The 144,179-nt window shown below is 38.4% G+C and overlaps 3 protein-coding genes across 5 annotated transcripts; 2 read left to right on the top strand and 1 right to left on the bottom strand.

The window, feature by feature from the left end:
* Positions 1-31,203: 31,203 nt before the first annotated feature.
* Positions 31,204-40,403, top strand: prep (prolyl endopeptidase). Of its 2 annotated transcripts, none has more exons than XM_069158104.1 (14): positions 31,204-31,363; positions 31,690-31,764; positions 33,901-34,034; positions 34,135-34,265; positions 34,639-34,848; positions 35,201-35,322; positions 35,434-35,530; positions 35,858-36,049; positions 36,171-36,368; positions 36,731-36,834; positions 37,531-37,762; positions 38,253-38,384; positions 38,502-38,658; positions 39,380-40,403. In XM_069158104.1, exons 1-14 carry the CDS (start codon positions 31,226-31,228, stop codon positions 39,672-39,674), a joined length of 2,217 nt encoding a protein of 738 aa, XP_069014205.1. In that variant the 5' UTR covers positions 31,204-31,225; the 3' UTR covers positions 39,675-40,403. The 2 variants fall into 2 exon arrangements, with proteins under 2 accessions (XP_069014205.1, XP_069014204.1); XM_069158103.1 differs by having other exon boundaries at positions 35,434-35,539.
* A 10,014-nt stretch (positions 40,404-50,417) lies between these two features.
* Positions 50,418-66,566, top strand: lin28b (lin-28 homolog B (C. elegans)). Its single transcript, XM_069158111.1, has 4 exons — positions 50,418-50,624; positions 51,295-51,485; positions 62,048-62,235; positions 65,218-66,566. Exons 1-4 carry the CDS (start codon positions 50,615-50,617, stop codon positions 65,528-65,530), a joined length of 702 nt encoding a protein of 233 aa, XP_069014212.1. The 5' UTR covers positions 50,418-50,614; the 3' UTR covers positions 65,531-66,566.
* Positions 66,567-77,499: 10,933 nt separating this feature from the next.
* Positions 77,500-137,985, bottom strand: LOC138203343 (glutamate receptor ionotropic, kainate 2-like). 2 transcript variants are annotated; one of them, XM_069158108.1, is made up of 16 exons: positions 137,450-137,985; positions 118,943-119,110; positions 117,660-117,917; positions 114,978-115,159; positions 113,444-113,497; positions 111,794-111,967; positions 96,459-96,602; positions 95,515-95,622; positions 95,257-95,370; positions 94,938-95,144; positions 93,619-93,842; positions 90,067-90,185; positions 88,913-89,130; positions 87,759-87,984; positions 83,266-83,516; positions 77,500-80,574 (listed from the first exon to the last, which is right to left on the bottom strand). In XM_069158108.1, exons 1-16 carry the CDS (start codon positions 137,571-137,573, stop codon positions 80,410-80,412), a joined length of 2,736 nt encoding a protein of 911 aa, XP_069014209.1. In that variant the 5' UTR covers positions 137,574-137,985; the 3' UTR covers positions 77,500-80,409. The 2 variants fall into 2 exon arrangements, with proteins under 2 accessions (XP_069014209.1, XP_069014210.1); XM_069158109.1 differs by having other exon boundaries at positions 117,654-117,917; positions 137,450-137,757.
* Positions 137,986-144,179: the final 6,194 nt, after the last annotated feature.

The following is a 144,179-nucleotide window of genomic DNA, read 5'->3' as shown; positions in this document are numbered from 1 at the left end:
ATGAAATTTATTTCATCCAAAAAATCACCAAAAAGTCATACTATAGTATGACATTTTTTTCGGGACAAAAAATTTTAAAATGCTTAAGACTACAATATGTCGTCTAAAATACGAAGAGAAAGTCTTACCATAGTATATCATTCAAAACGTCATGCTTTTGTATGACCTTTTTTTTAGGCAAAAAATCACCAAAAAGTCATAATATAGTATGACTTTTTTTTTTGGGCCAAAAATTTTTAAAATGCTTAAGACTACAATATGTCGTCTAAAATACGAAGAGAAAGTCATACCATAGTATATCATTCAAAACGTCATGCTTTTGTATTAAATTTTTTTTAGGCAAATAATCACCAAAAAGTCATACTATAGTATGAAATTTTTTTGGGGCCAAAAATTTTTTAAATGCTTAAGACTACAATATGTCGTCTAAAATATGAAGAGAAAGTCATACCGTAGTATATTGTTTAAAACGTCATGCTATAGTGTGAAATTTATTTCATCCAAAAAATCACCAAAAAGTCATACTATAGTATGACATTTTTTTTGGGACAAAAAACTTTTTTAAATGCTGAAGACTACAATATGTCGTCTAAAATATGAAGAGAAAGTCATACCGTAGTATATTGTTTAAAACGTCATGCTATAGTATGAAATTTTTTTCATCCAAAAAATCACACTATACTATAGTATGCCTTTTTTTTGGGGCCAAAATTTTTTCAAATGCTTAAGACTACAGTATGTCATCTAAAATATGAAGAGAAAGTCATACCAATAGGATATCGTTCAAAACGTAATGCCATTTTTTTCGTCCAAAAAAATCACAAAAAAGTCATACATGCATGTCGTCAAATAAAACTGAAAAAAAAAACCTCTTGTATAGTGGCACAGGTACAGTGGTACAGTGGTTAATGATACAGCCTCCTATTGAGAAGGTCACGGGTTCAATTCTAGCTCAAGACATTTAGGTATTCGTCCAAAAATTACATAAGGGGATAATATGTCATCTAAAAGATGAAGAAAATGTCATACTTTAGCATGACTAATTGCTCAACCAAAATTTTTAAAAAACAGTTTTATGTTGTCAAATAAAACAATAAAAAATAACTCAATTTTTAACTCAGGAACAGTGGTACAGTGGTTAGTACTGCTGCCTTCCAGTCAGAAGGTCATGGTTTCAACTCCAACAGGAAGCAGTGTATCTATTCCTCAAGAAATATGATGTTTTTTTTCGGCCAAAATTTTATAAAATGCTAAAATATGAAGAGAAAGTCATACCATAGTATATCGTTTAAAACGTCATGCTATAGTATGACATTTATTTCATCCAAAAAATCACCAAAAAGTCATACTATAGTATGACTTTTTTTTGGGGCCAAAATTTTTAAAATGCTTAAGACTACAGTATGTCGTCTAAAATACAAAGAGAAAGTCATACCATAGTATATCATTCAAAACATCATGCTTTTGTATGACCTTTTTTTTCAGGCAAAAAATCACCAAAAAGTCATACTATAGCATGACCTTTTTTTTGGGCCAAAAAATTTTCAAATGCTTAAGACTACAATATGTCGTCTAAAATACAAAGAGAAAGTCATACCATAGTATATCGTTTAAAACGTTATGCTATAGTATGAAATTTATTTCATCCAAAAAATCACCAAAAAGTCATACTATAGTATGACATTTTTTTCGGGCCAAAAAATTTTAAAATGCTTAAGACTACAATATGTCGTCTAAAATACGAAGAGAAAGTCTTACCATAGTATATCATTCAAAACGTCATGCTTTTGTATGACCTTTTTTTTAGGCAAAAAATCACCAAAAAGTCATACTATAGCATGACCTTTTTTTTGGGCCAAAAAATTTTCAAATGCTTAAGACTACAATATGTCGTCTAAAATACAAAGAGAAAGTCATACCATAGTATATCGTTTAAAACGTTATGCTATAGTATGAAATTTATTTCATCCAAAAAATCACCAAAAAGTCATACTATAGTATGACATTTTTTTCGGGACAAAAAATTTTAAAATGCTTAAGACTACAATATGTCGTCTAAAATACGAAGAGAAAGTCTTACCATAGTATATCATTCAAAACGTCATGCTTTTGTATGACCTTTTTTTTAGGCAAAAAATCACCAAAAAGTCATAATATAGTATGACTTTTTTTTTTGGGCCAAAAATTTTTAAAATGCTTAAGACTACAATATGTCGTCTAAAATACGAAGGGAAAGTCATACCATAGTATATCATTCAAAACGTCATGCTTTTGTATGACCTTTTTTTTAGGCAAATAATCACCAAAAAGTCATACTATAGTATGAAATTTTTTTGGGGCCAAAAATTTTTTAAATGCTTAAGACTACAATATGTCGTCTAAAATATGAAGAGAAAGTCATACCGTAGTATATTGTTTAAAACGTCATGCTATAGTGTGAAATTTATTTCATCCAAAAAATCACCAAAAAGTCATACTATAGTATGACATTTTTTTTGGGACAAAAAACTTTTTTAAATGCTGAAGACTACAATATGTCGTCTAAAATATGAAGAGAAAGTCATACCGTAGTATATTGTTTAAAACGTCATGCTATAGTATGAAATTTTTTTCATCCAAAAAATCACACTATACTATAGTATGCCTTTTTTTTGGGGCCAAAATTTTTTCAAATGCTTAAGACTACAGTATGTCATCTAAAATATGAAGAGAAAGTCATACCAATAGGATATCGTTCAAAACGTAATGCCATTTTTTTCGTCCAAAAAAATCACAAAAAAGTCATACATGCATGTCGTCAAATAAAACTGAAAAAAAAAACCTTTTGTATAGTGGCACAGGTACAGTGGTACAGTGGTTAATGATACAGCCTCCTATTGAGAAGGTCACGGGTTCAATTCTAGCTCAAGACATTTAGGTATTCGTCCAAAAATTACATAAGGGGATAATATGTCATCTAAAAAATGAAGAAAATGTCATACTTTAGCATGACTAATTGCTCAACCAAAATTTTTAAAAAACAGTTTTATGTTGTCAAATAAAACAATAAAAAATAACTCAATTTTTAACTCAGGAACAGTGGTACAGTGGTTAGTACTGCTGCCTTCCAGTCAGAAGGTCATGGTTTCAACTCCAACAGGAAGCAGTGTATCTATTCCTCAAGAAATATGATGTTTTTTTTCGGCCAAAATTTTATAAAATGCTAAAATATGAAGAGAAAGTCATACCATAGTATATCGTTTAAAACGTCATGCTATAGTATGACATTTATTTCATCCAAAAAATCACCAAAAAGTCATACTATAGTATGACTTTTTTTTGGGGCCAAAATTTTTAAAATGCTTAAGACTACAGTATGTCGTCTAAAATACAAAGAGAAAGTCATACCATAGTATATCATTCAAAACATCATGCTTTTGTATGACCTTTTTTTTCAGGCAAAAAATCACCAAAAAGTCATACTATAGCATGACCTTTTTTTTGGGCCAAAAAATTTTCAAATGCTTAAGACTACAATATGTCGTCTAAAATACAAAGAGAAAGTCATACCATAGTATATCGTTTAAAACGTTATGCTATAGTATGAAATTTATTTCATCCAAAAAATCACCAAAAAGTCATACTATAGTATGACATTTTTTTCGGGCCAAAAAATTTTAAAATGCTTAAGACTACAATATGTCGTCTAAAATACGAAGAGAAAGTCTTACCATAGTATATCATTCAAAACGTCATGCTTTTGTATGACCTTTTTTTTAGGCAAAAAATCACCAAAAAGTCATACTATAGCATGACCTTTTTTTTGGGCCAAAAAATTTTCAAATGCTTAAGACTACAATATGTCGTCTAAAATACAAAGAGAAAGTCATACCATAGTATATCGTTTAAAACGTTATGCTATAGTATGAAATTTATTTCATCCAAAAAATCACCAAAAAGTCATACTATAGTATGACATTTTTTTCGGGACAAAAAATTTTAAAATGCTTAAGACTACAATATGTCGTCTAAAATACGAAGAGAAAGTCTTACCATAGTATATCATTCAAAACGTCATGCTTTTGTATGACCTTTTTTTTAGGCAAAAAATCACCAAAAAGTCATAATATAGTATGACTTTTTTTTTTGGGCCAAAAATTTTTAAAATGCTTAAGACTACAATATGTCGTCTAAAATACGAAGAGAAAGTCATACCATAGTATATCATTCAAAACGTCATGCTTTTGTATGACCTTTTTTTTAGGCAAATAATCACCAAAAAGTCATACTATAGTATGAAATTTTTTTGGGGCCAAAAATTTTTTAAATGCTTAAGACTACAATATGTCGTCTAAAATATGAAGAGAAAGTCATACCGTAGTATATTGTTTAAAACGTCATGCTATAGTGTGAAATTTATTTCATCCAAAAAATCACCAAAAAGTCATACTATAGTATGACATTTTTTTTGGGACAAAAAACTTTTTTAAATGCTGAAGACTACAATATGTCGTCTAAAATATGAAGAGAAAGTCATACCGTAGTATATTGTTTAAAACGTCATGCTATAGTATGAAATTTTTTTCATCCAAAAAATCACACTATACTATAGTATGCCTTTTTTTTGGGGCCAAAATTTTTTCAAATGCTTAAGACTACAGTATGTCATCTAAAATATGAAGAGAAAGTCATACCAATAGGATATCGTTCAAAACGTAATGCCATTTTTTTCGTCCAAAAAAATCACAAAAAAGTCATACATGCATGTCGTCAAATAAAACTGAAAAAAAAAACCTCTTGTATAGTGGCACAGGTACAGTGGTACAGTGGTTAATGATACAGCCTCCTATTGAGAAGGTCACGGGTTCAATTCTAGCTCAAGACATTTAGGTATTCGTCCAAAAATTACATAAGGGGATAATATGTCATCTAAAAGATGAAGAAAATGTCATACTTTAGCATGACTAATTGCTCAACCAAAATTTTTAAAAAACAGTTTTATGTTGTCAAATAAAACAATAAAAAATAACTCAATTTTTAACTCAGGAACAGTGGTACAGTGGTTAGTACTGCTGCCTTCCAGTCAGAAGGTCATGGTTTCAACTCCAACAGGAAGCAGTGTATCTATTCCTCAAGAAATATGATGTTTTTTTTCGGCCAAAATTTTATAAAATGCTAAAATATGAAGAGAAAGTCATACCATAGTATATCGTTTAAAACGTCATGCTATAGTATGACATTTATTTCATCCAAAAAAATCACCAAAAAGTCATACTATAGTATGACTTTTTTTTGGGGCCAAAATTTTTAAAATGCTTAAGACTACAGTATGTCGTCTAAAATACAAAGAGAAAGTCATACCATAGTATATCATTCAAAACATCATGCTTTTGTATGACCTTTTTTTTCAGGCAAAAAATCACCAAAAAGTCATACTATAGCATGACCTTTTTTTTGGGCCAAAAAATTTTCAAATGCTTAAGACTACAATATGTCGTCTAAAATACAAAGAGAAAGTCATACCATAGTATATCGTTTAAAACGTTATGCTATAGTATGAAATTTATTTCATCCAAAAAATCACCAAAAAGTCATACTATAGTATGACATTTTTTTCGGGCCAAAAAATTTTAAAATGCTTAAGACTACAATATGTCGTCTAAAATACGAAGAGAAAGTCTTACCATAGTATATCATTCAAAACGTCATGCTTTTGTATGACCTTTTTTTTAGGCAAAAAATCACCAAAAAGTCATACTATAGTATGACTTTTTTTTTTTGGGCCAAAAATTTTTAAAATGCTTAAGACTACAGTATGTCGTCTAAAATACGAAGAGAAAGTCATACCATAGTATATCATTCAAAACGTCATGCTTTTGTATGACCTTTTTTTTCGGCAAATAATCACCAAAAAGTCATACTATAGTATGACATTTTTTTGGGGCCAAAATTTTTTTAAATGCTTAAGACTACAATATGTCGTCTAAAATATGAAGAGAAAGTCATACCATAGTATATTGTTTAAAACGTCATGCTATAGTATGAAATTTATTTCATCCAAAAAATCACCAAAAAGTCATACTATAGTATGACTTTTTTTTTTGGGCCAAAATTTTTCAAATGCTTAAGACTACAATATGTCGTCTAAAATATGAAGAGAAAGTCATACCGTAGTATATTGTTTAAAACGTCATGCTATAGTATGAAATTTATTTCATCCAAAAAATCACCAAAAAGTCATACTATAGTATGACATTTTTTTGGGGCCAAAAAATTTTAAAATGCTTAAGACTACAATATGTCGTCTAAAATACGAAGAGAAAGTCATACCATAGTATATCATTCAAAACGTCATGCTTTTGTATGACCTTTTTTTTAGGCAAATAATCACCAAAAAGTCATACTATAGTATGACATTTTTTTGGGGCCAAAAATTTTTTAAATGCTTAAGACTACAATATGTCGTCTAAAATATGAAGAGAAAGTCATACCGTAGTATATTGTTTAAAGCGTCATGCTATAGTATGAAATTTATTTCATCCAAAAAATCACCAAAAAGTCATACTATAGTATGACATTTTTTTTGGGCCAAAAAACTTTTTTAAATGCTTAAGACTACAATATGTCGTCTAAAATATGAAGAGAAAGTCATACCGTAGTATATTGTTTAAAACGTCATGCTATAGTATGAAATTTATTTCATCCAAAAAATCACACTATACTACAGTATGCCTTTTTTTTGGGGCCAAAATTTTTAAAATGCTTAAGACTACAGTATGTCGTCTAAAATACAAAGAGAAAGTCATACCATAGTATATCATTCAAAACATCATGCTTTTGTATGACCTTTTTTTTCAGGCAAAAAATCACCAAAAAGTCATACTATAGCATGACCTTTTTTTTGGGCCAAAAAATTTTCAAATGCTTAAGACTACAATATGTCGTCTAAAATACAAAGAGAAAGTCATACCATAGTATATCGTTTAAAACGTTATGCTATAGTATGAAATTTATTTCATCCAAAAAATCACCAAAAAGTCATACTATAGTATGACATTTTTTTCGGGCCAAAAAATTTTAAAATGCTTAAGACTACAATATGTCGTCTAAAATACGAAGAGAAAGTCTTACCATAGTATATCATTCAAAACGTCATGCTTTTGTATGACCTTTTTTTTAGGCAAAAAATCACCAAAAAGTCATACTATAGTATGACTTTTTTTTTTGGGCCAAAAATTTTTAAAATGCTTAAGACTACAGTATGTCGTCTAAAATACGAAGAGAAAGTCATACCGTAGTATATTGTTTAAAGCGTCATGCTATAGTATGAAATTTATTTCATCCAAAAAATCACACTATACTACAGTATACTTTTTTTTGGGGCCAAAATTTTTAAAATGCTTAAGACTACAGTATGTCGTCTAAAATACAAAGAGAAAGTCATACCATAGTATATCATTCAAAACATCATGCTTTTGTATGACCTTTTTTTTCAGGCAAAAAATCACCAAAAAGTCATACTATAGCATGACCTTTTTTTTGGGCCAAAAAATTTTCAAATGCTTAAGACTACAATATGTCGTCTAAAATACAAAGAGAAAGTCATACCATAGTATATCGTTTAAAACGTTATGCTATAGTATGAAATTTATTTCATCCAAAAAATCACCAAAAAGTCATACTATAGTATGACATTTTTTTCGGGCCAAAAAATTTTAAAATGCTTAAGACTACAATATGTCGTCTAAAATACGAAGAGAAAGTCTTACCATAGTATATCATTCAAAACGTCATGCTTTTGTATGACCTTTTTTTTAGGCAAAAAATCACCAAAAAGTCATACTATAGTATGACTTTTTTTTTTGGGCCAAAAATTTTTAAAATGCTTAAGACTACAGTATGTCGTCTAAAATACGAAGAGAAAGTCATACCATAGTATATCATTCAAAACGTCATGCTTTTGTATGACCTTTTTTTTCGGCAAATAATCACCAAAAAGTCATACTATAGTATGACATTTTTTTGGGGCCAAAAATTTTTTAAATGCTAAAGACTACAATATGTCGTCTAAAATATGAAGAGAAAGTCATACCGTAGTATATTGTTTAAAACGTCATGCTATAGTATGAAATTTATTTCATCCAAAAAATCACCAAAAAGTCATACTATAGTATGACTTTTTTTTTTGGGCCAAAATTTTTCAAATGCTTAAGACTACAATATGTCGTCTAAAATATGAAGAGAAAGTCATACCGTAGTATATTGTTTAAAACGTCATGCTATAGTATGAAATTTATTTCATCCAAAAAAACACCAAAAAGTCATACTATAGTATGACATTTTTTTTGGGCCAAAAAATTTTAAAATGCTTAAGACTACAATATGTCGTCTAAAATACGAAGAGAAAGTCATACCATAGTATATCATTCAAAACGTCATGCTTTTGTATGACCTTTTTTTTAGGCAAATAATCACCAAAAAGTCATACTATAGTATGACATTTTTTTGGGGCCAAAAATTTTTTAAATGCTTAAGACTACAATATGTCGTCTAAAATATGAAGAGAAAGTCATACCGTAGTATATTGTTTAAAGCGTCATGCTATAGTATGAAATTTATTTCATCCAAAAAATCACCAAAAAGTCATACTATAGTATGACATTTTTTTTGGGCCAAAAAACTTTTTTAAATGCTTAAGACTACAATATGTCGTCTAAAATATGAAGAGAAAGTCATACCGTAGTATATTGTTTAAAACGTCATGCTATAGTATGAAATTTATTTCATCCAAAAAAATCACCAAAAAGTCATACTATAGTATGACTTTTTTTTTTGGGCCAAAATTTTTCAAATGCTTAAGACTACAATATGTCGTCTAAAATATGAAGAGAAAGTCATACCGTAGTATATTGTTTAAAACGTCATGCTATAGTATGAAATTTATTTCATCCAAAAAATCACCAAAAAGTCATACTATAGTATGACATTTTTTTTGGGCCAAAAAATTTTAAAATGCTTAAGACTACAATATGTCGTCTAAAATACGAAGAGAAAGTCATACCATAGTATATCATTCAAAACGTCATGCTTTTGTATGACCTTTTTTTTAGGCAAATAATCACCAAAAAGTCATACTATAGTATGACATTTTTTTGGGGCCAAAAATTTTTTAAATGCTTAAGACTACAATATGTCGTCTAAAATATGAAGAGAAAGTCATACCGTAGTATATTGTTTAAAGCGTCATGCTATAGTATGAAATTTATTTCATCCAAAAAATCACCAAAAAGTCATACTATAGTATGACATTTTTTTTGGGCCAAAAAACTTTTTTAAATGCTTAAGACTACAATATGTCGTCTAAAATATGAAGAGAAAGTCATACCGTAGTATATTGTTTAAAACGTCATGCTATAGTATGAAATTTTTTTCATCCAAAAAATCACACTATACTATAGTATGCCTTTTTTTTGGGGCCAAAATTTTTTCAAATGCTTAAGACTACAGTATGTCATCTAAAATATGAAGAGAAAGTCATACCAATAGGATATCGTTCAAAACGTAATGCCATTTTTTTCGTCCAAAAAAATTACAAAAAAGTCATACATGCATGTCGTCAAATAAAACTGAAAAAAAAACCCTCTTGTATAGTGGCACAGGTACAGTGGTACAGTGGTTAATGATACAGCCTCCTATTGAGAAGGTCACGGGTTCAATTCTAGCTCAAGACATTTAGGTATTCGTCCAAAAATTACATAAGGGGATAATATGTCATCTAAAAGATGAAGAAAATGTCATACTTTAGCATGACTAATTGCTCAACCAAAATTTTTAAAAAACAGTTTTATGTTGACAAATAAAACAATAAAAAATAACTCAATTTTTAACTCAGGAACAGTGGTACAGTGGTTAGTACTGCTGCCTTCCAGTCAGAAGGTCATGGTTTCAACTCCAACAGGAAGCAGTGTATCTATTCCTCAAGAAATATGATGTTTTTTTTCGGCCAAAATTTTATAAAATGCTAAAATATGAAGAGAAAGTCATACCATAGTATATCGTTTAAAACGTCATGCTATAGTATGACATTTATTTCATCCAAAAAATCACCAAAAAGTCATACTATAGTATGACTTTTTTTTGGGGCCAAAATTTTTAAAATGCTTCAGACTACAGTATGTCGTCTAAAATACAAAGAGAAAGTCATACCATAGTATATCATTCAAAACATCATGCTTTTGTATGACCTTTTTTTTCAGGCAAAAAAATCACCAAAAAGTCATACTATAGCATGACCTTTTTTTTGGGCCAAAAAATTTTCAAATGCTTAAGACTACAATATGTCGTCTAAAATACAAAGAGAAAGTCATACCATAGTATATCGTTTAAAACGTTATGCTATAGTATGAAATTTATTTCATCCAAAAAATCACCAAAAAGTAATACTATAGTATGACTTTTTTTTGGGCCAAAAAATTTTAAAATGCTTAAGACTACAATATGTCGTCTAAAATATGAAGAGAAAGTCATACCATAGTATATCGTTTAAAACGTCATGCTATAGTATGAAATTTATTTCATCCAAAAAATCACCAAAAAGTCATACTATAGTATGACTTTTTTTTTGGGACAAAAAACTTTTTTAAATGCTTAAGACTACAATATGTCGTCTAAAATATGAAGAGAAAGTCATACCGTAGTATATTGTTTAAAACGTCATGCTATAGTATGAAATTTATTTCATCCAAAAAAACACCAAAAAGTCATACTATAGTATGACATTTTTTTTGGGCCAAAAAATTTTAAAATGCTTAAGACTACAATATGTCGTCTAAAATACGAAGAGAAAGTCATACCATAGTATATCATTCAAAACGTCATGCTTTTGTATGACCTTTTTTTTAGGCAAATAATCACCAAAAAGTCATACTATAGTATGACATTTTTTTGGGGCCAAAAATTTTTTAAATGCTTAAGACTACAATATGTCGTCTAAAATATGAAGAGAAAGTCATACCGTAGTATATTGTTTAAAGCGTCATGCTATAGTATGAAATTTATTTCATCCAAAAAATCACCAAAAAGTCATACTATAGTATGACATTTTTTTTGGGCCAAAAAACTTTTTTAAATGCTTAAGACTACAATATGTCGTCTAAAATATGAAGAGAAAGTCATACCGTAGTATATTGTTTAAAACGTCATGCTATAGTATGAAATTTTTTTCATCCAAAAAATCACACTATACTATAGTATGCCTTTTTTTTGGGGCCAAAATTTTTTCAAATGCTTAAGACTACAGTATGTCATCTAAAATATGAAGAGAAAGTCATACCAATAGGATATCGTTCAAAACGTAATGCCATTTTTTTCGTCCAAAAAAATTACAAAAAAGTCATACATGCATGTCGTCAAATAAAACTGAAAAAAAAACCCTCTTGTATAGTGGCACAGGTACAGTGGTACAGTGGTTAATGATACAGCCTCCTATTGAGAAGGTCACGGGTTCAATTCTAGCTCAAGACATTTAGGTATTCGTCCAAAAATTACATAAGGGGATAATATGTCATCTAAAAGATGAAGAAAATGTCATACTTTAGCATGACTAATTGCTCAACCAAAATTTTTAAAAAACAGTTTTATGTTGACAAATAAAACAATAAAAAATAACTCAATTTTTAACTCAGGAACAGTGGTACAGTGGTTAGTACTGCTGCCTTCCAGTCAGAAGGTCATGGTTTCAACTCCAACAGGAAGCAGTGTATCTATTCCTCAAGAAATATGATGTTTTTTTTCGGCCAAAATTTTATAAAATGCTAAAATATGAAGAGAAAGTCATACCATAGTATATCGTTTAAAACGTCATGCTATAGTATGACATTTATTTCATCCAAAAAATCACCAAAAAGTCATACTATAGTATGACTTTTTTTTGGGGCCAAAATTTTTAAAATGCTTCAGACTACAGTATGTCGTCTAAAATACAAAGAGAAAGTCATACCATAGTATATCATTCAAAACATCATGCTTTTGTATGACCTTTTTTTTCAGGCAAAAAAATCACCAAAAAGTCATACTATAGCATGACCTTTTTTTTGGGCCAAAAAATTTTCAAATGCTTAAGACTACAATATGTCGTCTAAAATACAAAGAGAAAGTCATACCATAGTATATCGTTTAAAACGTTATGCTATAGTATGAAATTTATTTCATCCAAAAAATCACCAAAAAGTAATACTATAGTATGACTTTTTTTTTGGGACAAAAAACTTTTTTAAATGCTTAAGACTACAATATGTCGTCTAAAATATGAAGAGAAAGTCATACCGTAGTATATTGTTTAAAACGTCATGCTATAGTATGAAATTTATTTCATCCAAAAAATCACCAAAAAATCATACTATAGTATGACTTTTTTTTTTGGGCCAAAATTTTTCAAATGCTTAAGACTACAGTATGTCGTCTAAAATACAAAGAGAAAGTCATACCATAGTATATCCTTTAAAACGTCATGCTATAGTATGAAATTTATTTCATCCAAAAAATCACCAAAAAGTCATAGTATAGTATGACATTTTTTTGGGGCCAAAAATTTTTCAAATGCTGAAGACTACAGTATGTCGTCTAAAATACAAAGAGAAAGTCATACCATAGTATATTGTTTAAAACGTCATGCTATAGTATGACATTTATTTCATCCAAAAAATCACCAAAAAGTCATACTATAGTATGCCTTTTTTTTAGGCCAAAATTTTTAAAATGCTTAAGACTACAGTATGTCGTCTAAAATACGAAGAGAAAGTCATACCATAGTATATCGTATAAAACGTTATGCTATAGTATGAAATTTATTTCATCCAAAAAATCACCAAAAAGTCATACTATAGTATGACATTTTTTTCGGGCCAAAAAATTTTAAAATGCTTAAGACTACAATATGTCGTCTAAAATACGAAGAGAAAGTCTTACCATAGTATATCATTCAAAACGTCATGCTTTTGTATGACCTTTTTTTTAGGCAAAAAATCACCAAAAAGTCATACTATAGCATGACCTTTTTTTTGGGCCAAAAAATTTTCAAATGCTTAAGACTACAATATGTCGTCTAAAATACAAAGAGAAAGTCACACCATAGTATATCGTTTAAAACGTTATGCTATAGTATGAAATTTATTTCATCCAAAAAATCACCAAAAAGTCATACTATAGTATGACATTTTTTTCGGGACAAAAAATTTTAAAATGCTTAAGACTACAATATGTCGTCTAAAATACGAAGAGAAAGTCTTACCATAGTATATCATTCAAAACGTCATGCTTTTGTATGACCTTTTTTTTAGGCAAAAAATCACCAAAAAGTCATAATATAGTATGACTTTTTTTTTTGGGCCAAAAATTTTTTAAATGCTTAAGACTACAATATGTCGTCTAAAATACGAAGAGAAAGTCATACCATAGTATATCATTCAAAACGTCATGCTTTTGTATGACCTTTTTTTTAGGCAAATAATCACCAAAAAGTCATACTATGGTATGAAATTTTTTTGGGGCCAAAAATTTTTTAAATGCTTAAGACTACAATATGTCGTCTAAAATATGAAGAGAAAGTCATACCGTAGTATATTGTTTAAAACGTCATGCTATAGTGTGAAATTTATTTCATCCAAAAAATCACCAAAAAGTCATACTATAGTATGACATTTTTTTTGGGACAAAAAACTTTTTTAAATGCTGAAGACTACAATATGTCGTCTAAAATATGAAGAGAAAGTCATACCGTAGTATATTGTTTAAAACGTCATGCTATAGTATGAAATTTTTTTCATCCAAAAAATCACACTATACTATAGTATGCCTTTTTTTTGGGGCCAAAATTTTTTCAAATGCTTAAGACTACAGTATGTCATCTAAAATATGAAGAGAAAGTCATACCAATAGGATATCGTTCAAAACGTAATGCCATTTTTTTCGTCCAAAAAAATCACAAAAAAGTCATACATGCATGTCGTCAAATAAAACTGAAAAAAAAAACCTCTTGTATAGTGGCACAGGTACAGTGGTACAGTGGTTCATGATACAGCCTCCTATTGAGAAGGTCACGGGTTCAATTCTAGCTCAAGACATTTAGGTATTCGTCCAAAAATTACATAAGGGGATAATATGTCATCTAAAAGATGAAGAAAATGTCATACTTTAGCATGACTAATTGCTCAACCAAAATTTTTAAAAAACAGTTTTATGTTGTCAAATAAAACAATAAAAAATAACTCAATTTTTAACTCAGGAACAGTGGTACAGTGGTTAGTACTGCTGCCTTCCAGTCAGAAGGTCATGGTTTCAACTCCAACAGGAAGCAGTGTATCTATTCCTCAAGAAATATGATGTTTTTTTTCGGCCAAAATTTTATAAAATGCTAAAATATGAAGAGAAAGTCATACCATAGTATATCGTTTAAAACGTCATGCTATAGTATGACATTTATTTCATCCAAAAAATCACCAAAAAGTCATACTATAGTATGACTTTTTTTTTGGGCCAAAATTTTTAAAATGCTTAAGACTACAGTATGTCGTCTAAAATACAAAGAGAAAGTCATACCATAGTATATCATTCAAAACATCATGCTTTTGTATGACCTTTTTTTTCAGGCAAAAAATCACCAAAAAGTCATACTATAGCATGACCTTTTTTTTGGGCCAAAAAATTTTCAAATGCTTAAGACTACAATATGTCGTCTAAAATACAAAGAGAAAGTCATACCATAGTATATCGTTTAAAACGTTATGCTATAGTATGAAATTTATTTCATCCAAAAAATCACCAAAAAGTCATACTATAGTATGACATTTTTTTCGGGCCAAAAAATTTTAAAATGCTTAAGACTACAGTATGTCGTCTAAAATACGAAGAGAAAGTCATACCATAGTATATCATTCAAAACGTCATGCTTTTGTATGACCTTTTTTTTCGGCAAATAATCACCAAAAAGTCATACTATAGTATGACATTTTTTTTGGGCCAAAAAACTTTTTTAAATGCTTAAGACTACAATATGTCGTCTAAAATATGAAGAGAAAGTCATACCGTAGTATATTGTTTAAAACGTCATGCTATAGTATGAAATTTATTTCATCCAAAAAAATCACCAAAAAGTCATACTATAGTATGACTTTTTTTTTTGGGCCAAAATTTTTCAAATGCTTAAGACTACAATATGTCGTCTAAAATATGAAGAGAAAGTCATACCGTAGTATATTGTTTAAAACGTCATGCTATAGTTTGAAATTTATTTCATCCAAAAAATCACCAAAAAGTCATACTATAGTATGACATTTTTTTTGGGCCAAAAAACTTTTTTAAATGCTTAAGACTACAATATGTCGTCTAAAATATGAAGAGAAAGTCATACCGTAGTATATTGTTTAAAACGTCATGCTATAGTATGAAATTTTTTTCATCCAAAAAATCACACTATACTACAGTATGCCTTTTTTTTGGGGCCAAAATTTTTAAAATGCTTAAGACTACAGTATGTCGTCTAAAATACAAAGAGAAAGTCATACCATAGTATATCATTCAAAACATCATGCTTTTGTATGACCTTTTTTTTCAGGCAAAAAATCACCAAAAAGTCATACTATAGCATGACCTTTTTTTTGGGCCAAAAAATTTTCAAATGCTTAAGACTACAATATGTCGTCTAAAATACAAAGAGAAAGTCATACCATAGTATATCGTTTAAAACGTTATGCTATAGTATGAAATTTATTTCATCCAAAAAATCACCAAAAAGTCATACTATAGTATGACATTTTTTTCGGGCCAAAAAATTTTAAAATGCTTAAGACTACAATATGTCGTCTAAAATACGAAGAGAAAGTCTTACCATAGTATATCATTCAAAACGTCATGCTTTTGTATGACCTTTTTTTTAGGCAAAAAATCACCAAAAAGTCATACTATAGTATGACTTTTTTTTTTGGGCCAAAAATTTTTAAAATGCTTAAGACTACAGTATGTCGTCTAAAATACGAAGAGAAAGTCATACCATAGTATATCATTCAAAACGTCATGCTTTTGTATGACCTTTTTTTTCGGCAAATAATCACCAAAAAGTCATACTATAGTATGACTTTTTTTTTTGGGCCAAAATTTTTCAAATGCTTAAGACTACAATATGTCGTCTAAAATATGAAGAGAAAGTCATACCGTAGTATATTGTTTAAAACGTCATGCTATAGTTTGAAATTTATTTCATCCAAAAAATCACCAAAAAGTCATACTATAGTATGACATTTTTTTTGGGCCAAAAAACTTTTTTAAATGCTTAAGACTACAATATGTCGTCTAAAATATGAAGAGAAAGTCATACCGTAGTATATTGTTTAAAACGTCATGCTATAGTATGAAATTTTTTTCATCCAAAAAATCACACTATACTACAGTATGCCTTTTTTTTGGGGCCAAAATTTTTAAAATGCTTAAGACTACAGTATGTCGTCTAAAATACAAAGAGAAAGTCATACCATAGTATATCATTCAAAACATCATGCTTTTGTATGACCTTTTTTTTCAGGCAAAAAATCACCAAAAAGTCATACTATAGCATGACCTTTTTTTTGGGCCAAAAAATTTTCAAATGCTTAAGACTACAATATGTCGTCTAAAATACAAAGAGAAAGTCATACCATAGTATATCGTTTAAAACGTTATGCTATAGTATGAAATTTATTTCATACAAAAAATCACCAAAAAGTCATACTATAGTATGACATTTTTTTCGGGCCAAAAAATTTTAAAATGCTTAAGACTACAATATGTCGTCTAAAATACGAAGAGAAAGTCTTACCATAGTATATCATTCAAAACGTCATGCTTTTGTATGACCTTTTTTTTAGGCAAAAAATCACCAAAAAGTCATACTATAGTATGACTTTTTTTTTTGGGCCAAAAATTTTTAAAATGCTTAAGACTACAGTATGTCGTCTAAAATACGAAGAGAAAGTCATACCATAGTATATCATTCAAAACGTCATGCTTTTGTATGACCTTTTTTTTCGGCAAATAATCACCAAAAAGTCATACTATAGTATGACATTTTTTTGGGGCCAAAAATTTTTTAAATGCTAAAGACTACAATATGTCGTCTAAAATATGAAGAGAAAGTCATACCGTAGTATATTGTTTAAAACGTCATGCTATAGTATGAAATTTTTTTCATCCAAAAAATCACACTATACTACAGTATGCCTTTTTTTTGGGGCCAAAATTTTTAAAATGCTTAAGACTACAGTATGTCGTCTAAAATACAAAGAGAAAGTCATACCATAGTATATCATTCAAAACATCATGCTTTTGTATGACCTTTTTTTTCAGGCAAAAAATCACCAAAAAGTCATACTATAGCATGACCTTTTTTTTGGGCCAAAAAATTTTCAAATGCTTAAGACTACAATATGTCGTCTAAAATACAAAGAGAAAGTCATACCATAGTATATCGTTTAAAACGTTATGCTATAGTATGAAATTTATTTCATCCAAAAAATCACCAAAAAGTCAAACTATAGTATGACATTTTTTTCGGGCCAAAAAATTTTAAAATGCTTAAGACTACAATATGTCGTCTAAAATACGAAGAGAAAGTCTTACCATAGTATATCATTCAAAACGTCATGCTTTTGTATGACCTTTTTTTTCGGCAAATAATCACCAAAAAGTCATACTATAGTATGACATTTTTTTGGGGCCAAAAAGTTTTTTAAATGCTAAAGACTACAATATGTCGTCTAAAATATGAAGAGAAAGTCATACCGTAGTATATTGTTTAAAACGTCATGCTATAGTATGAAATTTATTTCATCCAAAAAATCACTAAAAAGTCATACTATAGTATGACTTTTTTTTTTGGGCCAAAATTTTTCAAATGCTTAAGACTACAGTATGTCGTCTAAAATACAAAGAGAAAGTCATACCATAGTATATCCTTTAAAACGTCATGCTATAGTATGAAATTTATTTCATCCAAAAAATCACCAAAAAGTCATAGTATAGTATGACATTTTTTTGGGGCCAAAAATTTTTCAAATGCTGAAGACTACAGTATGTCGTCTAAAATACAAAGAGAAAGTCATACCATAGTATATTGTTTAAAACGTCATGCTATAGTATGACATTTATTTCATCCAAAAAATCACCAAAAAGTCATACTATAGTATGCCTTTTTTTTAGGCCAAAATTTTTAAAATGCTTAAGACTACAGTATGTCGTCTAAAATACGAAGAGAAAGTCATACCATAGTATATCGTATAAAACGTTATGCTATAGTATGAAATTTATTTCATCCAAAAAATCACCAAAAAGTCATACTATAGTATGACATTTTTTTCGGGCCAAAAAATTTTAAAATGCTTAAGACTACAATATGTCGTCTAAAATACGAAGAGAAAGTCTTACCATAGTATATCATTCAAAACGTCATGCTTTTGTATGACCTTTTTTTTAGGCAAAAAATCACCAAAAAGTCATACTATAGCATGACCTTTTTTTTGGGCCAAAAAATTTTCAAATGCTTAAGACTACAATATGTCGTCTAAAATACAAAGAGAAAGTCACACCATAGTATATCGTTTAAAACGTTATGCTATAGTATGAAATTTATTTCATCCAAAAAATCACCAAAAAGTCATACTATAGTATGACATTTTTTTCGGGACAAAAAATTTTAAAATGCTTAAGACTACAATATGTCGTCTAAAATACGAAGAGAAAGTCTTACCATAGTATATCATTCAAAACGTCATGCTTTTGTATGACCTTTTTTTTAGGCAAAAAATCACCAAAAAGTCATAATATAGTATGACTTTTTTTTTTGGGCCAAAAATTTTTTAAATGCTTAAGACTACAATATGTCGTCTAAAATACGAAGAGAAAGTCATACCATAGTATATCATTCAAAACGTCATGCTTTTGTATGACCTTTTTTTTAGGCAAATAATCACCAAAAAGTCATACTATGGTATGAAATTTTTTTGGGGCCAAAAATTTTTTAAATGCTTAAGACTACAATATGTCGTCTAAAATATGAAGAGAAAGTCATACCGTAGTATATTGTTTAAAACGTCATGCTATAGTGTGAAATTTATTTCATCCAAAAAATCACCAAAAAGTCATACTATAGTATGACATTTTTTTTGGGACAAAAAACTTTTTTAAATGCTGAAGACTACAATATGTCGTCTAAAATATGAAGAGAAAGTCATACCGTAGTATATTGTTTAAAACGTCATGCTATAGTATGAAATTTTTTTCATCCAAAAAATCACACTATACTATAGTATGCCTTTTTTTTGGGGCCAAAATTTTTTCAAATGCTTAAGACTACAGTATGTCATCTAAAATATGAAGAGAAAGTCATACCAATAGGATATCGTTCAAAACGTAATGCCATTTTTTTCGTCCAAAAAAATCACAAAAAAGTCATACATGCATGTCGTCAAATAAAACTGAAAAAAAAAACCTCTTGTATAGTGGCACAGGTACAGTGGTACAGTGGTTCATGATACAGCCTCCTATTGAGAAGGTCACGGGTTCAATTCTAGCTCAAGACATTTAGGTATTCGTCCAAAAATTACATAAGGGGATAATATGTCATCTAAAAGATGAAGAAAATGTCATACTTTAGCATGACTAATTGCTCAACCAAAATTTTTAAAAAACAGTTTTATGTTGTCAAATAAAACAATAAAAAATAACTCAATTTTTAACTCAGGAACAGTGGTACAGTGGTTAGTACTGCTGCCTTCCAGTCAGAAGGTCATGGTTTCAACTCCAACAGGAAGCAGTGTATCTATTCCTCAAGAAATATGATGTTTTTTTTCGGCCAAAATTTTATAAAATGCTAAAATATGAAGAGAAAGTCATACCATAGTATATCGTTTAAAACGTCATGCTATAGTATGACATTTATTTCATCCAAAAAATCACCAAAAAGTCATACTATAGTATGACTTTTTTTTTGGGCCAAAATTTTTAAAATGCTTAAGACTACAGTATGTCGTCTAAAATACAAAGAGAAAGTCATACCATAGTATATCATTCAAAACATCATGCTTTTGTATGACCTTTTTTTTCAGGCAAAAAATCACCAAAAAGTCATACTATAGCATGACCTTTTTTTTGGGCCAAAAAATTTTCAAATGCTTAAGACTACAATATGTCGTCTAAAATACAAAGAGAAAGTCATACCATAGTATATCGTTTAAAACGTTATGCTATAGTATGAAATTTATTTCATCCAAAAAATCACCAAAAAGTCATACTATAGTATGACATTTTTTTCGGGCCAAAAAATTTTAAAATGCTTAAGACTACAGTATGTCGTCTAAAATACGAAGAGAAAGTCATACCATAGTATATCATTCAAAACGTCATGCTTTTGTATGACCTTTTTTTTCGGCAAATAATCACCAAAAAGTCATACTATAGTATGACATTTTTTTTGGGCCAAAAAACTTTTTTAAATGCTTAAGACTACAATATGTCGTCTAAAATATGAAGAGAAAGTCATACCGTAGTATATTGTTTAAAACGTCATGCTATAGTATGAAATTTATTTCATCCAAAAAAATCACCAAAAAGTCATACTATAGTATGACTTTTTTTTTTGGGCCAAAATTTTTCAAATGCTTAAGACTACAATATGTCGTCTAAAATATGAAGAGAAAGTCATACCGTAGTATATTGTTTAAAACGTCATGCTATAGTTTGAAATTTATTTCATCCAAAAAATCACCAAAAAGTCATACTATAGTATGACATTTTTTTTGGGCCAAAAAACTTTTTTAAATGCTTAAGACTACAATATGTCGTCTAAAATATGAAGAGAAAGTCATACCGTAGTATATTGTTTAAAACGTCATGCTATAGTATGAAATTTTTTTCATCCAAAAAATCACACTATACTACAGTATGCCTTTTTTTTGGGGCCAAAATTTTTAAAATGCTTAAGACTACAGTATGTCGTCTAAAATACAAAGAGAAAGTCATACCATAGTATATCATTCAAAACATCATGCTTTTGTATGACCTTTTTTTTCAGGCAAAAAATCACCAAAAAGTCATACTATAGCATGACCTTTTTTTTGGGCCAAAAAATTTTCAAATGCTTAAGACTACAATATGTCGTCTAAAATACAAAGAGAAAGTCATACCATAGTATATCGTTTAAAACGTTATGCTATAGTATGAAATTTATTTCATCCAAAAAATCACCAAAAAGTCATACTATAGTATGACATTTTTTTCGGGCCAAAAAATTTTAAAATGCTTAAGACTACAATATGTCGTCTAAAATACGAAGAGAAAGTCTTACCATAGTATATCATTCAAAACGTCATGCTTTTGTATGACCTTTTTTTTAGGCAAAAAATCACCAAAAAGTCATACTATAGTATGACTTTTTTTTTTGGGCCAAAAATTTTTAAAATGCTTAAGACTACAGTATGTCGTCTAAAATACGAAGAGAAAGTCATACCATAGTATATCATTCAAAACGTCATGCTTTTGTATGACCTTTTTTTTCGGCAAATAATCACCAAAAAGTCATACTATAGTATGACATTTTTTTGGGGCCAAAAATTTTTTAAATGCTAAAGACTACAATATGTCGTCTAAAATATGAAGAGAAAGTCATACCGTAGTATATTGTTTAAAACGTCATGCTATAGTATGAAATTTTTTTCATCCAAAAAATCACACTATACTACAGTATGCCTTTTTTTTGGGGCCAAAATTTTTAAAATGCTTAAGACTACAGTATGTCGTCTAAAATACAAAGAGAAAGTCATACCATAGTATATCATTCAAAACATCATGCTTTTGTATGACCTTTTTTTTCAGGCAAAAAATCACCAAAAAGTCATACTATAGCATGACCTTTTTTTTGGGCCAAAAAATTTTCAAATGCTTAAGACTACAATATGTCGTCTAAAATACAAAGAGAAAGTCATACCATAGTATATCGTTTAAAACGTTATGCTATAGTATGAAATTTATTTCATCCAAAAAATCACCAAAAAGTCAAACTATAGTATGACATTTTTTTCGGGCCAAAAAATTTTAAAATGCTTAAGACTACAATATGTCGTCTAAAATACGAAGAGAAAGTCTTACCATAGTATATCATTCAAAACGTCATGCTTTTGTATGACCTTTTTTTTCGGCAAATAATCACCAAAAAGTCATACTATAGTATGACATTTTTTTGGGGCCAAAAAGTTTTTTAAATGCTAAAGACTACAATATGTCGTCTAAAATATGAAGAGAAAGTCATACCGTAGTATATTGTTTAAAACGTCATGCTATAGTATGAAATTTATTTCATCCAAAAAATCACCAAAAAGTCATACTATAGTATGACTTTTTTTTTTGGGCCAAAATTTTTCAAATGCTTAAGACTACAATATGTCGTCTAAAATATGAAGAGAAAGTCATACCGTAGTATATTGTTTAAAACGTCATGCTATAGTATGAAATTTATTTCATCCAAAAAATCACCAAAAAGTCATACTATAGTATGACTTTTTTTTTGGGACAAAAAACTTTTTTAAATGCTTAAGACTACAATATGTCGTCTAAAATATGAAGAGAAAGTCATACCGTAGTATATTGTTTAAAACGTCATGCTATAGTATGAAATTTATTTCATCCAAAAAATCACCAAAAAATCATACTATAGTATGACTTTTTTTTTTGGGCCAAAATTTTTCAAATGCTTAAGACTACAGTATGTCGTCTAAAATACAAAGAGAAAGTCATACCATAGTATATCCTTTAAAACGTCATGCTATAGTATGAAATTTATTTCATCCAAAAAATCACCAAAAAGTCATAGTATAGTATGACATTTTTTTGGGGCCAAAAATTTTTCAAATGCTGAAGACTACAGTATGTCGTCTAAAATACAAAGAGAAAGTCATACCATAGTATATTGTTTAAAACGTCATGCTATAGTATGAAATTTATTTCATCCAAAAAATCACCAAAAAGTCATACTATAGTATGCCTTTTTTTTAGGCCAAAATTTTTAAAATGCTTAAGACTACAGTATGTCGTCTAAAATACAAAGAGAAAGTCATACCATAGTATATCATTCAAAACATCATGCTTTTGTATGACCTTTTTTTTCAGGCAAAAAATCACCAAAAACTCATACTATAGCATGACCTTTTTTTTGGGCCAAAAAATTTTCAAATGCTTAAGACTACAATATGTCGTCTAAAATACAAAGAGAAAGTCATACCATAGTATATCGTTTAAAACGTTATGCTATAGTATGAAATTTATTTCATCCAAAAAATCACCAAAAAGTCATACTATAGTATGACATTTTTTTTGGGCCAAAAAATTTTAAAATGCTTAAGACTACAATATGTCGTCTAAAATATGAAGAGAAAGTCATACCATAGTATATCATTCAAAACGTCATGCTTTTGTATGACCTTTTTTTTAGGCAAATAATCACCAAAAAGTCATACTATAGTATGACATTTTTTTGGGGCCAAAAATTTTTCAAATGCTGAAGACTACAGTATGTCGTCTAAAATACAAAGAGAAAGTCATACCATAGTATATCGTTTAAAACGTTATGCTATAGTATGAAATTTATTTCATCCAAAAAATCACCAAAAAGTCATACTATAGTATGACATTTTTTTCGGGCCAAAAATTTTTTAAATGCTTAAGACTACAGTATGTCGTCTAAAATACGAAGAGAAAGTCATACCATAGTATATCATTCAAAACGTCATGCTTTTGTATGACCTTTTTTTTCGGCAAATAATCACCAAAAAGTCATACTATAGTATGACATTTTTTTGGGGCCAAAAATTTTTTAAATGCTTAAGACTACAATATGTCGTCTAAAATATGAAGAGAAAGTCATACCGTAGTATATTGTTTAAAACGTCATGCTATAGTGTGAAATTTATTTCATCCAAAAAATCACCAAAAAGTCATACTATAGTATGACTTTTTTTTTTGGGCCAAAATTTTTCAAATGCTTAAGACTACAATATGTCGTCTAAAATATGAAGAGAAAGTCATACCGTAGTATATTGTTTAAAACGTCATGCTATAGTATGAAATTTATTTCATCCAAAAAATCACCAAAAAGTCATACTATAGTATGACATTTTTTTTGGGCCAAAAAATTTTAAAATGCTTAAGACTACAATATGTCGTCTAAAATACGAAGAGAAAGTCATACCATAGTATATCATTCAAAACGTCATGCTTTTGTATGACCTTTTTTTTCGGCAAATAATCACCAAAAAGTCATACTATAGTATGACATTTTTTTGGGGCCAAAATTTTTTTAAATGCTTAAGACTACAATATGTCGTCTAAAATATGAAGAGAAAGTCATACCGTAGTATATTGTTTAAAACGTCATGCTATAGTATGAAATTTTTTTCATCCAAAAAATCACACTATACTATAGTATGCCTTTTTTTTGGGGCCAAAATTTTTTCAAATGCTTAAGACTACAGTATGTCATCTAAAATATGAAGAGAAAGTCATACCAATAGGATATCGTTCAAAACGTAATGCCATTTTTTTCGTCCAAAAAAATCACAAAAAAGTCATACATGCATGTCGTCAAATAAAACTGAAAAAAAAAAACCTCTTGTATAGTGGCACAGGTACAGTGGTACAGTGGTTAATGATACAGCCTCCTATTGAGAAGGTCACGGGTTCAATTCTAGCTCAAGACATTTAGGTATTCGTCCAAAAATTACATAAGGGGATAATATGTCATCTAAAAGATGAAGAAAATGTCATACTTTAGCATGACTAATTGCTCAACCAAAATTTTTAAAAAACAGTTTTATGTTGTCAAATAAAACATTAAAAAAAAATGTAATTTTTAACTCAGGAACAGTGGTACAGTGGTTAGTACTGCTGCCTTCCAGTCAGAAGGTCATGGTTTCAACTCCAACAGGAAGCAGTGTATCTATTCCTCAAGAAATATGATGTTTTTTTTCAGCCAAAATTTTATAAAATGCTAAAATATGAAGAGAAAGTCATACCGTAGTATATCGTTTAAAACGTCATGCTATAGTATGAAATTTATTTCATCCAAAAAATCACCAAAAAGTCATACTATAGTATGACTTTTTTTTGGGGCCAAAATTTTTAAAATGCTTAAGACTACAGTATGTCGTCTAAAATACAAAAAGAAAGTCATACCATAGTATATCATTCAAAACATCATGCTTTTGTATGACCTTTTTTTTCAGGCAAAAAATCACCAAAAAGTCATACTATAGCATGACCTTTTTTTTGGGCCAAAAATTTTTAAATTGCTTTAGACTACAGTATGTCGTCTAAAATATGAAGAGAAAGTCATACCATAGTATATCATTCAAAACGTCATGCTTTTGTATGACCTTCTTTTTTCAGCCAAAAAATCACCAAAAAGTCATACTATAGTATGACTTTTTTTTTGGGCAAAATTTTTAAAATGCTTAAGACTACAGTATGTCGTCTAAAATATGAAGAGAAAGTCACACCATAGTATATCGTTTAAAACGTCATGCTATAGTATGAAATTTATTTCATCCAAAAAATCACCAAAAAGTCATACTATAGTATGACTTTTTTTTTGGGACAAAAAACTTTTTAAATGCTTAAGACTACAATATGTCGTCTAAAATACGAAGAGAAAGTCATACCATAGTATATCATTCAAAACGTCATGCTTTTGTATGACCTTTTTTTTGGGGCCAAATTTTTTTTAAATGCTTAAGACTACAGTATGTCGTGTAAAATATGAAGAGAAAGTCATACCATAGTATATAATTAAAAACGTCATGCTATAGTATGAAATTTATTTCGTCCAAAAAAATCACCAAAAAGTCATACGTTGACGTTTTTTTCGGCCAAAAAATTTTAAAATGCTTGAGACTACAGTATGTCGTTATGCTGTAGTATGCCATATTAAATGCCAGATTAAGAATGCCATATTATGTACTCGCGCACGTCATTCTTAATCTGATGTTCATAATCTCACATGCATAAACTGGCATTCTTAATCTCATGTACATAAACTGGCATTGTTAATCTGATTTACATAATCTCACATGCATAATCTGGCATTCTTAATCTCTCATTCTTAATCTCATGTACATAATCTGTCGTACATAATCTGTCATTCTTAATCTCATGTGCATTATGTGTCATTCTTAATCTGATGTTCATAATCTCACATGAATAATCTGGCATTCTTCATCTCGTGCATAATCACTCATTCTTAATCTCACGAGCATAATCTGTCAATCTTAATCTGATGTTCATAATCTCATGCGTAATCTTGCCTTCTTAATCTCGTGCATAACCTGGCATTGTTAATCTCGTGCATAATCTGGCGTTATTGATCTCGCGCATGTAATCTGTCATTCTTAATCTGATGTTCATTATCTCATGTATAATCCCACGTTCTTAATCGGGCATTCTTAATCTCATGTACATAAACTGGCATTCTTCATCTCATGTGCATAATCTCTCATTCTTAATCTCACGCGCATAATCTGTCAGTCTTAATCTGATGTTCATAATCTCATGCATAATCTGGCATTCTTAATCTCGTTCATAACCTGGCATTGTTACTCTCATGTGCATAATCTGGCGTTATTAATCTCGCGCACATAATCTGTCATTCTTAATCTGATGTTCATTATCTCATGCATAATCCAACATTCTTAATCGGGCATTCTTAATCTCATGTACATAAACTGGCATTGTTAATCTCATGTCCATAATCTGTCATTCTTAATCTCGCGCGCATAGTGTGTCATTCTTAATCTGATGTTCATAATCTCACATGCATAATCTGGCATTCTTCATCTCATGTGCATAATCTCTCATTCTTAATCTCACGCGCATAATCTGTCAGTCTTAATCTGATGTTCATAATCTCACGCATAATCTGGCATTCTTAATCTCGTGCATAACCTGGCATTGTTAATCTCATGCATAATCTGGCGTTATTAATCTCGCGCACATAATCTGTCATTCTTAATCTGATGTTCATTATCTCATGCATAATCCCACGTTCTTAATCGGGCATTCTTAATCTCATGTACATAAACCGGCATTGTTAATCTCATGTCCATAATCTGTCATTCTTAATCTCGCGCGCATAGTGTGTCATTCTTAATCTGATGTTCATAATCTCACATGCATAATCTGGCATTCTTCATTTCATGTGCATAATCTCTCATTCTTAATCTCACGCGCATAATGTGTCAGTCCTAATCTGATGTTCATAATCTTATGCATAATCTGGCATTCTTAATCTCGTGCATAACCTGGCATTGTTAATCTCATGTTCATAATCTGGCGTTATTAATCTCGCGCACATAATCTGTCATTCTTAATCTGATGTTCATTATCTCATGCATAATCCCACGTTCTTAATCGGGCATTCTTAATCTCATGTACATAAACTGGCATTGTTAATCTCATGTCCATAATCTGTCATTCTTAATCTCACGCGCATAATGTGTCAGACTTCTTAATCTGATGTTCATAATCTCACATGCATAATCTGCCATTCTTCATCTCATGCGCATAATCTCTCATTCTTAATCTCACACGCATAATCTGTCAGTCTTAATCTGATGTTCATAATCTCATGCATAATCTGGCATTCTTAATCTCGTGCATAACCTGGCATTGTTAATCTCATGTGCATAATCTGGCGTTATTAATCTCGCGCACATAATCTGTCATTCTTAATCTGATGTTCATTATCTCATGCATAATCCCACGTTCTTAATCGGGCATTCTTAATCTCATGTACATAAACTGGCATTGTTAATCTCATGTCTATAATCTGTCATTCTTAATCTCGCGCGCATAATGTGTCAGACTTCTTAATCTGATGTTCATAATCTCACATGCATAATCTGCCATTCTTCATCTCATGTGCATAATCTCTCATTCTTAATCTCACGCGCATAATCTGTCAGTCTTAATCTGATGTTCATAATCTCACGCATAATCTGGCATTCTTAATCTCGTGCATAACCTGGCATTGTTAATCTCATGTGCATAATCTGGCGTTATTAATCTCGCGCACATAATCTGTCATTCTTAATCTGATGTTCATTATCTCATGCATAATCCCACGTTCTTAATCGGGCATTCTTTATCTCATGTACATAAACTGGCATTGTTAATCTCATGTCTATAATCTGTCATTCTTAATCTCGCGCGCATAATGTGTCAGACTTCTTAATCTGATGTTCATAATCTCATGCATAATCTGCCATTCTTCATCTCATGTGCATAATCTCTCATTCTTAATCTCACACGCATAATCTGTCAGTCTTAATCTGATGTTCATAATCTCATGCATAATCTGGCATTCTTAATCTCGTGCATAACCTGACATTGTTAATCTCGTGCATAATCTGGCGTTATTAATCTCGCGCACATAATCTGTCATTCTTAATCTGCTGTTCATTATCTCATGCATAATCCCACGTTCTTAATCGGGCATTCTTAATCTCATGTACATAAACTGGCATTGTTAATCTCATGTCCATAATCTGTCATTCTTAATCTCGCGCGCATAGTGTGTCATTCTTAATCTGATGTTCATAATCTCACATGCATAATCTGGCATTCTTCATCTCATGTGCATAATCTCTCATTCTTAATCTCACGCTCATAATCTGTCAATCTTAATCTGATGTTCATAATATGCATAATCTGGTATTGTTAATCTCATGTACATAATCTTTCATTCTTAATCTCGCACACATAATCTGTCATCCTTAATCTGATGTTCATAATCTCTCATAATGGCATGTCATGTTGGAATTGAACCTGTGACATTCTTAACCACTGTACCACTGTGCTTGTGACAGTATACAAGAGGGGTTTTTTTTGTTTTTTTTTTCGGTTCAGCAGCACTATCCACTGTACCACTGTGCCTATGTTAGAAACTTAATGTTTTTTTTTTATTGTTTTATTTAACGACATGCCATAGTACAACTGTTTTTTAAATATTTTGGGTGAAAAATTAGTCATGCTCTAATATGACATTTTCTTCATATTTTAGATGACATGTAATTTTTGGACGAATACGTAAATGTCTTGAGCTGGAATTGAACCCGTGACCTTCTCAATAGGAGGCTGCATCATTAACCACTGTGACAGTATGCAAGAAGGGTTTTTTTCAGTTTTATTTTGACGACATGCCTTGCGTGTATGACTTTTTTGTGATTTTTTTTTTTGGACAAAAAAAATGGCATCTATAGCATGACGTTTTAAACGATATACTATGGTATAACTTTCTCTTCAAATTTTAGACGACATACTGTAGTCTTAAGCAATTTAAAATATTTTGGCCGAGAAAAAAAAATATCACACTATAGTATGACTTTTTTGTGATTTTTAGTCTGTGACGCCCTTCGACAAAGTCACACGAACTTCTTAATATATCATCATCAACATGTTAAGGCTATTCTGACACGAATTTTGGTTCATGTGATCAACCAGCTCAACGAAGTATGTGAAAGTATGAAATGTTTAATTTGCAGTTGCCTCCAGGGGGCGCTATGACTATGAGAGAATATTACCATATAGATGTCTTCAGGGCCGGACAGTTATCATACATGTAAAGTTTGGAGAAGGTCGGTCCATGTATATAAGATTTATAGGAATTTATAGTTTCATGGTGAGAGGCTCAAAATGGCTGCCACGCCACGGGCACACCGATCGACGAAAACATTTTTTTTTTTTAACAACTTTCAATCCCGAAGGTGTGAAGACTGTACTGACAACAATTTACATTTCTGAAAAATTCTGTAGGAGGAGTTTGTTAAAGTACAACATGTGCGAATCGCCAAAAATGGCGACTAAATTCAAAATGGCTGACTTCATGTTAAATTTAGGTCTTCGTGCCAAGATACTTTGCTTTAGATGTAGGTACGGTCTACACGTAGGTACGGTCTACAGGTCTACACGTAGGTACGGTCTACACGTAGGTACGTTCTACAGGCAGGTACGTTCTACAGGCAGGTACGGTCTACAGGTCTACACGTAGGTACGGTCTACACGTAGGTACGTTCTACAGGCAGGTACGTTCTACAGGCAGGTACGGTCTACAGGTCTACACGTAGGTACGGTCTACAGGTCTACACATAGGTACGGTCTACACGTAGGTACGGTCTACAGGTCTACACGTAGGTACGTTCTACATGTAGGTACGGTCTACACATAGGTATGTTCTACATGTAGGTACGGTCTACATGTAGGTACAGTCTACACATAGGTATGTTCTACATGTAGGTACGGTCTACATGTAGGTACGTTCTACACGTAGGTACGGTCTACATGTAGGTACGGTCTATAGGCAGGTATGTTCTACATGTAGGTACGGTCTACAGGTCTACATGTAGGTACGGTCTACAGGCAGGTACGGTCTACATGTCTACATGTAGGTACGGTCTACATGTAGGTACGGTCTACAGGTCTACATGTAGGTACGGTCTACACGTAGGTACGTTCTACAGGCAGGTACGTTCTACATGTAGGTACGTTCTACATGGAGGTACGGTCTACAGGTCTACACGTAGGTACGGTCTACAGGTCTACACATAGGTACGGTCTACACGTAGGTACGGTCTACAGGTCCACACATAGGTACGGTCTACACGTAGGTACGGTCTACAGGTCCACACATAGGTACGGTCTACACGTAGGTACGTTCTACATGTCTACATGTAGGTACGGTCTACACGTAGGTACGTTCTACAGGCAGGTACGTTCTACATGTAGGTACGTTCTACATGGAGGTACGGTCTACATGTCCACCGAAGGTCGTACATGCAGGTGAAACTAGGTGCTGGGGTTTCAGTTTCGGGGGGCTAGTGAGCAATTTGGCCACGCCCACTCACGAAACCACTACAATACGTCGATTTTCGCCACGACTGACGTGAGTTACAAGTGTCATGCGTGTTTAAGTACGTTAAAGCCACCACAAAACAAAAAAAAAAAAAAAAGCGATTAAGCTTAATGAACAAGAATAACAGGGAAGAAGAATTCCTTGAATCGTTATTCTACGAGGTGTCATGCCGTGTCCTGTCGACAGAGGGCGATGTCGGATTTGGACTGAGCGCGCGGCGGCCGGCTGGTTGTCTTCCCGGAGCTCGTTGACTGAGCAGGACTGAAGGACTGGATGTGTTTCAGGATCCGGAGACTCTTTTCTGAACGATTATTAAACTCTGTCACTCAAGTTCTGTTGTTGCGCAATTCACGAAAACTGACCTCCAAGATGTCTTTCCAGTATCCGCAGGCTTACCGCGACGATGCAGTTGTAAGTAAATGTAGCTTGCTAACTAGCCTAGCGGATGCTTAATCATCACGAGCTTCATTCATAGAAATGAGCGTTCGCTTTGTTAGCATGCTAGTTAGCCTAGCTCAGACCGGCTGTTGACAAATGAATCTTCAAAGTGCTTCAACTCCCATTTTAATCTCACAATCTAACAGTTCGGGTGCTATTTGAGTGCTAACCAGCCTGGACCTGCCATCTTGGTACCCCGATTCTGTTTTGCTGTTTTGCCACACCTAGTTGAACACATGTCACTCATGTCTCACCTGTCACTCATGTCTCGCCTGTCACTCATGTCTCACCTGTCACAGCTGGATGACTACCAGGGCTGTAAAGTCCCGGATCCGTACAGCTGGCTGGAGGACCCTGACAGTGAGAAGACGCAGGTAAACTCATCATCACTGAAATCAGCGACACGTTATTCAGATGAAACATTACTGAGTTTAATTATTTAGAGTTTAATTATTTAGAGTTTCATCATTTAGTGTTTCATCATTTAGTGTTTACACAAGTCCAGTTTGTGTTACTAGTTACCAGATTTAAGTAAATAGCATCAGGCTACATATATATATATGTATATATATATATATACATATATATACATACATACAGTGGGTACGGAAAGTATTCAGACCCCTTTACATTTTTCACTCTTTGTTTCATTGCAGCCATTTGCTAAAATCAAAAAAGTTCATTTTATTTCTCATTAATGTACACTCAGCACCCCATCTTGACAGAAAAAAACAGAAATGTAGAAATTTGTGCAAATTTATTAAAAAAGAAAAACTGAAATATCACATGGTCATAAGTATTCAGACCCTTTGCTGTGACACTCATATTTAACTCACATGCTGTCCATTTCTTCTGATCCTCCTTGAGATGGTTCTACTCCTTCATTGGAGTCCAGCTGTGTTTAATTAAACTGATTGGACTTGATTAGGAAAGGCACACACCTGTCTATATAAGACCTTACAGCTCACAGTGCATGTCAGAGCAAATGAGAATCATGAGGTCGAAGGAACTGTCCAAGGAGCTCAGAGACAGAATTGTGGCAAGGCACAGATCTGGCCAAGTTTACAAAATCATTTCTGGAGCGCTCAAGGTTCCTAAGAGCACAGTGGCCTCCATAATCCTTAAATGGAAGAAGTTTGGGACGACCAGAACTCTTCCTAGACCTGGCCGTCCAGACAAACTGAGCAATCGTGGGAGAAGAGCCTTGGTGAGAGAGGTGAAGAAGAACCCAAAGATCACTGTGGCTGAGCTCCAGAGATGCAGTAGGGAGATGGGAGAAAGTTCCACAAAGTCAACTATCACTGCAGCCCTCCACCAGTCGGGGCTTTATGGCAGAGTGGCCCGACGGAAGCCTCTCCTCAGTGCAAGACATATGAAAGCCTGCATAGAGTTTGACAAAAAACACATGAAGGACTCCCAGACTATGAGAAATAAGATTCTCTGGTCTGATGAGACCAAGATTGAACTTTTTGGCGTTAATTCTAAGCGGTATGTGTGGAGAAAACCAGGCACTGCTCATCACCTGCCCAATACAATCCCAACAGTGAAACATGGTGGTGGCAGCATCATGCTATGGGGGTGTTTTTCAGCTGCAGGGACAGGACGACCGGTTGCAATTGAAGGAAAGATGAATGCGGCCAAGTACAGAGATATCCTGGAAGAAAACCTCTTCCAGAGTGCTCTGGACCTCAGACTGGGCCGAAGGTTCACCTTCCAACAAGACAATGACCCTAAGCACACAGCTAAAATAACAAAGGAGTGGCTTCGGAACAACTCTGTGACCACTCTTGACTGGCCCAGCCAGAGCCCTGACCTAAACCCAATTGAGCATCTCTGGAGAGACCTGAAAATGGCTGTCCACCAACGTTCACCATCCAACCTGACGGAACTGGAGAGGATCTGCAAGGAAGAATGGCAGAGGATCCCCAAATCCAGGTGTGAAAAGCTTGTTGCATCATTCCCAAGAAGACTCATGGCTGTACGAGCTCAAAAGGGTGCTTCTACTCAATACTGAGCAAAGGGTCTGAATACTTATGACCATGTGATATTTCAGGTTTTCTTTTTTAATAAATTTGCACAAATTTCTACATTTCTGTTTTTTTTCTGTCAAGATGGGGTGCTGAGTGTACATTAATGAGAAATAAAATGAACTTTTTTGATTTTAGCAAATGGCTGCAATGAAACAAAGAGTGAAAAATTTAAAGGGGTCTGAATACTTTCCGTACCCACTGTATACTGTACAGCCTGATATATATATATGTGTGTGTGTGTGTGTATATATATATATATATATATATGTATGTGTGTGTATATATATATATATATATATATATATATATATGTATATAATGTTGCTGAATAAAACCCGGAGCTTTGACTTGTCTGGATTTGAGAAGCACCTTTTTCAGTTTTGCTGAGCAAACGAATACAGACACATTAGTGTATCTGCTTCCTGAAATCGCCAACAGTGATGATAATACACTGATGTGTACTACGTCTTCTTCCACCAGGCCTTCGTCAGCGCTCAGAACCAGCTGACGTTGCCGTTTTTAGAGCACTGTGAGGTACGAGACCTGTTCAAGGAGCGCATGACTGAGTTGTACGACTATCCCAAGTACAGCTGTCCCTTCAAGAGGGGAAGTAGGTGAGTCAAACTCCAACAGAAGTTTTAGCAACATGTCTCGTTTAGTTTTGAACGACGTAGGCAAAGTCATCAAATCTGTAATTTCTCCCTTTATTTGCAGGTACTTTCACTTCTACAACACAGGCCTGCAGAACCAGAGTGTGATGTACGTGCAGGAGAGTCTCGATGCCGAGCCCACAGTCTTCTTAGACCCAAACACATTCTCTGATGACGGGACAGTAGCCCTGCGAGGTATCAACAAAGGCTGAAAGCAAACTACTACTGCATTTTATTTCACCTTTTTTATTTTTTATCATTATTCTTTGGAACAGATTTTCTGGAAATTTACCCTATTCCCTTTTAATAGCAATAATTATGTTTGTTTTGAAATTGCCTTGGGGGAATTATATTTTCAGTAAGATTTTCATTGTAATGCCTTTGCTGAAGACACAGAGACAGATTGTCTGAGTAGTTATTTGAGATCGTAATAATGACAACATTTTAAACATTCAGGCCTGCAAAAACCTGCAATTTATTGTGTCTATACTCATGGCTAAATAAAGATTGTTAACTTCTTCTATTGTCTATGTTAATGTTCTGTTCTTGTTCCTCTTATTCTTCCAAGGCTATGCATTCTCTGAGGACGGGGAGTATCTGGCGTATGGCACCAGTGCCAGTGGGTCCGACTGGGTGGAGATCCGCTTCCTGCGGGTTGACGGTGCCGTGCCTCTGGAGGACCGCCTGGAGCGCGTCAAGTTTAGTTGCATGTCCTGGACTCATGATGGGAAGGGCCTCTTCTACAACTCCTACCCAGACCAGGAGGGCAAAAGTGACGGTAAGACAGTGTTGGACTGGATTCAGACATTCTCAAATACTAAATCTTGATTTAGTTGTCATTGATATCCCTCAGAGTATAAAACAGTTGTTTGCTATTTGGTTAATCTCCCTTTGAAATTAAGAATAAAATAAGAAATTGGCACCGAAAAAACATTTGAGACAAAAGATCAAATAGATCCTCCTATTTTTGTTTGTTTAGTGCGATAGATTTTCATCATTGTCGTCCTCTGCTGTTATATCGGCAGTCCACACCCACCTTCATTATCTCCTTACCTTCCTCATCTGACAAAATATTTTCACAGTCACCCCTGGGGGACAGTGATGAACCGAAAATGTGTTTTCTCTGTCAGGCACCGAGACCTCCACCAACCTGCATCAGAAGCTGTACTTTCATGTTTTGGGGACTCCGCAGTCTGAGGACGTCCTCTGCGCTGAGTTTCCTGACCACCCCAAATGGATGAGTGGGGCTGAGGTACGCCTGAAGTGTTTGTTTTTTTCTTTCTTGCTTCTTAAATGACTTAAGCAGAGTGCACGTGTTAATTCATATGGAGGTTTGGTTTAGTAATTGCATTTGTTATTGCAGGTATCAGATGATGGGCGCTACGTGCTGCTGTCCATCAGAGAAGGTTGTGATCCTGTCAACAGACTGTGGTATTGTGACCTCCAGACTACTCCTCGAGGTATTGCAGGTGTGTTTCTCTTGGTTTTTTTGTTTCTTGTGTTGTGTTCACACTGTTTTTTTTGGTGTTTTTTTTTTCCAATCAACATTTTAAGTTATTATTTAGCGTCACTCAGTAAGTCTTTTATGACTTTGTTTTGGAAAATCACCGTTCTACTTTCAGCTGTATCGACCTGTTATGAAATTACTGTCTCAGTTTATGGCCACGAAGAAGGGAATTAATTCCCATCTTGTGATGCATCAACTGCAGATCTCTGTTTTTGCTTCTAGTCGTGCGTGCTCAGCCCTTTTAGATTTTTGAAATGAGATACTCATCGTCTTTGTTTAGGACTTTTGCCATGGGTGAAGTTAATCGACAACTTTGACGCCGAGTACGAATATGTGACCAACGAGGACACGCTGTTCACTTTCAAGACCAACCTAGATGCCCCACGTTACAGACTCATCAACATTGACTTTGCCTCTTCCGATCAGAGCAACTGGAAGGAGCTCATCCCTCAACACGACAAGGACGTTATTGGTGAGCTGCTGCAACACTCGTGTGACATGGATTGTCAAAATATTTGGATTCTTATCGTCGCACAAGATACAGATTTAAACCTCCTCCCTGCTGTATTTTCTTTGCCCCATCTTCTCTGCAGTTTTCGCCACCTGTACATACTCCAGCTATCTATTTGTGTGTTTCCTCCATGACGTGAAGAATGTGTTGAAAATGTACCGTCTGAGCTCCGGGGAGGAGCTGAGGACCTTCCCTCTTGATGTTGGCTCTGTAGTCGGCTTCACGGGACGAAAGAGGGACTCTGAGATCTTCTACTATTTCACCTCTTTTCTATCCCCAGGTACCGAATCGCTACAATGTAGTTTAATTAATGAGCATATCTGTTCAATTTGTCAGAGATGTCATTTAAGTTTACTATTTGTTGGACAATTAAAGAATTTCGACATGAAGTACTGCTAAAGTAAAAACTTTGGGATCAAAGCTGAATGAAAAACTAGTCACAACTCTTCTAAAGCTGTGGGATTAAGAGTGCTTCAAAACTGACAGTATTACATCCTGCTGTGGTGCTCAGTCCAGTTGTTTGAAATTTGGGTTTTTACATCATACGTCCACATTTAAATGGGACCTTTTAAAGAATTAAGGAAACCACAAATTATCCAAATGAGTTAGAAATGAAATCTTGGTTTTCTTTCTTCCACGTAGCCATCATTTACCACTGTGACCTCACCAAGGAGCCACTGCAGCCCCACATCTTTAGAGAGGTCACCGTCAAAGGCTTCAACCCTGCCGACTACCAGACCACCCAGGTAACGAGCTAAAAATGGGATTTCCTCTGTTTGATATTTGTTGTCAAAATTTAACTGATGAATTATTTTCTAAACAAATCCCCCAATTTCAGCGAATGATCGATAATGAAGATAAATGTTGGTTGCTGTACTACAATGATGGAGTAATACTACCTTCTGCTTGATTTGCATCAAAAGAAAAATGAAAACGATTGGATGAAAGAACTTTTACAACAAATGAGTACAATGTCAACTAAAACTATTCAGGTTAAAACTAGATGTTGACGCAGGGGCCTTCTGAAAGACGTCACTGATATTCTACTTCAGTGGGGCAAATTTCAGACAATTTTGCAATAAATCAAATTACCTTGCAACCTAGATAACATAAAATAAACTTGGCCCCTGGGCAGCTGCTCACTTTGACGTTGATAATCCAGCCTCGGACGAGCAGTGGGCCACATTCAGCAAGACGTATCACTGCTTCTGGATGTCGGATTTATTGTTATCTTTCTACTAAATAACATTTAGAAATGTAAAGATATGCAAGGTGCTGAGGATAGGATTTTATGAGAGCTCCTTTGTCCTGTCCTGTCTTCTGACTCAGACACAAAGGCAGATAAAGGTGAAGCCTTATTGTCCCTGACCAGTTCATAATGCACATTTCATAATGCACAGACTGTGTTTTCTCTCACAGTTTGCCTCTCTCTGTTCTGTCAGATCTTCTATCCCTCCAAGGATGGCACTCAAATACCCATGTTCATTGTTCACAAGAAGGGCATCAAGTTGGACGGCTCTCATCCAGGTTTTCTGTACGGCTACGGGGGCTTTAACATCTCAATCACACCGAGCTACAGCGTCTCCCGACTCATCTTTGTCCGACATCTGGGGGGAGTTCTGGCTGTTGCCAACATCAGAGGAGGAGGAGAGTACGGGGAGACCTGGCACAAAGGTGGGAGGCTTTAGATTCACAATTACAGACATTGAGCATGCAAACAAACGTCCATCACAAGGGAATGTCCTATGGGCTTTTGTCATGTAAAAAAAGCAAACTGTGCAGTAGGATAAACGAACTTCATCCTTGTTGCTGCAGCAGGTTTTTTTTTTTTTAACTGTTTCAGTCACTGCTCGAGTATTTAGCAGCCACTGTGTAGGTTTTACTATTAACTGGTAAACCTATAAACAAGACGTGTGACAGCACAACTAGTTTGAAGGGCAACTTCCGGAAGTACGATTTGGAAAATTAAAGCCTGCATTGCATATAAACTGTCGGGATTCAGAAAGTTGCCGACTGGAGGACTCTGGGAAGTTTCTCGTCAATAATCTTTAATCTGAGCTGGTCGTACGGGAGGAGTGATGGATGTTAGATGTGCTTGGGGGGGGTATTTTAAGTAATAACATTACTAAGTCCTCATTTACATCCTTTTTATTGTTTTCCTCAGCTGGCATGTTGGCGAACAAGCAGAACTGCTTCACAGACTTCCAGTGTGCAGCTGAATATCTCGTCAAGGAGGGATACACTTCTCCTTCCAAACTCACCATAAACGGAGGCTCCAACGGTGGACTGCTTGTAGGTATGTGTGCTCCTCCTAAACAACAACATATCATAGCATCATTTTTTTTTTTTTTTTTTTTAATAAAGCCTCAAACTATGTTCGTCACCTGAGCTCATGAGCTGTTTCCTCCCTCAGCGGCCTGTGTGAACCAGCGGCCCGAGCTGTTCGGCTGCGCTGTAGCTCAGGTTGGCGTCATGGACATGCTGAAGTTCCACAAGTTCACCATCGGCCACGCCTGGACTACAGACTTTGGCTGTTCAGAAGTCAAAGAGCAGTTTGAGTGGCTCATCAAGTAGGTGCATGGTGTGTCTGTGTGGTGATGGGGAATGGGTTTTTTTTATGTTCATCTCTGGATTGACATTCATTTTTGTGTCAATCTGAAACGAGTTGCTGATTCTAATTGTTATCAGGATCTTCACTGCTGGAGAGAATCATCATAACATGGCTTATTGGACTCACTCCACCCAAGCCTCCAGCAGTTATCCATGTTGAAGTGATTATTTGCTGTAAATAGGGGCTATGACTAAACTGTGACTGATGACCTGAGGCAGGAAGAAGTTCACAGCTAATATTACCCACACATTAATATTATTATACAAATAATACAAATAAACTTTCAACAAACAGCTTTCATACAAGAGCAGAAGAACTCAGTGCTTTACAGCAACAAATACTTCTTTAAATTACACTGGAATTCATTTGAACTCAAATAGTAATATATGCTGAGGATGCAATAATAATTTTTTTAAACAAAAAAATACAACACAATGATTGAATTTTCCTCTTTTCTGTTATGATAGTAAATTTAATCTTTTCGATTTTGAACTGTTTGTACAAAAAAAGAAACTTGAAGACGTCACTTTGGACTGTGGGAAGTCATATTTGGCATTTGAATTACTTTCTGACATTTGAGAGAGGCATCAGCTGTGGATTGAATCAGACAATTAATCAATATTGAAAGTACCCTGACAAACATAAATTATTTCTCATTTCCCACTGCTCCTCCCTCTTAGATATTCCCCGCTCCATAACATCCGTATCCCAGAGGGAAACGGGATCCAGTACCCTGCGGTGCTCCTTCTGACGGGGGACCATGACGACCGGGTAGTGCCTCTCCACTCCCTCAAATACATCGCCACCCTGCAGCACATTGTGGGCCACAGCGGCAAGCAGACAAATCCCCTGTTCATCCTTGTGGACACAAAGTCGGGCCACGGTGCCGGCAAGCCCACCAGCAAGGTCATCCAGGAGGTAGCTGACACGTACGCCTTCATCGCTCGCTGTCTCAACATCTCCTGGGTCAAATAACCGGCAGCTCCCGTTTTGTGTCCTGTACTCAAACCATCATTAGAATACTGTTCATACCAGCTGTTTGCACGTTCTTAACGACTCCAACACTAAGCAGAGGATGTGCTCCGCCACCATTACAATAACTTTTTTTTTTTTTTGTCCATTCTTTGTGCCGATCTATTTTGACAACCCCCCCCACCCCCCACCCCCCCCACCGTTCCCTCCCCCCTCCTGTTCGACTCATCAGGATCTCACTCACATACACTTATAAGCCAACGTGCAGCACTCAGCTAATATATTGTAGGCCATGTTTGTTGTTGTTCTGTGTAAAGGGAGGGGCCAGCTTCATGGTTCAACCAATCAGCCGTTAGTCAGGAGGTGAAAGTGGTAAAAAAAAGTTTATTTGAAGATTGTTACTGCGTCCTCCGGGTGCTCCGACATGATGCTCTTTATTTATTTCTCGTTTGTGCACAGAGAATATCAGCATGTACAATTCTGAGGTGACAGTTTGGCACCGCAAGGTGACAGCATTGCTGTGGATGATGGAGGAAACTTGCAAAAAAAAACAAAAAAACTTTGCCGTGTGTGTGTGTGTGTGTGTGTGTGTGTGTGTGTGTGTGTGTGTCAGTCCCAACATTACTTTCAGACTGAAGATTTCTACCTCTTGACTTGTGCTGATTGTTTACCTTATTAAAAGGGAACAGAACACAATGCCACAATAACAATAAACACCTTTTTAAACCGTGATTTATTGTTGTCTTTTATTTCTTAGGAACTTTCAATGAACTTCATGACGAAGACCTGCCTTTGTAGAAAAAGTGACACTATGTCAAAGACCAAGTGTAATGAAGCAGACGTTTGGGTTCGTCACAAACAAGTTGAAGAACTTATTAACAGACCACCAAAAATGACAAGTTTGAATCTAACAAAAGTGATGGTACTGTTAATAATATTTTTCTGATAATAGTATAAGTAATCCCATTTATCTCAAGATAAACTTGGGAATACAAAACAATTTTTTTTTTTTTTTTTTTTGCTTGTTATAATGTAAAAAGACATTCAATAATGTAGGCTTTCAATCCGTTTAATGTATTTGATTTAATCAAGTTATTTTAATGTGTGACAGTTTACAGATGAAAACGGGAAGTGAGAACTGCAGCACGCGGAGCAGTTGTTGTTGCTGTGACTGTGAGCACGTGGTCTTCCACCAGGGGGCAGTCACTCTGAAAGTGACCAACACGTGCAGCAGAAAATGAGGGTGGTCTGACACAAGGCCTCGTCTGGATTACTCAACATACATGTTTAATGTTCAAGAACTTCCCTGAAGTCCCTCTGTCATGTTAGAAAGGAAAACGGTGACAGTTAAAAGTCTGCATCTAAAAAAATGACGTCCTGCATCTGACTTTTTGTGAGCTGAACAGAACAATTTAATTCCCCAAAAAATGAAGGCAAAGGGTAGTTTTACAGTATTTTCATGGAAGTTGTATTTGTTTTTTTGTTTTGAAATCCATAATTTCCTGTTTGATTTTATTTCATACACTGAACATTAAAATAAAGTAAACAATTGTAACACTACATAATTTATTCATTTAAAAAAAAAAAAAAGGAATTTCTTTCCTTTAAATTAGATTTTGTTTTCCTTAAAATCCAACATTTCAGTCACTAAAGACCATCTGAGAAGATTCAGTTGGGTCTGAACAGCAGTGGGCTTGAAATCTGATGATACAATTTAGGAAAATATAATCACATCTTCAAGAAATTATTTCTTTGCCTTGGTTGGGTTACTTGTCAATGTGTTGTTGATTGTTAGGAAAGCACCCATAAATTGTCATTATTAACATACAAATGCTTAACTTCTTTCATTTGATATAAACGGACATAAATGAAATCAGGCATCATCTTGAAAAAGACCAAAAAAAAAAATTCTATTTAAAGTCAAACAAATAAATAAACCAAATGAAGCAAAAATAATTGACTAATTATATGATTAAATTAATATTTTACAGTTCTACAAGAACAAGTTGTCCTTTATTCAGTTCCAGAAAAGTAGGCGCAAATAAATGGTTTTGTGTTTTCAGAGAAATTTAAATGTGAACCTTGGAAATCTGAAAAGGTGAGCTGTTCAATCCACTTTATTTATTTCAAATGCCTGATATCTTAAATTCCACAAAAGTAAAGTAAATACTCTGTCAAACTTAGCTACCACATGCAACAGAAAAACGTTGTTTTATGCACATGTGAATGTAAAAGTCTCTGTTAGGTTTCTGATCTTTTCTACTGAAAAAAACGTTCTTTCTTTTTTCTTTTTCTTTTTTTTTTACAGATTAATACTTGGTACGTGAATTACCCACTTTAACTCCTTAAAGTAAATAACCTGCTTCATTTTTTTCAGGTCCACATCAGCATTCATCCATTTACTTCCCAACTCAAGTCTTTGGGTCAAACTGAAATAACTGTCAGGATTAATAATTGCAATAAAAATGGGTAGCCTGCTTGGACTAAATATAAACTGCAGGAAAAAACATACACAAAACAATTCAACAGGCTAATTGACCAAACGTTTTCCCAAACAAACGTTGTACCTTTGCTGCCCAGATGTTTCTAAGAGAAATAGAGAGCAAAATTCAGCACACATAACATCTAATTAGAAAATGAGCCACTAAAACAGTCTTAACACAAGTAACAGTACAAATTTGGCCAGTAAAAGACTCATTTTTAATCACATTGCACCCAGTTTTGTTGCCTTATGTGCGCGTGTACGTGCACGTGTCAGAGAGGAGCTCGAACCAGCAGGTGGCGCTTGACGGCCCGTGTGACTGAACTGGTCCCAAACTTTACAAACGCAAACCTGACTTCTCTTCCTGAACTGCAGCAGCTTCATAACACGAAGCAGGTGGCTCAGTCCATGCAAAGCCTTTATCATAATATTATGAATGTTCAAATCATTTTGTTAACATGGGTTTTAAGTCGGAATTGTCACCGCGTGTGACAGTGGTCTAAATTTATGTTTCAAATTCTCGTGAAAACTGGTTGGTCGGATCCTGGTTTCTGATTGGCTGACACGTTTGAAGACTTTATAAAACAGCCAATGAACACACACCTTTGACCATTGTGAAAAATCAATGCGCCACTCGGAACTCACCAATCAACCAGTGGTGAGGAACTATGTTACTCGGCGGAAGATTAACAACTAAATAATCCCCCCCGCCAATCTAAACTATTCTACGGTTTTTTTCTGCGATCGAAGTGAGCCCCCGTTGAGGATTCCCCTGATTACAGGATTCAGTATTGATCTTTAACTGAAAATAAGGAGGGGTGGGGTAAAAGGTTTCGGGTTGTAGAGAGATTTTAAGTTTATAGACTACACTTAAAGTGCCAATAAACGTAAAACTTGTTTCCTTTTTTTTTTGTAAGCCCTTATTCCCACTAGCCCATGCATTATATGTTTAAATCATATGGCTATACTTTTATTACATCAAGCTTTTTCCAGATAAAAAATGTCTGTCTGTCTATATATCCTGACAAGAAATACAAGTCATCATGGGAGCCTATTCTTCTGTCAGTGTGGGACAGAGAATAATGAAGATAGAGGTCTGCATTGAACCGATGGATGGCGCTATTTATTTCAGTTCCTCCCCCACTTCTTTGGTCTCAATATCAGGCCCGTCACTGATCTGAGACCAGTTCCCTTGTGCTGCTCAGTGAGGACACCAGGCTGAGTGAGTGAGTGAAGACCTGAGGTCAGATCAGTAGGGAAAGTTTGGGATTATTGATGGAGAAGATTAATGATGGTATAATTAAGGTGGAAGACCTCCTGCATGATCACTTGATGCGATATTGGAGAAATAAAATAGCCTATTTATGTCTTGCAGGGAAAAGTTCATTTTCATTCATAGTTTTGAGTAGTTAAATACCGCTTGTAAACAGGCTGGGTGGGGGATGTGAAGTATGGATCTTTATCAACAAGAGAAAAGAGAGAGGTGGAGCAGCGGGGAGAAGGTTGGGGGAGGATGGCACATGGTTAGAAGAGCACTGATAAAGCTCAGGAGATCAATGAAGAATTCTTTTCTTTGCAAATGGAAAACGTAGGTAAAAAAAAAGACTATTGTTTTCCAACTAAAGTGCTCACTAATTCTACTTTTTGAGCTGGCTTCTTTGGTTAAAGTCGTGTAGATTGACGTGGGAAGTTGGAAATCTAAATTAAAATGGTTTTAATCTCTGCAACATGTTGAAGAGGATTTCCCAGCTCCACAGCCTCCCTGCAATCTGTTGGTTCACATTTAAAACAAATCTGCCTGACGCCTCACGCTGCCGCAGCTTATGTTTCAGAGTCACGATAAAATATTCATCCATGGAAAATCTCTTTGATTCCAGTCTGTCACTGTGGCTGCATGCAGGTTAAAGTCAGCCTAAACATGGGATTCAAACGAGAGCGTTGGCAGACGTGAAGTCCAGCAGGCTGATCTCTACGACTTCCTTCTTTCTATCAAAGTGACGCCGGGAGAAGCGTTTGGGCTGCCTGTCCCATCTCAGTCGTTCACGGAGAAGTAGCAGGAGGATGTCCACTTCCTCTCCCAACTCTCTTTCAGGTGAGTCCACTGAAACGCTCTTTTTGTGTGGCCGACATTTTCTCTCTCTTTTTAAACTTGCACCCACAACTCCACATAAACACTGAATGAAGCCTGTTTTGATTGCTTCAAACTACAGAAGCTGCTTTTCACTGACCTGAGATGACCGACGTTTAACAACATGACAAAGTGATTGATTGGTTCTTTTATCAAACACCATAAATAAAGACGTTAAAAATGCGCACATGCCCACAATGAAGCTTATAATTTAGAGGAAAGTGACGTGCAGTTATTAGAATTAAACTGGGGGTCTCTGTGAAGAAATGAAATAAGACGTAGAAAACCCCAAATTGAACATTATCGATTGATTTTAAGAATGATAAATTAATATTAACGTGATCTCTCCACAGATCCAAATCCACAGACCATTAGGTTGTTGCTTGTTCGTCCCACTTCATCACTACATTTGTATGATCATCAAAAGTCTGTTGCAAACTGTGAAAGGTTAAACCATGAATAAGAGAAAACATACTGACCGGTCGACACCCAGCAGAAAAAAATGAAACGAAATAATCAAGCGGTGCAATTGGAGAGACGAAACCAGATATTTGATCCCACATGTGCGCAAGTTTTTTGGCGCACCGGCTGTAGAGACGCTTCTTCTCCCACCTCCCCCCCTCTCTGACGTCACCGATATTTCATTCAGAATATTTTCTCCCTGTTTACTCGAGCTGGAGGGGACTTTTGTCGGATTGAAAAGTAGTTTCCACCACGTGATTTAACCAACCGAAAACGGATATTTTCGTGATATTTCTTGCTGTTTTCTTGCCAAAACTGAATGGAAAATTAATGTCCTGGGATGAAGTTTAAAAAAAAAAAAAAAAAAAAAAACAACCTTGTAAAATGTTGAAAATATATCGGGTTGAAAATCTCTCGTAAAACGTCTATTAGGCCTTCACAAATATCAAATCTGAATTTAAACTCACGGTTTTGATGCGTTTTTATGAAATGAAACAACAAAATGAATAAGATGTTAGTAACATTTTTGAGAGTTGAAGTATGGAATACTTGGCACATGTGAGCTTTTGTGAGCTGGGTGTATTTTTTTTCGTTGAGTCTAAATATTTCTTAACGAAATCTGTGAAGGTTACAGAGACATTTTTGGGGGAAAAATGCAAAAACTATTGATTCCTCTTGTTTTATAGAGAGTCAGAAACATCCAAAGATGTGAATCAAAACTCAGTGCAGTGAAAATGTTTCATCTGAAGTGGATTCAGAAATTAAGAAAAAGATCCCATAGTGCATTTAAAACTGTTAAAAACATTGTGTGCACACTGCTCTAAGAGTAGATGACCTGTTTTGCCAGCACTATTTTTACTTCCTTGTAAAGGATATTAAAAAAAAAAAATGAAGGGTTGGTAGCTGGAATGCATGAAGTAAACGACAAAAAACAACCCCCACCAAAAAGAAAGGAGAAAAGAGAGAGAAGGACTCAATGAACCCTTTGAACTGCATTGACAGCAACAGTGGGTAAAGGCAAATTTCCTCTGGGAGCCTACAGGGTGAGGAGTGGGGGTTGGGTGAGGTTAGCTCGGGTGAGAGAGTGCAAAGTCTGCTCAGAAAGTTAGTATTCAAACAACTCAGGAATCTGCATGTGTTCATGAGCTGCTCATAAATATATTGTTTGGTTGAGACAAAACTGACTGCCAGTTTGCACTGCTGCACTGATTCTCCTGAAAGGATCTGAAGAACTGAATCTGCAAAGATAAATCAAAAATATTAGTTCATCATCATCATCTATGACTTCCACTTGGTGTTCACTAAACCCCAAACCACAACCCACATTATTTTAAAATGGTTTCAGGGCAAACATGTTGTACTTCTTTCATATTAAAAGTTTTAAAGTTATGAGACTCTATTTCATATCTGCAAACCCTCAAATACTGACTATAAACGCCAACTGTTGGCTGTGAAAACATTGTATGCAAGAATTAAAATAAGTCCAGTCCTTTCTATTAAATGTCTGTCTGTTGCATTTCATAAATCAACTTTGTCAATAAACAGAACAAAACAAAACCTGGACACACAATCTCTGTATTCTGAATTTTAATGAAGGCCCAACTGAGGCTCTCATTATCCTTAAAAAGATTTGCACAAGTGCTCTAGTGGAAAATTTGCAGCTCTGAAAAGTTATTATTGGTGATATTTAATTAAAGCACATTATGTATTGTCTTATAGGCAGACCTTTGACATGAAAGTTAACTTAATTTAAAGCAAAACTTTAAAGTAAATTCAAAACAGCTTCACCTCTACCTTTGTAAAATTGTGTGCTACTATCATCAAAGTTAGTTGGTATGGGCCCTTCAAAATAATCCGAGCATTTTAATAGCAGGCCAAACTACAAGTTCCCTTACCTTTTGGAAAACTTCATCTGAAAAGTATTTGTTTGATAAACTCCAACCACCAAAAAAAAGAGATTGATGATAAGATGAAACATGTTTGGAAACAATCTGTAACCTGAAGGCAGATAAAAAGTGGTGAAAGTGTTCATTGTAGTTGGTGATGAAACAACTCATTTCATTTTTAAATGAAAAGTTTGTCTGATCGTTTAAAAAAAAAAAAAAGGGCTATTTTAAATTTCTGTTACAAAAATGAAGTGTCTAAGTTTTTTGCAAAACTTCACACAAAAGAGGTGTTTCTTTTTGTTTCAGTTCTCCACATGAAGAAACGTGGAAAAAAAACTAACATGAAGTTTGAAAACAAACATGAAGCATGAAGACAAATAAAATGGTGGCAAAAGTGTGTTCGTGTTTATTATAAAAAACAGACGACTAATAAACAAAACAAAGTTGTGTTTTCATCTCATTTTAGAAAGATGTAACTAATTTGAGGTCTTTATCTTTCTGCATAAGTTAACATAAACTATTTTTTTTCAATGCACGCCCTGACAAACAGAACTAGAAAACAGATCGATGTGAAGTCAAAACAAGTTTGAAACCAATTTTGTTCTGTGGCAAAGACATGATTTGTAGTTGGTGTTGACCATAAAGCAAACGACCAAAGTAAAGAAAAGAAGTTGTATCTTCACTTTATCTTCAAAATCTTTTTCAGAACAGGCCAGGTTACCGTTTCATAACTAATATGAGTTCCTTACCTTTTTGTATAAGTGATAAGTTGTTCTTATTCATTGTCCTTTTCTCCACAAACGTAATGAAAAGTGGCGACGGGATTGATCTGATGTTAAAACCAGGTTGAAAACAATCTATTGTTGCATGAATACAAGTGAAACATTTGACTTTAGGTTGGTGAGCGCTTCAAGACAAACAACTAATGCAAAGAAACAAAGTTCCACTTTCAGTTCATCTTTCACTTGTCACAAATGTACATACTGTTTTTACAAAATTGCAAATGAAAAGCTTCTTTTTGGTTTGATGATTTCGTTCACTTCTCTACAAGAAAAAAGGGATAAAAAAAATGAATGTGAAGTTTGAAAACAAACTTTTCTCCTGGAGGATAAACACAACTAAAAAAGAAAGAAACATTTTCACTGTAATTCTTCATAAGTAGAAAGTGGGAAAAAAAAGATTTACATGAAGTTAAAACAAGTTGAAAAACAATCCTATCCTGTAGCAAGAAGACAAATAAAAAGTATGACTTCTACAAACATACAAATTCTACAAACTATGGTAAATGTAGGCTACGTTTTGAGTCGAGCTTTACATAAAGACGTTTTCTGTGTCTTGTTTGAAATGTTTGGCTTCCAGTTCACAACAGAAAGATGTTTATAAAGACTTAAAAAGGACCTTACATTGAGTTTAGGAATCTTAAAATGCCCACTAATCTCCGGTTTGGTATCTCGGTCGCTTTTTGTGACAGACAGGCACACCCAAGCCAACCATATCTAAATCACCTCTTGTCGTTGGCTTGCACACGTCAGTGAGCTGCACAACAGTGATTTCTACTGACTTGTCCTAATCAGAAAAGTCCTGTCAGGATATGAGTGAGTGGATAACATCTGACACTGCTATCCAATCCTGTGACCCAAACAGTAATTCTATGGCCACTGCGGAGGCCTCCACTACAAGCATCTTCAAAAACAAGCCTTTGCGCGGGGGCTGGGATGGATAGATGGGGGGTAGGGGCAAAGCTTGTGAATTCCGGAGGGTGGGCTCTTCGGCTTCGGTGGGTGGGGATAGGGCTTGTTGTTGTTTCACTCCTCCAACGTGTTTTTCCTCTCTCCTCATAATAAGGAGTAACCCCTTGAGAAACGTCCTACTGGGGTAGATGTGAGATAAGATGGAAAGTTCTCCACGAAGGTATTATTTTTCAGGCTTGTTGTTGTCGGTGGGCTCCGTGTCCTTGAGCAGCCACAGCTACTCTCCTCTCCAGTGTTCTGTGTCGGTAGACAAAGTCTACAACCTGAACAGGCAGTGAGGCTCGTGGTGGAGTTTAACCTCGGACAAACTTTCACTTTTGTGGGATACATATTGTGAGTTTTTGTTTTGTTTTTTAATTCGTATTTTATGACAGCACCATTAAAGTATGTCTCATTAAGAAAAGTTAGTAACTCTGTGAAATTATTCTTACATTTTAATCACACTGGATTTTTTTTTTAAGGATCACAACCTTTAACTGGAAATAAACTGCTTCGCATTCTTCTTAAGTACTCATTTGCTGTCTTTTCTATCTTTTGTAGTGCAGACGGAAAAAAACAAGACCAAACATTTAGTGTGATTTGCAAGATGAGAACGTAAGCAAGCATTTAATTACCACTTAGTACCTCTTTACAAATATTTCTACAAAAAAACCCAAAACTGTCTAGACAGAGTGACTAATGCCAAAAGACAGATACTCTGATGACAAGTGAAGATCATGACTGACAGTTTTCAGGTTTGTTTTTCTGGGTTTTCCAGTCACATTCCAAAGCTGTGAGTTCAGCTCTCCTCTGGTGCCCACTATGATGCTGGAAGCTAACTGGTTTTGTGTTAGAAACATGAGCTCAGAGACATGTTCATACATGAAAAACCAGATGATCATCTCCATTTTATTTTATACTATTTACGAGTTGTAGTTTCAGCTTGAGGTCGAGAGGATTTATGTTTCTCAGCATGGTTGGTTAGTTGCTATTTCTGTATTAAGGACACTGTTGCATTCAACTGAGATTTAAATCAGACCTTAGATAATATGAATCTTTAAAGGTGCAGATGTTAGTCTGGGGTAAAAGAAGGCAATGGTTCTTTTGTAGTTCCACTTTTATCGGCGTTGTGTTTCCTGTTGATCGGACGTAACCATTTCACTGGTTTTTTTTGTGGTAATAATACACATCTGGATTAATTATTATTTACAAGTTGAGCTGTGTTTTAGAGAGGGGATAATTTGTGGATAGATTTAAGTTGTTGAGTCTGGGTCAAAGTGTTAGTGTCTTTGTGAGACTTTGTGAGCTGGAAACCAACCGACCAACATGTAGTTTAACGTGCATATTTCTACAGGTATTCAGAACAATTAAAGTTTTATGAAACAAAATGCAACAGCCCACATATGACACATTGCTGCATGTCCACATGTTGATGTGGATTTTTTTTTTTTAATTTTTTTTATTTCCAAAGCAAGCAATGCTGTGCAATTAGCAGTTCAACTTCATCATTTGCTTTGTTTCCAATTGCTCGTTCATTATTTCCTTGTTTTTTTCTGTTGCCATGGCCACCCAATTAGCCCACAGGGTTAATCAAAATGTAATTTAATCCCATCTAATCATCTAATCCAATCTCAGTGCATAGCAGCCGTGCAGTATGTAGCTACACCAGCCGCTCTTATGGTGCAGTGTCTCAAAACCACACATTACAAGCTGGACATTGCACTTGATATGATATTCCTATGTACTAATGTATTGTTCCCACAGGCTATTTTGTGCTCACACAACTGGGGGGTGAATGTTTGCTGACGGTCGCAAGTTCGAGTCCCCTCTTCCCTGAAATGGTGAAACAGAAATTAGTTGCAAGAAAGCATGTAATTGACAAAGTCACGTGTTCTCACTACGAGATCGGGCACAGCCAGCACGAGAGAGAGAGAGAGAGAGAGAGAGTGTGTGTGAGAGAGAGAGAGAGAGAGAGAGAGAGTGTGTGTGTGAGAGAGAGAGAGAGAGTGTGAGAGAGGGAGAGGGGCAGCGAGAGAGGGAGAGCAGTACAGTGGTGGTGTGAGTGAGGAGGGGATTGAAGGGAAGAGAGAAAGACATGACAAAAATATCAAAAGGCAGAAAGCACGCCGTACCATGCGAGCTCAATTGGTGACCGATGGGATCGAGGATGTCGGATTAATGGTGACTACCGCAGCCCGTTTTCGCAGAGGAAGCTTCTCTATTGCAACTTGGGCGCAGAGGGTCCGCGGGGAAACATGGCCGAAGGTTATTCTGCAATTATTTTCTATTTTCTGCTCTTAGTTTTTCCTCCCTGTCGGCTCGCGCGAAAAGGCAGGGGAGGCAAGGTGCAACGTGATTATTGTTCCAGATCTCCAAACCTGAGCCGCCCTGCCGAGCACCGTATCTGACCGTGTTTCGCTGCATTAAGATCCATGCATTGTTAGAGCGTATATGTTATTCTGCCCACTCGGAAAGCTCGAGGAACCATGTGTACACCTGCCTTCTTCCTCCCTCTACAGCCTGCAACCCCACAGCAGGAGCGGGCTGTGGATACACAATCAAAATCCTCCACAAGTTACAGGACCGAGCGTGCCTGTGCACGAATCAGAGGCAATCATCTGTCATGGAGGAGCAAACAACTTTTTGGAGGAATATCTGCGTTGACGCATACCGGGTCACATCACCATGCGCCCCTGGTCGCTTATGTGCTGTGTAAAACAGTAGAGTAGGAAATTTCTACCGGCCCTGAACTTCACATAGCCTGTATTTGTAAGTTGGGGGGATTCCCCCCACGCTTCTTCAAGAAGTTTTTACGCAACAGAGCCCCATTAAACTTCTATAAACCGGAATGCGCGCAGGGGAAATGCTATCCTGTGCTGTCTCTCTGCGCCTCCAATTTGTTCTAACTTTCTCCTTGTGTGCCCGCTGGTTTCAGGAGGGCCGGGTAAAGGTGGCGGAGAAGACCGCGCCAAGTCCACCGAGCAGGAGGACCGGACTCGATCTCAGATCCTGTCGGGATCAGGCTTCTGCAAATGGTTCAACGTCCGGATGGGCTTTGGATTTATCTCAATGACCAACAGCGAAGGGAGCCCAGTCGACCCCCCTCTGGATGTTTTCGTCCACCAAGTAAGTTGATGCCAGAAAACACAAACCACCGAGGAATAAACATCTGCTTTGTGATGGTGTGGTGCGCATCGGCCTCATCCGGATTTGCTTTTCTAAAGCTTGAAAATGCGACGAATGATCGATTAGTTTCATTTCCTCTGCCAAGAATTTCACTGTAAGGCTACTTCAGATCCCATCTTGATGCCCGCAGGCGCCTTTATTTCTTCTCAGAGAGCCACTCGGTAGCTGCATTGTATCATCCGGATGTTTTGCATTGCCCAACATGTTACTGTGTAATCACACGTTGTCCACGGGCTTAAAAAGAAGAAGAAAGAAAGAAGCACGTTAAGTTTGCTCTTGAAGCCACATGCATCCAGCGTCCCCCTCCCTGCGCTCTGCTCGGCTCGGCTCGGCTCGGCTCGGCTCTGGGAAGGGAAGGGAAGACATGTCGTGTGGCTATGACACGGGTAGTTTCACACTTGGACAGTAGAACTTGCTTGATATCCAGCCAGCTAACATGTCGGAAAGCATGTTTTTAAAAAAGTCTAACTTTGCCCACTCTCTCTGGCTCATAGTCCTGCTTTTTGTTGTTGTTGTTGTTGTTGTTGTTGTTGTTGTTGCTCCATGCTGCTGTTTGTCGGGAGGCTTTGAAACGTAACGTGCAGTTTATTGAAACACAACATCCTCTTCCATTTACACTCACTTTGTGACGTGAAGCCTGGCCTGCTCTCCACCGCATGCACTGTTGATTTATTGTGCACGGAGTTCATTTCAGAGGCCTTGTTTTTCGACTTGTACAGCAAACAAAAGAGGAGTGGAGTCCTTCCTTCTTTCAGCTCCTCTTCCCCCGTTAAATCGCCCCTTTTACGGTCTTATAACTTGGCTTTAAAATACTCGGTGAGGAAGGACAGAGGATGAGGAGAGGCACTTTCGCCATTTCATTTGACACCCTCTCCTAGAAGTGTCTCTGCTGTGGACTCACGGGATGTTGTGCTGAACTGGTGGGAAGGTGGAGTGTAGCTTGGGGTCAGATGTTAGCAGTGATGTATTTATGAGTAAAAATAGATTGCTCCACTGGTTATTATCAGGCCTATTATTGAGACATACTAATTATGGTTTGACAAAGGCATTAGTTTAGCCAATTTTAGTGAAACTTAAAACACTTAGATGGGAGGATTTAAAAAAACAAAAAGAAAAACAGTTGCATGCCAGTCTGGAAATCGAAAGTGGGACCACACTTTTGCAGTTTGCTAAGGAAAAAAAAGCAGGTTTTTCAACCTGTGACTGTTGTTCACCAGTGGTACAGTGTACTGGGATGAATCTGCCTTTCTGCTGCAGTGTTTAATATCTCCCTGTGAGTTCATCTACATTCACCTCAACTCATTTTGTTCCGTTAAAAATATATTTTAAAATGTCCTCAACGTCTAATTCATAAAATGTTTATTATTCATATATCTTGATAATAATAACAATAATGTTAGAAAAAATATTTCAGGTGAATGATGTTTAAACAATATGTTGACCTTTAGCTCCATATATCTCCATTGTCTTGGCGTGGGTGTACATAATCATGTGTACATGAAATAACATACAAAATGTTGTCAGCCTTTATAAGCATGTGGATCCAGTTTTTGATGTGCATACTGCTGCATACATTCAGAACAAGCAGAGGCTCGTGAAAGGGAATCACTGCAGCACAACGTTATCAGATTTTGATTGATACTTTCACATTGTGACTCTCATCGTCTGAATGCACCCCATCTACCCATGCACTCCAGGCTCCGTGTGTTCCCTGCTGGCCAGAGAGGTTTTTAGAGGTGGATCAGGCCAGCCATAGTAAAGGAAAGTGTGGTCTGGGGAAACAGCCTTAAGAGCTGAACAGAAGTCAAATAAACACAGTCTGTCTCATCAGTTTGTGAACTATGGCGCAGGGCAGGTTTGTACCATGTATAGCTGCTTTCTGTGGGAATATTTTGTAGATCAGAGAAGCTTAAGAGGTCTCCGTAATCTGATAATACAGGTGTAGAGATAAAAATGCAAGTAGAACCTGTCAGATCTGCTGGGGAACAATTTTTAAATATATAAAAAAAAAAAAAAAAAAAATGCAAATTCTTCCTAAAATACCTCAGAGGTAAATTAACCAGCACACAATAAATCCTATGTTTACACTTGTACATTTCCCTCCCAGTGGGTACAGATATGTGTTTACAATAATACAACTGTCATTTAGCACGCAGGAAGGACAATATGCATGCATAAGCACATCGTCGTATTGAATGCAAAACACCCCAGTCCTTTGCAAGGATTCGTATTCATCTATACACTCTCATTAAATCAGACTCATTTTCTCTGCTCCTCCCTCTCTTTCTCTCTGCTAGCAGCCTGAAGCCATTTGGATATACTGATGCTATCTCCAGGTGTATGGTAAATGTTCAAATTTGGGTATGTGGAATTAAAATTGGGCTTGTGTAATATACTGCCTCAGTATCTGAAATCTGTATTTTATAAAAAGAATAAATCTGTGGGTATGCAAATATTTCAAATCAAGGACATGCTAACAAGCAGGCCTACTTAAAGAGTAGACTGTTATTAGACAAGCTGCTGAATGAGAGAGTTTGACTTGACACAAAGGTCATGCGACATTTTCTGTATTTATGGTACAAGCTTGGCTCTCAGTGAATGTTAAAAAAGAAGAAAAAAAAACGTGGAAAGATTGCAGATTTATTTCTGCACAACAGTGGCCCTATGCAAGAGAGAGAGAGAGAGAGAAGCTGAGGTAAGAACGATGGGGAGGGGAAGAGGGGAGCATGAGGACAGGAGGAAGGGGGGAGAGAGGAGGAGTTTCCCTAGGAGAGGGAAAGAGGAGGGATGTGGGAAAAATAAGTGTGGGTGAGGGGTGGTGGGGTCGGGGAGGGGGGGGGGGTGCGAGTGGTAGTCGAGGAGGAAAACATGAGTGAGAGGTTGGAAAAAGACGAGTGAGTGGAGGAGCGGGAGGTAAGAGAGGGAGGGAGGGTGAGAGTGTGAGTCAGTGAGAGGTTTCCCCGCCCGACCACGAGCTCTCTTCCTGGGAGGCCTCTTCATCGGCTCCTATCTGATCACTTCCTTCTGGGAAAGCAAGAGTGTGAAAGAGTAATTAAGCATCTTCGCTTCCTGATGCCTCCTCTGCTCAACGATTCCACACACGGGCTGTTTCATTATCTGTTTGTCAACCGCTTCTCTACCTGGACTCCGTGTTTTTCAGTGTGTGTGTGTGTGTGTGTGTGTGTGTGTGTGTGTGTGTGTGTGTGTGTGTGTGTGCGTGCGCGTGCGTGTGCGTGTGCGTGCGCGGGAGTTCCTGCTGGGACATGGGGGGTGTTCTCTCCTCGGGCATTCTTTAAAAAGAGGAATTTCTTTAAAGACAAAAAGGCAGGAGGGTTGGGTGGGGTGAAGGGGTGTGTGGCGGTGAGGTGGGGGGCTGCATGCCCTTTGTCGGTAATCAGTTTGAAATGTTGAACAGTTTGCTGCTGCTATTCTCCTGAAACCCCCAGTGTGTGTGTTCAATTTATGGAGCCCCCGTGAGTATGTGCATGTGTGTGTGGTTCTTACTTTCGGCTCACAACGACCAGGTTGTTGATGTCTGCATGTGAGACCGTTGTAAGATGTTTTAGGTTTTTGAGTGTGCGTGCGTGCACGCTGGAGAGAGTGTGTGTGTTTTGTGTAGTGAGGTTAAAGTGGGCCCCTAGTGAGATTAACCTCTGGTCCGTGTCACCGTTTGGCATGCAGGCCCCACCCATCTCTGCCTCCAGATAGCCAGTATCAGGCTTTGTGTCTCCTGCAGGCACACTACCCCCCTCCCCCCCACCCCCTCAACACACCACCACCACCACCACCACCAACCCACCCTGCTCTTCTGTACATCAAAAAAGGCAAAAGAAGAAGAAAGACTAGTCATGTGACTTCCTTTTGAGGAGCGGCCCACATACAGCGGAGATGATTGGTAATTGGAAAGGTGGCGGAGGAGAAAACAGAGCCGGGCTACAAACAGCCACAGTTCACTTAAAATACAAAGAGAGCACTTCAGCTGGTCATGTGGGTAAAAGCTGATTGTTGAGCAGGTTTGCAACTATGACATTTCATTTATCTAATTAAAAAAATCTTAACAGACTGAACGATTTTTTTTCCCTTCACTTTAAAATGTCAGCTTTTTTTTGCTGTTAAATTTTTCGTAAGATTAAAGACATTTTTGATCTTGTACTTTAAGACACACATTTTAACAGAATATGTAAGACTTCAATTTGTGAGTCTTTTCATTATAAATTAAATAGCAGATTGTTTTTTTTTTTTTTATATATTAGGGATTTGTCTTTAAAATGTAAGAAAACTTAAAAAAAAAAAAAAAAAAAAAAAATTCCCACAGCCCAAAAAAAAAGACATTCAGATTTTTTAATATATTTTAATCTGTTCTGCAGTCAAAAACTCAAAGAATTTCAGTTTATTGTCACATGACAAAGATAAGCCAAATTTTCAAGGCAGAATTTTGCTTGTGAAATGACTGAAAAATTTGACTATCAAAAAAGACAAACCAATTATCAACCAAGTGTGTAATTTTTTAAAAGGATGAAGAAAAAAATAAATTTTAAAACAACAGAGCTACACAGTAAATATCAAAATATGTATAACAATGTTTGAAAGTTTACTCTTAAGTGATTTATGTCTTAGTGTCTGAACTACATCAGTAATGTGTTTGGAATTGAGATCATCTGAAGTAAAACTCCATTGAAGGGCAAGAAAAAAGAAAAATATACATTTATATAAACCTTTCTCAAATAATAAGTTACTGCAAAGTCTCAAATAAGAAGATGAGTTCTGAAGATTAGATCTGCAATGGCAAAGACAATAACTAAAATCACTGGAAGTACTTTTGATCACATTTTGTTTATTCCTCTCTTTGTACAAATGCCACAATTAAGCAAACCTCAGCTAATAACCGTCATCCCACACGTGTCATGTTTGATATATATCACAAGCTGATTCATTTGCTTGGTTGGTTGACTTCATTGCCAAAACATACAAAGAAGAAAACAGCTGCTGGTTTTGTGGCTCCGCAAATTCATTTTACTGTAACAAAATCAATTATGTAATGGTTTTCACTTCAAACCATGCGCAATTATATTATTGTACAAGTTCAGCTTGGTATTTTAAAAGATGTGTGTCAATCATATAAATTTAGTAAAGGTGTATTGTATAATTGTTTGATATAAAAAATTGCTCATCTCAAAACGGATGTAAAAACCCTTTGTTTATATTATTTCTAAGTCCGTTTTTTTTTTTAATAGTCATTCTGTATTTGACATTTCATATTTCTTTGGTGTCACTTCTTCAAATGGTTCAAAGTGAATGTTTGGAATCTTTTCTAATAGGTGCAGTTATTAGCGGGCTGTGTGTTTTATCACCAGTCACCTCAGTGAGGTTCATTTCCCCTCTCATGCTGATAAATGTAGCAAGATGATCTAGTGCTTCCTCCCCCAGATCAAATATTTGCCCCAGTCATAATCGGGGGTGTGGGATGTTGTTAATTTGAGGCAGGGGAAACATGAAGGCTTTTAAGTGTTTGATGGGGGTTGGGCAGGGTTCAAGGGTCAGGGCCACTAATGACAACGTGTTGAGGAGGGCTGGGGTGTCAGCGTCATAAGAGCGGCTCTGTTGGTGGTTTTCACTGGCATGTTTGTGTGTGTTTTTTTTCTTCTCTCCTTCACTCAGCTTTCTCACTCCTTTTCTCTCCTCTTTCTTCTTTAGTTTATATACGTCCTGTTGGGTTATGTCCATCTGAGCTGATCTGGCCCAGCTTTGTCCACTTAGCATTTCCTGTGTATAAAAAGCTACTTAATGGCAACACGCCACATGGTGACCACCATCTCCCTAACGCTCACTCCCTTTTCCTTTTAAATACGAGCGTGATCCAGTGCACTGCTCTGCCTGGGCCACCTCTGATTTAAAGCATCCCATAATTAGCCATTCCATAGCCGGTGGTCGCCACGGAGAGAGGCTGCTGGAGGATGGTGGGTCTCCTCTCTCTGCTTCCCCATCCCCTCACGTTACAGCTTCCTGTATTGATTGCTGGGTCTGGTGATGACGAGGGCCGGCTGATGAAAAGGAGGGCTATTTCTATCCAGGATGTCAGATTCCGTATTGATCGCTGGCTCCTTCCTACACACACACACACACACACACACACACACACACACACACACACACACACACACACACACACACACACACACACACACGTAGCACTATAGGAAGATATTTATTACGCATAAGGAAGCTTGTAAGCGTAATTCAGCCCTTTCAGAGTATGTTGGTATCCATTTTGTTGGATTGGTTTCTTCAGGTTTGAGGATGACAGCAGCTGCTGGTCGCTCTGAATTGAAGCCTGGTGTGGTCTTCCAGTTAGGCAAGGGGTGGTGCTGGGACGGTTATACCACTGACCCCAGGATTTCTGCTGCTGACCTGTGGGGTTCCTGATCAAATGGGGGTTTTGTTCCTGGCCTCCCCCCCCAAGTCCAGCCACTGATCAGGAGTTGCTCCTCCATTGGAGCTGAACAGAATGCGCTGGAGGCATTTCCATGAACCCCCCCTTCCTCCAGATTCCCTCCTTTATCCACCTCCCTGCGCTAGGCCACTCCCCCATTTTGTGTTCTCCCTCTCTCTGTTTCTCTCACATGTTCTCCTTGACGTTCTCTCATTCTCTCTCCCGAGCCCTTTCCTGCCCTTTCCTGACCTCTTTGCATAAACTGAAACGGGTCAGGACACCCGCCAGGTCACTCGAGAGGACGGGACTCAGGTTACAGGTTCTGATTTGTGATTTGTGATTTTTTTTTTTTTTTTTTTTTTTTTTTTGTACACACACACACACACACACACACACACACACACACACACACACACACACACACACACACACACACACACACACACACACACGTATGTAAATCCACATGCTGCGTTTTATTACGTAATTGTGGAGACTTGGCTGTTGCAAGTGCATGCTTCAGATCTCATCCGAGGCATGAGCACAAGTATGATACCACATCCTATGGAGGAGATTGGTGTATGTGTGTGTGTGTTTTCCTGCATTTCTGCAGAACAAAAGAGGTTGTGTGGTTTCCTCACTGGTGCATTGTGGGAATTGAGGGGGTTGGAGAGCGGGTAGAGAGCTGAGACAAACCACTCAACTTTGACCTGGAGAGACAAGCTGCTTGTGGACTGACAGGAGAGGAAGAGCAAGGGCTTGTTCCTCAGTCTAGAGACCAGCTGATGATTATTCATCATTATTCAGAATACATTGTGTTTGCTGGGGGATGGGCACAACACCTTTTGTTTGCTTTCTATTGTTTTCTGCAGAAAAATTGCCTTTCCGTCATTTGGATGGTCAAATGAATGATGGTAATCACAAAATCAATTGGTTTTATAATTTGAACGATCTGAGTTCAGAGCCGTTGTTTATTATGGCAGGTTCGATGTGCGCATGTCCTAGAAGCTTTGGTAGAGACATGAAGGACTTTATGATTATTGAATCTCAGAATTTGTTGTTTTGCGGTACAGCCACGATTGTTTTCAGTTGCATGAAGCCACATGAGCTCAGTTTGTGACGCACCTTGGCGTCCCTTCCGTTTCATTCCCTCTCCTACATCTGTGGCGCAAAATCGTTCTTCTCACCCATTTCCATTCTCCGAGCCTGGTCCATTCCTCAAAGCCAAATCCAATACCTGGATGCCCAAAATGGACCAGTCCTCCGTCAGCAGTCGGCTAGAAGCGACGCGGCCTTGGCTGTAACCGTCAGTCACTGCAGGGGCAGAATCAGAAAGAGATGGAGAGGGAGATAATCAATAAATACATTTTTGGTGAATTATTTGGTATTGAATATTTTAACAGTGCTTTTTCCCTTTCCTATAAATTGTGGAAATGTAAAATGTGGAAAAAAGTAGCAAGAATTGGTTTACAGAAGTTTAATATTAAGGCCCAGTTCATGTTTTGTGGGGATTAAACTGAAAATCGACTCTATTTATTTATTTATTCATTTACTGTTACATTTATTTAAATCTTTAAAATTTTAAGCACACTTTTTTCTTATAACTACTTCCATTGATCCTGTATAAAATCTGTGGAGTATCTTTTGATTTTGAAACAATTCAGACACTAACAATATTAAGATTTACTTGTGATACCTTGTTGTTTGTGAAGTCATTTTCTAAAAAATAAATATTAAAATTTAAAAGTCAAATACATGAATTTAAAAAGAATGAAAATAAGGCAATTTCAGGCCAGTGTATATATTTGTGGTTGCAGTTAAAAGATTTTTTTTTTTAGAGTTCTGTCCATGAGTTCCGTCTATTTCTTGGCCTTTTAAAATAAAGATTTTTAGTCCAGATATACCAGTTCTCACGATAGCAACAACACAGAACTGTAATAACCTGCTATTTTCTCTCAAATGAAAAGTATTTTTATTTAAGTTTTTACGTATTAAGTTTGTCTTCCATATAAATATAACTTTAACTTTAAATATAACTTTTTAGATCAAGTTAAAGGAAGAAAGCTCACTTAAATAATTAACTCATCTAAGTTTTTTACAAACATTTAAAAATGGAATTGCATGAAATATTTTTTTAATTTTTTTTAATATAAATTAAAGACATTTTGGTTAATTTGGTATTGACAACTTGTTAAAGAAATCAAACTGAATGTTGTCATGTTGTCAAGCACACCATTTGTCAACTGAATTTTAAGAAGTGGACACAATTATTTTGATGACACATTATTACTCTTTTATTTTTAATTAGCTTTTTTTTTTAATTACTAAATTAAGTTTAGAGGATAAAAGGCTTATAAATGAAACAAGATTTCAGTATGTTTTTTAAGTTTCTTCTCAACAGACTTGTTTGCCAGAAGTAAAACCACTATTAAAATTTCCAATTTCCAATAAATCCCCATTGTATCCCAATCATCCCCTTTTCTCTTTATCACTTTAGAGAGTGGTAGTCAGATAGATACCCATTAGTGAATCCAAACACTATTCTCAGTTTGTAATTAATTACCACATCTTCTGTCACTTTCCCATTTTTTCACTGCTATACATTACCACTTTTAATCTCTTCCATATTCATTTATAGCTACAAAACACCGATAGAAAGCATATTTAGCTTTCTGTAACTGCAGTCGTTACAGAAAAATCCCTGCTGCTGAGCACATTTTCTCCTTGCTCTATAGTTTCACATTTGATTCCCTCTGATCATTTGTTCCTTTCTGTGTCTCCTACACATCTGTCTTTACAGCAGGCGCTGCTTTTATAGACAGACTGTTATTTATAGGTCTTGATGTATAGTAGGTAGTAGGTTTGCTCTGCACACTGCGTGCCCGTGTGGGTGTGTGTGTTTACGTGTGCCGAGATCTGCAGGGCTCGCTGCGATTCATGAAGGTCGTGGATACAGTGCCTGACAGCCCGTCCGTTCTCTGCAACCAACGAGACATAAATCATTGTCCAGTGGTTACGTAGTACCTAAATCAATAATTCTGATCATGCAGATAAGATGGATGGTGGATGTGTTGAGCGAAAATGATTGCACGAATGCAGCTCTCTTGTCTTCTCGCCCTGCAGAGGGAATAGGAAGTGGTGTCTCTGCGAAAAGTAGATAAAGCGCGTAGACCAAGGACACTGTGAGATAAGTCCCTCTGAGCACAAACCGTCATGGCAGTTGGTGCAAACCACATACAGTCAATCCACCATGTTTGAAATAAGGTCTTTGTCTTTCTGTGTTCATTGTGCGCTCCTGGATGTTGTGTTTGCCTCATGCAGTTAACTTTCCAGTGTTAATAAGCGTTGGCTCTTCTGTGACAGTTATTTGGATTTGGAAATTGTTGATTGGAGGGCTGTTTGTTTGTTCTCAGGTCATGGGAATATCTCCAGCAACTGTTCAGTATTTTTCTGTTAAAGTCAACGTGGTGGATATGGACTGGCATTAATGCTGTCTGGACAGACAGTAGAATGAAGGCATTAAATTCAGTCCTTTCAATGAAAAATTACATTTTCTGCTCCAGACAGCTCCTCTCTTTACCTTTCACTTGCATACTAAAGACCATCAAAGACGAATAGTCGTCGTCAGTTCACTTATTCAAGGTTAGAAAATACCCAGTAGAACCAGCAAAGGTAAACTGCATCCCGATATAAAAGTGACATTATGGAGATGTTTTAATTACCTTTAATGGACTTACATATTATCCAGCTTTATTCAGGGTATATGGATGTCAAACATAATTTAAATGACTCAGATATACATTTTCCTACTACAGCATACAAACCCTGAAAGAATTATTTTTAATACTGTATTCCTTAGATTAACATCTGTTAACCTCAGGGGAATAGATGTAAGTTTATTCTTTGATATTGAAATACCAGCATTTTTGGGTAACATAAGCACTAACTTATATCTTACTTTTAGTTTATAACACACCGGGCACATCCCACTTAAGTACAGACCCTTGTGTATTGCATTGAGCTATAAGCATCTGCCACTTTTAAATGCATAATTGCTTTTATCTCCCAACAGAGCAAACTTGTGATGGAGGGTTTCCGCAGCTTAAAGGAGGGTGAGCAGGTGGAGTTCACCTATAAGAAGTCCTCTAAGGGCCTTGAGTCCCTGCGGGTGACTGGACCTGGTGGGGGACCCTGTGCAGGCAGTGAGAGGAGACCCAAAGGGAAGGTCCCACTCCAGAAACGCAAACCAAAGGGAGACCGGTGAGTAACATACAAATGTTATCATATGTTCTGCGCCTTCATGAATGTGATGATACATAAGCATGCAAGATGTGCATACATCTTACCGGCCCAGGTTTGCTTCAACAAAACCTGAAAATGATTGTTTGTAGCTTGCATCCAGAAAACAGATATGCAGAGTTGTAAAAGGAAACATCTTGTATGTACATCTCACCACAGCGAGCGTTTTCTGAGTGGGCTGAGATTATAGATTAAATCTATTCAATCTGCCTCAGTACATGCCTGTTGCTATGGTTATTGTGCACCATAATAAGGCATCGAATAGGGCACTTTGCCAGCCATAGCTGCTATTTTAAATCAATTTGCCAGCTTTTACATTAGAGACGGTAATAGCACAGGGGTAGATTGGATTTATATGCATCTCAATGCGGCAGTAGCTCAATCAATTGTTTTGTCCTCAGTTAAATCCTGAAGGGTGCTTTGCTAAAATCTGTCAGAGGGAGCCATATGGAGCTCCTTGAAAACGCCTGGTGGTTTAAGCAGAGGAGGCTGAGTTGCTTGTCCTCCTACTGAAAGAGAATGCCTTCACTTGATGGCAGCAAACCCTGCCAGGTAGAGGCGAGTAAATACTGCATCTGTTGTAGGAGGGCATCACATGACTTCAAGGCTACATTTACATAAGAAAGTCCAGCTCTGCCACTCTTTATGTTGCTGCATCATAGCGGCTTCAGTGGTGCGATGCTGGGCGATCCACTTTTTTAAAGGATAAAAAGAAAAGCTTTTGTTTGAAAGGGAGAAACAGTATCTGAGACAGGGCTCCCTGATTGGTTTACAGAGCTGAATAATTCAGTTTAGTTGGGATAATTGATCCAGTGTTAGGTCAAGTGTCTACCTTATACTAAGGTGGTAGCGAGGCCGTATTGGATTCAGAGATGGCCGGTAGTGTGTGATGTCATCTGTCTTTGTGGGCTCAGTGTAAGAAGCTCCAGTGGCAGTTACGCTGCCCTGACCCCTGCTGGTTTCTCTGCTACACAACCATGCAGTCCGTTCTTTACACTAATGCTCCTTAAATCACAGCTCTGTCATGTCCAGTCAAAGAACAGTATAAAGGTGGTTCAGTGGTTGTGGAATTTATTTTTGAAAGCAGTGCATTTTGGAGAAAACAATTGAGCAGAGAATTAGGCTAGGTCTTTCTCATCAGTTGTTTGCCAAGACTTGATGCATTTTTTTTTGATTGATGAGGCACTCAGCTCTAACCATTTCCTTCCCCCAAAATAATGATTCCCAAATAAAATTCCCTTCAAGCAAGTTAGACTAAAACAGTGCTAAATGGGCTGTTTTAGCAACATGTTATTTCAGACATATTTTCAGACATTTGTCTTCCCGAGGGTGGTTTCCTGTTTTATACAGTGTAGTTCATCAATTAGTCACACATTTATTAATTTGTAAATTACCACTAATCCGTAACCAAGACAATAACATTTCCAAAAAAGGTTTTACAGAAAACAATATTTAATTATAATTGATATAAAAGCTAAAAATTAGATACCGTTTTTGTAACGTGTTAATGATTTCTAAGATTGCACAATTCCCGTTGCTGAGAAAATTTGAACTGCATTTCAGTGTCGTTTTCTGTTTATCTCTATATAGTTTCAAGCCTTTGAATAAGATTAGCTGAAATTAAACTGTGTTCCTTAAACTCAGCCACTGTATAATGTAAGACATCTAAGGATTTTGAATGTAATTTAGACATTTTTTAATTAGCTCTTACCAAATTAACTTTAAACTTTTACTCTCAAATACATTAATGGAGGTTAATTTTTCCCAGATGGAAACAGAAATAATATATACAAATAATTGTTTGTTATGGCTCCATAAATGGATTTAAAGCTCGTTAATGTAGTTAGTTGTGTGAATCCATGTTATAAGGGCACTTGACTAAAAACATCTTAAATCTTTTTGGAAGTCTTTCCTTTTAATTTGACAGATTTCACTGGTATGATTAATACGCTGTTCTTTATTATATTCTTGATTATTCTTTTACTAAATAAATAGTCTAACACAGTAAAAACACAGCTAAGGTACATTCCTGGTTTATAAGAAACATGGCTCATTAAATTATTTTAGTAATTTAAACACCCTGGCTGTTCATTTATTGGGTGTAAAGGATGGATGTTAAATTGAGATAATTTTGCTCCAGAAGATAGAAACCCACTTCTGTGAAAAAATAACATCGGTCATAATTATTTTTATTACTAAGTGGAAACAATTTGCAGCCTGGTTCATTGTTTCGATTTTTATTTTGTTAACTGGCTGTCAGTTTGGAAGCAACTTAAATTCCCATAAAGTGAGCAATTGTTTCATGATAATGAGCTTCTGAAAGACAGTGACGCGTTTCACCGATAAGGCAGAAATTCACTTCAAAAAAAGTCAATGTGTCCCGTGTTTTAGACTTTTGTACCAAAAAGGGTATTAAGTTTTGGACACCAGAAAAAAAAGAAAAGAAAAAAGACTGAAGCATGACAGTGACTTGACTTGTCCAGTGTATCAAGCTTTAAAAAAAGAGCCCTGACAAGATCAGAAGAACTGATTTGATGTCGTGCCAAACAAACTGTTGGCAATGTGACAGGCTGAACTTTTTGTCACTTTTGCCCTCTCATTTTTCATAGTTGCTCTTTCAGCACTCGTGCTTTTTGTCAAATTTAATAGCATATGTTGTTTGGCATCCCACAGAGTGGCCCTCATGTTTGATCCAGAGCGGTGTCATACTCCCATCTAGTGGTGAACTGTGGTTGGAGCAGATATTTCAGCTCTGTCGTGCCGATGTTTGATAAATGTTAGAAATTACAGTTAGGCTGCATTTTTCAGCAAAAAGTTTGAGGTTTATTTAAAACTACAAAGTTTTTGTATTCCGTTTCATTAAACAAGGGAATCGTCTGATGAGGGTCTGTTGCCGTCAGAATTTTTTTCATCACCCTGTTTCGTCTTCCCTCTCATCTGCAGCTGTTATAACTGTGGAGGTCTGGATCATCATGCCAAGGAATGTGGCCTGCCCCCCCAGCCAAAGAAATGCCACTACTGCCAGAGCATCACGCACATGGTGGCTCAGTGTCCCCACAAGGCGCTGGCGCCCGCCTCAGGCTCTCAGGACCAACATGCGTCTACCTCGGCCTCCAGCCCGGGGACCGGGCCCTACCTCTGCCTCCCAGAGGAAGAGGAGCGCTCCGGCTCGTCTCCCCTGGAGGGCTCCTCCTCGTCCCCCGAGGAGCCTCACACACACCGCGGCTCCCGGACCCAGAGGTGGAGGAAATCCTGAAAATAGTCCACAGAGGTGAATCTTTCACCGCTAACCTCGGACCGTCATGTCTCCCCTCAATCAAGGTTACCTGAAGCCCCCCCTCATCTACCTCACACCTGTGAAAAAAATGGGAGGTCTTTATTTCTTTACTTTTATTTTATTTGTTTTTGATTTTTCTAACCAGCGCAGCTATGGCAACGATCAACGGGGTACGGACGTGCATGAATGTGTGTGACTGACTTGCAGTCATCTGGTGCAGCTATGGCAACCACCGCTGGAATGGTGACTGTTTCTCTTGTTTCAATCTGTGCAGCTCAAGAGCGAAACAACGTGGTATGAGTCGAGGTTTGACGACTGTTTTCCCCCCTTTGTTCCCCTTGGACCTAAGTGTTGGCCATTTCGAAGGCTTTTTCTCTCCACATGTTGCCGATTTAAAGCCACAAAGTGATATCCTGTAGGCCTAATCATTCCCAATAATCGCCACGCATCCTTTTAGCACACACGGTAGCTCATTTTAAGAAGGATTAAAAGAAGACTTTTAAAAGCTTGAGACCCTCTGAGCGATAATCCAGACCCGAAGGACTGTTAGCTTGCCTTCTAAAGATCTTAAGGGAAACTTCATGGATTGCAGAGGGAATTTTTAAAAAGACAGTGAGCTGCTAGAATACGCTCTCTATAATTTTACACTCAACACATACCTCTTACATGAAATAGACTGGACCAACTGATTGTCAAAAGTGCGAGCATGTGCAAGAGTGAGAGAAAACGAGGAAGTGTGTACTTGTACTGTGTGTTGCGGATGCTCCGAAAGAAAGCAAAACTGTCAGACCGGAGCGCCTCTTTTTCAGTTGTGAGTCAACTCTATTAACCCCTCTGTTTCCTATTATCCTAGATAGACACGTTTTATGTAAGACATCGTATAATCCATCGAGATGATAGTTTAGTTTCAAAATATTGAATCAATCATTAGACTCCCAGTTTGGTTGTTGCATAATTAGTTGAAAATAACATTACAATTTATAAATCATAGTACACGTCACTAATATATATGTAAAGTTGCAAGATATAATTGAAATTCTATTAACTTTAAGTAATGCATATATAAGGAATTAGCTCTGACGTAGGTGCATAGCCCTGTATATTGCACGAGATGCTTTGTTGGTGTGTGAAAACTCTCTCTCTCTATTTAACCGTTTTCATTCACGACAAGTCACCCTGAATTTTTTTTAACATTTTAACTCCATGCCTTCTCTTAGACGTTTGCCCAAATACTCAGTAATCATCTCTGACACAGCACAAAGACTCTTTTTATTCCAGGTGCAGTATCGGACCATTACAATATCATCATAGCTGCTTTACTTTACTTCATAATACCTCACCAATTCTTCTTTTCTGAAATGAATGTCAAGCTGTTTGCTCTCCCAGCTGTGTTACATTAAGATCGGACCACCTGTTTCCTCTTCCATCTGTGCCTACCATTTTGTTAGTAAGCACCAGCCAGGTAATGCTTCACTCGTCTTTGGGATGAGATGACGTCACTGCTGCTGCTGCTTCAGACTCACTGAAAAGGGAGAGAGGGAGAACTTGAGATAAAGAAAGAGAGAGAAAAAAGTGCTGCTTTTGGTATAACTTGAATCCCAAGCATGGCTTTAGTGGCACTTCTTTGTGACCTAACAACTCTTCTCTGACCATACTGAATGTGAAAAGAGCTTATCTGAAGTCGACTCCTCACAAAATTCAAGTCGAGTTGCTTCGGAGTTGTATCTTAATGTTCTGACAAATCAAATAACTTTGTATGATTATATCAAACTAGCTTGTGTGTTTTAAAAGCTCTAAGTAGACAACCAACTTTTTTCTGGTATATTTCTATACCAAAGAGTTTGGCTTTATTTTTTGAAGGCATTTAAAGTCAAGACTTGCTGAAGTGCTTGCTGTCCTTGCTCTTTCAGAATAAGAGGGACTTATTGCTGAAAGTGTAAAACAGAGCGGTTGTTTCTTTGTTGTTGTTTTTGTTTAATGTACAGCTTTTTGAATGTGTGCGTGCGTTAAAAATCAAATCTCAACAATGCAGCATGACAGAAAAAAGTGAATGACCAAACCACAGAAGGAGCACAGCCTATGCTCAAATCTCTATGGAAACATCTTTTTGTATGATGTATTTTTACATTTTTACACACAATTCCTCTCAGGATGATGAACTGTTCTCAGGGAATTAACCAAAAAAGTGTATTTTATTCTTTTGGGAATCATCCACTGACTGATTCAACAAACTCTGTTAAGCAATGGTGAAGAGACGTATGTAACCGATTCATGTACTGATATTAGCAACTACCTCTTGAGTTATACATAGTTGTGCATTTCATTTTGTTTGTATATTTTTTGATGAGCTTGTATGATTAACTTTCGGTCTCTATTATACTGAGGTGTTGTGTGAGAAGTTCCCAAGTGTTGCCACAGACTCCCTGGTCTTCCTTCCCAGATTTTAACGAGTTACTTTTTTCTTTTACTGCAAAAATCTTTTTTTTTTTTTTTCCTTTCAAATTTTTCTTTTTGTTTACAGCAAAAGCCTACCTCATATGCGCTGTTCCTCCACAAACTCCTTACCTCCTCCCAGGCCCTCTACCTCCTCCATGCAGTTGTTTGTTCACTAAATTGCCACTTGTCGCACTAGAGTCACGCAGCATTTTCAACAAATCAGCCCCGAAGTGGCACATCACTTGTGACTCAAAAAATATCTTACAATCAAAGCCCTTTTTGAAGCTTCTCACAAGGTTTCACGACGGGCATGTTCGTCGCACACCTCCAGGGTGAAGTTTTTCTGCCACCTCTGTGTTATACTGACGGTGTACACTTATCACATAGCTGCAGACAGCCGGTGAGTTTACCTCAGTTTGTTGGGCTAGCTAGAGATGTGTTAAATATGAAATATTTTAACGGTCAGTTGAACACATTTTGAAAATACATGGACTATTGTTTTTAGTTTGTAAGTATTTTATCACAACCGTTTTTGTAACCACTTGATACCATTGGCTTAATGTGGAGAAGGAATGAATTGTACTCAAACAAGGAGTGCCTATCTCTATGTTTTATCTGTTTGACCTATTACCAAATAGATATTATCTTCTTTTTGGGCTCCGTACTAATGACCTTTGTTGGCCATTTTTACAGTCTCAGATAATCAGAAAATATGTGGTTCAGAGATAATGCCCCTTCTTGTTGCAAACTACATCTGTGGTTTAGAGCAGTATTGTTAACAGTTAACATGAAATCAGTAGATTTTGTACTAATGATGACATTGCATAGATGGCATTCAAAAAAAAAATGTTTATGGAGATGAATATTGTTATCAGTACTTTAAAAAAAAAAAACTAACTCGAGATTACAGATTGATTTTGCATATGACTGAAATATAGCTGTTCACACTCAACTGAGAGAATCACTATGTTGCAGTGGGCCTATGTATGAAACTGACGGGTTTTTTGAATGCCAGTTATGAGCAAATTACACAACCATGGAAAAAAATATAGTGATATTATTGTTGTTATTAGCTTTATATTTTCTTCCAATCAATGTAACTACTGATTGATCTCTTGTATATTGTTCAGTATTTCACACAGCTTAGAAACCGTTATGTATAAGATACAAATCTCCATTAGGTAATAATGATCAAATGGTAAAGGTTAGTCAAGGCTGCATGCAGGATAAGAAATTTGTGGAATGGTGTAATTAATTTCCACTTGTCTTAAGTGTTGAATCATGCAAACATGAGACAAACCAAGAAAACAAAGTGTCATCCTTTCAATCATTAGAAATGTTGCTGAGGGTTTTACTCACCAAACATTTGCATTCCTGAATGTACCAGTTGCATCTCAGCAGAAGGCTCAGTTTGAGCCTCTGGCCTAAAAAGGGAACATACAAGTACAACATACACATACCATTTTCTACCACAGAATACAGTGAGAAATAAAATCGATAAAAATGGTAACAAATGTGATAAATCCCAATCCCAATTTAATTTAAGATCTGACACTGGCGCAATGTATGAAACGTTGCATGCTGAGAGATTCACCGATGTAGAATTATGCATTGTAGAGGAGATTATATCACTCATGATACCATGCTAACAAAGATTCACAAATTTATTTGAGATTAATGAGTGTTTTTAAAAATCCCTTGTTTTCAGCTTTCATACCCCTAAAAAAATAATTCTGTTGAATGTTTGGAACAGAAAGGATAATTCATGCTTGATATCTGATGTCTGGTTTTACTGTGAAAACTATCTATCTCCAAATATGAAGAAAAGCTGCTTTATGTTCAGCATTGTTAGAAATACCTGATTCACTCTTTAGTGGATAATTAATTATCTAGCTAGATATGAAGATCACCACCAGTGTCCGAGATAATAAAGTGTTTTAATCTATATCCCAGGTTACACCGTTGTTTCCAAAACAAAGATGGCAGCCCGCCTGTTGAGCAACCAGTTCAATTTGTGTGTGTGCTAAACTAAGCTGATGTAAACCAAATAGTAGCTCATAGCACGTTGGTTTATTTCCCAAAATGTTGAACTTTGCTTTCAGTTTTGTGGCATCACGGATGAATTATTTAACCGGCCTACCAGGTATTGAACCTGTGTCCCTTTGGCCTTCGGGGTCAGAGCTTCAGTTTGGGGAAATTGGAAAAATGTCTTGGACAGTCTTATCAAATGATTATAAAAAAAAACACAAAATAACCTTAAACAGATTACTGTAGTTACCTAAAATGATCACAAAAATACACAATGACTATAGAAACATTTTAAACAAGATGTTAAATGACTCAAGTCTACCCCCTATCCCCCAAACAACAACAACAACAACAACAACAAAGAGATGCAAAATAACCATGAAGAAAAATAAAATGTCTTTCACATGTCTGTGCCAAAGGCCCCATTGCCTCATAATCTGTCTGTGTGGCATTTTTGTGAGGAGGAGATTTAAGACTCATAAAATTTGGAGATAGAGTTTTTTTTTTTTTTTAAAGCGTCTTGATGCTTATTGAATAATAATAAAAATTGCAATATAATTTAAATCCATTACAGATGATAAAATGGCAAAAATTACAGCAAACATATCAGATCCAAAGACAAAGAATGTCATGTGGATATAACATTCATACAGTGAAGACTGAAAGCTGAATTATCCTCAATAATCAATGAAAAAGCGCTGGAGACCGACAGGATATATTATGCCTTTATCATAGGAAGGGAAACCTCAGCAGTCTGACTCACTGTTTTCTAATGTGGTTGTTTAGGAGATGACTGCAGACAGACTGAAGTTCACATACCTCAACTGCCTTTGACAGCTGCTCTGTGCTATGCCTTGACTGGAGAAACAATGTGCTGTAGGGGATGATTGTTTATGGCATTTATATTGTTTTTTTTGTTTTTTTTAAACTGAACTGTATCATGTCAGATCCGTACTGTGTTTATGTACATGAAGTCATACTGGAACATTGAATCTCTAAAGGACCTATGAATCCAACCAAGGCAGTATAAAGTGCAGATACTTTCCCGTATTGATGAATAACTTCACAATTCCAATGTTTGTTTATGTTTTGACTCTCTACATTGTGGCCAGAGGGAGTCTTCTGTGCTCTCTTTCTCTGGACTACATCCAGAGCCAAGCACTGATTGCTTCTGAATGGGGAAAAGTGTTCTTCTATGTGCATATCACTCATTATTTTAGCCCCAATATAAGTGTACTGCCTTTTTTATGTATTTCAGTGAATCTTGGATTGGATTTTTAAATATGTCTTAAATGTTTCACTTGATTGGAAAATAAACCTATTATATTGGCATTAAAGTATGTATAATTACTGAGAAATTGAGGTGGTTTAATGCTTGGATGTAATTCAGAAGGTTAAATTCACTCCCCTGTGCATTTGCACACACTTTTTTCTTTTTATGTTACCAAATGTATATTTCGTGGTAGAGGAGAATTCGACTGATCTTACACATTAAGATAGTTTTACTAATTGTGGAATACAACTCTTAACCAATTCTAAAAATGGGTCTTCTAGCTCTGGAGAAAAGTCAAGTATAACAATACAATTTTTGTGTTTTGGAGTTTAAAAGACGTGTTTATCAGAAAGGGTTCAATGATCAATGCTGTAGTTGCATTATGAGAGCAAAAAAATCTGGCATTTTTAAAGCCTGACCCTTATTAAGGATTAAAAATCTGAACACCTCTGCCTGTATTTTCAACCTGATATTTATGAAACAGTAAGTGTGATGTTATTAGAGCAGCTGAATTGCTAACCAAACAGTTACAGTAGCAGCGACAGTGGAGGATCATATGGAGCTAAATATGACTCATCCGGCTTTACATTTCCAAGGCAACTTTGTTTTTCTATTCGTATTAAATGCACGTTATCGTGGTCTTCATGGGGGACACATACAAATAAAATGTGCACAAATGAAAGTCACATCAAGGCAACACCGAAGACATAAAGGTGAATATCAACATCTGATATTGTCAAAATCTTATAATAGTCTCCAAAACAAGTCTAAATCTCAGAATTCAATGCCAGTGCGCAAATTGTGAGTCACCAGTAATTCGGATTTCCGATTAATCATTTAGTCCCTCTGAATGCAAAATGGACAAAGTTTAGCGAGCACACATCTTCAATTTGGAGATTTACTATATTATTTTATACAGTTGTAAACAGGAAATTGGAGATTGGACTGCTTTTTGGACAGTGCAAGCTATCGTGTTAAAAATAATGTTGACCATTTGGCCTTTATTTCTAAAATTGTACAGAAGAAAGATTGACTAGACGTTTGGGGAGAAAGAAAGCAATATGACATGCTTATTCATGGACCGGACTTGAACCAGAGATGCCGCAGTTATGGAATCCATCTTGGACACCTGGGTCACAATGATGCCCCATATTGAGGAATTTATAGATCTCACAACAAAGTTTGGAAAGTGTGTGTCGCCCATTTTAAATATAAAACAATGCAATTTTTTTTTAAAGATGAATTACATGTCAATGGGTTAATTACTAATTAAAAAAAAACATTAGATGCAACTCTTGAAGCCCATTTAGATCAGAGCCTCTGCTTGTTTCCCTTTAAGAGCTTTCTACTTATTCAATTCCTTACTTAGTTTTCTGCCTCTGAATAAAGTCACTCATTTATGGTTGTTCAGTTATCTGATGAGAGAAACCATGAGATCTATCAAACACAGGACCAAAAAGTCACTGAAACTGAGCGAAAGTGATGACAAAGTTAAAAGTGAGAGAATGAGTATACCTATATTCTATCAGTTTCACTCCTTCTCCACAAGGGGGCAACCAAGTGCTGCTATACCACTGTTCCTCCTCAGGCCTGTGAAGGACAGCCAAAGCAGATTAATCACCTCAACACATCTGACTCACCAAAGACACTGGTGTTTCTTCACAGCCCTCTCTCTATTCTGCTGCTCCTCTTTAATGGCCTAGCGCCTTGCTTTTTATAACCAGCTGTCTCTCTCGCTGTCTCTCTTCTAAGCACATCGAGGCTTGAGGGGGTCCATTAAACGAACGCTCTTTGTTTACCGTTTCCCTTTGTTTACCCACCATCATTTTCCTATGCAGCTTCCCTTTTTCATATACTATCTCTGGAGATGCCATTGTCAAGGTCAGCTATTTTCATGGCAGGCGATATTGAAGTTATCACGGGGAGGCAATGATAAAGATGAAGAAGAAGAAGATGGGAGCAAGGACAGAGAGAACCAAAGGATAAACATGGCTGGGCCTTTAAATACAGTGAGTGTTTTCAGAATGTCAGAGGCAGTTCACAAGCCGGAGAGAGGAGAGGAGTACATATCTTCTCTTTCTTTTCTCTCTATTCCTCATTCCTAAACTGCATGTTGACCTTTGTAGTTCTGCCTCCGGGCTGTATGCTTTAACCTTTCCAGTGAGATAGAAGGAGCCCTTGTACTGGGAATACAAGATAAATCACAACTGCTGTCTGTTAATGCGACAGACAACAATACACACTGGCATGCAGGCACTGTTGAAACCTTTGTCCTTTCTCACAAAATCCTTGCCGAACCTAAAACACACACACAGATGGCCGTGCCTCGATAAAGATGTTCGTAGCATCAGTGCTCTGGATTATTATATCTACAACCCTGAATTATTCATCTTTCATTAAAATGCATTATGAGTAATGATAGCTAGGAGTGTGTTTTGGGGTATTTTCTTTTTCTTTTTTCGGAGTAAAAACACAGGGGTCATTAGAAGTCATTTATGGTCAATTTTGTATGATCAACCATGCTCCAGAGAAAGACAGAAAAAAAAAAATCCCATTTACTTTCTGTGCATTGGGAATTTATGTTGAAAGAGATCAAAGGGGACAGACAAAGAGATGAGAGAATCGACATCTTCTCGTCTCCATTTGGCTCCCTATGAGAGGAGGAAAATTACTTTAAAGCTGCTGCCTTGATGAAAGAAAAAGGCGTTATGCCTGATGTATTCCCCCAGAGGTGGAATCAACAGTATGAATGACTCAAAGGCAGAGACAGAGGGGAGAGAAAGAGAACATTTGTTTGAGAGAATCTAATGGGGGATGTTGGAGAGGAATGGGACGACTATTTGACAGCAGCGAACAAAACACAAATCCCCTGTGAGGTGATGTGACTGGTTCAACACTCAGCACTGTTGTTTCCGGTGTGTGCATAAAAACACAGCCGATGTCATCAGATAGAGAGAACAGTGGCAGCGTCAATCTGGGGATTTTATCAGACTGTGCACCATCAACATGTCCATTTGCAAATGCAATTTGGTCTCACATTCAAACATACGCTTGTTTTTATTTTTTTTTAAATTTTTTTTATGTGAAGAGGTCATGAGAAGAAAATACCCTCCAAAGTCCGATTAGGTTCTCTCACCCCTTCAACGAAGAGACAACTAGCGCTGACATTTTTCGTGACAGAGCTGTCAAAGCATCTAGCCCACCATCCTAGTTACACATAAAGCAAATAGAAATGAAAACATTGTCAGTGAAAAAAGACTCATGGGGTAACAGAGACGCCAGGAGCAGGGTGAATCACTTAGCAAGCTGTGCTCCTCCATTCTGCAGCTGCCACCCACCACAACACATCTGCCACTGGGAAAAAAACACACTCAGATAGAAAGCTGCGTCCAAACGAATTACTACATGACAAAAAAGATCACTACTTCAAATTGAAATTTATTTGCAGTCAAAACGGGGTTCGCCCCCCCTGAGCACACTGTAGAAACCCACATACAGGTGGCAAATGGTGGAGGCTCCATGCAACACACACAGAGAAAATACACTGAGTCTGGCGAGCCCATCACATTTCTTTGTGTGGGGCCGACGGTTCTTCCAATACACCTCCCCGTGCTATCTCTGGGCAGACACATGCCAGTGCTGGGCAAGATCCTAATGCGTATCAAATCGTCACTTTTCAACCAACAACGCTTGCCCAGCTCAGCCAGCTACTGCAATTCCCCTTTTGTTGCATTTCCCCAGGATTTCAAATTATACATGCTGAACTCCACAGAAAGGAGTCAAAGCTTATTGCTAGACCTGAAATGTCTACTGGAGGGGAGTCAAGTGAATATTGCGCCAAATAATTGCTACTAGCTTTGTCAATATAAACCACATGGTAACAAATCATTAAATTATTTACACAGACCATACCGGGAATCAATGATTGCTTTAGATCGGAGGGAGGGTGAATAAAATAATGTAAAATTATTGATTTTTGTGTGTGTGTTTTTTTTAAAGCAACAAGTTCTGTTATAGTCAGCACTTTCATATACTTTTACCTGAAATATCTACACAAGGACACTAAATATATCAACATAACTTAATTTTAGTTTTCCCATTATTTGCTCAGGTGTTTGAGAGTTCAAATGAAGTCAACTGTACATTTTTAAATGACAGATTTCTGTGTATGAGTTGCAGTAATTTGCTTGGTCATAGAGTCATGCTAAGTGTGACAAGTAACTGTACGTGTCTGGAGAATCAATTGAAGCATACACAGCTACACTAGCAGATGTGAGGCTATACTTATATATATATAATGCATTAAGGCAGCTGGGAATTGAGAAAATTCCCATTCGGGAACGTCCCACTTCCTAATGAGGAGCATTCACAAACAGACAACATGGCAGCCTCTGAAAAATGTGCTTCTGCTGTCAGAATACAGAAAATGGAAAGATGGGAAAGATCTTAGTTTTGAATGTATTGGTTTTAAGTATTGGTCAGATTTTGACTCTGATATTAAATAAAAGCTCAATGTTCAACGTGCTGATGGCCGTGTTTTATCTTTTATATATTTATTAATGTCTTGTTTTATCTTAGTAATGTTTTGTTTTATCTCAGTTTTTTTTTTTATACATATTTTACCTTGTTCATTGCTGCTGAACTGATGAGTTTCCAACTCAATTTCGATGTATTTTTTACATTGACAATAAACTGCCTTATGTCCTTATGTTATGTCCTCAAGCAATCACAAAAGTCAATACAGTTCATACTGAGGGGGTCAAAATGACCAAATTTCATGGTAATCTATGTATTTCACTCAAAACTACAAATGTGAATATAAGGGTGGTACTAAAGGAAAAGTAATATGATGTCAATAAGATTCCTCATCTGGGAACCATAAAGCAGTCATTAGTTTCAGGAAGAATAGGTGGACATATTTCAATCTGTGGATCGACACTGCCATCCCCGGAGTCACTGCTGTTGTGGCGAATAAAAACTGGGCATACATTGACCAGACAGGAACGTCTGTTGCATGGTTAATAAAGCAAATTAAATGCATGACGAATTAAGGTAATACTACTTGCTACTCTAGCATTTATATTCTTTGATTTATGCCATTGACTAATAAACTAAGAAATAAAGGGGATAATTTATCAGGATAAATTTTCTAATTTGCATAATTTGTTATAACAAAATCTCGGACAAAAGGAACAGTTCTAACTTCTTGTGATATCACCCATGCATATAATGACTTTACAAGTACATGTACTGCTACTTGTTCAAAAGAAGAAGAAAAAAAAAAAAAATCAAAGTGGATTTTCATGATTCTTAATCTGGGATCCTGAATTATTAAAATCGCTGGGAAATGAGTGGGGGAATATATTTCCGCCTTTACAAAACCTTCCCTGGCAGGCGCTATTAGCTTGTAATATCTGAATGACAAACCAAAGTCACATTCAAAAAGCAATTTTCTGTCCACACCGCAATCTTGGCCATTAATTGGCTAATGAACAAGATGTTATCCAAGGATACCATTCCAATGAGCACTTAGTAAAAAGGAGGAAGACGACCTAATATGACGGAAATAAGTGTGACAGACTAAGCGGTCCCTGTTGAACGCACTGACGCGTGCTCTGACCTTCCCTGTCAATCTGGAGGGCAGACAGGGTGGCCATTTATGTTGTGGTGGCGGAGCTCGGGCTGCAGAAACACTTTTCATCATTACGTCCAAGAAAACCTGGTCTGAAAACCAGAGCTGTCCGACTGTCCGGCGCTTCCTGTGGGACGGTCATAACAATAAACAATGGCGAATTAGAGAAAGTGGTGAGGAACATTTTGTCAGGCTGTGCAGCCTCCTGTAAATCACCGTGATGCTTACAATCATCTGGATTTTCTGTGATCTTAGAGTGATACTTTAGAAACTCTGGTTGGAGAGAGTTGTGCACTCCAGGTGGATAGATGACGCCAGTCTGAAAAATAGCTGGTCAAACATGCTTATAAGCCTGATTTGATTTACAATTTAGCAATTACCTCGTATTCATTTAGATTATACAAATCAAGCCTTTGGGTATTTAATCAATTAGAAAAGTCTGACATTTCAGAATATTGGAAAACATAATGCTCATTATTATGCTTGATGGCATCAGTTACCCACTTATATCCTCTTGTGTGTTTATTTGTTACCAGAATAAACAAAAAGAAAGATTGCATGAAGAATACGAGGCATATCTACAATTATGACATTTTAATGACATTATTTGTAAAACTTTGCATCAATGACAAATTCCATGAGCTCAATATTTGTTTTCGACAGCCAAGCCTTTGGAGTCGTTTCTGATGAACGTTTCCAGATCATTTCAGCTCGCACCACTAGATTTAGCAATGTGGAAAATGACAAGCAACACTGGTAGAAAGTCAGCAAGTTCCCTTTTCAATCTTTTTACAAAGTGTAAATGAGGTTGTTTTAAATCAGCCAGTGTATTGATCCATTCATGTCCAACAGAGTTGTCAGCACTAGCCTTGGCCCTTGCTTGAGTAGGTTTTGTTTTGTCTTTGAAATCCCTGGAATAACGGTTCAAATTGATTAACTGGGTAGTGTAGGACGACAGGGGCAGTGATGTAGTAACCTACCAAGTATGCTTGTCATTTCACAACATGGAACAGAGTTAACAGACAAGAGGTGTTGCGGGGCCACATGAGATTGTGTCGCCTGGTGGAGAGAATACACATCTGGAGACAATTAGTGGATAAATGATTTGCTCAGCCCCAAAGCTCTCATCAGCATCATGCCTCAAGTTGATCAAGTCCACTTGGGGCGACACGAGTGAAGGAACACCTGGCATTTGAGCTAAGGTGAGACATTTACTATGGTAACATACAGGAAGCGCCTCCAAGCACATCAGATTTATTGCAGCTTCACTGTTTCATACATTCACAGGCTGCCAAACAATCCTCTCTGATTGAGGTCGTTCTTGTCTGGTACAGAGTCCTAAAAGTAATATTTTCTAAAACAAGTGAAAAATATCAACCAAAAGTCAAAAAATTTGACTTTTTTCAATAATTTTCTAAAATCAAGTTTCTGTTTTTGTCTTCTAGTGCAGAAATTTTATATTTTTATATTGAGCTTGATTCGCATTGGTAACATGGCCTTATTAATACCCTTACTGCACTGATGGGCTTTATGCTCTGGCAGGTTATTTATAGATCTAGACCTATCAATCTATCAGGCATGATATCAAGGCTGATAGCTGATAGCAGATTTATTGGTATGGATGCATACAGTGTGTCAGCTGAGAAGAAACAAGTGTTTGCAGATAAGAGATGCCAAAATAGATTGGAGGTCATTTAGAAACCGTCTCTGTATTACATTGTTTGTCCACCAAAGATTGCTGAAAGTTGATTTATTTTTTTTTCAACTATAAAATGTCCTGCTTAGCAATTCTTAAAAAAAAAAAAAAAAAAAAAAAAAAAAAAATCAGAGATCTGTGTTAAGCTTGTTTGTTTATGTTAAAAAAAAAAAAGTACTTTAAAGGTGATTTTTTTTTTCTACCTTAAAAAATGCCACTTTTAGGACTTGAAACTGGCTGAAAATCTGATAATAAAAGTGACATTTTGCAATATATTAGAGCTACATAATTACAATTGTGTTCCTCTTCCACAGAAGCAACATTAGGATTTTTTGCTATGGATTTCATGGTGACTCATCACAGCTACGATTAGTTAACCACACTTGTTGTCCGTAAGAGAAAATTAAAGTTAGACAGGAGAACAGTTGCATTCGGTGGAATTAGTCACTACCTTGCCTACTACTTCGAGCACCACTTTGTTTGTAGTTTTGTTCTTCTTATTCACCTAAATCCACTATATTGTCCCCAGGCAGTATGCACAGCTGGCCCCGTGAGACTGGCAGACAAAAGACTAAATCTCTAAGTGACGAAAGTGATGAACCCTACACAGCAGAGTTTTGAGGCCCCATAAGCCGCCAGTTGTCAGGAGTTTGAGGGCTGAGTTGGTATCTGCTACATATTTTGTCCACAGAAGGGGCTACCATGATACAAAGTACTACAAAACTTCTTGTTCTTGTACAAAAACAAACATTTTTGTAGAAATCCTGCATTTTAAACAACAACTGATACAGAGTGAAAACTGCAGACTGTGTGTAAGGACGGACATGAGTAAAGACTTTGACAGTATACATTGCTTGTAGAGGCTTTGAACATAATAGGCAATGGCAGAAAGTTCTTCACAATGGCAGAACTTTGGCACGAGAAAGGCTTTACAGAAGAAGATGATGAGTATTTGACAAGGTCAGCATAGATGATTCCAAACTAAACATCACTTTTATACATCAGTTTCATAATAAACCATTTGGCACTGACTACTGTTCCATTTGTTGGTGTAAGATTAGTGTTTGTTCAAATCATTTGAGAGAAACTCAAGCCACTGAAGGGAGGGACCGATCGGGTCACACACACATGGAGGTAAGACAAAAGGGCATTGACATCAACAAAAAAACTACATCTGGTGTTACTGTCACAATAGAGTTTTCCCCTCTGCACAGGTGTGAAGTGTGTCAGATGAGAGTGTGAGTGTCTGTGTGTGTGTGTGTACGTGTATGTATACATGTGTTATGTGTGTGTGTGTGTATGTATACATGTGTTATGTGTGTGTATACATGTGTTATGTGTGTGTGTGTGTGTATACATGTGTTATGTGTGTGTGTGTGTGTGTGTGTACGTATACATGTGTGTGTGTGCGTGCGTGCATGTGCGTGTGTGTACGTATACATGTGTGTGTGTGTGTGTGTGTGTGTGTGTGTTAAAGTCCACTTCTAGTGTGGACCAGACAAATGTTTCGTCACAAACCTGCTAAGATCGTCTTTCAATTTACATACTTTACCAACACGTAAGTCCTTTGTTTCCAGCTCCCATCAAACAGTGAATGTAGCAGTGAGGTGACACTGCTCAGGTATCTATATTTCCACAGGAAACATCCGTCTACATAAGCAAGTGGGTTCAAAAGGAATCCTGTTTTACTGCTAACCTCGACCCGTAGTTAAGTCAGCATTAATCTGACCCCGTCGCCCCTCCTTGTTTTTTATTTGGGGCGGGGGGGGTGGGGGTGGGGGTGCATTCAGCGTTCACGCCATGGTCTCCTTTCCTGGGAGTCTCCTGTCGTTAAACGTATGCATGTTAATGACCTCCTCTGTCTTAACGATGACGGGCGGCTGAGGCTTTTGCTTGAGACGGCGTTGGCACTTCAGAGACACACGCAGCTCGTCCATCATGGCACTGCAGAATGATCGCTGCAGAAAAGAGGGGGAAGTTACAGCTGGTGTCATTCTGCATGACGCGCAAACATTCCCTTTGTTAAATATGACTAACATTCGAATGCTATACTGCATATTGGCAAGACATGAGGTGAGGTTCCTCCTGGGTTAGAGTGGTATCTCCAAAATGCTTTTTGTTTACATATTTGTAAGCATTTACTTATATCACTATTTGTATTCTATCTCGATCAAGTGTGTTTCAGCCTATCCATGTCACCTCAGTGTTCCCGGGTCAGTGTCACACTGCCACAGGGTCTTTTTGACCACTAGGTGGCTCCAGTATTTGAACATTTTATAATCCTACACATTGTGGCTTTAATGGTGCTGGAATTATTTCCGTCTCATTAATTACTGTTTTACCTGGTAAATATTCTAACTTTAATTTTAATGGTATGATTCAAGTCGTAAAAAAGATTTTCAGAAAGCGCCTCCAGAACCACACAAGACAATATGTAACTGTTTTTTAAAGCAGGAGTAATAGCTGCTGCTCAAGACAAAAAAAATTCACAAACAATGGATGTATACATGTATACAATACTGTATTATTTAAAAGAGAGTCTGATAGTGTCGTTGAGTATTAACATTGACAAGATCAAGTTAGAAAAAGTATTACTGGAGGTAATTTTAGACGTAAACATTTTAAGTGTCAAACAATACTTAATTCAGTAAAACTCAAAATACTTATTCTTACATACTTAGTATTTAGATTGAACTACAGCCGATTCATTTTATTTAAAGGTCTGGTGTGTCCCAGATTTCTCCCTTCTCAGCTTTTCTGTCACACAAAGGTCTAAATGTGTTTACCAGCCTTTTGCACTCTGCCAAGAGCTAAATCCCCAGAGAAACACTAAATACTTGTAAGTTTTGGCATGAAAGTGAGAAATGTACAGATACAACACAAAGGACAAAATATCCATTTCAGAAGATTAAATCCAAAAATCTTGCTACCTCTTTAAAACACCAGTTATGTAACTTCCATAATATAAGCTTCTGTTGTCCCTGCATGTATGTGGTGTTAAATCGTATGAAATGTCAATATGCTTGTGCGCCAACTTTGCCAAGTCAAATTCCAATACATTGCTTTTCTGATTATGCAAAATGCAATTCAGATTCACAAGGTGTAGGAGGGGAGACGATATAAAAAAGGAGGGAGAGAATGAAGCTATTATTTTTCTGTTTGTGTATGTGTGTAGGTGTGGGAGATGGATATCTGTAAGTGGCTTATGCACCAAGTATTTTGTTTTTTCTCTCCATTTTTACATATATTTGTCTGGTGTATGAAATGCATGATATTTCCTATATTCTGAAAGAGGGGTGATTACGGAAGTAGAGAGGCGAGAAGGGCGAGGGAAAAGAAATGGTGAAAAACAATGAGGAGGAGGGTAAAAACCTGGTGGTGTGAGGGTGGAGGAGGCTGGCAGGGAGTGAAAGGAGAGGCTTGTTGTCAGCATGCAAATTACCAGCACCTTGGCTGCCTAGAGATTGTGGCATTTGCAAATTATCTGAATATTGTGACACAGTCTTGCAGCTCTTGAGTAATGATAGCTAAGATGTACTCTGAAACATATGCAGCTTATAAGAAAAAAGCCAGAAACTAATTACAATTGCAATAAAGTAACAGGCTGCTGCGCTGTGCTAATTCTGTAGATGTAAATAATTAAAAGACGCTATCAAAAGGACTTTTACAATTATCTGGAAACATCATTGCACAAGTTAAAGTGCACTAAAATACAGACTCCACACTGTGATGAATCATGTGCACTCAGTACTAAAATAGAGCACCGATAGGGCAGCCGGAAATATATTCAGTCTCTTTCTAGAAATAAACATAACCAGAGGGGGGAGAAAGAAGCTGCAAATATTATACCGTGTGCTGAATGGTTTTTTTTTATTTTTCAGGGACATTACAGGATATTTATAATGAATAACTTGCTGTAATTGCTCCGTTCGTTCACACTGGCCGAGCACAAATTTGATTCTGCGATTTCAAATTCGGAGATGCGCTGACAAAATCCTCCTTTCTTGTGCAAATCCAGGTATCTACCAATGTTACAGCCTTTTTACTATGAAATTCCATCTTTTTGGTGCCATCCCTCCACTGCAGCCCAGCTAGGGAACATTGTCCTTGGAAAGAGGGAGAACTAACTTTGTAAATTTCACACTTGATTTAGTGAACTCACTGCTAAAGCCTCACACTGGTCTCAGCCAAACTTTGGACTTTGTCTCAAACCTCTTCCATTGGCATTTCTTCACCACCACTCAATCTCCATTAAGGACATGGGGAAAAATGACAGCTCCCAGTCATTCTTTTGGTATATGCATTTAAGTCTTTTAAAAGAGACTTGGAAAAAAAATGAAACATTTATTTAAATCTGCAGAAAAAAAACAAACATCCTACATAAAGATGCACTGAATGTGTGCAGTATGCATGTTTTAAATTTAACTGATTTGATTGTTGTTTGGTTTAATTTCTTGCATCTACAGTTTAATCCCCCTTAAAAAAATAGAGGAATACAATAAGACATGGTGAGGAATGAGTGAGGGATGTCTAACTTAAAATCAAACCCAGCTCAGGTAAAATAATGAAATTACAGTTAGAAACAACCAACTTTGAGACAAAGACACAATGTTTTAATTCTCATAATGTGTCAGAGGAGACCCGGGTACCTTTTCCAGCTGAGCGTTCTGTTTAGACTTGTAAAGGACTTCCCCCACAGCCACAAACACTGACAGCACCAGTCCTGCAGCCAGCACGATGAAGATCCCACCGATGTTCTGCACTCCCAGAGCGCTGGCCTCTTTGCTCTCCTCCTCGGGACAGCCGTTGCCTCTCCACCACTTCTCCTTCATCATGTGCAGCTTTCCTTCCTCCTGCAGCTGCAGAATGGCTATCGTGATCCTGTCTCTGTATGGGGAGCCTGCCGATACAAAAACACAACAATTAGACTGGTGAATAATGGATAATAGCCAGATCTGAAAAACAAACAAAACAAAAAAAAAGATTTTGCCTAGTTTAGTCATTGTTGTGTTGGTGGGTGTATGAAGCACATTCAGGCTTGCATGTGATCATATATAACCTGTCATGTTATTGTTGGCTGCTTAGAGAGAGTTTTTTTGTAAATCCTTCTTCAAATCCCACTAATCCCTATAGTCACAGAGTGATTCCAAAAGTCTCACTCCTCTCTGCAGTGTGTGAATTATAATGCACAGGGAGCTGGCAACAATGACTTAGCTTTGTGTAGCAGAGCTGCTGTTGATTCTGACGAATTAGCTGCTGTTTGCGCACGCTTTGGTGCGACATAAATGCTGCCCATAAACAGAGCAGCCCAGTGGGGTGTACATTACATGGGTGCATACGTGTTTGGGATTAGATGTGTGTATCGGCGATAGGGTTTCCTCTATAACTGTGTTTTTTATGCATGTTCATGTCATGTTGACTAAAAAGAACCCCAAATCCACAGAAAGTGGGAAGGCGCCAGAATTAGAGACACGGCACTAAGGCGCAGCGGGTGCTGGCTTGATCAAAGCAGGAGTAATCGTCGCAGTCGAGCCGAGTGGGGTCGTGTTCCTTTCCCCTTCCACAGCGTGTGACACAACAGACGGCCGATCGAGGCGCAGCACACACTCTCTGCCTCAACCAGGCCAAGAAAGATTAATACTTACTGTGAATGTTCATCTTTCATGTTTTCGCTGCTTTAAAAGCTTGTTAGTGTATTTATGCGACTACGGAACTCATACATAATGAAGCCTAGTTGTACACTTCAATTTCAGGCTTTCGGCTCATGTGTTTACTCAGAGTGAGTTAAAAGAGATGAAACAAACGTGAATTTTTTATAATGGGAGCAGAATATCTATTTTCTTTTTTTTTTTACAAACACAATAATGTTTTGTCTTAAAACTCCGGTGGAAGTGAACGAGTCTGACCGCAGGAAGCAGGTAGCATCACTTTGTCTCCGACAGTTTTGCCTGTCAGCCACTTTGGTTGATTCTCTTTCGGTCTCATCTATCATTTATCAAATGCCATCCATCATCCTTTCATCTCCAAGTCTCTATGTATTTACACTGACAAAGAGGACATTACTACAAAACGAAAAAATTACAGCGCGCCAGTGATTTTTGAGCAGCATATCTGTGTTTTCCTTTATTTACCTCCACCAAGGACATTATGTTTACATTGGAGTTTGTTTGTTTGTTTGTCTGTCTGTCTGTTTGTCAGCAGGATTACAAAAAAAACGACCAGTTTGATATTCACCAAACATAGTGAAATGGTGCCGCATGGGTCAATGTACAGCCATTCAATCTGGGAGCGGATCTGAATTACGAGGTGGAGCCACAAATTATTTTGTACTTTTATTAACACTGCTTCATCGGGAATTTGGCTTACAAAATGCCGTACATCTTAAAATTCATTAGGTGACAGTTAAGTTCAATAGTGACAAAACCAACCCAATGTTATACCAAAGCGTGTCATACATCCATCAGTCCACTGGAAGATACCGTGCCAGCTTCACGTTTCGCCTTGCCTACATGGTTAGGGTTTTGGAAAAGATCATGGTTTGGATTAAAATACTGTAAGTAATTTTACGTAGGAAACGTTAGGTTACCTAACATATGTAACACAAGTTAAATAGTTACTTGATTTACAAAAGTTACTGAAGTCATAAAATAAACCCACACTGACTTGCAGATGGTTGTTCCTTAAACCCAACCCCAACTTTTTTCCTATACTTGGACTTTATACATTTTTCTACATTATTACATGACCCCTGTTTCGATCCTGGTTACACGTGTTTATTTTTCAGGCTTATGTGAAGCGATACCCGATACCAGGCTGGACAAAACATCGGACATTCTAGAAATACGACTCCATATCACAATCCACATTCATGGATACCAGTAATCCTCTGGGATATACACGTACTTGGTGAAACTTAATACAGCAACCAATCGTTATGAAGCACAAGGGGCCAGTGGTTTCACAGCGGAAACTGGAACCAATACAATGATAACATTGGTAGAGTTCTAAGTATATCCAGACATACTATATAAGCGGTTGCAGTTGCAGATTTGTACAGCACAGAGGAACTACTGGCTCACCAAGTGCCTTTCTATTTCTTGAATAGTCCTTTATAAGTGTGCCTGTGCTGTACTTGCATGTATGCCTTTCATGCATTCTGTGCATGTACAGTAGATACAGTATATTCTGCTCTAAATATACAGTCTCATATGTGCATTTGGCTGTGCATGTGAAAAGCATATGCTTGCTTCATTTGAAGATGAGAGATCTATCAAGTATCCGAGTCCCTTGATTCTCACTCCCCTCATATCTCAAATGATTAATGATAGCCTAACAAAGCAGGCCTTGGATAAATGCTAATAGGATGGGTCCTTAGAGAGGAGGATATGGAGAGCGGGGAAAAATGCTGTGCTTGACACACTGTGCATACACAACTACCTGACAGATGTTCAACACCAGAGGACATCCATCACTCCGATACTGTCTGGCCTCAAGTATTAATGTGATCTCAGTTTAAGTCGATAGCAGTAGAAGACGCGTTTGCGTTTTGGGAAAAGGACGTGTGAAAACAGACAAGCTCTAAAAGGTTAAGACTTATTACACGGCTTGCTCCGGTTTATTGCTGTAAAAGTCCTCCAGGGAATGAGCTGCTAAACAGTGTTCAGCAGGCCAAAAGTGATAGGCTAAAGGTTGATGAGAAGGCTGAGGTCTTCGTTGGGTTTGGGACAAAGACACGAGAAGAAAGCCACTTGAAAAAGTGAAATATTCCAGCTCTTACCATAACTGCTGGCATGAAAACAGAACTCACTTTGAACTAATCAAGTAATTAACTATCTCAAGATCTCTTTCTATCACAGAAGAAACAGTTTGCAGGCTGTAATCAGCTTTATTTCTGAAATATTGAGCAGTGAAACTCAGAATTAGAGATGGAAATGAGTTCGTGGGCAGTGATAACTTTGAAAGTGGGCATTCATTATCATGCATTTCAATACTAAACCACTTATAACTGAATTGAAGTGATTTGATATATATTTCCCCATATATTTGATGCTTTTATCACCACGGGAATACAAAAAAAAAGAGCTGATCCACGTTCTAGGTTCCGTGTGTCCATTTCAAGGGTATCAGTGTAAGTACTTCTGCACTTATGGAGCCACAGCGGGACTATATTTCACAGCATCACCTCAGCTTTGTTATGGCCACGGCAATCACGGCATCCCTGCAGATTCATAACTGCCCCGTACTCATCAGCAGTAGCCGGGTCCAGATGCGGATGGCCAGAATTAATCCTCCATATTTTGATGGCCTTCGTATCACTGATGATGGATGCCACCATTATAGCCGGTTGCAGTGTTTTCCATGGCCTCGTCATGACCACTCTAACCTTCATGACACTGGAATTGGAACCATCAACAGCTTTCAGCCAGGGTCCTCCGAATTGCCAGGGCTGAGCTGTGCGTTTATTAGTTTTAGCTCATCTACCTCAGCACAGGATAATGGCGCTTTAAAATGTCCGAATCCAAATTTTTGACAGAACTTGGGTCAAATAAGCATCTGAAAACAACTCCAAGTGCTTGTTTTATACTCTCTGAAGTGTATTTTAGTTGTGGTTTAATGCTTAGCTACAACTCAGACAGTGTCAAGTAAATCAAAGAGAATTGCACTAAATTGACTTTCAGGTTGTTTTCAGTGTTTCACTGTCTGGCACTCGCACATTCTTGCCTCAAGTGACTCCAAAGTACAATAAAACACACCATTAAAAGTATTTTTGAACATTGTTTGACCCAATTTTGATTCTTTACTGTGTAAGTAATCCTGTGAGACAATCATTATGGCTAGAAGAAAAAAAGCACACACTTGCTAAGGCAGTGAGCTGCAGGCACATTTTAACCTTATCCATAAATTCAACTTTTTCAGCCATTCGCTTTTCATTAAGCTAAACCTTTTACACCTCACTCTGTCTAACCATTATACCTATGACCCCATCAATAAAGGTCAAGCTCTCCGTTCTCAAGAGCTTATACATCATCCACACTGTATACTTTTATCTGCCACATAGTATCTGCTGCGTCTCTCTGACCTAAACCTGTTTAAATGTTTTATAACAGCAGGCAGCACAGAGGCATGCAGATGTTATATTTACCCATCGGTGTTCCCACTCCGTAGGCTTTGGAATCTATGAGGCCTCCAATCTGTGTGAGGTTGCAGTTGCGCTGGGTGGAAAACTCGATGGTGGTGGACTCCATGAGGAAGGCATAGTCTGACGTCAACACACGCTGGATGCCCTCCTCCACATTCTTCACCATCACAGATTGCCTCCTGCTGTTCATGAACTCCCACATCTTGTCATAGGTAGAGATTTTTGTCTTCTGCAAAGAGCCAGAGAATAAGATTTGAATGAGACTGGTAGCATTGGAATAGAATATATGTCAACCAAGTCTAAATGTTATGATAATTTTCTTTTATAAAATAAGTATTATGCAGCCTGTCGGATGTCTTCAAAAATTACTTATTCATTAAACAAAAATACTCGTACATATTATTATTTTTACGAAAAAGACAAAAACAAAGTTACAATCCCTTCACATTTTTTCAACAAGAGCCATTCATTGTGTTCACATGTAATTACCTCTTCTGCCATTCCCACGCTAAATTCTAATTGCCTTCTTTTGCATAAAATATTCCCAGGAGTCGTTGCATGTATATATTCCAGCGTTTAGGTTTAATTTATTGTTACCAAACATTTCCTACTGCTGCTGCTTCGAAAGCATTTAACTGACAAAAGTCAGGAGTAGCTCTTATCACAAGGAAGGCATTGATCACCAATGTTAGCGCTTACTGCAATTGTATATCAAAAGTATGTCTACAGAACAGGAATTTTAGGAATTTATTACAACAGATGAGTCACAAATGCAGTTAATAATGGAACAAAAAGAAGAAGCCCCAGTGAGCTATTAGATAAAGATCTGCAGGTGACATCTGCTGTAAGTCCTCAGGAGGGGCACAAACTTTAACATTTTTAACACTTTAAAAATAAATGTTTTTTTTAAACTACTCACGTATTATTAAAGCAACATGCTTTTGTTTGGCTGTATTGTAAATAAATACATCCTACTGTTCTGATTCATTTAAAAAAAAAAAAAAAAAACTAAAAAAAAAAACTAGCTACTAAAGAAATGTTTGCCAAGACCGCTGTAACCACAGGTGTTGCAAAGTCTACCAAATCTTAAGGATTATAACTGTGATAAGTGAGAAAGTAATATTCCTCTCTATCCACTCTATGAACATGATGGCTACCTTGAAGAATGTCATGGTGGCACCGTCCTCCACCACCCCATACAGGATCTTAGTTTGTTTGGCCAGGTCATCGGCTGAGTCAATGGGTGACTCCATCCTCTCCACAGTGAGGAAGGCAGCCAAGTTGGCTGTATATGAGGAAATGATGATGAGGGTGAAGAACCACCAGATGCCTCCCACTATTCGAGTCGACAGGGCCTTGGGCATGAGCTCTGAGCCTGTGGCGAAGGAGGTGGCAGGAGTGAACGTCACACTGAAAAATGTATTCATCTAAACAAGTCGTCATTACGGTTCTAATCTTCACGTTAAGTTTATTTTTAACATGTAAAAACAAGATAAGACGGGCTCCTTTCAAAACCAGCCCAACTTGTTTGAAGAACTCTTCAAGGTTTTAGCTCAGGCAGATGTGCCACTCGCTTCAAGATGAAATCACTTGAGAGAGCTCTCAAAACAAGATGATTGTTGGATTTCAAACAAGCGAAATTATCTTGTCTCGGTCACAAGTGAGCGCTTTAAATAATGCAGAGGACATAGGAAAGCGTTATTTAAAGTGTCTCCTATGAACAAGGTGTTTGCATAAATCAATGATAAATCAAACGCATTCAATATTGATCATTCAGAACAGTGTGGAGAAGTGACAGGCTGTTTGGGCCAGAGAGTCATGTACCCAAGGTAACCTCACATCCTGACTCCACACCCCACTGATCTCTAGGTGCTGATGGGCCAAGGGCAAGAGAAGAGGGCTCTGGGTATTAATAGTGGTATCGTTACTATGATAAACAGCATTTCTATAGATTGACATTTTTTTCAGTAAATATGACTAATAATTCTTTGAGCTACTGTTTGCAGAAACATTCATAGATATTTCCATGAATTGCAATCTCTAATTTAGGCTGTTTAAATCTATCTTTCTTATATATGTTCCTTATATACACACATTTAGATACAGTCTGTGTTCCTATAACCTGAGTTTATTAAATATATGTCGATAAAAAAACTTTCTATGCACATTTACTCTAAGTTCTGTCTGGACCTCCAGAGGTCTCGCTCCATTGCCACTGGCTTGGTTAAAGAAAACCCAACCCTCAGGGACAGTGGGATATAGAGAGCTCCAGCTCCATAGAGCAACTGCAGCCACAGGCTGAGGCAACTACCTTGCTGCATGAGAGCACCAACTCCAAACCAGAAACTATTGAGCAGCGTAAAATTGTTTTCCACTACATCAGAGTCTGGGTTGCATGGATGCGGGTTGTACCACTCGTAAGGGCTAAACCTATAAAGGAGAGAGCAGAAAGACAGTCAGCAAAAAGCACAGAACAGTGTGTTCCCTGGTGCAGATTAAAAGGCTGATAAAACAAAATTTGAAAAAAAAAAAAAAAAAAAAAAAAATCATGAGCAGGAACAATGAGAATGTAAATGTATAGGAATCCTGTTTTGTGGCTTTGGGATCAGAGCCTCTGCAGAGACAAAAGCAAATCATTCAGGCTTTCGCTGAGATCAACTTATTGGCATATTCAAATGCCATCAGTTTATTGTAAGAACGGATCAATAGACTAGAATAACACCGTCACTGGTGATAATGTCCCAGGGCGTGATGATCTTTGGAGCTAATTTTCGATTCACTTACTCAGGAGCCTTTATGTGTATCCTCCAGCAACTGCAGTCACTGTTCTTCTGTTGATGCCCCAACCCGGGACTTTGGCTCTCCTTTTTTCTTTCAACAACCATCTCTGTTCTTACCCTTCCTGCCTGCTTTTCCTCTTTTCTTATAATCCCCCCTCCTCAACTATTCCCATCCCAACAACCTACACCCAATTTTTCCCTGAATGCCTTGCCTCCCCTAAAATACTCCCCCCTTTCACCCCGCCTGCCGCGGTTGATTGTCAGTGTCTTCAGGTCAGTTGTGGACATTTATCATTTATTACCTTAAGCAAAAGTGGCATGGCATTAGCGCAAGGTGATTGGGTTAGGGTTAAGCATCAGGAACTGATTGAGTTTGTGCTAAAGTGGTTGATAGAAGGAACATTGCTTATGCAGAGTTGAGGGGCCCAGTCAGGTAAGGCTGTTGAGGAGCTTTGCCCCAACACACCACATGCTAACAAGCCTGTGGGCAAAGTCTTCAGGGTTTAGACTGTGTAGAAATGTAATGCCATTTGTCAGCTGCGGCTGCACAGGAACACACACATGTTTGGATGGCAATCTTTGTGAGGATATTCATTGACATAATGCATTGGCAAGCAGCTTACTCTAACATAAACCTAATTGTAACCTAAAAAAAAAAATCTCCCTTACTTATACTGTTATCATGGCAGTATTTACCACAGGGACTGCATGACTACTGTATATACATACAGCTATGTCACGTGATCTCTTTGTTGGTGCAGCTGCCTAATTAACAGGTCTTATTTACAAGAATGGTGAATGCAGCAACATTTTTGTCACATTGCTCTCCCTTTCAGATATTTTCAATGCTTTTCCCTTTGAGGATCATCTGCGTGGACATGGTTGTAATGACACACTGTAATTCTTCCTGTCAACGCCATCAAGATGCCCGATTTAGTGGAATGTTAATGAGCTCCGTCTCCTTGGAACTACAACTGAAACGGCACAATGGCCTTGCGGAGCCGTGTGGAACGCAGTGTGTGCGCTCGCTGTGTGTATCGAGCCTCTGGCACATACATGTTTCTGCATACGCCTTCAGAGCTGTGTAGGAGTGTATTTGTATATGGTAGCAGCTGTGTACTTGCATTAGCTCAATCAATTCCATACATTTTCTGTGATGATTTATTTAGGGGGTTGTTCACCGACATTATAATGTGCAGCTGCAGCCGGAGGCCGATTGTGACATCGGATGCACGCACTAGGAAAGGTTGTGGGTGTAAATCTATTGAATGCTCACTTGATTGGATTGTGTTTGCTCCTTGCAGTGTCTACACATGTATTCTTTATGCACCAGGCCTGATGGATCCTCTTTATGACCTTTGCCTGCAGCTAGCCCGTATTCCTGCGGGCCGTGTTCTGCACACCGATCACCAGGAAGAAGGGGATGTGGAACATGCAGACATAAGGTCACCTCCTCACACCGAGCACAGGGGACATGTCGAATTGCACGCAGAATTCTTAAAAAGGACCCCCCCCCTCTCTCCTCCCCACTCCTGTCCCTCTTCCCCTTCACCTGTCCCCAGCCACAATAACAAAACATGCTCCCTCCATTAACTGTCAGTTGGATTCAATTACTCTGCCTGGCTTTATAGATCTGTTGCTTTTATTCTCTCAGGCCAAGTGAAGCGGCTGTGTTGGGAGTCTTAAAAATCATAGGCATCTGGAAGTTGGACTACAAAACTGTAATTCATGTAAACATGTTAAAATACAATTTAAATCATCCCTTCTTCTTGGCAGCTGGGCATTCTCTCGCCTGGAAAATGTTTTGTGATCTGAGAGAGTAGCATTTGTTGTGTTAATAAAGAGAGAAATCAATTCAACTATAAACAGAGCTGGAAGGAACCACAGAGAAATGTATTTCTCTGGAGCTTGAAATAAGATAACTTATTCAGTCAAGAGAAAAAGTGTGAATGCGTGTGGGAAGCGGTTCAAAGGCAGGAATCCCTGGTGAGATTGAGGTGTGTAGTGTTTTATTGTGCAACACTGGGACTTCATATACTCACTCCACTCACTCTAGTTGCAGGGGATTGAAGAAAATAATATACTCTGCATTTGGGGGATTGACCAATCAATCAGCAGCCGTGCAATCAATACTACAATTATGAGAGAACCAACTCAGCGAATTGTAGAGAACCCTGTAGTTCAGATTTAAACTTTACTGAATGTTTTTGGTCACAGTGTGATGACGAGCACTATTTATTGCCATGGTGTGCAAAAGAAAAGGGCACAATGCATGCACAGACAAGAGCATCATTATTAAATAAAAGTACCGAGGCTATTTCATTACAACCAGAGAATATATCAATATAATTGCATGCCAATCACTTACCCTGACCAACCCGCGGAAACAAAGGATTATGGGTATAATTTGCATATTCTGAACAAACTTAGGTGACAGTTGCTGCTTTCTTCTTCATGTGAGCATTTTGCCGGTAACATTTTATGAAATGTGCATTAAACCCAAGCCTCTCAAGATCAACGGAGAGGAGGAGGAGCCCTGGGGTTAACACACATCACACTACATTGTCATGCATCAGGGGTTTGAAGGGGGATAGGTTTATCGAGATAGTGTAAGAATTGTACTTGTACATTGTCAGCAGTGTAGTTGTACAGGTCTTACAGCTGATTAAGAGATTTAACGAGCAGCTGGTTTTACAGTTGCTGATGCTTGCGCAATTATGCCTGGAATATCGTCAGCTAATTTAAAGACCATACAAGTGTTTCCCTTTGTTTGGGGTCCCTCAGTGTAATGAGATCACTTTTATTCTTTATTTCAAAGGTGCTTAGTTTTGATGATGAAGCTGAAAACTTTGAAACATGTTAAAACACTGGTATGGTCCTTTAAGGTTACACGTTTACGGCAGATTTGATATCCTTTTGCTGTGCATCATATCTTCATCACAGACGTATCTAACGTTAAAGAGGCATTCACTGCCTCTTGTCGGACCGTACGAAGCAACTGCTGTATGTTAGTGAAAGCAGGCAAGCAGGTAGGGAAGAGAGGAAGGAGGAGGAGAGGAAGAGGAGGGGGGTTAACATGTTACCTGGCTATGACAAACAGCACACAACTGACACCCAAGCAAGCCAGCAGAATATACATCCAGATATCGGGTGAGAGGGGGTTGAGGAAGGAGAAGACCCCGGGGTTGGTGCCGTTGGGCTTGCGGTACAGGATACTTATCCCCAGCGTCATGTAGGGCTTGGAGAAGTCGATGACCTTCTCTCTGACATAGGTGATGGCCAGAGGAGCAACTGCAAGGTCTGCTTTCTGCAATAAGATAAAAGGGGCAGCACTGAGTGGGTGGAGGGGGAGGGGTGGGGGGGGGGGTGGTGGTGGTGGTGGAGTCCGCCAATAAAAAACAGCCAATTCAATTAACACCGGATTTCTGCCGACAGCTGGTCTGGTCAATATGTACAGGAGGCAGAGACATGAGGGAGAAAATTGCTGGGATCATTACTTCAACTAGATTATCAGGTAGGAGGCCGAGTTTTTCTGTAAATTACAGGTTACGTGTCGGATCCTTCTTACCTGGTGTCAAAGGTGAGTCACCAAGGCAACAATCTTGGGATTAGATTAATCGGTGACAAATTAACCTCACGTCCCCTCTGAACATAACATTAGCCTTCTGTGGAGCTGAAGTATTTTGCATGATCCTTCCAAGTAGCTAGCGTTGCTTGCGCTATCTAGAAAACTACTGGGGAAAGTAAAACACTTCATTTCCTCTGAGCTGAAGGCTTTAAATGGTATAAATTTCCATCTTATCAAGTCATTACTATACTTGACCCTAAAAACCTTCATGCTAAACTGCATCCAATTTGACCACACATGACAAATAGAGAAGAATGGAATATGCCAATGCATACTGTGGTGGTAGAAGAAGTAGAGACCAGTCATGAAGTCAGCAACTTGCTAATATGAGCTAACCTTAGCCACCATAAGCTACTGTTCATACCAGACCGAGTGAAACTGCAGCAAAACCCCTGATTACATCTTCTTATTTATAAGAGGAGTGTATTGTTTGTTCTTTCAGATGTTACATAATCTTTCCACAAAAACACTGTCATCTTATTAAAAGACATGCCAGTGTAGTGAGAATATCAAAATCAAAATCAACTCAAAGGTGACTGCTGATTTCAGACAAAAAGGACGATGGCAGGTTTCTGTGCTTGCATGGCAAAACAATTATAATAACTTGATTTTAGAAAGTTAAAATTCCTACTTTACTGGCAGGATTTCAATTACTTTGATACAAATGATTTAATAATAAGAAAATGTATTTATTTCCCAATTTCTTATCAAAAGGAGAAAATGCTCAGAGGTATACTGAGATTTCTGCATATTTTCCTGTAACTGTTGACTCACATGATCCATTAGCTCCCGCACCATGCCGTTCCATTGGCCTGTACCCTCATCCAGTGCGCCGTACTTCCCGTCTTCTACTAATCGCACCTCATAGCGGAAGCCGAGGATGCCGGAGAGCTCTCTCAGCAGGTCAATACAATACCCCTCAAAGCGGTCGTTCCCATACAGAGGTTTGTCCGACTTCTTAAACATCACGTACGGCTCCTCCTGTACAGGGAAAACAAGTTGAACAGCAGACATCTGTGTGTTTGGTATTTGATATTTTCTGTGTGTATTTGTTGGGTGTGTGTGCTGCTTGTGTGTTCATATGGCTGTCTACCAGTATGGTGGATACACGCAGGGATTTGTTAGCCAGAGAGTCAGTGATGTTGGACGTCTTGCTTTTGTGAGTCTCCGTCATATTCAGACCACTGGGAGGATCCCATGTTCCAATCTGTTGAAACAGTTCACAGTCAAGCTTTTACCCCCATGTCTTGTCTGCAGACAGCAAGTGAAAAGCTGCAATGCATCCGCACCAACATTTTTCTTTTTAACTTGAGACTCAGAAACCACACAGTATCAGAAATGATTGACACACCTTTTCCAGACCCTCCTCTTTCAGACTGATGACATCTAGGTCGAAATCTGTTCTCAGTCCATTGGTCTTGTTGAAGAGAACACGTCCTGTCAAACCATCCCAGTGAGCCTGGAGGCAGAAATATACAGCATCATAAACTAAAATCCTCAGCTCTCGGCAGTTATTCCATTAACCTTAAGACATCGTCTTTCTCGACAATATGAAGCCAACCTCTAACCATAAAACTTTTTCTTTCCCAATTATGAATTCCGTTTGGTTCTCCCTCCACTGTCTATCTCAACAACATAACAAGAAACAATAAAGCAGCGGGAATAGAAGCAGGTTTGACAGGTAAGAGTTCATTATGCATGTGGGTCATTGTTCTTGAAGTTTCACTTCAAAGCCCGTGGAGGAACAGACGGGCACGAAGAGTGATAGCAGACATAGGAGGGGGAGGAAACATCAGCTACTACAATGGCTCATTCTGAAAATTACCTGCAATGATACCATCCACAGAATGAAAGGGCTTTGTAGAACAAAGCAAATGGCTGACCCTGACTAGAGTTAAGGAGACACACTGAGGCTTTGATATAAACACTGGTGGAGATATGCACAGAGAAAGTGTGTGTGGGGGGGAAAGAGAACGAAGCATCCCAAAAACATGTAGTTACTGCTGGATAATGTTGTAGGCATTTAGATCCCATTTTTATAAAGTAAATTGAGTGTTAAGATAAGGAAAAAAAACACGAGATGTTTAAATATGTTTTATCATGATAAAACGTTTGCTGGAAAAGAACCATTTAAATTGGGTGATTAAGTTAAACAAAAGCATCACAGTAATCAGCTGCAAAATGCTTGCAAACACATCATCGCACTAATCCATACCACACAATAACGGGGCTACGGGGTGCAGCCGATTCTATAGGTCAGAGGTCAACACATAGGGGGCAGAGATGTCTCTGTACCTCTTTGATAAGGTTGATGAAACGCCCTCCAAAGCGCCACGGCTTGTGGCGATTACACTGCAGGGAGCTGACAGTGATCTGCTGCGACTGCTGCACCGCCACCGCCACCACATGCACGGCGTCATACATCAGCGCTGCGTCCGTCTGCAAACAGGAAGGTAATATTATTAGACACTTTTATGAAGCCGGTTGATACCTCTGTCCACACAACCTTCCATCGCTCCTTTTGTCCAGCTGTGGGGGGGGGGCATGAGAAACTGGGAGAAGTCTCGAGTGACTCGCTTTACCCTTTAGTCACGAAAAGAGGACATGAATTAGGAGTATTGCCAGCAGTCAATGCCTCGCACAAATGGCAGCGTCTCAGCCTGTTAGTAAAAAAATACCCAACCACTGTCTGAGGCAATCAGAAAGCTCTGGCAGGGAGAGGTTCTCAGTGGAAGGCCGGCCTGTCACTGTGAAGACGAATGCTTCCTGATGGGTGCGCCTGTTCCCCAGAGAGAATGAACGCAAAACAGGCACCAGTGCAGACAAGACAACTCTGACTGGCTCAGTCATTATGACATGCGAAGTACAGAGCACAAAGAGTTGCTGTGATACATGGTGAATCGCATTGAAAACCACCTATGATAGCCATCTGTATAACCCCAGTAATAAGTCATCAAAGGGAGGAAATGCTCAAGCTGAAATTTCTCACCCTGACATGCTGAGATTTATCTTTACTGCTCCAGTTGGCACACATGAATTAGTTTCATGCCGTCTGTCCACAGAGTTTGTGACACTCCACATTTACCCAGGTCAACACATTACAGCTCAGCTCAGATCCTCTTTCCATGGTCCCGCACAGGCTGAAATACATTGTGGTGATCTCATTTGACAAGTCCTGGATGACCAACCTGCGAGGGACTATGAAAAATCATTTTGAGGCTACAAAGAATCTGCTGCAATAGGATCTTTATGGATGTGCTGGCTGCCACAAAGAATGAGCTGGGCTTCAATACAGCCAGGCGCACAGTGGGAGTCCGCCGAGCTGCTGCACTGCACATATCGACTCCTTATGTTCTCTCTATAGGTGCAGTGAAGCATCCACTTTATCCACATGGGAGAAAAGGAATGTGACCCGAGAGGGGAAAAAGTATGTTCCATGTACAGTTTATTTAAGCCTTATTAATGGTGACAGGCCAATTAAAGAAATGAATCTTCTATCCAACAGCAAGAAAAGAGGAAAATAAAGATAGAAAAGGATGGGGTCTAGTTCATGTGTAGTTGCAGCAGTGGGCAGATTGTCAGCTTTTAGCTTGTCCACCATTTCTACTGTGCTTTAGGTGTTGAGGTGACTGCTGATGTCAAAGGCAGCAGCAGATCAGAGAATGGGTGGCACATCTTTGGGCTCTTTCATCTACTCTCCTTTCCTGGAAAAAGGGAACAGCTATAGGGCCATATCTGCACTCCCAGTCCCAGCAGTGAGTATATGTGGAGTGAGTATGTGTGTGTGTGTGTGTGTGTGTGTGTGTGTGTGTGATGTTCATGACAAATACTGATTAGGAAAAAGAGTCTGTCATTCCTCTAATATATGTCTTGAATAAAGAAACGTTATACACGCAGTCAGTATGCAAACAATATTTTCTCTACTGAAGGGAAAGTTTGTGATGTGTCAGTCCAGTGTTCCATTTCAAAAGTACACGATACATAAATTTAATCAATGAAAATATTTCACGACTGATTTTAGTTTGGCTGTGACATTGTTGAAATAATGCAATTCATATAAAATCTTCACATCTACTATTTCTTTTCAGTTGTACATGTGACCTTTTAACTTCCCTCCAACAAACTTGATTTTTTTTCTCTTAAAATAACTCAATATCACAACGTTCATATTCTTCCAGCTACAAACTCTTTATTCATTCAGCTCAAACTACAGTATCCACTTGTATTTTCCACTTCATTATTATGGCTATAAATATATTCTGTGAAAAACACTTCTGGGAATAACAATCTGACAACTTGTTTGCTAAAAACAGATACAGTCTGAACGTTCTGCTTGGAAGTTTATTTTTACTTTACTTTTCATACTAAATTAAGGCCGAGTATGAAATTCTACTGGATTGTTTTAGCACAACCTTGATGTGTGACAGAAGGCTTGTACCTTAAACTTCAAGGAATGCTGGTGTTGAACTGTTTTTTTTCAAAGCTATTTGCAGCACAGAGTATCCATATCAAATTGTTTTTTCTGACACTCTTTAAAGTGGATTTTGCAACAAAATACAGCAAAATCCTTCTATTTTGTTTTCAGACATCAATAGTTTCTAGAAAAGTTACACAGAAATATGAACAGACAGCATGTTAGAGTACTTCAGTCTATGGCAGCTATTTGATATGCTTTAAAGTGAGAAAGATTTGGAACTTTCAAAACCTGGAAATACTTTTTTTTTTTTTGCTGACTTGTGGGCAGTGGACACCAGCTGTGAACACAAAAGCGACACTATTCAACTTGATATGATAAACTTTATTTCAAACAGTTTACACATCCAGTAGTTAAGAAGCAACATTACCTGTCATTTAGAGCTGGACTCTGGTGACCTTTTTTATTTTGCTGAATACAGCTGCGTGCTGTGGCCAAAAATAACACTATGAAGGAAATGAGAGTGTAGCGAAACAATACAGTTGTACACTGGACAGCTAAACACCGAGCTGAAACTCGCTGCAGATCTCTGTACAGCTGCTCCAAAAACAGCTCTTTTGTGAAAACAGCTTACCACAGTTAAATTTTAAAGTTAAGTGTCCTCTAGTAATTACCCAGAGAAGTGACACAGTTCAGATAACCTATTATAATCTATTTAAAGTGGGTTTATCCTTGTTAGGAAGAGGCGGGTTAGGTGAATGGGTCGATTAAAACGGCGAAATCCAAACAATTCCAAATAGTGGGGACAGTGTTTTAATATCTCTTATCATTGCCATGGCAACAAAGGTTGCGCACAATGTGGTTCATACTTTTTTAACCCAAACTTTCTCCAACCAAGTGTTTTTTGTGTCTAAACTTAACCAGGAGCTCTAATTTAGGAAACACTCCTGGGTCGTATTTGAGGGTAATAACAACCGGCCCATATGATTGCATGGGTTGGAGGCCTTGTTGGAAACGCTGAGAGGAGCTGCAGAGTCAGGTGATAATTCTCTGTAGATTCATTACTATGAGTGACACCTTTTACACTGACATCTAATGTCTTAATGTTATTATAAAATATACCTTCTTTAAGATGTGAAATTGCTTAAAATAAAACGTTTTTACTGCACAATTCCTTGTGGAATTAACTTACGATTACAAATAAGATTGAGTAGCTCAAGTTAGTGTTGTCAATGACTGAGACTACTTTATGATGCAGTATCCTGTTTCAAACTGAACTTTAAAAAGCCTTTTAAGATGCTACAATGACAATTACATGCTTCATCAGCAGCCGTGTAAAGAGTTTTTTTTTATCCGGGCAAAATTAGAGACGGGAGTTGTTTTTTTTATGGTCACAAAAAGATCGATTTGTCTAGCAAAGTTCATTAGTTTATTTGAGAACAGGATATTGGATATGTAACAGTATGAACACAGTTCTGTACGCTGCTGTGTTTGCACGCAGAGGCCAAAATATTTCACTGACTCCTTCATCCTCTTTGTTTGAATGATTTATGTCATTCTATTAGCTTCTGTCGTGACTTAACAACCATTCCTGGAAATATTTTTCCCATCTTTTAACTTTTGATGGCTATGATATATCAAATACTGTCGGGCTCAAATAATTTAGAAGGCAGAGATCTTTTTCCTACTTTGGAGCAGAACAATTCCTGAAAAATCCCTTTGTGATGGAAACAAAAAGAGGCTGGTATCAAGTGGAAGGAGAGATCAAGGGGGGGAATATGAAATGATGGCTCACAGCTCAGGCACATTGCACTCCATTTAAAAACAATCCAAGAGCGATCTTGATATTTATTACAAAGCCAAGCACAGGTCCTGTTGGGTGTTTTAAGCGCTTTAAGTGGAACCAATCTTGAACCCCTGGGACACTCGGAGAGAGAGGGGAAGGGGTTTCAAAGAAGATGCCCAAAGTTTTTGTTTCCTTGTCCTTCTCATGTCTCTCCATCTCTCTCTCAGCCACCCACATAACCATCTGAAATCCCACAGTCCCCTTTTGCGTCAACAAATGTACCAGCCTGGCAACCATTTTCCATCAGTTAACAACTTGCATTTTAGCGTTACAGGTTTATTTCAAACTTAAAAACTAGACTGGATATGTGAGTAACAAATACTGACACACCTGGCGGAAAACACTTCGAGGAAACACGAACGCATGCCAATTAGCTCGATGTGTGCACCCAACACAAACGTGATCACACCTAGAAACAGTGACAAAACCTCAACTTGCAAGCTTCCCAGAGGCATGCCTCATTTGTCGTGTAGTTGCATGCAGCTTCCTCATTTAGAACAGGTGAGCCGCATTCGACTGAACTATGTGTATGTCTGCGTGTGTGTTTATACAAATGTATTCATTTTCCCTGCATCAGTATTCACACCAGCTCGCCACCTGTGAATAATTCCATAATTCCTCTGATAATGTAGCACCCTGAAAAACGACATCTCTTTCTCTTCTCTCCCCTTCCCAATGAGCTGTCATCTCCCCACACACACACACACACACACACACACACACACACACACACACACACACACACACACACACACACACCCGGCTGGTGATGGACATGTACTGTGGCTGCTGGTGTACAGTGGGCCTCCACTGTTTATACATATAATATACATCTGATTAGCCCTAATGAGATTAGCACTGACCAGTTATTCACCATGCATCACTGGGCTGCAGCTACCAGGTGCACCACAACAACAACACACACGCACGTAAAAATATGCACACACGTCCCGGCAGCATTGCCATCAGCATCAGATTCACAGTGTCAGCAGGAGGGAGGGAAGCTCTTTGTTTTTCTTGGAGCTGAAGTCACTCTGCCCTCAGATCCCAGACAGACTCATGGGGTTTGATGATTTGATAGAAGGAGGTAATTATTCATTTCATTCTGGAGTTTATATGTATTTTTGCTGCTTCACGGCACAATTGATGCAAGTATAAGTCACGCACACCTATTTTTTTTAAAAGCAATTTTTAACAACTAAATCTTCACTGGTCAAGTAGTGGTTTATTTCATTTTTTTTCCCAATAAAAATACCATCTAAATACCCAATCTGAGTCACCTCCACCCCCGCCGAGTGAGATACTGCAATAGTTTTATCTGCCAACATGAAATTCTCACGCGGAGTACGGACACTGGTGGGAAATGTCTGTACATAATTAGTGCTGAATTTTAACCAGTGTGGAAAATGAAAAAGGAAAATGAAACTGCATAAACAAAAGTGGACTCGGTGACATTAGATGAGGGTCTGTATCACTTCCAGTCATTTAAATAACAATTAGAAAAATATATTGATTTGCTTGATGCAAGTTAGAAGATCAATGCCCTCATGTCTATCTGTTCAATATAAAACTGGAGCCAGCTGTTATGTTATTATATAGAGTAATGAGGCAGAGAGTCAGGCTGCTCTCAACATGTTTCTCAGAACCACACAGTTAAACATGACATCTGCAGTCTTGTAACATGTACACTCTTTGGCACAGATATATTAAGTTAGGATTTGTTTTCCCACTTAAACCTTTTAAGTTGTTATTAGATTTCACATTTATAATCAGATATCGTTTCACTTGAACTGATTAACACAAATCAGTCATTTTATTTCTCTTTTTTCTCAGCACAATAACAGTGCAACGTCATAAATCCAGTCTGTATGACTGACATGAATGCTTGAATCTATAAAATATGCAGCGCCATGGTCAAGTGTGATTTTATCACCAGTCCCTGAGTTAATGTTGCTTTGGTGTTGGCTAGTCTCATGTAAGTGGGTCTGGTATCTCCTTAACAGTCCATCTTCTGCTTTGAACACAGACCGCATATAAAAGTTGATGCAGCTTCCAGGTCTGAAAAATCAGGGGAAAAAAAATTGTCGCTAAATTGTTCGCCTCCGTGACTTCTAGATGCCGTCCATGTTGCCGTCGCCTAACAGCAGTGTTCTTACGACTTAACCACTTGAACGCTGAGTGTACCGTTCACATAACTTCCCATATTGAAACCACAAGCTGAAGCGTTTCGTGTAAAGGCAGCATAAGTCAGGTGGATAATGAGGATTGCGGTGTTTGTTGTAGAGTCTCTTTTTTCTCTTTCTGGATTCTCCTGAACTGCTTGATGTTCGATCAGTGTGGAGTTAAGCATACAGCCAGAGTCAAAAGAATTCCAGCAACAAGAAGAACAAGAAGCCACACAAGTCAGAATGGGTTTAAACAAAGAAATGAAAGACACCTGACAGAAGAAAAGTGGCAAGTCCAAGACGCTTGAAACAAACTACCCACCAGGTACCTTGAAAAACTGTGATCAAGTGTCTTAAGGATAACTGGTACTGTTTAAAAGGCAAATGGTGGTGAGATTTTCCCTGTTTAATGCATTTTCTATGCAGTGATGTGGCAAATATAAACTATTACTAAAGTAGTATCTTTACTTTAATTTTGGGGCCTACAACCTTTGCGCAGTGCTGTGTATCTGGCATTAAGGTGTTACATGAGCCCCTGGGTGATGAAACAGAGTCACTGCACTAAGAATTGTGCAAATGTTAACTTCTAGCTGGAAAATGAAAAGACGCGAGTTAAACAACAGTGAAATGTGACATATGTGATTTATGGGTATATTATGGCTGTTTCAGGTTTCCTAGCAGAGAAGAGAGAGCACGCAGTGTCAGATCATTTTGGTGAGAAAAAAAAAAGCCCTTGGGTGACTGCGGCTCAGTGTGCTGCCATCTCTCACTGTCCGTAACTTTTACATTCTGCCTCTCCTCGTATCTTTCTTTCTGACTGCCTATATTGTGCCGCAGTCCCTCCTCCCCTGGACCCTGTCTCTTCCTCCCTTTCATCCCTTTTGTCGCCGTGTGCCTTCCCCACTTGCTCTCCACAGAATTTCACTGAGCTTTGTGTTGAGTATTGCTCAGTGTGGATATATGTGGGCCTTTGCCAGTGTCGTCAGTGTTATTTTTCCTCTTTTTCTTTTGTGCATTAGAAGTTTAATCCCTTTCTCACATTGCATTTCCACATGCTGAGGCAACAGAGCAGCCCTGCTGTATTTCCTTATTTTTTTTTTTAAATGAGGTTTTTGTCACGGGGAAGTAAGACTGGCTTCTTCCAACAAGGACTCTTGGGTAACAGATTCACTGATGGTGGCTGGATTTATGTGAAAGCGCATTCATGGTTTTATTGTAGATTTAAGCACACTTTAAAGGGGAATAAAGGACTACACTTCAGAGTTTTTGGTTGGAAAAAGAGGGTCCTGTGGGAGTGGTGAGAGTCTGAGCAGAACTCTGTTTGATGTGTGTCTATATATACTGATTCAGCAGTGATGTAGTGTTTTCTTAATACCCTTATCAAATACTGACAGACGCTTTAATGTTGACAACCTCCATTTTGAATATACATTTTACCTATCAATGACTAAGTGATCTTTTTGCTTCAAGAATAACTTCTTTCTTTACTATGACCTCATGGATTTTTCCACCACGTAATGCCAATAAACTGTATATTTGAGTTTTGGAAAAAGGGCAAAGGGTAGGGAAAGAGTTAATCCCCATGTCAAACTTCTAAAACAATTGGTTTACAAAGCTAAATGGATGAAGCAGATCAAATATGCACAGATTGATCATTCTACCTACTTAGTCCCCGTTCTGTTTGTTACAAACAAACTACTAAAATTGCTGCCAGAAACACTTTATCGCATACTCGATTTTCCCCTCAATGGTTTATGACAACGTTGACGTGCTAATGTTGAGCAGGTCATATTCACCATGTTCAGTTTAGCATGTGGGCCTGCTAACATTTGATGAACAGCACTCTGTTCAAAGTCTAACTGAGGCTTGAGGTAATGTCATTAGTTTTGATGTTTTTACTTTTGTTCATAATTTAAAGTATTGGAAAAATAGAAATGTATTTGGACATTCTGCTAGATGAAAGGTCGGGGAATGAGCAAAGTCAATGCAATTCATCCTGTGATGGATAGTAATGTTTGTACCTAAATTTCATGAAAATACTCCCAAAAGTTGTTGATACATTTCACTAAAAACTTTAAACCTCACCCTTTTCATCTCCGGAGTTAAGCCACTAGCGTGTTTAAAAAAATCAGTAGTATGACTGCACATGAAAAACATCAAATGATACCGTTTCAAACTATTTTATTAAGTCTGACAAAAGAGGCAGTGAATTCTCAGAGCAGCGGGGTCCCACCAGACCCTTCCGGCAACAGCATGCTGCTGGCAGCTCGGTCCAGTTCAGAGTCCACCCTAATTAACACCATGCTGCCTAACCTACATCTGATTAAGTGGCTGTTTAACATGATGGCCTTTCCTCATATTTAATCAGCCTCCAGCCAGGATGTGCAAAAGAGGATAGTAGGTGCCCACTCCACAGGTTTTTATCTCCCCTCAATTCGTCAGAAGTACTTTCCAAAATTACCAGAGTAACAAAACTTTTACAATTCAAGCCTCTTGAAAGCAAGCCAAGGCATGGCTTCTGATTAAATGGTGAGTCGCTTAAGAACTAGGCTTCATCTGTGACAAAGGCAAGTTGGAGCTCGGCTCTAGACTCAACATTCCTGTGTATTTCGCTACCATCTGGTGGACTCTGGTGGCCAGAAAGAGAAACAGAGAGTGAGAGGATGTCAGCAGTATGGAGAGAGTCCACACTTGATTCATAGTGTAAACAACACAGGCAGTGTTAATTACATCTGGGGTACTGATGAACACAGGCCATTTTGCAGCGGTCTCTCCACAATACCGGAGCAGGAAGATGCTATCAATTTCTTTAAAAATGTTTACTACAGGAAAATCTTTTGTTTTTCTGTGCCGATACTGGATGAGAATATGCATTATTTTGTTGATGAACTGCAGTAACTGGAGTACAGTGCAGCATGAAATCCTTGTTTTCCATGTGTGGATACAAGAGGCATGCTTTTACACATGTTTCTCTGCAGTTGTATTTGTCATGTTTTTGTGACTTCGTACAGTGGTAGAAAAAGCATTTAGAGTCCATTAACAATTAATAAGTCTTATTTAAGCAAAAATATATACACATCAATACAATATATTAAAAACATATTTATAAGAAGCAAAAAGATATTATGCAGAATGGTCCCTTTTCATGTATATTACTAGATTACGCAAGTAAGTGACATATTAATGCTGTAGCTGATTATGGTACAATTTTTTTTTTTAACTACATTATTAACTTTTATTTTTTCATGCTTATTTTAGGTTTTCTAAATCTAGATCTGGAAAAGAACTGTTAACTAACTGTTAAATAAATGTAGAGGAAAAGAACAGTATTTCCCTCAGAAATATAGTGAATTAAGCATCACAAAATCCAAACATTTGAATTGATTAAGAGCATCTCAGTAATGCGCAGTTGTCTTTGTATTCACTGTACATGTCTGTGAATCTATTTACACTGTTTAACTCTATGCTCATACAGTGTATATTGTACCATCCATCGATAGATAGATAGATAGATAGATAGATAGATATCTATGCAAGCAGTATCTATCTCTCTCTCTATATCTATATCTATATATATCTATATAGATATATATCTATATGTGTAGGTGAGAGGGACAGCCTCTGAAAGGATGATGGCATGCCAAGAGATCCCAAGGCCACCCAATGTCCGTGAGTCCGAGTGTGACCATGACACAGCTCCTGCTGCGTGCACTGGCCTCCGGGGGCTGATTGTATGATAGTGATCTGATGATGGTTGTGGTCCCTGATTGCAAAGGCTTTTATTGTCCTATATACCATCAGCAGCAGGCGCCTGCTTGCATTACTGCAGAGGAATGTCTTCTGTGCATGTGTATGTGACTAGTATGTAGATAGCATGAAGGTATCTCTTTGACTGCATCTTGTCATTTTAACCTATTTGCATTGTAAAAAATTCAACTTTTTCCTCTTTCAGTTTTGGTTTGTTAACATGTAGAAAAAGTAAATTAATGAAAAATCAAAGTAAAATGTGTTGGAGGAAGCGAAATCGAAGGGAAAAAAAAGGATAATAAATCCTCATTTTAAATTCCTCCTCTCCCTCTGCCTGTTCTCACTCACAAAAGGCTTCTATGAACCGAGGGAGCAGTGGTGCTAATAATGTTGATGCTGTGCCAAGCCCAGCTGGTGGTGCCCGGCACAGGGCATCGAGTGTCTGCTCTCCACAGTTGCTGTCTTTAAAAGGCTCTCTCCTCTGCCAACTGGGATCAGAGGGAGGGAGATCACATTGCTGTAATGGACGCAACCAACCTGTGAACCCGTGTGGAGCTCATTCTGTGTGCTCCATCCATCCTATGTAGCAAATATAATATTGAAGCATCACCTCATTTTATGTAGCTCAAAAAAGGAGGGTTTGTCAGTGCACAGGAGAGAAGAAACGGACTCATACTGGATTCTTTAGGCAACATACTGCATAGGCTACAATATGAAGGCCTATATATGTTTATTATTATTGAAGGAATGTGTAAATGTGTTTTTATAAAGAACGGTAATCAAGATATGTACTGGAAGGGGCATTTTTCAGTGCTCTCTATTGTAGCATTTATGCAATGGTTGCTATGCTGTTTCTAAACATAGTTTTTTTTTGTGTGTACTTTAGTTACTATATCGTATTGGTGTAAGGCTAAAAGTGTCTAGTCATGTTGATGTACCATTTGGGCCCTGTTAAAAACAGAAATAAAGCAGCACAATGCTACATTTGGTGTACTGAGAACTTATTTAAGCTGCAGGGTAGAAACTGAAGTTTGTTTGAGCAAATAAAAAGATTCCCTAAGTGCTGAATTTAATTTCCCACAAAGTATATTGTGCAGTGATTCATATCAGACAAAATTACAGCATGTATCCTCCATTCAATATCACACTGACTGGGGAGCAGCAAATTTGGCTAAACATCCACACTGAGGACCCTCATTTGGTTAAAATGTTGTATTAATGAAGCTCACTGGGAGAGGGATTCATGTGTCGCTACTCTCTTCAGATTCCAGGCTGCCATGTGCTATAACAAACCCACCAGTGAGGCCAAACCTGAGCCAAGTCTTCCTCTTTGGAAGAGCCACCAACCAGGGAAGTGAATCAGACATCTTACAGTCTGTCTTCAGTGCATTTCACACTTACACGCAGCACAATATAAACACTCACTAGTCCGTAAGCATGCATGATAAACACCATCTAACTGGAGCGTAGCTGCTACCAAGCAAGTTCCTCCATCCTGCTCTCACTGTGTGGGTGTCTCCCACTCTACTCCCAGCAGTGCTTGTTAATGCAGCTAGGTGTCTGTCTGCCTCCCCTCCCCCTCCTCCCCCTCTCTCTCTCTACCGCTGCGCATTTCTAAGCCAACCTGCCTCCTCCCTTTTTCTCTTCTTCTTTCATTATCTGCTCCCATTAGTCCTCATTTAAACTCAAATAGAAATTCTCAGCAAAAAATATTTTAAAAGGTCCAATCTGTGATAGAAAAAGTACAAAATATTAAATTGAAACCTGCAGATATAATTTCAGTCCAGTCAATTTCTGGTGGTTATTGATGGTAGCAGGAAGATCATTGCAATAATTATACTTTCCCAAATTCAGCTCAAATAAACTAGTGAGGGATTTGAAAAGTAATGTGCCATGTAGTTTTAGTAAAGAAGCCTAATGAAGAGTGAGATCACATGTTGTCTTTCACATTATGTAACGTGCTTGTATGCTGCGCATTTTGTTTTCAGAATAACATCCAGGGGCCCATTTCACAAAAACAATTTGAGGACACACCTATCGCAAACAGCGGCAACGTCACGATTCACAAACGAATGTCACTCACAAATTACAATTACATCTGGGAGTGCTGCAGGGCTCTCAAACGCTCCGGCACATGTCACAGATACTGTTTGTTTTGGTTCGTGAAACGTGTCAAAATTAACAGGGAGAAAATCATCTCACGTTGCAAATCACAGCACACATGTTGCAAAATGTGGTGAAACGGGGACCGGTAGGAGCATGGAGCATTTCCTGTGAATCGCCTCTGCATGCTATTGGCTCTATATCCCATGGGGGAACAACAGACTGCCATAAACTATTATACAGGGAGGCAGTTACAGAGTGCAAATACACTGAGGAGCTATTGCAGAGAAATGCTTGCCATAAATAATGTTATATAATGTCAATTTTTAAGTATTATAACTTTGAGTATGGAGAATGCACCAGATCTCCTTTTTAATTTTTTTTTTTTATGTTACCAAAACTAGCTTTTCTTACGTTCTATGTGCATCCAAACAAACCAGGTTTGTTTTTTTTGGGGTATTTTCATGAAGAATTATTACATTATCCATATCTCTTGGAAGGTTTGCTGAGTATGGATGTATCTCAGCGTGATTGTTGTGTTTTCAATTCATTTAGCCTGCTTTAGTCAAACATTCTTTTCACTGTGTCCCGTGTGAACAAAAAGAGCAGCCCCACCATGTCACACACACTATCCACACAATTGTTCTCTATTAATAAGAGAGTCATTATTACGAGCTACACTAAACTTTTCAATTGTGTTGATGACAACTGAAGAACATCCGACTCTGTGGTGGTAATTATAGCTCAATGAAATGTAGACTTATGAAATGTTGCAGATGTGGAAAATATCTGGGCCTAAAGCCTCAGTGAGGCGTACAACTAGGAAACTGTTCTTTCTCAGTTAAATCCAAGTATATGCTTAGCTCATTGAATGGGGATTTAAAATGATTCAAATTACAACAAAGCATTAAAACCAAATATCTCATTAGCTGCAGGGAATAATTACACAAAGATGAGACAAAATAATAATCAGATTAAATACAAAATAATCAAATACATCTGGCTGTTTGTGTATCTGTCTGGCTGTACGCAGGTTGTAGGTCTCTAGTTGCTGTAAATCCACCTCAAGATGGAGGGTTAAAACAACTCGAGCTTGACATTAGTCGACGCAAACAGGCAAGATCAACAGCACATACACAACAAATGAACTGGACTAATTAGCATCCCCACTCTGATTGTGCGTCCCTCCATGTCAGAGATACCTCTGACAAACACAGTTAGGAAACAGGGGCTCAGTGTGTTTGTGGCTGCGAGCTTGCCTGGTCTGAGGAGGGACTTCTCATTATGCATCCTTCCCTGAGACAACACTCTGCCTCACCCAAGGCACACCGTGTCACTGTGATTATACACTCCCCAGCATGAAGCAAGCCCAGTGGCATGAGAAAGCACCGCGTGCACCTCCCAACAGCCTCACCCCTCTCGTTCCTGCCCATTCTTCTCTTCCTCCTCCTCATCAAACCCCTCTTGCCGCAACCCACCTCACCTTCCCCGCACTCCTCCCATCTCAGTCAATCAATCCTTCAGGAAAAGCGCAAGGTGACATGGTCGCCGTTGTCCTGGTAACCATCGCTACCCAACTGTTGCCTGGTCACCGAGTGCAAACAAGCCCACAGCCCAGCAAGGCTTCAGTACCGCGTGGAATAAGAACATGAGAGAGAAGAAATGAAAGGCTTGGAGGGAGGGTCGGGGGGTGGAAGGTCACACTGGCCGCTGCCGCCCTGCCTCACTGTAATTTAATGATACCCTTCAAGGTGGCCTCTAGCACTGCAGCATTAGATGTCAGGCAAATCTACAGATTAATTAAAAACAAACTGAAAAACCAAACGCTATTTTAAATCCATACTTTTATAAAGTAGGCACAAAATATTTTTTTTAAAATCAGCAGCAGGACGGTTTCTCCATGAATCTTTTATTATACCATTAAAATGACAATGTTTTTACATTACCGCTATCTCTTCATTCACTCATTATAAGGAACTGTCTTAGGGTGAAACACTCCTAAGAATAAAATACATCAGACCCGGGTCTTATGAATAGAGCACTCTAATGAAGCACTTTATCAAGCTTGTCTTTGGACGTATAATTTAACGGCAACTCTAGTCCAGTGCGATATGTCAATATGTAGTATAAGATCTGACAAAGTGATGAATGCAATACTAATTAATCAATTCAACATTCTCCACTAATGTCCATTCATTTCTGATGAAGGGGAGAAAAAAAAAATCAAGTGAATTAACCTCGCTGTGCATTGCATTAATCTTTCTGCATACAGAACCACTTTGCTTATTTTTCTGTATTTGAGTGCTACACGGAAAAAGGGGGCACCCATACAGCTGCTTGAGGGAAATACAACATTCAATATTTACAGCAGTGTATGCTGACAAGAGGTTACCGTGGCATATGTAGGTAAAATAAAATGAAAAAACATTTACAGTATTTCCATGACTGATTGTGTGTTTTCATTTTTGATCAGTGAGTCAAGGCTGTGATTGATGTGTGAACAGACACCAGGCACTGCATCTAATTCAAAGGCTTGTCTTTAAGTGTTTGATGAAAAGATACTTCTTTCATTTCACATATTTCTGATACCAGATCTTAAATCTGCCAAGAAAAAAAAGAAAAAAGAAAGGCTGGCTAGAAGAAGGGAAAAAAAAAAAGGTGTTTGTCTCCAAGGAAGGTGCTGTGAGGGAGGTGGAGTAAATTGACTGTTTACAACAACAGACCCAGGAAAGGGACCTTGAATGTCCATGACAAGCTCCATTCCCTTTTTCACTTTCAAATCACCTTATCCCATGCTTTCCTGGATGCCATCCTAAAAAACCAAGGCCATAATTTCCATCCAATTTGCTCCCTCTCTCTGCATGAACACTGACAGATTGTCATATTTTGGCCACGCTCCCAGAGGAGAGTTGTGAGAGGCAGAAGGGCAGATAAACGGCTATTACCATTCACACCGGCTCATTACTGAGCATTTAGACCCAGGAGCACCAACTCAAAAGCACCACGCAGAGGGCGTCCCTGCTGCTCCTGCATCCACCCCAGGAGCCCTGCACCACTGAGCTCATGATTGACAACTGGCACTTCTCCTCTTTTGAAGTGTTGTACATTTCAAAACATTAATCCGTTTCATTAGCAATCATCTATAGTTTCATAAAGAGCATTCTATATAAACACAAGTGCCTGCAGCAAAAAATACCCAAGGCAGCTGTTATTTTATGTACGGTGCCCAATTGATTTGGTCTCTTGGACATTCAGGAATGAAGTATAGCTCCAGGCATGTTTTTGCATGCGCAGCATAATGTGCAATGCGTAAGCAGCATAAAAAAATAAATTAAAAAAAAAGGTTTAAGCCTACTGTCATGAATCCATCCAGCAGGCCTGAGTCCGGTTTGGGTGGGGCTTGTAGCCGCTCCATTGACCACTTCTCGATGATTGACGACACCTGAGAGTTTTCCGTGTTGAGGATGCGAAAGCCGGTCATGTTGACTCCACTGAAGCGATACGGTTCCATATCGAGGGCGAAGAGGTCCTAGAAGCATTGAGATGAAAGTGTAACTGCGTTTAATTGGCAAAAAATAATGATTTTCTCATCCTCACTTGAACGCTGCTATACATCTCTCATCTCAATAATTAAGAGGAGTCGTTTGAGTGGCAACTTTCGCCAAAGAAGTGAGAGCAGAGAGGTGCAGTTGAAGGTATTACAGGAGTTCTTTTATCTTATGCTGAGGCAGTAGCCTTGATTAAGGCAAGACTTTCAAGGTTACTGGCGTGCTTTTGGGGGGCTGCCATCTATCATGTGGAAGTGAAAGGACAACCCGAATTGTCCTGCATGCAGTATGTCTGGCATCTCACCAGGCAAACGTCTATGGGACGCAACAACACAGTTGACAGAGCAACAGCAGGTGATGGATGCAGAATGGGGGGGTGCCATGGTCAATGTTTGCTGTCCTATTCCGAAAGCAGCATGGATGGCTTGGTACTGGTACACAGCAGCTTAGGCCAGCACAGTCGCCTCCATTCTGCCAAACTCTGACTGTTAAAGTCGGCAAGTTTCCATCCAGACAAGAAGCAGCATGCCACTGAAACAGGCCTATAATCACTATTCTCTTTCCTTTCCCAATGACATACCTGCTGTCACTCACTCCCCTTTCATCAAGTCAGGTCCTTATGTGGGTGCACCGGGGACAGTTACATATCCTGTCCACTGGTAAATGTCTTTTTCAGGTCAGTTTTCTCCCACCTTTCCCTCAGCCTTTTTCAATTGTGCTACAAACAACACAGCATGCCATTTGTTTGTTAGAGCTATAATGGACCAAATGGCTGACAGTCTCATCTGCTCAAGGCTATTATCCGAGCTCTCAGTCTTCTGTTCTCTGGGCTCAGTGAAGATGTGCTGCTTTTCATCTGGAGCGTAGCAAGCAATCTTTGTATTGACTAGATCAAAGAACTTTGGAGATCTTCAATCACTACCAGAGTCCAGATATAATACCGCCAACTGCTTTTGTTTCCTGCACTCAGAGTTGTGGTCAGCCAAGTGAAGTAAAACACTTTGTGCAGAATATAGAAAATAAAAGGAAGTTAAACTTTTACAACTGATACTGTTAAAATGAAAAAAGTATATTCATGACAACGACGAGGGTTTTCAAGACTATTTGTGTCTGTCTGCACAAAGTCAAGTTGTGGTTCAGGTTCCAAAATCATTCACACAAAGTGAAAATAATGGGATGTTTCCCCTCGACCAGCTCCCGGTTGAGCCGTATTTAATTTTATTCAGAGAGAAGAAAAACTGTCATCACGCGCTCAGACAGATGGATGAATTTTGCCTTGCAACAAGCAAAAACAGACGAGTGTTTGCACTACAATCAGCCCAGAAAAAGGGAACTGTCAAAACCACACATTATCAAGTGGACAGTGCTGTGCAAAAAAATTTCAACAAATAATATAACCAATCATTACATTTTCTCCAAAAAAAAAAAAAAAAAGAAAGAAGTGGAAGTATACTCACCAGGGTAGTAAAAATATAATGGTAGTACTCAGTCATCATACCCATGGCCAGGGCCTATAGAAAAAAATTAATAGCAGGCAGTTACTAAACAAATAGCTTAATGAACGTATTACATTCTACATTATAATTATTCATTTAGCTCCTAGTTAACCCATATAGTCACCCTAAAACTTGTCAGCAAGACACTTGAGAACAAAGACATCATGTTAAAATAGAGCAGGGGAATATTAATAGAAGTTGTCATGTTTTAATCAATCTGAACTTGCATAGCTCAACCAACCCCCGACAGAGAATTTGATGTTTAAAAACACAAATTACTGCAAAAGCTGAAATGACACATCGCTGTTTTGAAGGAGGATTATTGTTCACACAAAATGTGTTGTTTTCAGTAATATAATTTTGTTTATTTCACAGCTGCTTCTCTATAGATATAGGCAACATACCTTGTGAAAACCATGTGTGATTCTGATGAAGGAAGCTGACGTGCACACAGACTATGCCACTAATATTCATGTATATTTGTATGAGCGGCTCTTTTTTTTTTTTTTTTTCAGAACACACTGCAGTGTAATATTCAATATTCATGAGGCTCAGTGCCAGCTGTTCTAGGGGCTTATGAGAAGCAGCAGAATTTAACCAAAGATCTAAGATCTCTGTGCACTGTTACATTAGCATTGAAACCAACAAAGTGCATTTCATATTTTATTGCTCATTATATGTTGATTACAAAGCAATGTAGGATGTTTTGTTCATATTTGACAAACGTTTTACCACATAAGCATGTTTTCTTCCTGTCATGCATGTGCATGGCTTGATACATTTTGTTTTTACCAAAATAAATAGTCATTCTTGTCGTTTCCCACAGACACACAGCTGCGTAGAGAATTTAAACAGTACGATATGCTTGTGAGAAAACTTCAGTTTAATAAGAACCACCTCGGTTCTCATAAATAACGTGCATCTGTTAAATGAATTTAACATGCCTGTGAGCGGAATTAGACTTTCTAATTAAGAAAAAACTTTATTGTGCAATGGAGGGCATCCATTATGATGGGTCAGTAGTAGAGATCTAATATTCGATGAAGAGATTAAAGATGCACAGAGTTTGCATCAGTGCTTAACAAGAGAAAGGGAAAAAAGGGAACACGCATGAGTTTATTGATTTAGTGCATATACATAATGGATGAACAGTGAGTCTATGTTTCTATAAGGGGGAATTATGTAAATTTTGATACTGCAGTTAACCACTTTTAATTAAATTCTGGAAACACTGATAAAATTATGCCTGTTATTCACAAACGTTGCAGACTGTACCATCAACTTAGCATCTTCTAATGTTTACACATCGAGATTAAAGGTGAATGGTATGGGACCTTAAAGCAGTTGGTATTAATCGACTATTTTTTTCATATTTACTTATTATTTATTTAAAATGAATGACTTCAAAGTTTCATGAATAGTCCGTGGGTTTCCAGCGAGTATAAAAAAAAAAAAAAAAAAAAAAAAAAAAAATCATTTTAAGGTTGGCTCATACCTGTTTTAGGATCCAGGCAGCCATCTCATGTCCACAATCAAAGATGACGTGAAACTCCTTCGCCTTCTTCATCTCCTTCAGAAGTGGCTTGGCGTCCTTGGTCTCTGTGGGCAGCTGTCGGATCTTCAAACGAATATTGTATCGTGACGGTGCCTTGATCAGCTCCTGCAGTCGAATGAGACCTGCAGACAAAGCGGATACATATAGCGTGAAAGGGGAATTTGAAAGATGCAGCCACGTAGTGTGTTTGATCTGCCGCCATTTTGAAGTATCTCATTCTAAGAAGGCCGTGAAAACCAACCGGAATCAGGTTTTCTCAGCAGAAAAAAGCTCATATGCATGCCTTCCTAATCCACAGTCTATTGATCCTCCTACTCACGCTTGGCAAGCAAACGTACTGCTACAGACCTATCAAGAGAATGTTACACTAAGCCAGCACATTGCACTCTTTTATACCGAAAGCACAAAATAGAGAGAACCTCAATCTGCATCCTCCTACAGAAACTTCCAAGCCGACAGAAGCTTCCAAAATGCTGATTTGCTCGTGTCCTCCCTGATACCATACAGCAGCATGGAATAGGTCCAATTTGATCCTGATGGAAAGGCAAGGTCAATCCTGCTTCTTCTGCCTCTCTTGCACACACTTCAGATGTGTTCTGATGAGAGAGGCTCTGTTTGCGCAGCTTGTACTTGCCCCTGGGGAGCCCGACGCCACCATCACATATTGAGCTACAATCTTCACCTTTCATTTCTCGACCACACGCTCAGGTAGAAAGCTCTCCGGGAGATACTGTGATGAGATTACAATGAGTTTCTCCCTCGGTAAGGAACTTCAGAGTCCAGGGATGAAAGAGGCTGGATTGATGGGAGAGATGATTACTTGTCATGGGTATAAAAATGGATGGAGCAGCGAGGATAGTTTGAGAGGGAACTGTAGAGAGATGGGATTTTTTTTTTTTGTGGAACCACTTTAAGAAAGCTCAGCCTATTTTTTTTTTATTTTGAAAAGAAGTGCTGTGTGAGCAGTTTAATGGTCTCACTGTGAGTGGGGCTGGGTCTCCCTCAGGCCTATAGAAAGATTGGTGTGAAATAAGAACATGCAGGTCTTGTGTAAGGTACCATTGTAGGGAAGAATACTGAACCTCCTAGAGCTTTCCTCAGGTAATCCCAATAGATCCCAACTCTAGGGCATGTCGGCATCTCCCTGTTTTTGTTCGCACTGACACTTTGGGAGGTGTTAAGCAAGAAAAAAAAAATCTGTCAAGGGAGCTCAACGTTTGGGAAACACTGTCAGTGTAGATGTTTGTGGGCTCTGGCTAATGCCTTCAGACTTTCCCCCTGGATCTTCTAACGGCTGTGTGTGAATATTTTATCCCCTCCGATAGTTTTTCCTGCCAGCCGTCAGATAGGCTCCAATCAGCAGTACGGGGCCCTGGAGCATGAAGCTGTGTGATTACAGCCTGAGACCGGGTGGAAGCGGGGGAGAGGGTGGACGTGAGGGGGAGGGGGGGAAGCGCAGCCATGCAGCTGTCACACTTTTCAGGGCGTCAGGTGTGTTCCAGCAGAAATGCTCCATAGAGGAGGCCCGACCGGCTCCTATCTGGCAGTGAGAGGCGAGAAGTCACCTTTTGGCATCTCTCTGGGACAGTTTGCCGGAGAATGAGGGTGTTAATGTACTGAGCTCCAAGGCAGGAAGTGAAGAGAGGTCAAGGAGATGAGTCAGACTAATGTGGCAAGCGGGACGAGCCATTGGGATATCATCTGAGGTTAACGTCTGGGCACCGGACTGGTGCAGGATTGGCTGTTTAATGTATGTCACAAATATGTAAGTAGAGATACTGGAAGAAGAAATATTTCAGTAAAAATAACAGCGGTGACACTTTAATTGGTAAACAGGACAGACAAGGGTTTGAATATCTACTCTGAGGCACATTTTAGGATGTCAGCTACAAGACAATACTCATTTGTGCAGAGTAGGGAGTGAATTAATAAGGCTACCCGTCTAAAATTTACATCTCCTCTCATCTCCGTGTAATCGAGACACATTTAGTTGTCAACCACATCATGCCAAATAGCTCATAAATTGCGAATAAGCATTTGAGTATTGTCGTCTTCTCTGGCACAATTACACTTTACCACATAAAAACATCAGCGTCCTCCAGCAAAAATACAACTCGCCTTTTAAAATGCATATTATGAGCCACTCCACAAAGACACAGGATAGACGAAATGGCTCACAGACATATTTGATAGCCACCCTCAGAGATCAAATGTCTCTGTGTTATTAATGACTGTTGTCAGCCCCTACATACTACAATTCTGCATTGCATTAATCTGAAGAGACATTGGGTCATTCTGGGTAATGTGGTTCTCTTTTCTTTTTTTTTTCTATGCTGCTGCTCACTCTCCTGGAAGACTGACATGGGCAGCACCTGGAGGACTGAGGCAGAACAGTAAGCTATTGATTTCTGAATTAACTTGACAGGTTACAAAGCACTCACTGAACTCTGAGAAGCAGTGCTGCTTTTTGTAGTTCACCTTCCTCTTTTCTTCTGGACACGTTAGGGTGTAAACGTTACTGGTTTAAAAAAAAAAAACAACTAAAAAAAACTGTCACATTCATCATGACACAAAAGAGACACACCAGTGGAGGATGAAGACAAACACCAACTGTACCTGTACCTGTGCTGTCATCGTAGACCACAGTGACTGTTCTCCATTTGAAGAAGTGCACCAGGTCGAGGATGGCTCTACTGAGGGAGGAGAAGTCAGGGTACAGGCTGACATAGTACGAGTCCCTGTTGTCTGACACTTGATGCTTCCACTTGGTCTGGACGTGGGGCACTCCCAAAGCATTGCAGATGGACTGGACTGCATTGGCTGACGAGCTGTGTGAGGGGCCAAAAATGGCCGCCACTCCAAGGGACAGCTGGTCACATGCTGACAGGGTAGTAAGCAAAAGAAGCAACACGTCAGATTTCACATTTCTGTCGGGCATTTAAATTTGCAAAGAATAAGTAACCAGAAGAGATGCTTGATAATATCCACAATCCAGCTTGTATAATTAATGACACCCCGTGGAGGGTTGTTTTTCTTAACCACTGCAAGCGATTTGGTGCAGTGTTTTTGGAAGTGGGATCCCTGTTTGTTTGGAATGATACAATGCATATACCTGCCATTGGTTTCACACTGTTCCACTGACTATTGTCACGCACCAAAAACAAAATATGACAAAATGAGGAAGAGCAAAACAGCATACATGGATGTAAAAATAGGTTTTTCAAATTTGCAATAAAAATAGCTTTGCAAATGATTTGTAAAGACTCCCAAAGGTATCTTTAATATGAACAGCTACACAGTATACTGTATGTTGCATGGATCTCTTTTTTTCATTTAACTCAACTCTCAGTTAATTCTGTTAATTAGTAGCCTATTCTAAATGCTCAGTTGTTTGCAATGTTTTTTCACGACAGGTTGTATTAATGGATGGATGGTGTGATTCACGGAATATACTAAATTGACTTCATGCCTGTGAATGGAATCATTGCTCTGTTTTTTCATTCACATTATCATTTAATATTAAAAACTGAATCAATTTCTTTATAGCGAGCAGTTAACTGAGATTTTAGACACCTGAGAGTCGTGGTCATTTGAGTCATTTCATCACTGAAGTGTACCGACGCGTGACTATTTTGTGGATCTACCCAATGTGCTAACTTATTATGGGATTTTTAGCATAAAACAGTGCCCATGCACTTTTTTTCTTCAATTCACTGAGGGAGTTTTATTCGGGCACTTCACAGAAGAGTGCATAAATTTGACACTCAAATAACAGAGTAGGCAGTGCAGTGTTTGTCGAAATGACTTCCTGTGAAGCACTATTTCTCAGAAATGAGATGAACTACAAAAAACAGCGCTCACGGTGACGTTCTGCTTAAACGCCCTTCCCTTTCCTCCTGACTCACCTTTCCGGGAGGCCTCAAAGCTGTCAAAGATGTTTATTCTCTGGATGTCATAGGTCAGCGTGGTGTTGGGGAGCAATGTGCGGTTCCTGTTGATTGTGTTCAAGGCAAATTTAAAGGCTAGTTCCTCTGCTCCGGAGGGGCCACTCTCAATGGATTCGAATATTCCTCCTGTGGGTTAAAAACAATAGTCAGAAGAAAAAAAGACCTCTGAACATTCGCTTCAGCCTCCTTTTATTGCCACAGATTCCTTCACACAAATGCCATTCAAGTGAATGATCGATATGATTCAGGCAATTACAGCTCAAGCAGTGCTTTCATTTTTATACCTCAGTATTTCATATTATTGATGCTATTGTCCTCACTGCTCTACACGGCTCAGTCACACGCTGACATGAAATAGATTTACAGTGCGGATTAGGCATTTGGATCTCGAGCTGATTTGCATTCTGTGGCAGTCGTCTGTGTAATTATAGGCAATTAGTTGCGTTGGGAGGTGAGTTCAGGGGTGGGTGCCCTTCTTTAACTCCCTCGCTCAGCCTTGACAGAAAGGTTCACTCGTCCATTTTCTCCCATTGATTTCAATAATTCTCAAATGGGAACCGAGCAAAGAAAGTCAGACGAGAGCGCAGGGAACACAAAAATCAGGGCAAAAAAAGTAGAGATGAACAAGAGAATAAGAGCCATGGGAGAAATCGGGAACATGTTTAAAGTGGTGTAAGAAGAGAGGCAAGAACAGAAAGACAGATAGCGAAGGTCGATCAAATCGTAAATTAAGATACCATTAGGACATTTTTAATCATACTAATTAAAAACTAATCAACTCTGCATCATATTTCATTGTTACTTTTGTTGATGTTTAATGAGGGAGCATCCTGATGGGAGTACCACGCTGTGCCTGCACGAGAAACCTTATGGATGTATAAGTATCAACCACAAAATGCTCATTAATTGTAAAAGCCTCTACACAAAACCTATTGTTCCGCTACACTGCATGAGCCAGACAATTCAATTATCACCTCAACGTAAGGTGTTTTCAACTTAAAAGGGCTCCCTTCAGACCTGTCAGTTATTTTGAGCCGAACAAAAACGATTAAAAGCTCCAGATGGTTCAATGTGGTTCAGAATCCTAAATAAAAGGTGATGTCTGAACCGACCCACTACAAATGTGACTCATTTCATATTATGTCAAACATACACAACCTGTACTCATTGAGGATTCACCAAAAATGCAACATACAAGGATATTTTACAATCAAATGCTCACGTCTGACTTTAATGTGTTTTGGGAACATTAAAAAAATATATAACAATATTTGATCTATGAGCCAGCCATGCAGGGCATATTTAATTTCAGGTGTAAATGTGGTCGGTGAGAACGATAAGTGTTTTCACACATCCATCATTAGGATGAGGTAAAGCCACTTGTTAGATGGTGCAATATGCCAGTAGCACATCAAGATTTAACAAAGAATATTCTTTGTTCAACAGCTGAAACAGCTGTAGAATCAAGTAACTACTTTCAACTATGAAAATAAACATAATAATAATTAAAAAAAAAAGATACAATACATTTCAACAGCTAGTACACCTTTGAAAATGGACTAAATCCAGAGATAGCTTTGCAGAAATCAAACTTAAAAGAGAATGTGTGAGGGAGTAAAAGATGAAAGAGCTGCGAGAGCAGCTCTGAGAAACACTCTCGGAGACGAGAGCAGAGTTCAGGAGTCCATCCGCGGCTCCCATCCTCTCGGAGGACGGAGAGTCAGGTTGACGAGATCTGAACTGAAAAAAAAGTTTAAAGACTGTTTATTGATTCAATTTAAAGAGAGAGAGAGGAAAAGTGGGACCAAAAGAGAGAAAATGACAGAGAGAGTGACGCATTTTCAAAAGAGCAGAGGAAGACAGAGAGCTGTACAGTAATAGACATAGCAGCTATATATAGCATCTGGCCATGGCAGGGAGTGATAGAAAATGAGTGCAGGAGGGCAAAGAAGATGTCATTAACCCAGGGGAGTGAGCTTTATCACTGTCACCATGACACAGCCATATATTGGAGTTTCTTGCTTTATTTTATGGCATTTTCACTCATATATAGTCCAATAAAGTCTGAAGTGGAATAAGGATGTCGCAGCGTAAAATGAGCTATGAACAAATGTATAAAGGCACTAAAGTACATGTTTTGTGCTTCACTGTGTCATTGAGTGAGTGATAGTAATGAGTTTTTCCATGTGTTAGTCCTCCTCATACAGCGATGTGATGTGAACACGTTGCTATTCGTGGCATTTCATTTTACTGAAATGGCACATTAATCTTCAAAAGAACGAATAGCTGAGAATCACCATTAAAGATGATAGAAATCACATCAGTATGACCTAATAGATAATTATTACAATATTGCCCTGAGGGAGCAGACAGAGCTCCGCTGGCCTGTTTAACGAGTCTGAAAATGAGCATAACGGTATTAAGGTATGCTCATCAGATTTCTTTGGCACACTGTATGGGCTTGGACATGCTGGTTTAAAAGAAATGTGTACCTTTGAGAGCACAGAGGAGCAGAAACATTAACTTAAGTCCGTAAAGGATTACATTAATATTTCTAGGGATATGTCAAGTATTATATTACATTGTAAAATACAGGATCAAGACAATGCACAATTGTTTGCTGTAATGCTCAGCTGAATATAACATTTTTAAGAATGTAGATCCTCAGTATTGTTTACAGTGACTGATGAATCTGACTTGACTTCCAAAAGTGGACTTTATGAATCTTGAAAAAAACACAGTAGGATTTAATCTATATATTTATTTTGCCTAAAGTCTAATTACACTCTGTCTCTCATCTTTCTATCCATCCTCCTCTTGCCTGTTTTTCGGGTTCTGTCTGATTGCAGGTGTGTGAGTTACAGCTGAGATAATCAGCGCGCGTGTGCGTGTGTGCGTGTGTGTGCGTGTGTGTGTGTGTGTGTGTGTGTGTGTGAGAATTATAGAGTCGCCGTCATTGGGACTGGTGTGAATTATAGTGCAAATGAAAGCTCTGAGTGAGTTATGAGCTGGATAATCACCCTGACGAGAAAACAGGCCTGCTGATCTGAGTGCCTCCGTGTGTGTGTGTGTGTGTGTGTGTGTGTGTGTGTGTGTGTGTGTGTGTGTGTGTGTGTGTGTGTGTGTGAGAGACAGAGCGGAAAGTCAAAATGAAAGAGCAGTGCAGGGAGGTTGTCTCTATATATTTTGATACCCTTTAATGTTTCTTCGCAGTTAATGAAGTTTATATTGGATTGAAAATCATACAATAACTTGGTCACTGGCTTAAACTCCGACGGAAATTAAGTTAATTCGAAATTAATTTTGTGTATACAGAATTTATTCATCTCTGAAGGACATACTTGACAAACAGTAGTAATGGACTAACCTTGAAATTCACATTCAGTAAATAGAATGCGCTGCTCAAATGGTGCAAAGATTAAAACTGAGGCGATATTTTCAGTGTACTGTGTGTACAAGCAAAGATAATGTATTTACTTCTAAAAGAAAAGTGCTATGAATGAAAATACAATTAGGTCTCCAGTGAAGGATGCTCTTGTAGAAAGAGAGATGGGAATCAGATATGTTGCCATGGCGACCCATGCATCTATGCTATGGCTGAGAGGCATTGGCAGTTTTGGAATCTGACCAGCTGATTGGTGGAGGAAGAGCGTTGAGATAGTGTGGACGGCCTGTCTGTGTGACTAATGACCAGCAGTGCAGCTGCAGGATGGCGGTGGGCTGTAGGGTGGCTGCCATGGAAACCAGCGAGCAACCCGGTCGCTAAGGCCAGCGGCCCAGGTATGCACATGAAGTCCCCTTCAGTTAGGCTTTCAGACCTCCACCTACCACACCCCAACCCCATGGCCTGTTTCTGTCTCCTTCTATCTTTTAGTGCTCGGAGCCAATAGGCAGGAGGCAAAAGTGATGGAAACGCTCCATAAATATCCCTGAAATTCCCGGTGGGAGCGCTCCCTGACATGTTTGGCAGTGAATGGGACATGATGCATGAAGGCCTGCAGAGAGTCGCCGCCCCTGGTCATTAATCTGAAGCTCCCCTTGGTAGAGTGGTGGACTGACCTTCCTAATCTGCACCGAGGCCAATTCTCTCTACCTGAAGATCCCCAGAAATCTGACCAGGGCATGGGACACATCGGCTGTGCAGGACACTAAGTCCATGCTACGATATCGCACAAACAAGCTATCAAACATGCAGTCTGTCCAAAGAAATTCACTCGGAAGATCCATGGATCAATGCAGAGTATGACTTTATTTGTCATACAAATATCTTGTTGTTTGGTTTATGAGGGGTGACATTCCTCTCTATTCTAGTCTACATGCATGGGTGGAGACACATGCTGTTTTATAATGTCTGGAGCAGAGATGATACGTACGACTATATTGTTCGACCAGCTACATCTTCTCTGGCCTCAGCTCAAAGATAGTATCTTACAGGCAATTGGTTTTGTAAGAGCAAGATAAGGGGAGCAGTAAACTGTAGGGGTTCCTTTTTTTTTTTTTTTTTAGATGATGATCAATACATTCTTGGTTGTGTCTAGTAAGCCTGAAAGAGACACTTTCCAATGGGATATTGAAAAATGTAACTTAGTAAGGAACAAATCAGAGATGACCTGATAATTAATGAACTATTAATGAGAAGCTCCTGAATAAGTCAGAATCAAGGCTACGATCGTGATGAGTTATGAGAGAACAGATGGGGAGATACTATATTGAAAAATTATTTTGGGAATGAATAGGTCATAAATATCTGTGAAACAGAAAAACCACTTTCTTCATAAGTAATTCCTGAGTTAACGTGCAATACCACTAAGGGCCACCAGGGGCTGGCTCCAAAAAACTTCTGACTCCAAAGACTCCCATTCAAAAAGCATCAATTTCTTTCTTGAAATAAAAAGTCAATACATTTTTTTCACAAGAGATTATTGTGTCATCCGCTGAATTTACTCCATCTGTTCAGGCAGTCTTCATGAAAACAATTCCATATAAATGAGATATTAGGACTCAATGTAAGGTATGTTTGGGGGTGTGCCTGGTTTGAGTGAACACGTCTGAAGTCAGGTTGTGGGAATAGGTGGGCAGGCTCTTCCCCAGTTTGTCCAAATATGGTCACTTCTGGCCCAGAAAAACCAAGATGGTGACGACCGAAATACCAAACCACTGTAGAACCACTCATTACTAAATATGTAATAATGAATTCATTTATTTATTTATTTTCGGGTGTGTTACGAGTTAGTTTTGTATGAGGATGCCTAACTTTACTTCAGGGGCACAATAACAGTAGGTAACCATCAGCAAATAATGAAGTATAGTGACACTTCCAAGATGTGTCACTTCAATTAAGTTTGTACAAAAATAGCAACTAATGATTAAGTATTTAGTAAAGAATGAACAATGAATTACTGATTTGTGATGCTAAGCAGCTGGCTCAGAGTTAATCAGGAATGACTTGTGAAAAGAATGATCATTATTTAGTTTCACTGATATTTATGAACCGTTCAATATCTAATGAAAGGAAATTAAATGGTTACCTAGCATTGTTTGAACATAGCAAGCAATTAAATTAAAATAGTGTTGCTTAAAAAGACCTATAAACCAAGAAGAACAGTTGAAAACACAAAGCAAATAGGCTCAATCAAAAGTTAATTAATACGGCAAGTCAACCATATATCAATACCTGTGATCAGTCAACCGGTTAGACCTACGGAAACTGCACATGGAACCAATAACAGCAGCAGTTTATCTGTTGCTATTCAACTCATTTGGCTTGTTGTTGGTATTTTCTCCAGAATAGAATCACTCCTGTCACCCTAAAGCCTCTTGACACTGGACTGGACTGTCACCTGCCACTGCTGGACGCTAAGCCTCGGGCTGACTCACACAGTTGAACATACAAGTACGAACACACACTATCACGCACTTCGAGGATTGAGACTAAACAAACCTGTCGTGACAGAAACGACTGGGTCCAGGGAAAATGTGACTGATGTGAGAATTGGAGGCTCCCGCATGAGACATTCAAAGATACCGAAGTTCAGTTGCACTCAGAGACATAATTAGCTCGTCCGCTGCCAAAAGATCAATCTCATCAATCTCTTGTAACGAACACACACACACACACACACACACACACACACACACACACACACACACACACACACACACACACACACACACACACACACACACACACACACACACACACACAGTCTTCAATTAGAAATGTGTGCCATGGCCCTCGTCCCTGACCCAGCTCCAAGTGGGAAACCAGTGATCATATAACATGTATTAATTCTGAGCGCTGGCAACAGATGTGCTAATTTGCTAGGCTCTCTCTATTCATAATAATGTGCCAGCTCCCTCCTCAAAATATGTGCTAATTTGCAAGGGCTCATTGTGGATGTGCTAAACTACCGGCTGACATTTTGTGTGCTAATTTGTCAAGGGGGGACCCTTTTTTGTACTAATTGTGCCAAACTGTGAGTACACTTCCACGGGCCTTGAATTGCTGAATTCCTAAATGACTTCTGTCTGCTTGCATTTTTCCCAACCTCTCCGCTGCTCTCAAATTGCAAATGCAACTGAAAAGAAATACCAACTGCTGTGAAAATAAGATTTATATGCACTAAATGTACACACTCACCTCCACAGCACACACACACACACACACACACACACACACACACACACACACACACACACACACACTTCAAAAATGTGCCTGCTCTTGAGAAGAGACGAGCTCCTTAAGAAACATGAATGCAGATCGAGTCAAATGCTATGGTTGTTTAGTTGCATCATCAAAAATGTACACACACTATAAAGAAGTAACAGCTTGTTCCAGACATTAGAAAAACTAATTACAGAAACATGAGGTCACAACTAGAGTTTTACATGATAATGTGTTATATTAAGATGCAATATGTTGCTGAATTATGTATTAATAGTATCATCTATATGTCCTGCTATAACAGCTCTTCAGGACGATTCTACTGCAGCAAGTGGGTATTTTTAAAAAATTACTCCAATTGTCAAAATTGTTACAGATTCAATTGAAGTGTGTTGACTCACTGATTAAAAATAATAGTTTCATCTTAAATTCTATTTGATACTTAAATGAACTACTTCGTTAGCAAAAAGCATGAAACACAAGGTCAATAATACTATTTCAAAAGTGTCTCTGATTTGTGGAGGTTAAACATGCCAATCTCCATTCAGAGCAAATCACATTCACTTTCTGTTATATACATTTTCAAGGCGTGGACTCGCAACAGAAAACTATAAGCTCTTTGCTAACAGAGTAAAAAAATACGTATTGCTTCTTCTGATGCAAACAAATCAATAGAAGCACACAGAGCAAAAGAGTGGCTTTAATATAACATGTGGAGACGTGGCAACATGTTCTGATCTCTTACCGAGAGAAGAAGAGCAGTAAAGCTTCGACAAATATTTTCACTCTTTGCAAGCAAATAGTTTTCAAATGTCTTTATGTTGTTTCTCTGTGGGGAACTTTAGAAATCTTTTTCTCATTGTATCTGACAGGTACTGAGAGAGTTTTGAATGCATCCTTCCCATCTGCCCAAGCACTATGAAATATACAGGGTGTTACAATGGAAACAAGATTTATACAAATAATTTCTGTCAATTGGGGGAAAATATGTCAGTTAGAATATAACTGCCTTTGTTATCATGTTTGGCACAATGGTATATAAATGTATTGGATAAATGTGATATTAGATTTTGTCTTCAACATAAATATACACCTTCATACTTCAACTGTGGGTTTAAAATATTGTATTTCACAGGAATAAAGTCTTATTTGACCTGATGCACATGCATTTTGGGAAAAATACAGTTTTATGGTCCTTCGAGCTCTCACAATTCCTATCGGACTTATGTATAAACATGAGTATTCCCAAAATTGCAGTCACAAGGTTAGACAGTTCAAGTAAATAATATAAATCTCAAAACTGCAGACAGAAGCTTTTTTCTGCCAGCACAGAAAATCTGTGATTTGGCTCTAATGTACTGACCATATGGGAGCGAGCGGCACCACTTTTTACAGAATGCTTCCCATAGCACTGCTTCATGCCTCAGCCGTCTCTGCCTTTTCTCTTTCTATGCTCCATCTTTTTCTCTCTTTTATCAAACAGCCACACACACATGGACACAACACACACACATGGACACAACACACACACACACACACACACACACACGCACGCGCACGCACGCACGCACACACACACACACACGCACGCACACGCACGCACAGCGTCTTCCTCAGTCCCTCAGACGAGATAGATTACATCTCATGGCGGTGGCCTCGGCAGGTGACAGATGGCGACCTTACAGCACTGCTCACTGTAAACTGAGTTTTAATCAAGCCTAAGCACGTGTGAGAGATGCTAATTATCCACTGCAGGCTAAGAGAGTCCAGCCTGGAGAACATTGTGACTATGCATGTACATACTCTGGTTTATAATTATTTTCCCCAACTGTGCTAAAACTACCTTTTATGGCATTGCAGATGAGAAGTATGAGGCAGGATGGACTGGGTGTCTTGAGCTTCCCTGGATACTCCCGCCCTTGAGCTGTATCACTCGCCGAAGTAAATATAGATAAGTACTTGACTAACAGAAATCTTGGAGCCTAAAAACAAACTCTCAAAGTTAAGCATGGGGATTTCCAACTGTCTCTCAGCTTACTTTCCAAAAAAAACGGTGGGTGTTAAGACTCTCATCCGACTATTGCACCATTTTTCAATATCTACATTTCAGGCATAAAATCTTATCCAAGAAGAATGTGACAACACAATAAACCTACATTAAAACTGGAGCTCACCAATAAATTGCAATAGGAACATTTTGATTGATTCATTTTAGTATTGTGTCATGCACAAACAACATGCCCGGCCCAAACCAGACACCATTATTAAAAAAAAGAAATGAAACAGAAAGCAGATCCAGGCAAATAAATAAACCCCCCAGACGTCTTTTTGAGCTTTAGCAACAAAGGTATGCAAATATTAAAAGTAAACAATCACTGCATTCTGTTATTGTCAGTGCGGCAAAAATTTCAGTATTTTGAACACGTCATTTCAAATTGATATTCTTAACTCATGGTAATGAGAACAAAAAAAAGAAAACAATTTTTATTGTATTTCTCATAAATCACATTAATTCGCATGGACTGTTGACCTGATGTTTTTCAAACCTGAACACTTTATGAGCCAGAGGAAGGATTTATTTTCTTTAACTGGATGTTTAATTTCTCGAAAGGTTTGCTGTAACGTAAAGTTCTTGATTTGAATACATGTTAATAATATTGGTTTCAACAACAAATCCCTTGATCATGAAAAGATGAGATAAACACATTGCAGTAGAACACTGCTTGAAATGTGATGAATAAAAAACATGTCTTCATTTACACATGCCATGCATTCAAATTCAGCATGCGAACATTTGACTTGTCAAATGGAGCCCTGGATACCTTGACGATGCCATTAATGCTCTGTTTATCAGGTTGGGTAATCATCTTCATTTTGAGCAATACAATCATGTTCAAAATGATTTATATCTTTTTATTGTTCACTAAATGTTGTGCTTGGGCTCTATGTTGCAGTGTAAATCAGAAAGACATACATGCACACTCACTATTGTACGATTTTATCGCACCTTACAAGTTTTCCTCATATCGAGCAGGCCTAATTACAACATCTCTCACATTTATTATACGTAACCGACCTTGGTATGGAGCTAAAAAGAAGTTCAATTTATAATGTTGCAATTAGGTCATGGCAAATTAAACGAGACTCCATTGTCCTCTTTTCTCTCTTCGCCGCTCTCATTCTAATTCTCACTGTTCTCCTGCTTGTCAAAATGGCCCTGTATTACACTCTTCCCATTGTAATTTAGAACAAAATGGCTGTAAAATTAGGCTTTCCTTCTTGTAGAGGGGCAGATGTTATCTCCCGTAAGAGCCAAAGGTCAGGAATTAATTCAGGAGGCAGCTCTTTAATGCTCACAGACGGGTTTTCATAGGGCGATGGAACGGGGAAAGAATTGAGACAGTTTACAGGATTTTGTTAATCTGATTATATTAATTTTAAATCTTCATGAATTTAGAAATGCAGGCACAGAAAAATGATTATTATTTTCAGATAGATAACGATGCAGAAGCTGGGAAGTTCTCACTTTACATGAGCGAAAAATAAGAATATCTACAGTAGATCAGATAATAATGTTCCAACACAAATTACAATAACTAAGGGAGTTACAGCTTGTTGTTTGCAATGCATTAATAGAGAGCTCTTTTTCTACAATAGATCCATAATCTATCTATATTATCTCACCATGAAAAGAACATGGAGACAAAATACTAGTTTTAAGTCATGTGCACAAATTTCCCAATAGAAGCTGAAGTACAACATTCCATTACAGGTTTTGGGAAGTTCAATAAGAAATATGAGCTTGAAAAGGTATTCTCTGCTTTGTAAAGGAAAGGTACAATACGAATTTGAAGTTTGAAATGTGTATGTCAAATAAGGATTTGTGCCATTGTGTGCAAGGACACCGAGACCTGGGCGCAGGGAAGAAGTGAGGCTTGATCATAGCGAGAGAGAACAAAGTAGGGGAAGGACCAGGAGACGAGAGCCAAAGGGAGACAAAGACGACACAGAGAGGAAGGAGACTGAAGGACAAAGAGAAAGAAATGGAGGGGGAAAAAATGAAACTATTTTCTGGATATTAATTTGATGCTAAAAGTGCATCTCACTGTGGTGCTGTCTCCTCACAGTCCGTCAGACAGGTTTAGGAAACAACAAGTGATGGCAATTATGTCTAGACTTGGAGATAGCTTTAGGTAGGTGAGCGTGCTGTCTGACCACCAAAAATGAGGAGAACTGGACTGGAGAGGGAGGGAGGGAGGGAGGGAGGGAGTAAGATGTGGAGGGGGGAGTCACAAAAAAAAACACAGATGAGAAGGGAAACAAAGAGGGAGAAATTGAGAATAAAAGAGGTCATTGGAGGCAGATAAAAGACACTCAATTAAACGACTGAATGGATGGCCCATTAGACCTGAACGGACACCTGCACACCTCTTCTCTCCCTCAGCCACAGGGCAGCAAAATGTCATCTCCTGGTTTGGGTTCATCAGCCTCCCATCAGCCGCTGCTGTACACAAGCTAGCTGATAATCAGAGCTACAGCTACACTTTGCTGCAAAAGGTGTGACAATTTTTCTTGCTTGTTCTACAAACAGGCGATTGCGCTGTTAGCAGAGAGAGAAAGAAATGAAAGAGACCTGCACTCTGACTTTAGCAAGGAAAACAGCCAGAGGCCGTCAGATAAACAGACTAAATAATGAAGTTCCTCAAATGTGTGCTATTTCCCCCGCAGTAAATAAGAAAATATCTATTGAGGATAAAAAAATTAAAAAAAACAAAAGACAACAAAGATTAAATTGTTGGAAAATCACAAGTCCTGTTTTAATCTTTCTCCAGATCTGCTGTGAATTTCAACATTTCTCACATTCAATTGCACCCGGCTGGGTGGCAAATTAAGAGTCCTTTGTTATGTTTAAAAAAAAAAGCTGTGGCCAGGTGTGGGTATATTTCATGGGTAGCTGTGTAAGGGAAATGGAGGAGATTGGCTTCATTATGTCGCCTCAAAGCCTTAAAAAAAAAAGATTGTGCAAAATGGTAAATCAATCCAAGTCTATTCCAGACCGCCGTGGTGCTTTGAGTGAGTGGATCAGGGTGGTATCGGTGGGTCATATCAAACAAATAGGGATGTGTGTTGCTTTGAGCGTGGGTGACTAACAACAGAGCACTGCCAAGGAAAACATGTAGGCTTTAAGCATTCAAGCTTTATCAAATTGTATCCCAAGCTATAAGGTATAATCAAAAAGTTGATTTAATTATACCTTATCCGTCATCTTTAGCTATTCTCTAACCTATTCACGAAAATCTGAAATAAATGCAGCTGTTTTTTTCCTCCATATTTCTAATCTCACCTTTCAGTTCACAAATTCTTTCAGTACAAAAGCTTTGGAAAGCCATACAAACACTTACAAATCCTCTGAGCAGAGGGAGAAAAAAATAAATTCAACATTGCAGGAGGAGACATTTTGCGTAGCCTTACTGCGTCGTGGACAATAGAGCGTCATGCTGATTCAAAGAACATGATTTTAAGTGAGCCTGCCTCAATATGTCCTCCCACAGAGCCCATTTCCCCCTGTGTCCTTGGTTCACATCGGGAAACGTTCATACGTCTGACAGGCTACGCTGTCAATGGGAGCCCGAATTCTGCTTTCTCTCTCAGCCCAGTGCTCACCCTCCTCCTCCTCCTCTTCCTCCTCCTCTTACTCCTTTATTCAGCTGGCTGGAGATGAAGGTGAATCACCACATCCTAACCTGATCGGTACCTCACATCATAGCCACCACAGCCGGAGGGCTTTCTGTAATCGATTGACTTCAGGATTCCATGTAGTTTGGAAGTCGATGCGTTCATTTACGACATACGTGTCTTCAAATATGTTGACTCGGTCTGCGTGCTTGGCATTCACATCTAATCGGCTCAACTTGCAGCACACATGAAGGCACAGTTTTAAATGTATATGTAACTAAATGGACGAAATGCAGATTTAGTCCTTCAACAAGAAAGACTACCAACAGAAAGTAATCAATGACCCTCTGACTAATCCTACAACAAATACAAAGCAAACATTTACTCTAGCTCCCAATTAGCACCATCACCAGCTTCCATAATAAACAATTGACAAGCCTGGTTTGTTTCCCTCTATTAAGCAAGCACTTAACAGTTAATTACCACAGCTGAGCTTATACGAAGTCAAAGGTCTCCAATGTTACCCTCACACTTAACACAAGGCAGAGCGCGTTATTCTAGCAAGTCAAAGGTCTACTTTTCACATCACTTGAGAAGAGATAATGAACTAATCCAACTAATCAAAACCATATACAAGGTGTTGTTTGTGGCTACTTAAAGTTGTTATCAATTCATAGTGAAATGCATCTTTAATACGAGCAAACACATTCTGGTCAGCGCACATTTGTTGTCTTTTTTGTTTTTGTTTACTTGTTTGCATTCTCACAGATGGTAACCTGTGATACACACAGGAGGGGGTAGCTAGGACTTGGCACCGGTTATTTGCTGTGCTGCCAGTTTCTTTCTTTATTTTTTTTCATTACTCCGCTTAGCAATACCAACATATTGATTTTTACTGATTCCCACTATTTCACCGTCTCCTGGAAGTGGAAGGAGACCAAATATGTACACAGACAAAACAGATAAATTCATCACAGGCTAATAAGAACACATTTGGAGTTTAGTTCTTCAACGCATCTACAAGGATAGTTGTGTTTTCTGTAAAAGCTATTTCATGCCTATCTTGCAGTGCCAGGCAAATTTTCTGTTTGCTAATGAGATACTGCTGACATTTATTTCAGAGAGTCAGTGCATGACTTCTGGCCTCCCACTGCATTTCCACAGCATACTCTACTGTCCTTGCGGTCTCTCTTCACAGAAGCCATCAGAAAACAGTAATAAAAGACCACAACTCTGAGAGTGGGCTGAGAGTGGACTGCTCTGAGGCAAACTAATCTATCTTTACTCTGTATCTGCTGGCCTTGACACTCACTGTTTTTCTTCTCACTCACACTTTACACAGTCTCTCTCTCTCTCTCTCTCTCTCCCTCTCCCTCTCTCTCCCTCACTAACAACCACTTTTGTTTTTCCTAACACCTCTCAATAGCTTCAAATTTTCTTCCATTTCTCTTGGTGGGATTGCGAGAAGGACAGCTCCACATGTACCGAAAGATGGAAAAAAAATAAAAAAAATAAATACTCCTTGTGCGTTTTCAGCTCTGACCTTCAGTCAGCTCTGAGCCAGACAACCAGGCAGCAAGACGTGCTGCAGGGCTCTTCTCCAGGGACAGTTTCACTGAACAATTGCACACATAACCCCTAACCCTTCTTTTACCCAGGGAAATCCCTGAGTGACAATGACGAAGAGTGATAGACTGTGAATAATGAAAGCCGGTACAGAAGCCGAGCCTTCCACAAGGAAGCAGAAGAACACGGGTCCCAGATGTATTCTGTTTGATTTGCAAAAATAGACACTCTGTTAAAAGAGGCAGTTATGCTAGTACTGTTGCAAACAAGGTCAATCAGCTAAAGCCTGCTTGAATGTAAATAATCTTTTCAAATGTTGCTGGTAAACCTCCAAAATCGACTTAATGCGAAGCACAACAAGAAAACTAATTTCATACCTCACAGATATTTGCCATTTCAAAATGGCAAGGACTCTGTTCCCTGAATTAATCATCATTGAGCCTTTTGTAACTGAGGCATGACAGCAAGACCTTCAAAGACTCAGGACTGTAAACATGTTTTAGAAATCCATCTAGATAGTTCCCTGCTTCAAGCCCATGTGTGGTGCTGCATGCTAATGTAAGACAGATCTCCTCTTTGTTCTTGAAACCCACGGTGGGTATTTTTAAACCATGGAAATCATTTGCCAGCAGAGATAGTTTCATATTTCTATAAGCTATAGCGGGGCCAAGTGACACATGAATATTTTAAGCAGCTTTGTGCCTATTTAAATGCGTTTGCTGTGAACACGCTGGCAGTGGGCCAGGGCAGAGGGTGTTATCCATAATTCCTACAATCCCAAACTAAACTCCAGTTTGCTGATAATTCAAGCTGGCAGGAAGAAAAAAAAACAAATAAAGTCAATTAACTACAAACTCCCCTTGAATTTGTTCCCTCTACCCTCGCTTGTTCCCGACAACCTTGTAAGTTTACTGTCGTAACACAGCCGAGAGGATGAAGCGTGTTAAACATCAGAAACACAATAAAGAACCTATATCTTGGCACAGCATTGTGGAAGGAGTTAGATAAACGTCGCTTTCACCAGAGGGGATTGTGTCTTTTTCCAGTGGACTAAATAAATTTACTTTACTTCCTTTCCAAAATGGAAAAAACAATGTTGTGCTTTAGTCATAAATATTCCCACACATGTCTGCGTTGGGAAAAATATAAACATGGGCAGGAAATAAACAGACAAAACGAGCATCTCTGAGTCAACAATGCTTTCGGCAGCAGTTGACAGCCCAGGGATGTATTGCATCTGCCAATGCTGTTTGCAGATGGCCGTGATAATGTCATCACTCGACTCCACAGCCGCAGACCAACTACGGACAACAGAATTAAAACGGTTTTATTGCTCTATTTTTCTTCGGTTTAATTTGTGCATTTTATGAATGTGACATGTCTGGATGAAAAACTTAATACATCTGTAATGGAAAAGCAGATGTGATGACTCATTGTTTGTGTGACAGAACGTTTGCTATGGGAGCAGATAAATAAGATCATGTTTATAATGCTATTTCCCTGGAAGACATTAAAATGGGCTTCTTTCATTTTCGCCAACAAGCAGACATGTGATGCTGCAGACTCTAAGGCTACAATGAATTTCCACGTCACTGAATTCTGACAGGGTGTCTGTGACAGCTGAGGAAATTGAACTGTGGCAGCATCTCATTATTTCAGGAAGAAGGTCAGGTGTTGTTACAATCTTTTCCTGACATATCAGAACAGGATTATTGCACATTTCAATTGCTAATATGTTGGCCAAAAATAGTAGAGCTCACCAATTAATTCAGTTTTTTGTGCCATGAAGCAGATACATTTCAGATCAGGTTTAAAGTGGTCATTTCTTTATCTTCAGTCGTCATTGTACGAGTGGAAGTGGAAAGAAAGGCAAAAGAATACATTTTGTTCTGGGTCCCTGAGACCCTTCGCAGTATTAGCAGCTACAAAGTGTCATTCAGTGCTCTCAAAAGGCAAGTGTGAACTAGTTATAAAAGAGAATCCTCTCTAAAGAGGTGTTTTATTACAACTTGTACGGGCCGCACTGGTACTACTTCAGTATCTAACAAAATGAATTACCTGGAAGATTTATAAATGAGGGACACTGAACATAATAATACAATTCTGTGTGGGAATTAGCTCGGCATATTTGCCTGCAGCTGTTGCCCCGAACGCTTGTATTTTATTTAAATTCTTTTCTCTGACACTTGTCGCTCTACATGGAGAGAGTGATGCTGTGAATACAAAAGGCTGACTACGCTGTGGTGTTACAGTGTGGATGTTTAAAAGGTCTCCCCCTGACAGGAGAACAGCGGTTGTACAACGTGAGCCGCCTGTCTGGGCAGAGTGGGAGTTGGGGCAGGAAGGGAACAGACAGACCCAGGGGAGCTGACCTCCTCATTTAGCCAGCCTCCTGCAGGAGCAGCTGGGATTATCTGCCAAGTAAGCACATCCTGCAGTACAGGAAATACTCCAGAAAAGAACCAATGGGCATCAATGCCTCTCAAGGCATTTTAGTATTTTTTCCTCTCTCTGACAGCACATGCAATTACAATCTAGCTTTTCCTTTATAAAACTCAGCTCCTTTGCAAGGAAACGCAGACAGATAAGCACATCATCTTTTCAAAGAACAGTAAATTACACCACATGAAATGGAGCCATCTTACAACAGAGACGTGAAGTGGATGCTGCTTGACTGACAGCGATAATGCCACAAGAAAAAAAACCATTAAGAGTAAAGCCATTACAGACTGTATTTCAATGTGTGACAAAAAGTGAGCATTGCTCTTTCTGATCAGCAACAGGCAGTTGGTGGTGCAAAGCAGGCGGGTCTCTGTCGGTGGTTCAGTCGTCTGGTTGGTGGCTGAGGTTCAGGACCACGGACAGAGACCCGCTGTGACACCGGAACACGGAGGAAGAATATCCAGCGCGAGCTTCTCCTCAGAGCAAAAGATGTGTGACATGAATCACCTCTTATCTCGCATGGTTATGTCTTTCTCACTGCTGCTGCCAGATGCCTCGCAGATCCGACGTGTCAGCACGTGGCGACACATTTAGTGGGCGAAGTAGCCGACAGGCAACAAAAGTCCAACTCTAATCGCGTAGTTTGCCCACCAATATACATGTTTAGGCAAACTCTACGTCATTATAGTTGTATACAAATTGAAATATGCATCAAATGGTAGCCATGCATGGCCATATTTCATTGTAAGGTGCAAACTGCTTACGATATTCACTATTACTCGACTTTATCTCCCAGGAATTATGTCCCCCATGTAGCTGCCGGGTTGCAAACTTTGCCATCACGCAGGAACTCCGCCGTCCCTCGGGATCACTGAGTCGACGCCGGGCGTCTGTCAGACAACGTGTGAGACGGGAAATCGCTCATCGCGCTGAGGATGCAGCAGGAAGACAAGCACATCCCGTTGCCATAGCGGCGGCTCTTGCGGACGCGGCATGACTCTTAAAAAGCACCCTCGGGGGAATTGGAGATTGTAAGGATGTGTTGTCGACACTTGATGACATCCGCTGTCAGTGGGGGCCCCCTGTCACTCCAAGATGTTTTTCTGTAAATGCAACAGAAGCAGCCACCCTGAGACTGATCTAATTAAGCAGCAGACGAAGCCGCATGAGGCCGTGATTTAGTGACAAATACACGCGTTAATGGCTGTTTGGAAGTTAGGAGCAGCGACGGTGCATTGTAGTGGCAACTGTTGAACAACTACTTTTCGACATCAACATTAATGATATCATTTTTCCATCGGGTAATATTCTAGACTTCTTCCACTGCTGCTGCTTCTTCAAGTGAAGTGGCTCATCAACTTTCCGGGTATTGTGACACACTTAAAGCCGATCAGGATGATCGGAGATGGTTTTTCGTTCGGATCACTGCAGCTCTGGAAACTGGAATATATCCGTTCCAACAACGCACATAACGCGATGTAACAGCAAAACCGCGGGAATCCCCGACTGAATAGCACTTCAGCGGGATTAAGGATGAAAAGTAGTGCCCGGAGTATTGACCGTCCCTTTTCACAGATCAGTAATTGATCCGCACTCCGAGTGTAATGTTTACACGTAAACGTTTACTGCAGGGGAGATGTTGGGGAGTCAGCAGTTTAAGAGGCCGTGGAGATGCAGGACTCCGCCAGGACACACGGTCATTCATCTCAGCAGCGAGTCTCGTGGTGTTCCGCGAGCTTCGTGGGAGTCTGCAGCCGTGAACTGTTGCATGCTGCTTCCTTAACGTGTTAGCAACAGTCTCGCAGAGTTGATTTCAAGTTTCGTGGAAAACATCATTCACCCATCGATGGTGGTGCACTTATAAAAAACCCGAGCAGGGCTACGAAATATCGGCATATTATAAAGATATTACTTTAAGTTATTCGCCCACCAACGTGATGTTTTTTTTAGAGTGCAGGTCAAATTATTATTTGCCAACTCTTAATACAAAGCAAGGCAAGATATCTCCATCCATCTGTGCTCTTGCATCCCGTGAATGGTGTTTCGCTGTGGCCGATCTGAGTGGGATATGACATCGTAACAGAGATGATACATGTTCATAAATAGATTCTTACCAAATCTTAAAACGTGTGGCATCCCGCGAGAGTAACCAAGAAACAGCAGCAGAAGCGGGATCAGCCTGAGGTTGGATCTGAAAACGAGACTGGTTATCATCAGATGATGGGAGGTAATCTTCATGTTGTTTTTAAAAAAATGCACAGTGGTTATTCCCCCCGGTGCGCGGGTTCGATTCCCCCGTAATTCTTCTACGGTTGTTGGGCAAGGCAGGGTGACGGCGGCCCTGGATGCGCAAGATCACGGCATGGTCATTTGCGCTTTCCCTAAATCCATTAGCAGTCCCGGCATGATTCCTTCCCATTCGCCTTCTCCTCCTTCACTGCGCCAAGAAACAGCAATCCTCGGGGTCGAGGGACGGCGGGACATCCATGTCGAAGGGTACGGATCCAGTGGGGAGGGGGGAGCCCGAGCATGGGCTAGAGGTAAGGTACTGGAGAGGGTTGGAAAGGGGCTAGAGAGCGCCAAGCAGAGGATACAGCAGCGATATGCAGCCCCCTATGAGGCGCTCTGGGTTGCATGCGCTCCCATTATACTGCACTGCTGCACAGGCTCTGACGTCGAGCCAAGGTTAGTATTGTGAACGCGCACCAGAGAGAGAGAGAGAGAGAGAGAGCCGGAGAAAAGAGAGCTGGAGATAGCCTACAGATAGATAGACATTCATAAGAGGGAGGAGGGGAGTAGACAGGGATAGAAAGACAGAAAAATAAAGGGCGAAGGAGGAGTGGAAAACTTTATTTCATACCACCTTTCTAGGACGTATACTTTCCGTGGTTTTCTCCCACAAGTTGGCGGTAGGCTCGCACGCATTGGAATAAATGTCGATATATAATAACACAAGCGAACATAGTAACAGCAACTTCAGCATGAACGTAACTAATCCGTCCAAATTACAACCAGATTACAATCAAGTCACAAAAACAAAGCAAATCAGAGACGGACAATTCTATACGAGGATGAAAATAAAGTTGTCATTGATCAGGTTCTTATTGAAGTTGCACGTGATAACGAGTGTCTTCAACCTCAGTACTCTGTCTGTGTGTTGTTCACTTCAGCACCATGGACAGAGACGAAGTAAACCCGGACAGCAAACAGTCTTTCTCAGGTTTCAAGCAACCAGCAATGATTTAGTCGATCTTCCTGCTGGAGGAAGTTTATTGGCTAATTCTACAGGCATCTTGTTGCATTCGCCACACAAAGAAATAAAACACAGCCACTGGCCAACCTCTGCAAACAAGCAATGTAATCTCTGCCTGCAGGAAAGCTTCGCACTGATTTCTCTCCCTTCCACCTGAGTGAGATATATGCAGGCCCACTTTGTGTTTTGCCATTCACAACTTCCCTTTCAAAATCTCTTTTACGGGATTTCAAGCAACAACCTTTCAACAATTTCCATCATACCAGAAATGTGGGAGGAGTGGGATGAAAGGAATTAAAATTGGCAGAACAGAAAATCCGTAATATCGACAGAAGCTGCTGAAAGACACGAATGTTTAACCTATGCAAATAACTCCACTTTAGATTTGAAAGCCTTCCAGCAACACAGTTCTCGAGTGTTAGCCATCCTCCAATATGAAGGTGTGTGTGTGTGTGTGTGTGTGTGTGTGTGTGTGTGTGTGTGTGTGTGTGTGTGTGTGTGTGTGTGTGTGTGTCGTACACACAAAGGCTCCACTGCTGGTTAAATTTCACGGAGCAATATCTCCGGAGTCTATCGCGTTTCTATTTGATTAGCGGCTGTATCCTATAGTTGCACCGAGGAGATGATATCTGCAGCTCTTGGGTTGGGTTTGGCCTATGCCATTGATTTAACACTACATGCGCCTTATCAGCGTCCGCCCCCAACGAGCAACTCTTCACGGGCCAGTGCATCAGCTGGAGGTTCAGGTACAGCGGCGCACCCCCTCCCCGGGAGTCTGGAGGGCTATTTAATCCCTACGGACATGTGAAAGGAGCTCTTTGATCGGCGCCACCATGAGTCCAAGTCTGGATGAACCGAGTCATTGTATGACTCAAGTGTGAATGGCTGGCCTGTGTGTGTACGAGTGTGTGTGGTGAAGAAATACTCCAGAATAAAGTCACTACTATATGTATTTATGGCCTTATGATAATACTTCACGTTATATTTGTTTTTCTATCTCCGCTATGATGCTGTTAAAGATGTAAAGCTTGCATCACTGTTTATTGTTGACTGCAGAATTCATAGCAAATCACAAGCGACTGTGTGGTAAACAAAGGATGCTGACACCTACACTCATCTTTTGTTGAAGTGCTACATTTCACAAGATCTGTCAAATCCCCCCCAAACAAATAAAAGCGAAGCATTTGATAGTGAAGAGGGCGCTTGTACCAGCTAAAGGAAACGAGATGTGATTACATGGGATCAAGTAGGTGGTGTGAACATTGACTTTGAACATGTGTCGGGTTTGCGTGGGTCTGCACACCAGCACTCTGCAGTGTGAGAATATCAAAGAGAATGGCACTCATCATGCTACCATCTGGACCATTAGCATAATTATGGAGAAATTCAGGGTTTCCTGTATAAGTCAGCAGAGCTTCATACAGCATGAAAGGAATTCTTATTGAGCTGAGGGAGAAGAGATGAACTGACAGGCACGCTGGATTCCTCATAAAGTGAAAGCGCCCTCTGGCTCAATACTGAGGCATTGCAAGTGTGATCAGCCCCCACGTGCCCCCAACACTTAATGTACCCAGAATTTCAATTTGCAAAATAGAACTGATGATGCGATAAATGATTCTGACTTAATTTTCTAATTGAAATTTAAATAGTATTGTATGGGTGTGCTTGAGCAGAGGGCATTTAAGGACGAAAGTCCTTTTTACTGACACACTCCACTCAAATATAAATGAAACACTTTGTTTTTCGCTCCAATTTTTCATGATTTGAGGTTTAATTTTATTCACAAATGTATTAAAATCTGTGTTTGTAAGCACTTCATCTTCACTAAAATAATTAGTCCACCTGACAGGTGGATCAAGATGCTGATTAAACGGCCCGGTTATTGCACAGGTGTGCCTTGGACTGGTCACCATAAAGGGCACTCTAAAATGTGCAGTTTTATCTTGATTTTTTTTTTTTTTTTTTTTACAATATTCAGCACAATTTCATGAATTGTTTCAGCAGATATGCATTTTTCCTTCTTGTTGAGGGCATGGGTGCAGAAAACCAATCAGTATATGATGTGACCTCCATTTGCCTCACACAGTCCAACACCTTTCTTCACAGAGTTTATCAGCAGGACAGCAGGACTATTGCACATGTGTGCCTTGGACTGCTAACAACAAAAGGCTCCTCTAAAATGTGCAGTTTTATTACACAACACAATGCCACAGATGTCACAGAGTGCATACAATTGGCGTGCTGACTGCAGGGATGTCCACCAGAACTGTTGCCCGTGATTTGAGATTTGTTTCACTACAATAATCTGTCTGAAAAATGTCAGAGAAAAACATCCAACTAGCCTCTAAACCGCTGACCACATGTAACCATGCTAGCCCAGGATCGCTGCATCCAGCGGCTTGTCCCGGAAGATCGTCTGAGATTAGCCACACAGACAGCTGATGCAATGGTTGGTTCGCATAACGAAAGAATTTCTGCACAAACTGTCAGAAACCATCCGAGTGCTCATTGTCGAGCGGTTTGCTGATATGAACGCTGGCCCGTGGCGGCGGTGGGGTTACGGTACGGGGAGGTATAAGCTACAAACAAAGAACACTGGTAAATAATATTGATGGCACTTTGAATGCACAAAGATATCTGGACGAGAGAGCCTGAGGCCCGTTGTTGTGCCATCCATCCTCCGCCATCGCCTCATGTTGCAGGGTGATAATGCACATCCCCATGTTGCAAGGATCTGTACAGAATTCCTGGATGCCGAAAACATCCCAGTTCTTGAATGCCTTACAAATTCATCACATCACATCACCCACTGAACATGTTTGGGATGTTCTGTCTATACAACAGCAGATTCAAATTCCTGCCAATATCCAGCAACATAGCCCAGTCATTGAAAAGCGAGTGGCCCAGCATCCACAGACCACAACCGACTACCTGATCAACTCTGTGTGAAGCAGAAGTGTTTCCTTGTGACCAGTCCGAGGCACACCTGTGTAATAATCATGCTGTTTATCAGCATCTCGTTATGCCACACCTGTCTCTGCAACTCATGAAAAATGGGAGCAAAAATTAAGTGTTGTTTATACATTTTTGTTGAGTGTAGTATCTTGATTTCCAGTTAGAAGTCATAATTGAACAAACTTTTCAATTAAGTCAGTCAGAATAAAACAGTTAGAAAGTAGAGGGTGATGGTAATGGCAAATTGCCCTGATTATGATGTTAAAATGAATCCTGCTCCTTTAGCTTGTTGTGACTAATAGGAAAATAGCCCTGTGCCATTTGGGAGAGCAACTTTTTTTTTTCTTTCCATGCACGATCAAACCGTGTCGTTTTTGAAGGAGACCACAAATTAGATGAGTTTATACACACCCACTCGCTTGTAACCCACGGAGGCTTCCATGAGCTTGCTGGTGTGTTTATTCAAACACCATTCATGCACTGGGTAATGCAAAGGGGACTTTATGCAAAAGAGAGATAACCACTGCTAAAAGCCTTCTGTCATTCTCTCTCTCTGTCTCCCTTCCCTCCCTCCCTCCCCATCTCTCTCTCGCACAGGCAGACTGGTGGAAAGATTGGCACAGAGAAGGAAACCATGGAAACGAGAAGCTGATGCACTTTGAATGGTAAGACCCTGAAAGAGAAGACATTCATTCAGTTCAGTTGCCCTGCACTAAAGGCTCATCTCTACTGCATTATTTTGAATGCTACAAGTTATTTTGACATGGTTGGCTATAGAAAGCCAACGATGGTCTCACTTCATCTGCCCATTATGTCAGGATGACTGTAGCCAAGGATGTCTTAACACTTTGGCAAGCCGAAGCAAGGCCCCTGCAGAAACATGCACACTTTCTCTATTTGCTCTCGGATATACAAAATACACAAACCTGTTCCTTTTCCCAGCTACAGTATGACAATGTTCATCCCTACAAACGCACCACAACATTTGCGCCCCACTTTCGACAGTAAAAATGGCCGTTTTGACTTCAAGGTATTTACATTTCTCACTTGTGGCAATGCCTTTGAACATAGCATTGCGAAGTCAGCACAGGCCTATATGTCTTGAGCACTGCTGTCAATGAGATTCCTGGGACCTCAGTGGGAATACATTCTTCAGAGACGACAATTAGTCAAGTGAGACAGTAATTAGGACCTCTCTGCACACTGTCACTTCCAGTTAGTGCTGACGGATGCCCGCAAATCCCCCCCTCCAGCAACTGCAGTCAGGCAGCCTTACTGCTGGTGCTGCGCTCTGACTTTGTAATGTGACAGCCATCTGTAACTTCTGTCTGCCATGGTGATACTTTCAATAACAGCATAGTAATTTGGTCCGTTCCATTAAAGTTGAGAACGATGGTAAATTTGACCAGTTGGGGTCATGTACCATCATAAATGACCACAAATCACTCTGCATACACTGTGTAGAAGAAATAATATTACATGTTAACATGTGCTAAATAAGTTGAAAATCATACAACCATTGCAGTCATCTGCCACTTTATTAGATATACCTAAAGCTAAAACTAATATATTCTAATACAGTCCTGAAATAATTCATATCCTCGTGAAGGTTATCAATCAAGCAAGCAATCAACATACTTATTTATCCCTCATGGGACAATTCATGATAAACAAGTACAACAACAGCACCTACAATGATCAGCACACAATACAACAATCAATAAATAATTAAATACAATTTAAAGTATATCTATGCACATGTCATATGTAGATATTTAGCTGTCATGGTGCTTTCCATCCAATTTGTTTTGCAATTTGGAGTTTTATATTGCATTCCTTAGGCATTATCACAAATACGCATATATGAATATATGATGATGCACGAGTTTTACTAAGCACTTCTTTTTATATACTACTGAGCCAGGGATCTTTGTGTTTTTCTGACTGAGGATAATAACTCTTCAGTCTGTTTTTACCTTTTTGACACGGGGATGTAAACTAACAAATAAAAGTAAAAATGATTTCAATGAGAGGTGAAATATGTCACATTTATCCTCTTTCTGTATCCTGTAGGATCTGAGTTTACATAAGGAATATAACTATAATGGGCATATGATCTGTGTCCTCAGGAAATCCTAATTGTTTGTCAAGTTTAAGATCCCAAATACTTCGAAATTTTCATCTCAGTACTTTCACCATGAATAGTTCTTAGGCCTAGCTCTTAAAGAAGAAGGTTTTGAGGATATCTCTTTTGTCTTTACTGCATACTGTAGACCTGGCACACCAATCAACAAATTCATCATTGGACCATGAGACTGAGGTTGCAGTTTAAGGAGTGATACTAAAACACTACCAGGAGCACATTTCATTATAAGGCTTTTTTCATAATGTTCAGTTTTTGTTCAAATAAATTTAGAGGTGCAGATTCCACTTTAGGGTCTTTTAGTTTATGATCCTGTTGAACTGCACTGCATCATATGGAGTGGTGTTATTTATCCCATATACTCTAATTAGGCCTTAAAAACATGGACGTGATTAATTGCAAGGTTAATACAGAATGCAAAACTTGTAGAAAGGTGTGTCTAATTAACAGGCAAATGAGTTTAAGATGAAAATTGCGCAAAGATGATAAATGT

Source organism: Embiotoca jacksoni, unplaced genomic scaffold (assembly GCF_022577435.1).
Source record: "Embiotoca jacksoni isolate LCO1_2020_lvr unplaced genomic scaffold, fEmbJac1.0.p SCAF_23, whole genome shotgun sequence".
NCBI lineage: Eukaryota > Metazoa > Chordata > Actinopteri > Embiotocidae > Embiotoca > Embiotoca jacksoni.
The sequence above is the reverse complement of the archived record's forward strand: the minus strand, read 5'-3'. Positions and strand labels throughout refer to the sequence as shown.

What these genes read in the sequence shown, in the direction of transcription:
- prep (XM_069158103.1), top strand. Translation starts at nt 31,226, where the DNA reads ATGTGTTTCAGGATCCGGAGACTCTTTTCTGAACGATTATTAAACTCT. An exon ending in ACACGACAAGGACGTTATTG is followed by an intron (nt 36,050 to 36,170) that starts GTGAGCTGCTGC and finishes TCTTCTCTGCAG; the next exon opens with TTTTCGCCACCTGTACATAC. An exon ending in CGGGGAGACCTGGCACAAAG is followed by an intron (nt 37,763 to 38,252) that starts GTGGGAGGCTTT and finishes TGTTTTCCTCAG; the next exon opens with CTGGCATGTTGGCGAACAAG.
- lin28b (XM_069158111.1), top strand. An exon ending in TGGATGTTTTCGTCCACCAA is followed by an intron (nt 51,486 to 62,047) that starts GTAAGTTGATGC and finishes ATCTCCCAACAG; the next exon opens with AGCAAACTTGTGATGGAGGG. An exon ending in CGCAAACCAAAGGGAGACCG is followed by an intron (nt 62,236 to 65,217) that starts GTGAGTAACATA and finishes TCTCATCTGCAG; the next exon opens with CTGTTATAACTGTGGAGGTC.
- LOC138203343 (XM_069158109.1), bottom strand. Translation starts at nt 137,573, where the DNA reads ATGAAGATTACCTCCCATCATCTGATGATAACCAGTCTCGTTTTCAGA. An exon ending in CTGCCTGGATCCTAAAACAG is followed by an intron (nt 113,498 to 114,977) that starts GTATGAGCCAAC and finishes TTTTTTCTATAG; the next exon opens with GCCCTGGCCATGGGTATGAT. An exon ending in AGAACGCTCAGCTGGAAAAG is followed by an intron (nt 80,575 to 83,265) that starts GTACCCGGGTCT and finishes TCTTTTCTGCAG; the next exon opens with CGATCATTCTGCAGTGCCAT.